Source organism: Indicator indicator, chromosome 17 (assembly GCF_027791375.1).
Source record: "Indicator indicator isolate 239-I01 chromosome 17, UM_Iind_1.1, whole genome shotgun sequence".
Taxonomy (NCBI): domain Eukaryota; kingdom Metazoa; phylum Chordata; class Aves; order Piciformes; family Indicatoridae; genus Indicator; species Indicator indicator.
Window position 1 is genome coordinate 14,734,938 of NC_072026.1, and position 143,435 is coordinate 14,878,372.

The 143,435-nt window shown below is 43.6% G+C and overlaps 2 protein-coding genes across 2 annotated transcripts; one reads left to right on the top strand and one right to left on the bottom strand.

Moving 5' to 3' along the window:
- Positions 1-6,940: 6,940 nt before the first annotated feature.
- Positions 6,941-20,982, bottom strand: UPRT (uracil phosphoribosyltransferase homolog). The gene is made up of 7 exons (XM_054388669.1): positions 20,690-20,982; positions 14,574-14,616; positions 12,175-12,244; positions 9,936-9,998; positions 9,030-9,191; positions 8,190-8,288; positions 6,941-7,340 (listed from the first exon to the last, which is right to left on the bottom strand). The coding sequence occupies exons 1-7, from the start codon at positions 20,980-20,982 to the stop codon at positions 7,234-7,236; spliced, it is 837 nt and encodes a 278-aa protein (XP_054244644.1). The 3' UTR covers positions 6,941-7,233.
- Positions 20,983-34,033: 13,051 nt separating this feature from the next.
- On the top strand, positions 34,034-80,424 carry ABCB7 (ATP binding cassette subfamily B member 7). The gene is made up of 16 exons (XM_054388463.1): positions 34,034-34,201; positions 43,253-43,330; positions 45,711-45,797; positions 52,242-52,361; positions 60,204-60,336; positions 60,772-61,040; positions 62,326-62,414; positions 62,497-62,584; positions 65,799-65,973; positions 67,366-67,523; positions 68,043-68,206; positions 68,367-68,496; positions 68,975-69,146; positions 71,397-71,500; positions 73,101-73,208; positions 78,409-80,424. Exons 1-16 carry the CDS (start codon positions 34,034-34,036, stop codon positions 78,625-78,627), a joined length of 2,262 nt encoding a protein of 753 aa, XP_054244438.1. The 3' UTR covers positions 78,628-80,424.
- Positions 80,425-143,435: the final 63,011 nt, after the last annotated feature.

Consider the following 143,435-nt stretch of genomic DNA (forward strand, 5'->3'; position numbering starts at 1 on the left):
ATAGAGTGATTGATCTGGCCAAGCTTCTTTGGCCTGCTCTGCTTATTTTATAAATAATATATATTTTGTATTTCAGATCTAAGTAAGACTATTGATGCATTTCCAAAGGCCTTTTCATTTTGCAAACATCAGGGACTCGAGTTCTTGAAATTCTTCCAAGCCATATTCTGGAGGATGGTATTTATTGTGGGACTGATTCTCCAATCTTCTCTGACAAGTGGCATTTGCTAACACCTTCAGAGTTCAGCCTTGAGTCAGTTCAACTCAATGAGAGACATACCCCCCAAAATCTGGCACTCACTTGATAGTTTGAGCTAAGTGTGTTGAAAGAAAAGGTGCTGAATGTGCAAATAGACATGTGCAGCTGTGTGTGACAACAAAATATTCATGTTGCCAGTATCAAGATACAAGAATATTGTGGTCATAGATTTTGTACAGTTTTTTTAGGAGGGTGTAAGTCTTTGAGTTTTAGTGCCCTTTAAGCCCAGCCCTACCTGCAAGCACATAAAATGCAAAGGGGAACTGCAGACAGTGCAATTTGCATTGATTCCTGGGGCTAAAGTATCACCTCACTCCTGTGTTTGATGGAAATCTGTGGTTATGGACCCACAAAGGAAGATTTGAAACACTGCAACTGGAAACATGCACTGAAAGTTTAGCTCCAGCAGCAGTGTTTGGAGTTTACACTCCACAATGGTGGTTTTAGTCTTGTGCTGCTGAAGAGGCAATGGATGTATTGAATTCTGACTTCTTCCTAATTGTACTGACTGGGGGTTTAAAGGGTTTCCAGCACTAAAAGGTGATCAGATTTTTGTTTAATTTTGCTCCATTTACAGCTAGAGGAGTGTTTCACTTGTTTTATTCTGTGCACTGGAAGTGAGAATCTGCTCTCAGGATGACACACACTTTTCTAGACTCGAGTCTTTTTTTACCTGCATGATCCAGACCTGGCAACTCCATTGTTCACATTTGAATTAGATGCATGCTGAAAGTATTCTGCATTTAAGATCACTTCTTACCATTTTCTATCCTGGTTTTGTGTTGATCAGCCTGTTTATGTTGACAGTGATACAGAAGCACTTGTGCATGTCCTGAGGAATACCTGGTAAGTATCTAAGGCCTTGCCTACCTACTAACCCCATTGTTTCCTGTTTGCTGTGTGGAAATGTCTTTGTGAGACTGCAGAGAGGCTTGTAGAGATTTTCTGTCCAGAAAAGTAGACTTTAACTACCCTGTGTAACCCTGTGGACAGGTGTTTTATACCTCAGTCTCTAGTTTGGCACAGAGCAGATACCAACTGCTACACAATGTCTTATGGCTGAGATTTAGCTGTTGGGAGTCAGGGTGGACTCTCCCAGGCTGAGTGCAGGTTAGTCTCTCTTCTCCTCTGAGCTGTACGGACTCTCTGAATTTCCTGCTTCTGCTACTTCAACCACAGCTCTGGGTGGTTCTGTCATCAAATGGCTGTTGAGTGCTGAAACTATTTCTTCTATGAACCTAAACCTGCATTTCTGATATAAAGCTCATGGTAGACCTCAAGTGGTGTTTGATGAAAAATAGTAGGAGAGTGAATCACCTCAGCTCCAGCAAAAACTGGTCTGGGAGGAGATAGTTCTCAAGAGGAAGATGGCAGCTAAACACAATAGGTAGTATATAGGAACTTGGCACCAACAGGGGTGCTCTTTGTGCCTTTTGAAACTCTCTTTGCTGAGGTCACAAACATCATTGCAGATGGCTACTAAGGAGAGTAGAGTTTTCAGGTAGTATTTTTTGCCTTCAAAAAGGCTGTTAACTAGAGATCTGGGCAGTCTAAAAGCAGTCATTTTGACTGTACTCCCTGCCACCTTTGGTTTTAATGTTGGACTGCTATTTGCTCTGTAAAGTGACTTTCTTTTCCCCCTTTGCATCTGAAATAGTTGTGCACAAAGAGTGTGATAAGAGCAGGATGCAGAAAGTCCTGTTGAATATGCACTGGAAAATAGAAATTGCTCCAGCTGTTCGTTGTCACTGCTGCAGGTAACAAAGATGATAGAGTATTCAGCAGTGTGGGTAGCTTTTTAAACACACAAATAGCTCTTTACTACATCTCCCAGGGGCTTTGTACCACATCATTACTGACTGCAGGGGCTGTACAGTCAAACCTCTTCTGATATACCTGCACCTCACCAGCCCTGCCTGTGCCCTCCATCCCAGCACTCTAGCCATGCCACTTGTTCTACCAAGTCTAACACCAATGATACTGTAGCTCTGGGAGCTGACCAGAGCTTCCAGTTCACCCTGCTTGTTTCCCATACTGCCTGCATTGGTGTACGACACTCCTGAGCAACCTGTGCATCCAGGAGCAGAATAAATATTCCCACTGGGATTTGCTGCCTCAGGACTCTTACTGTTAGTCTCTACCTAGCCAGATGCTGTGAAAAATTTTGCAAAAAAAAATCTGGTAAACTGCTGAGGCTCTCAGTTCTGATGCTGATTTGTGCGACTCTAGCGCTCATTAAGCTGTTGGTGGTGTGGAACCAGAAAGGCAACTGTTCCAACCCCATCCAAGGGGCTGTTTGCTGTGGCTTAACATTAAATCTGTGCTACAGAATAAAGCAGAAGTGGTTCTCAGCTCAGGGTCAGAAACAGCTTGTCCTCAGTGGATCCCATGTTGCCAGTAGAGCTTGAGGTGCAGAAGCACCTGTACTCAAGAGGACAATTGAATCTGGCACAGAAGGGAGAGTTCAGCCCCAGTAGAGCAAGTTCTTCTTTGCCTCTGGCCTGTTGATTGCTCCTATTTCAGCACTTTACAAATACTTCCTATGTCGTTCCTGCAGTGAGGACTTTCTCTGCTGTCAGCAGCTTTTCCAGGTGGGTGTTATTGTGTGAAAGCACCAAGGCTCTTGCTGGACTCTACTGTGAAACCTGCCACTGTCTCATCCCTGGACTCACAAATAATGAACCACAGATGGTCCCTCCTCACCTTGTACCCTGCTCTCCCATTGACATTCAGGTACACTACACTCCTTAACAAACAAATGAACAGAAGAAACATCATATTGATGTTTTGATGGATAGTGTTGCAGTAGTCCTCTCCTTGTCCAGGGAATTGTGACTTCTGTCACTGCAGGTCATGTACTGTCACTGACAAGGACCAGGGAGCTTCCTGACAGCACCAGAGCAATGAATGTTTCTTTCCTGGAATAAACCAGAGATCTGTACTAGCTGTAGGTTTTTCATTCTGGGTGCTGGTGTGGCTGAAAGCACAACTTAGTTATCGAACCTGATGCATAAAGTCTGCAATATAATACGAATGTAAAGTGTGGGGGGAGAAAAAAAAAACAACCAAACACCACATTTACCTTTTCTTCTTCAGTTAGACCTAATGAGTGATGTGCTAGGATGTGGTCAGGGACCAGCTACCTCCTGTGTAGGTAGTCATCGCTCCAGCAGAAGAGATTTCCTGTTTGCAGAACTGTGGCAAGCTGGCAGGATAAGGAGGTGCTCTGATCTCGGGTACTGAGCTTCAAGGGTCACATTTCCATTGCAGTGACTCCTTTGGTACATGTTTTTAAACTGATCCATAGTACTTGAAAATTACTTGGGTTTACTGGTGATTTTCCAAGTCTGTCAGCTCCTGTTCTGTTACAGAACACTTAGAAATAAAAACTCATTCTGAACCCCTCGCTACAGCTACTTCATGGCAGAGGGGCTTGTTTCCTGAGGAGTGGTCTGTCCAACAGCCTGGCAGCACCACCAGGGGTGGCACCACCACCTACTCCTCCTGCTTAATACTTCATGTCCTGTCCTGGCAGCTACCATTGGTATCGTACCCAGTTACACAGTTTTATTCCTGTCCTTTTCCTGTCCCCCTCTGAGAGTCTTCCCCCTTCCTCCTGAATATAGAGTTTAAATACCATCAGCTTCCAACTGCTGTGCTGGTTTTGTGGCTACTCTAAGGGTAAGTGGTTGTCATTTTAAGCAGTTGTGACATTTATTTTAGTGTTTGTCAGTTTGTCATTCTCATCATTCTGCCTCAGCTTGCTTTGCTCTGAGCAGTGGGGTCGACAACTTCCTGCACTGCTTTTCTCTTCCCTAAAATTCTTATTTCTTCCTTTTCTACCCTCAGCTGGGAATGTAAACCTTGTGAAATAAAATGTACGTTTACATTTCAGACATGAGCCTGGACGTTGGTTTATGCTGCTCAAAGCATGTATTTTTTGTGTGAGGTTTTAAGATTTACAGCAGCATTGGCAGAACTTCAGTGTGTGACAGTCACTGCTATTTAAAAAAAAAAAAGTAGAAGTTATGGTGAGGAGGAAGAAAAACCAAACCAAAACAAAAAAACCCAATAAAAAGGACAAAGATATAATCTTTGCTGCCACTTGAATTGTGCTCATAAAGAAATGACTGTTTGTATCAAGGGCTGGTACCAAACAGCTCACGTAATGTATTGTACCTGAAGGCATTCCTGCTCTTTCAGCACTTATTAGACTTGAATTTTTCTCCAGCTAAATCTTGGACTAAATCCCATGGGAAGCCTCTAAGCAAACAAAAAACCTGTCCTCTGAGGACAGTGTGTGCTGCACCTCTTCAGATCAGCACTGCCCTGAGTGACAGAAATGAAAATCCTGTGGATTCCTGACAGTGTTGTATTTTTTTTTTCCTGCCTTTTTCTGGAGTATCAAGGAGCCTCTAGGATGTGTAGGAGAGAGACAGTTCTCCTCTCTGGTCTAATGATGATGCCATGAATCAGCTGGGCTGGCATAGAGGTGGCCTGCCTTAAGGAGGAAGAGGTATGGCTTTTATGACAAAGCTGCATGAGGAGGCAGGTGGAGCCTGTTGTGCTGAATTACTTCCACATGTAGGCAATTCCTCTTTTGCAGAATCACATTAAGGTGTAGCTTCTGCTGTACTCACTGGTGGTCCAGGCAGGACCTACTCCAGAGTAATTCCAAACTGTGTTGTTGGAGCAGGGAGCTTCTAACAGCCTCCCTTCTGCTAGTAACACATAAAATAGAAAAGGTTGGTGTATCTTATGATTCTATCTGTCCAGCAGTCTTCCATCAGAATGTGACTCACTTATGTTTGTTGTGAGAATGGATCCCTCAGATAGCACTTGATAAACTCTCAGGATCAGCTAATGGCAGATTTATCTCTGTGTTAGAATACAGCAGCAGTTTTGGACTTTGCTTCCAAGTAAAGCACATGTGTTCCACTCACTGGTGGTGTGACCAGGCAGGAAGACCTGGGTGGAGCAGGACGCCAAATCAGGAGCTGTTTGGGATCTAACACACTACCTCCCCTCCACTGGCTGAAGGCTCTCTACACTCCAACCCACCCTAGCACCTTGTCCTAGCAGGGAGGACTGGTGTAGTGGGCTCTGTGCCAGCAACTGCAAGCCCACTGGAAACAGTAACAGAAATCCCATTGTACAGAGCTGCCAGGACTCAGCTGCTTAATGCATATTATGCATAACCAGTAGGGCTAACTGGTGTTTAGTTGGGTTCAGGAGTTTAATGCTGCTGCCAGCACTGAAGCTTTTGATAGCAAAGGTGTTTTTAGAAAAGCTTTTGGATACTTGTTTCTACTGTCCCACAAAGAGAATATTCTGACTTTATTCTGAATGCTTTGTGTACCTTTCAGTAGCGTTTTCCAAGTGTTTGTATGGTTTCTACAGCTCAAAATTCTGTACCTTCTGCTTTGTCATTTTCTATTATGGTTTGTACTTGGAAGCCTGTGTGGTTTATACTGTACTGCAGGCCAGGACTGCATTAAACCCATTTTTGGCTAATTTATTCCACTCGTGAATGGTTATTTCTCTGCCTTGGCCTATACTCAGGCTAAATGTTACCTCTCTGAAAGAGAGAAAAACACAACCTTAGTTGAAATTACTGTTTCAAGGTGGGAAGATTCTTTCTGTGCCCAAACCAGGAGTCACTAACAGAATCACAGGATGGTAGATTGGAAAGGACCTCTGGACACCCATCAAGTTCAACCCCCCCTGTCAAGGTAGGTTCAGCTAGAGGCCATACAGAAACGTGTCCAGGCAGGATGTGAATGTCTTCAGAGATGGGGACTCCACTGCCTCTCTGGGCAGCCTGTTCCAGTGCTCTGTCCCATTATAGAAGTTCCCACTCATGTTTACATGGAATTTCTTACGTTGAAGTCTGTACCCCTTCCCTTCCAAGGTGCTGCTTGGGGCAGTGGAGACCTCTATGACATACTTGACTTGTGACAACATTCTGTGATCCTGCACTTTTTTAGACTATGGATATATTCAAACAGTATTAATGGACACTTATCTTTCCATGTACATTTCCCCCAGTTATAGCAAGTTCCAGTCCTAGTGGAAGTGCTGGGTATGGAGTACTGGGGGCTAGGGCATGTAAAGCCAAAGGAAGTGCCTGGCTGCAGAGTGATGTTTAATGATAGCACTGAGGGTTCTGCACTGAGGGGTGCAAAGCCACAAGCTGCCACGTTAGGCTGTTAAAACTTTAAGCCCTGTTGCTCTGCAAACAGAGCTAGAAATCGAACTGAACTTTTTGCCACTGCTCTCCCTTCTTGAACAGGGTGAGAGAGCAAACCAATCATGGAAGTTTTAAGAGGCAGAATTTCAGTGCTATTCATGCATCATGTCCCCAGACAGCACTGCTCCCAGCCTCAGTCCCCACCCACTTTGCCAGGTACCACAATAACTTATTCTTTATTCAGTACCACTAAGCAAGACAGCTGTTGGACTGTTTGAAAATCATCTACCCAGAGCAAAATTCAGAGAGTTATATCCTTAATTCATGGCCACCATCCAAAGACTGAAAATTTAGCCAAAAATTCAGTGTGGCTGCTGAGAATCTCATCAAGCCCAAAGTGCAGCATTGGGAGTAGCTGTAGAGCTGACCTGGAGTGACATAAATGTTCCCCAAGAAATTAAGTACAAACCTCTGTGATTTAGTTGGTTTATTTTGCTCTTGCAAGCAGCCACAAGACAGGCTCTAGAAGAATAAATAAGTTAAAGCAGAGTGTAGCCATTTATACAACCCCAATGCTGAGATGCTCAACTTTGTACTGAGAGTGCATTGTCATGGACCTGAGTCAGTGTTCAGGCAGAGACTGACCATGACTGATCAAAGTCAAGTATTTCCCCCTTTGGCCAAACAGATTTTGAACTACGCCCTCAACCCACTCAACAGTAAGAAAAAGTAGGAAAAAAACTCTTGTAATAGGACAGAGTGACATCTGTTTGTGCTGAGTGTGTCAGTCTGTTCCAAAATACTTCTGTCCAAAGTGTGTTGGTGCAACAGGATGAACTTCTGTGGTTAAAATGGTGATATCTGGGAATTCCTGGATGATGGATTTGGCACCTTTTGAGAGAGGACAAAGGCAATGATTGCTACAGCAAAGCAGCTCTAGTTCAGCACCACATGTTACTTCACTGGCAGAGCTCTGTAGATAATGTCAGGCTCTGCTCTTCTATCTCCACTTCATGTTTCTGTCTTAGCTGTCCGTGAGGAGGAACTTCTGCATTTAAGAACTGACTTTGTAGGTTTACTTATTTGGGTTTTCCTTTCCTTTACCCTATGCGTATGCTCCTAATCTAATCACCAGCGTGGTTACAGACTGCCAGGAACAACCCTGCAGCTCAGCTAACTTTTGATAGTGATGTCTGCCATGGCCAGTTTCTAAAATGACACACAAGATCAATTTTCCTACCTACAGGAAGAGATGTTCCATTTTTGGATCCCTTTTACCATGTTAATATCTTTAGTGTGCAGAGAGGACGGTTCTGTAGCCTGTTTCTCTCACACTCCTTACAGAACGGGTCTTCCTTTGGTGGTGGATCAACCCAACACCTTGGTTGTGCTTCCAGAGTCCAGAACAACAAGACTGGTTTTGATTTGTGAGCCACAGGAGCAATTTCTGTACCTGGTAGCACTGCAAATTCCTGCTTTTAGGAATTCTTTAACATATGCAGTTCTGTGATTAGGTGTTTAACAGGCCACCTTCTCTCTGCTCCCACTCCATTGCCCACAGCAAATGTGTTGCTATTTGCTCTTCTACAATTTGGCCAGAAAACGAGAGGAAAAGGTCTCTCTCTCCTCCAGCTGTGTTTTTTTGCAGACAAACAGCTCTTGATGCTCTCCAAGTCATGTGACCAATGTCACTCTCCCCTCCAAACCACCTGTGACCAGTTCCTGTCCCCCACAACTCACCATGAGGCGTAGAGAACAGGCTTAGCAGGATGATGACGCTGGGTTGCACGCCGTGTTCCACAAGCACTTTGACAGCCTCGATGACAGTATTGCCAGTGCCTAAAAGGGGAAAAGTGGATTTTTTTTTCTTTTCCACGAGTTGAAGAACTTGTCCTAGGCCATCCCAAAATATCCATGTTAATGTGTGTGTCTGAGTGATGAAGCTGTCCTATTGGGAAACCATCACATCTGCCTGTATTAACTGGAGAAAACTGGTCTCCTGATAAGAGAACTTCATCTCTGATCTGAAACAGCCAACTCTGCCAGGTCTAAGAACTGAAGTTGGTGGATTTTATGAAAGCCTGAGGCAGGAAAGCTCATCTGAAATAGTAAAATGGCAACTAAGAGTTCCATGTGTAGAACCAGAATTGAATCCTAGACTGGAAAAGCTTCTTCATCCTGACAAACCCCTCACCACACTTAGCAGATAGTATCTTTGGTAGTATTAACTGTATTTAAATTAACTTAGTCCTAGGATTATAGCCTCGATCTAAAAATGTCTTTTAATAGCATGAGAAAAACATTGAGTCTTTTCTCATGGCAAAAATAAATTAAAAAAAAAGAAAAATCAAGTCTCAATTCTCGAACCTTTCTCACAGAGACAGCCCAGTGATTTGCCCTGCACTCCAACTGGTGCAGGCTGACTGTGTTCTGGCACAGCCTGACAAATGCCCTCCTGTGCCGCCTGAACCAAGCAAATAAACCTAATCAAAGCCCCTCAAATGGAGGGATTTCCCTTTACATTCAGCACACTTACTGCTCAGATGAGCCTCACTGTACATAATGATGAAAGACACTTACTTAGGATTGGGTACATGAGGAGAACTTTCCTCTTGTAAATGTCTGGTGGGAACTTGGCATAATAGACCTTCGCTCTCTGCGTCTCCTCGTCGCTCTGTATCAGGATCTTTCCAATGCGGATTGATCTGCAGCAGTCCCGTAATCCCTGCTCCATTGCCTCTCCTCAAGTGAGCAGCAAAAACCCAACAAGAGATGGTTACACCCTCAGGAATGGCACAGCTGCAAGATGCTACAATTAGACAGTCCTCACACTGTATTGGTGAGGAGTTGTAAAAAGGAGATTTTTTTTTTTCTCTAGATGTTACAATCAGTTGAAACTTTTCTTTTTTTTTCTCTATTCAAACAGCAAAACGAGTCTCCTTGGTGTTACTTAGGTCCTGGGCATGACTGTTCCCACGCACCAGTGCTGAGCTCTCAAAGGTGAGTGCTGGAAACATCAAAACAAATGTGTGGAGTGTGGAGACCATCTGAGCTCTGCCCAGAGCCACTACGGTGCAAAGCGTGGTGCAGGAAGCTGCAGAGCTGCTGATTTTCCATCACAAGTACAAAGGTTTCCACTGCTTTGGGAAAAGTAACAGTGACTCTGCCACTACTGATCATGGTTTATTGGGAGACCTGTCTCTGAGCAGAAGCAGCTGGCAGCAATACAAGGACAGGACAATTGGCTTTGGCCTCTCCCAGTGACCAGCTGTTTGAGAAGAGACCAGGTGAAAGCTGGGGCAGCTATTAGTCTCTTAAAAAGTTAATGAGATGCATTACTTGGCATTCTGTGACCAAGGACACCTAAGGAAAGTTTGGGTAACACTTGGCTCTGCAGAACCACTGTTGCACACTTTTGAGAGGAATTTGCTTACTGTTTTCCAAGGTGTTTAATTTGTGCTCACTCAACAAGCAGAAGCTGCCTACCACTTCTCATTATGCTGACTCCGCAGTTCCCCTTCTCAAATCTGACACCTTCGTATTTGTGTCCTGTGAGAGGAGAGAAACCACAGGTCAATGGCAGCAATTGCTCCCTTCTGCACCATCTTCATGCTCCTTTGGAGATGCTGTTTTAGGAGACCTTGGTGTGAATGGAACTGAGACTCCCCTTCATATAGGCAAGGGACAACAGGGAGCTCCACATCTCCCAACAGGCAGCATGAACTGATCTCACACCATATCCTGCAACCTCAAACAAGGAATGGGAACAAAGCCAGAACTGTAACACATAAAGAACTTGAGCTCTTATTGAAGCCGTGGCACAGAAGTGACCCTTTCCAAGTGTGTGTTCCATACCTCAGGTATTCTGTGATGATTTTAAATGGAGAACACAAAAGAAAGGTAAACCATGTCCCCTGCAGAGGCCGGTAAATGCAGTTTCACTGCTGCAGGTGCAGCGCTCAGAACTGAAATGTGATGCTGCAGACATTGTGTTCCTGATCACCGTGATCAGTGGTGTGTGTTTAAGAGATGCAATCTTGAGCACTGTGAGCTCAGGTCTCTTGTTAATTCAATTCAACGTTGAAGACAGCAGAGCAAGATTGTCCCAGTCCCAGTTCTTCAGCCCTAACCCCAGAAAACAGTAATGATCTTGCTCAGTAACACTGCTGGGAAGAACACATGGGGATGTTCCTTACGGATGCTGCACATTCCCTTCCCTGACTGACAGGAGACCAAAGACTTCCTTAGAAAAAAAGGGTGTTTCACTGAGGTCTTTTAGGGGTGTTCTGCTTCTGAGCCCTGAAGAGCAGAAATCACCTGTGCTTATGGCACCTCAGAACTGCTTGGAAGGAAAGAGCTCAGCACAGGTAAGCAGGAATTCAAGCAGAAGCACCTGAGTTCTCAAGGGACGCTTCCTGCTGGAGGAGCTCAGCTGAGGCCATTTTAGCTCCCTCACTGAATATAGGTGTTGGAAGGAAAGGGCAAACACCAAGTGCAGAGCTTGGGCAGTTTCAGTGAGACCTTAACGTGGCCAGGAGTAAGGGTAGGAAACAAAGTCTTTTCACCAAGGCGATGTGCTCAAGGTCTGAGACTGCCTACAGCTAGGGCAGTGGCCCAATGAAAAAGAACTGTAGAGCTTCCAATGGATATTTCTTGCAGAGGACCTGCCAGTGAAATTGTCTTTCAAAGAGTTAAGATGGTCATCAACCTATCTGTCACCAACTGACCTTGAACAGATGTAACACCAATGCTCAAGAAGTAAAGTAGCTGCTGTTTTACTTCAACAGGAGCAAAGCTAAGTGCCTGTGCCTCCTCAGTGCCTTCCCAAACTCAGTCCTGTTTCACAATTGAGTGTTTTCCATCCAGCTTTTCTCTAGCTAAAAGTAAAGACATGCAAATGATTTACTGTGAAGGGCAGAGGGTATGAATGTACAGGAGATACAGCAAAGGAGATGAAGCTCTCGGTGAGAACTCACCTGCTGCATGTCTTACAACTGAGTTGTGGGTCCACTGTGAGCACCTGAGTGGATCCCAAGAGGCTGATGATGCACTGAGCAACTCTGAGTAACGTGTGCAACCTCATGGATCGTTATAGTTAATAGGAGCAAGCTTGAAATGACTGCAATGGATTTCACCACAGCTACTTTTTATTTCTGGTTTATCACCACTCCCAGCTGGCCCCATTTGCAAAAAGAGATGGATTTAGGCTGGATGACAAAACTGCTTGTCCCAAGTGCTTCTTTATTAAGCATGTGAAACGTCACCAGTTGTAACTCCACACTGGAGTACATGCAAGTAAATGGATCTTGCACAAACACTGGTACAATTCTCACCATGGTTTTGCAGGACCAATTTAAAACTTTAGTTAAACAACCCCTGTATGACTGTGTTTTGCTCAACTGTGTTGTGCACCTTCTAGCTTTTTAAATACAGGAAGGGACTTTAACTCTGTGCTCCACCCTGAATGTTGAACTGTTTCAGCCTCAGACTCCCCAGGAAAGTGGTCATGGCACTGAGCCTGTCAGAGTTCAAGGACCATGTGGATGACACTCTTAGTCACAGGGCTCAGTTTTAGGTAGTCCTGAAAGGAGTTGGACTTGATCTTTACAGGTCCCTTCCACCTCAAGATACTCTATGATTATTGCAGCTGTTCTGTATTTTTTCATATTAGTTTTTAAACTTCCACTTCCAGTCCTACCTCAAGGAGAAGCAATTGCCCACATACCTGTTGGAGTGGTCACAGTACATTCTGTGTATGGCAGTTGATTCAGTCCCTCTTCAACCACCAGTCTGATCTGTGAACCAAAGATACCAGTCAGCCTGAAGGCATTTGTTATCTACGGACAGAAGACTCTATGGTCGCAGTTTTCACAAGTAGCAGGTGAACACCTAGCAACCTGAAGGATCTAAAAGGGTCTCTTTAATAGTAGTTAGGGACTCAATTCAGAGACCTTTTGGGGCTGATGCCCATGTTTTGTTTACAGATCAAATGAAAGCATTGCAAAACAAAATTAGGGGAAGGGTGGGGTTCATAGGCAATCACAAAAAACACCTATGGGAAACGAGTCCTTCTGAATGCCAGGCCCTCTTGAGCTTGACTCATTGCACGTCTGATGGCTCTAGGAAACCTATGAGGGAAGCCAGCTCTAATGACTTCGTCCTCTTCTTCCTCCTGCCTCTCTGCTAGTAGGATTCTGACTCAAGTCACTTTAATCCCAAGAAATCCTTGATTTAATTTTAGGTTTCTGGGATCTTTGTACACAGGTTTTGGGCTTTTTAAAGTTACTTCACCAGAAAAAGCCAGTCTATGAGTCAGATTTGGATGAAACACTTTTTTTTCATGCTGCTACCATGTTGACAGGGTTAGCATTGCCACATGTTATCTACCAAAAGTTTACAGTAATCCAGTGAAGGTCTAGAGTCAAATATTATCTCCTTGTTTTACTACACTTACCAATGTTTTCTACAGAGGCTGGGAAGGATTCTTCTGAAAACTTATCAGTGTTGATAAAACATTTACTTTTGCACTCTGATTTCTCCCTCCCCCGTGCTTAGGGATTATAAATTCCACCTCCTTTCTCCCTACCCCTAAGAACCAGCAGACCTGACCCTCTCAGAGAGGTGGGTGCCATTGCTTGGAAGTTAAACCAGGTAGCATTATGGCCCCATGGAAAGCAAGGAAGCTTTGGTCCCAAGGCAGAAGACCAGAAATTGAAACCATGAATTACAGTTGCCAAAAGAAAAAATAAAGTCTAATTTGAATTAGGGAAAAAGGGATGTTAAATTCTAGCAGGCCTGGTTAACTGTCAAGGCTTACATAGTTTCAGATTAAGCATTTAATGCTGATAGACAAAATTATGTTCAATTTAGTACAGTTCTGTGTTGAAGATCTACTCTAGGGCCTTTGCAGTAAGCAAAGGGAACTCCTGTTTGCTTCAAACCTTCATTAGTACAAGATCTGTTAGAACTGTTAGCAAACCCAACAGCTAATAGAGGTCCAAGGAGTACCAGCTAATCACCACATAAACATTTCAAGGGTATGAAAATGTTAGTAAAATCTGCCTTTTCTCAATTAAGCACATGAATGAAGTCACTTCGCTACACTCAAACCCTGCTGAAGAAATCAGGTTTGACCAGTTCCTCAGAGTGCATGAACAAAGAAATTTGGATATAGGCAAGGATAGAAAGTCAGTACTCTAATATATTTAGAGATGTAATCACTAAATAGGCATTTATTGGCTTGGGCCTTTAGTTCTTGGTGAATGAGAGTGCAAGAAACATCCTAAATAAGGGAAAAGCAGAGGGGGAAGTGAAAAGATAAAAGCCACTACAGTCACAATCCTAGGTCGGGTTCTATCTAAACCCTGAGCAAGCCTGGATCAGGCATGAATTAAGGTTGGGCTCATCACAGGAAACCCGCCTGCTGTAATTGAGTGGTCTCTGGACTCATCTTTGCTAGCGAGGGAAAGGAAGACTTTCCTTTTTATTGTTAATGGGTTGGCAAACAGCAAATCCCCTCATAAATACAAGGCAGTATATATGCAAGGGTGAGGGTTGTGGGTTTCTTTAAACATCTCATTTAAATGAGTTATATGCTGCATTTCCAACAGTCTTTGTTCTGACTTACTAAACAGTGTGAAACTTCAAATTGCTTTGTCCCTGCTATTAACTGCCATATGGCTACAACCAAATTCCCAGTGTGGATGCACCCAGAGCTACTAATCTAATATACCTCAAGTGCCAGGAGGCACTTCTGCACACAAGCGATTGTTAACATCTAGGCTGTAAGAAATTGAACAGCTCTGCTCACAGATCAAAAGTACTGTTTCAAAGTAAAACTGCATTATCTCTAGCCTCTGCACATCTGTTCCGAAACAGCATTCTCTTATTACTACTGCTCTCTGTCCTGAAGTAGTTGTGTTTGATAATAACATGGTTTCTGGAACCCTTCGAGATGAAAGCAGTCCATAACAGAGAACAGAAGTCTCTATACAGAAAGCTGCTGCCAAACAGCAATTCCCATTGTGTAGAAAATTGCTCTCACCCCATCATTGTTCTATCCTGAAAAACCCATTTTATGGAGAAGCTACAAAGTACAACACCAAGAAGAAATTCTTCACCTACCAGACGATCAGCAGAAAATACGAAGTCTCCTCTACTGGATTTCCTGAAAAAGGTAATAATTTGTATTTTATATTGGGGAATAATTTGAAGAATATTCTTTAAATGTAGTATTAATTCAAGGGCAATATATTGTGCAGGCAGTTCAGAGAAGAGTCTGATATTATATACCAAGCGTGCCCCACAGATTCTGCTTTGTGGGTTCCCTGCTTGGTGGTGAAGACTGACTGAGATGCAGTAAGCCAAGGCAGGGTTTTGCTCTTTCTACTGTATCAGCAGCAAAATTAAAATGAAGTACAAAAGCACTAGGATGATATTCTGTAGGTTCTCCCTTGTGCTGCCCTTCCTGCTCAGTTCCAAACACCTCCCAAGCTCAGATGTGCACCAAGCTGGTGCATGTGCTACAGCTCTAAGCTGGAGAGCTTTGCTCCACCTGCTCTAAAGTCAATCAGAAACCACAGAGGGATAATAATGCAGATCCCTACCCCTGAAACTGGGTTAACAGACCTGATAAGCAGGAGATACGTTGTATCTTATCAGGAATTCATTTATTGTGTGACTAGATTACTGAATTTGCATTTAATCAGCAAGATTCTGCACCATCTTGTTTACAAGAGTGAAAGTCAAGAGGTTTGCCTGATTATTTCTTGGGCAACTGGTAACTTGGCCACAACAAAAAAGGTGGTTTAAAAAAAAGCATCACCCTAATTGAATTTCTTCCCTCACACTAATAACACACTGTTAAAAATACTAGATTTATTTTCACTTCTTTCTGGTAATGACAAGATAGTCCTAACTTCCTGCTACTTTGACATCAACCAAAACCGCAATGATCAAAAAACTCTTGATCCTAAAACCCAACCCTAAGCCCCCTACAAGTACACAAATTGATTTTATTGAGATTTTTGAAGGGATTCACACTTCCACCTGTGGTATATATAAATGTTCCTTTAAAAGGAAGTAACAAAGTGTGTAGGTGGTGGATCTGGGCTCTTCCAGACAATGGCATTTCAGAAAATTCAGGTGACAAGACAAACCAAACAGTGACAAGACTGTGCTACATGTTTACAGTGAATATTTGTGCTATTAATACACATTACTTGGTATTAAATTAACTGCTCTGTCCTTGCAGACAGACAAGGATGTCTTAAGGCACAGTTCACTGAACACCCTCAGTTATGGCTGGTTTTTGAGGGGAGGAGGACAACAGAGAACAATGGTGCATAAAAATGAAAGACAAATCATAGTAATACTGAAAATGACAAACCTCTTGTACACCAGCAGCTGGAAAGCTGTGACCACATTTCAAGCCCCACATCATATGAGAATTGCTAGGGGCCAGAAAAGAAGGCTTAAATGAAAACACTGTAACCTTAAATAGCAGACTAGAAACTTTTTCAGCTTCTTAATCAAGTAACAAGACAACATGTAAATAAACAAGGCATTAAAACCTGACGTCGCACATCTGACAAGGTGAGTTGTGTTAAACACTATAAATTGTTTTCATTTTGTTTGTGAAGCTATGGGAGCATGGCTGATGTACAACCCAAGTCATGTGCATGTCTTAAATGGTGAGGAGGAGTGTTTTGTGGGAATGTCCCTGCTAACTGCAGGGTTTCTTCCTGCTTTAGCACTCAGCACTAGTCACAACCACTGACACAGGTTGTGACCACATGCTCTATGGGCCTTGGTCTGACAGGCTTTAGTAATTCCTGTTTCTCTAGTTACCTTACTGAAGAACTTCTTCAGAGACCCCCAGGTACTCTGGAGGCAAGATAGAACAAATGCTGCTTCCCCAAACAGAATCACAGAATGTCAGGGATTGCAAGGGACCTCTAAAAATCATCTAGTCCAACCCCCCTGCCCAAGCAGGATCACCTAGGGCAGGTCACACAGGAACACATCCAGGTGGGTCTTGAAAGTCTCCACAGGAGGAGACTCTACCACCTCTCTGAGTAGCCTGTTTCAGTGCTCCAGCACCCTCACAACAAGGATGTTTCGCCTCATGTTGAGGTGGAACTTCCTGTATTCCAGCTTATACCTGTTTACTGAATTGTTGGGGGTTTTTTTGTTTGTTTTTTTTTCCTACTGAATTGGCAGAGCTCTGCATTACGAATTGCTGCACTGCTCATTTCAGCTTCCAGATCCCTGGTTCTGATCTCTGCAGGCCAGAAATGACTCTGAGATCACAACCCCCTTAGAAAGAGGCTGTAAATGTTTGTTCCCAGACATTCAATACTTAAACGCATCAGTTCATATCCCATTAGAGGACTCAAACTTCATATCCAGCATACACTGCAAAAGGCATCTGCCCAACCATTAAGCATTCACTAGACGGAAAAGTGAACAAGCCTGAGGGAAAACAAGCAAACCCAGGCACTCTCCAGTTGGTCTATCCAGCTCCCTGATTCCAGCACACACCTAGTTCTCATTCAGTTTAGTGAAGCAAAAGAAAAACGTGGTCATTTTAGCCCATCAGATGGTCATCACTTCAGTATTCATCTGTCTCTGAGCCCACTGCAGCACATGGTGACCCGCCACATGAAGGTGAGTTTTTACTTTTCTAAACTGGACAGTTATTCCAATCAAAAGTCTGTGACTTCTTCCTCTGAATGCTCTCAGGAACCAGGGAAGAGTAGCTCACCACTATGGACTATAGTCCCAGAGTTCTTCTCCATCCGGCAAGACCTTCATGTAAGGATGCCTGACTCTAACTTGCATTGCACTGGAAGTATCTATCCCTTCCTTCACAGTAATATGTCCTAAACTGACTGGGTTTCCCCTACAAAAGTAGAGAAAAGAAGTTGCTCTCCTCTCAGCAGTTTGCCTTTTAACTTCTGCCCTTCACAGATGATTGCTGAACCTGAACATCCATCTTCTGCAACATTAAAGTAATCCAAATATCCTCGAGTTATGGCAGCTCTAGTGTTATCTGTTCTTTTTCAATCCCCAAAAAGAGATTAAGTGGTAGGCATCAAACTACCCTGTGCATGACACAGCTTCTCCCTCCTCCCAACCCGGTGTATGTGAGCATACCCCTATGTCTCTTTACGTTGGATTCTTTGCTCATCTCAGCTGCAGAGCTGCTAATTCACACATACATTAATTTTTCAAAGGAGCTTCCTTCAGCACTTGGTTTGAATGCTAGTGACCACTGAGTTGTCCTGAGGCAGATTACACCTGCCCAGGGAAAGGTTACTGCAAGAGTTTCTAACTAGTGCTTAAGAAATCCTCTCAGCCTTGCAGCTGAGCACATTTTTGCATCTTTCTGAGTGACAGGCACAAAAATTGGCCATTCTGAGGTCTCTTAGTTACTGAGACATCTCTTAGTTACTGAGACACAGCTGATTTTCTGGGACAGAACATAAAAATAATGCCTCTCTACTATCTTTACACACAAAGAGCCTACACTTGCTTTTCTGAGCTGTCCGGTTTTCCTCCTTGGCTGGAAAGGGAGCTTAGAAGCAAGAGTTACATCTCCACTGCCAGGGCAGCATCACACTCGGAACACAGCAGAGTTTGCTATCACTGCAGCTGTTATGAGCAATTCCTTATTTACAAGTCTTGTTCTGTACTTCCCCTTACCAAAGTCTTGTGCAATGAAGCTGATGTAACTCTTAAAAAAAAACCAAACCAAACGAAAAAAAAAACAAAAAAAATCAAACACCAAACAACCCAAAAACCAGTGAATGAGTTATCAGCTGCTGGTTTCTGGATAAGCTCATTACATCCAGAAACTTATTAAATGTATTTGCAGAAGTTCAAAACCTACTTAAAACTTAGCTGGGTACAGTAGCCACTCTCCTAGTGTTCACCTAGATATCAAAATCACAAGTTATTTTCTTTTCAGAACATCAAAACTATCACCAAGCCTAGTCTGAATTTCTTCTCTCTCTCTCTTAGCACACTCACAACTTCCCCTCCTGCTCTGCAAGAAAGCTGTTGGCCAGAGTTTCACTTGCAAAGATCCTCTGTGTGGTCTTGCCACAGATGCCCTCCTTACATGGAGGTTGCACTATCTCTGTGTGCTCCTGCCTGCAATGAAATTATGTTTTTCCACAGTGCTTTGAAAACTAAAAATGAAACCCTAGTTTAAGGTAACAAGGCTCATGTAAGCTAATAAAATTAATGTAGGTATTAGGAGATGACAATTAGTTTAGCATAAAAATATATTAGTGTTATTAGCTACAAAGCTAAGCACTCAAGAACCAGGAAATCCCAAAATGTAGAGTACACAGATGGAAAGATATGAAACAAAGGGAAGAACCATGTCTGTGCTGTGTGTTAGTTACTGCAGGTAACAGAAAAGGAAGAGGAAGAGGTTTTATTCAGCACCTGATTCTGCCTACTGATAAACTTGATTTTACACTGCTGTGTCTGCTGCGGGTTCTTGCAGTATGGAGGGGAAATTTTCCTTCAAATAAATGCCATTACTTAAGTTTGTCACATGTTGCACACTAAATTTAATACCTTATTGTATCACCTTCCAAGTGCTGAACAATCAAAGCTACAAACGTGATCAGTGGGAAGTGTGCTTTCAATATCTGAGATATTGCATAAGGTACAATAAACATTGGACCTTAAGTATCTCATGATGGTTGTTCAGTAGTGGGCACAAATTTGCACAGATTTTTGCACTTCAGCTTAGAACTTCTCAAACTTGAATAAGACCTTCATGTCTTGCAAAGCATGATGGCAGCAAGGACTCCTGGTGACACAAAGTGACAAAAATGGAAAATAATGCTTTCAAAAAAGGCCATTTCCTTTGCAGGTAATGTTCCCTAAGTAAGCAAACAGCTCTCTTCACGTTTGCCTCCCTTCTTCATACTGTCTCTCTCCCATCCTCCCAGCTCACCATGGTTTAGTCTCTACACTGTTCCAAACTTACCGTTCCAAAACTATTCTATCTAATTTGTTCCAGTCCCTGCTCCTCAAGCATCTGATTTCAGTTCACTTTCATTTCAGCTAGTATCACATTTCTCCCATCTTTTTCTTATTTCTAGAGATCTCAGACTACCCTTGTGATCTGTTTTATTCCAGCCATCTCTATATCAAAATCTTTCACACCCCCAACCAATACAAACTGCAAAGACTTGGCCCTTACACGTTCCTCAACATTGGAGACCAAATATTCAGCAAACTCCTGTGATTTCCCTGCCATTTATTCCCAAACTTAACACCTGTCCTTCACCAAACTTTAAATCCAGTCTGTGAGTTGTTTTAATCCACTTCCACAATAACACTACAGACTGGGTTGTTATTCCTCAGCAGCTCACTGAAGATGTGTGAGGAGAGAGAGGGCACTGGATAATGAACATATTGGTAAGACTCATAGTGCAGTGCACCCATCATTTAGTCATCGCTAAATACCAACCCCCACCTGGCTCCAACCTCTGGAGTTCAGGGAGTGGTAGAGAGCTAGAAAGTCTTCCCTCAGCCTCCTTTACTCCAGGCTGAACAACTTCGGTTCCCTCAGCTGCTCCTCACAAGACCAGCTCTCTCGAAGCCTCCTGATGTGCCAAGCATGCTCTGGCCCATCCACGGCGTGGAGGTACTGAAAAACCTCATACCAGGCAGCGCAAAAAAATGTCAGAGGTTTTAGAGGTCACTGAATTAATAATGTCTTTGTCACCGACAGCCCAGGCCGGAGATGGCTGTGGCAGCCCCCGGGCGCGCTGCCCGCCGCTGCGGCGAGGCGAGGCGGTGGTGAGGGACAGGCGGACCGGGCGCGACGGCGGCGCACACCTTCCTCAAGCTTCCAGCCCCACGTCACCAGCAATGGCTGCAACGGTGCGGAGGCGCTGGCCTTAAGCTCAGCACGGGAGCGCGCCCCGCCCGCCGCCCCCAGGTTCGGCCACCGGCCTTGGCGAAGCGTCACTATGCTGACGAGCAGCTGTGCCCGGAGCCCTCGGGCAGTGTCAGGAGGCTGCGCCATGCACAGAAGGCCGGCCGAGAGCAGGGTGGGTGGGCCGGCGGCTCCCTGAGGGAAGGGTGGGCCGCCGGGCGGCGATCCCCTCTTAACCGCCACCCCGCTCCGCCCCTGCTCCTCTTCCAGCCACGCTGCCCGGCGCGGCCTCCCCGTCCGCTGCCCGCCCCGCTGCCGCCCTGATGCCGCTCACTTGTCCCTGATGATCGTCTGGAGTTCTCGGAGCTGGTCGTTCATGGGCAAAAGCTTCAGCTGCGGCCCGATCGCCGGCGCGCTGTCCTCCCCGGCGGGATTCGGGGGGGCCACCGCCTCCGCCACGACCCCGTTGTTGCTACTGCTGCTGCTATCCGGGCTGGGGCAGCCACTGTCCTCACCGGGCTCCGCGAAACGGATCTGCCGGACGCCGCCGCCCGCTGTGGCTGTGGGCGGCTGTTCGTCCTGCGACCGCAGGCCGAGCCGCTGGTTCTGGCAGGGCATCGCCTCCATGCGCTGGGGCGAACCCCCGTGCGCCCACAGCTGCCGCCGCGAAGGAGAGGGCGGGAAAGCGCACGGGCCTGCCTTCACGCTATTGGCTGCTGGCGCCGTCACTCAAAGCGCGGCGGGAGCGCAGGCACGGGGGGCGGGGCGGAGAGGGCATTGTTGAGGGCGCCTCGCGACGCGGTGACGTTGGTGCTCCGGCGCTTTCTCGCGCTTCGCGCCTCTGCGGCCGCTAGCTACCTGCTTATGGAGGCACGAAGCTGAGCAAGGATGTTCAGGAACAGCACAACACCTCTCACAGTGACCGACCCGCGAGACCTAATCAGCTGTAGGCACAGATAGCTAACAGACGAGTTTTATTAACTCACACTGTTGAAAGAAATTTGTCACAAGGAAAAACATGCCCATTGCTCTGAACATTTAGTGTAGAAGTGGGTACACAGTGTAGAAAGATGAATAGGGGTGATGCCTAGGGAAATGGGTTAGCACTGCACTCGATAAAGTTAGATAATGATTGGACTCAATGCTCTTAAAGAACTTTCCCAACCAAAACAATTCTATGATTCTGTTCCAAGGGGAGGATCTCCTTGGAGGCAGCGAGAAATTACTGGATGCACCAGAAGGAAGAGAAGTTTTGGAAATGGAAATAGAATCATAGAACTGTTTTGGTTGGAAAAGACCTTTAAGGTCACTGACTCCAACCCTTAACCCAACACCACCATGGCCATCAAAGCATGTGCCAAAGTGCTTAAAAGATAGGTAATCTGAACTTTTTGCATACGACCTCTCAAAACACCATAAAATACGCTGCTGCTGGTGAAATAGCACTTTGGGACACGGTGGTCTTAGGTTGATATTGGGACTTGATTATCTTAGAGGTCTTTGAAATGAAAGAATTCTATGATAAATACTAAAATACTGTGGCAAACAAATATTTTATGAATTAGAGGGGTGCTTTTGAGTAACTGGAGTATGGACATCAAGAGCTGTGCAGGCACGAAACCAGGACTAGAGAGCAAGGTCACTGTACTGAACAATAGAACATTATATCCTAACATGGGGCCCGAAATTGTGCCAGGGGAGGTTTAGTTTGGATATTAGGAACAATTTCTTTGCTGAAAGGACGCTCGGGCATTGGAACAGGCTGCCCAGGGAGGTGGTGGAGTCACCATCCCTGGAGGTATTCAAAAAACATGTAGGTATGGCACTATGGGACACAGTTTAATGGCCATGGTGGTGTCAGGTCAGTGGTTGAACTTGATGATCTTGAAGGTCTTTTCCAGCTGAAACAATTCCATGATTCTGTGTTGTTCAGCTATGTCAGGGACGTCTCAGTATCCCCAACAGCAAAATGAACTTAAAAATTAAGACTTCCCTGACCTATGGAATGTTGACATCAAGACTAATTTGCTCATGGTCTCTCAACACTTTGAAAGCATCAGCTGGCTAATAAAGGCTATTGGAAGTGGGCACTTAGATATGTTTTTTTCCCTTTAAGAAAGGGTGTAGTACAGAAGCCCAGAAATTTGCAGTGTGGAGGTATTAAGCACCTCATAAAATCAAGGTATTTCAGAAGCAATAAACTGGAATTAATTTATTGTATTGATTTCAAATAGATGAATGGAAGGAAGATATAGTCAAAATGGAGAGAAACAATGACATTTGCAGCTGGATGCGAACTGTGAAATATAGGGCAAAATGAAAGAATGAGCTGAAAGAAGAGGGTTTATAAAAAGCTGTAAAAATTGGTTCAGGTTGTTCCCTTCAGTATGTTAATTCAGCATCAGTTTTTATCACAGAATCCTCAAACCAAGTGTCCTAGTTTGTATGGGATGGAAGCCTGGGCCAGCCATGGTCTGCAGGCCATCAGCACTTTTCAGTCATACAGGAGATTAAACTCGGAGGGGCAGAAGACAGGACAGCTGCCCCGAACTGGCTCTAATGACCATAAATGTCATGCTCACTATAAAGCTGGAAATTTGCTGAAGAGGGGGGCTTTACTTGTTCCTGTTCTTCCTTCTTTTCCTGTTTCTCCCCATTCCTGGAGAATCACTCATCGTCATGCTCCGAGGACTGCTTTCCTCTTTCTTATGGCTGCCACAGAGCCCCTGGGATGAGTATAACTTTGTACAATTTATACTGGCATTAGTATTAACATTTTTTTGCTGTTTCATTTAATCTGTTCTCATTTCAACCCATGGGTCTCCTCTCCTTTTACCAATCCCTCTTCTCAGCTGGGGAGAAGTAATCAGGTGATAGAGCAGCTGCTGTAGTTTAGCCCTGGATATGAGCTGAATGGAGTCACCAAAGCTGCTATTGTTCCTTATAAGCCCTTTTTTATCCTGAATGTGTTTGATTGTAACTGTGTTTAATCCTGATCAAGAACAAGCAGTAACCTGTCTGCTTAGTCAGGAGTTGGTAAGAAGCAGAACTGGCAACTTACATGCTTATATGAAATTAGCTTCATTGTGTAGAGTATGCAACCAAGGGGACAGAGCATTGCTAATTATTGTATTGCTAATTAGAATATTGCTAAAAGATTTGTGAATGCTTTCTGTTGAACTACCAGAAGAGCTACTAAGAAATCCCATTCATTGTGTAGATGGGAGATGGTTCTGACTCACTCCATCCAAGGAATAAAAGCATTTCTGAAGATATGGTTGAGGTATGCTAAACCCTTCAAGGGGAATGTTGAAATGGGTTATAAATCCAAAGTTACAAATCCCAGAGAATTCGTGGAAAAGGAAGGTCTGAGTACAAAGTTTGGGACAGCCTGGATGTCCTAACTCAGCATGCTATTTGATGAAAGCTACATCTCAGGCAAGAGTTCCATGTCTGGATCTCAGTCACAAAACTATGACACTATTTGTTAGCTCGATTGCTGGAGGAAGGGGGGGAGAGGGGAACCCCTCAGAGTTGACCTAAAGCATAGCTTCTACACATAAGGATGTCTTTAATAGAATGCTCCATGCTTACCTCTAAAGACAGTAATAGTGCTGTAAATGTATTGACTTTCACATCTAAGTTCTTCCTTCGTTTTTGCCTACTGTCTTGCATTAGGAATGGTTTAAAGGAATTTGGTAAATACTAAGACAATACCTTGCTGAGAGCACGATATGATGGTCCTCAAGACCATCTTATTATCTAACTTGCAGCACTTGGTGTGACTTCCAGTTTTTCCAGGCAGCTAAAAAACTTATGGGTATATCTCTACTAAGCTTAACAAACCAGTTTTCGAGCTGTTAATAGGTGTTGATGCAGAAGAGATGTCTCTCTGTGGTTAAATTAGGTGGAAACTCATTTGCATTCAGCATGGCAGTGGAGATGGTGCCTGCAGGCTGAGGGATCAGTCAGCTTACAACAATTGATGACTAGTGAAACAACAAAGGGTGTAACTATTTACAACTAAACTAGTTTGGTACTTGTATTTAAGGAGTGCTTGCACTAATGATGAGAAGACTTTGTCCACACTATGCACTTAGTCTTTCTGTACTGTACTAAGAAATGACTTATGGAGATGAGGGGCAATACTGAAGAAAACATTGGGAGCTTTTTTGTTGTTGCATTTGCCTGGAGCACAAATAGATTTGTCCTCCCTTCTTTTTTCAACTGTCCCTATCTCTGCGCTCTCTTGCTTCCCTTTAATATATTTTCTTCTCCTTGGGAAACTAGAAGTATTAACATTAAATACAAAGCAGACAGTTAAAGTTTGATGTTTATTACTGGCTATGCAGTGTCAGCTAATGACTGGTTTGAACTGCAGAAGTTTCAGTACTTGTTAAAAATAATAATTCAGAGCGCGTGACCCCACAGACTGTCACCTCTGTTAGTCCTGAGGCCAAGGGCTGAGCTACTTGTTCTGGCCAGGCATCATGCTGACCCTTATGAAGAGCATGACAACCAGAATGAAAAGGACAAGGACACAAAATTTGGAATGTCAATGATTTTCACCATGAGGAGAAAAACAATACAGAACAAATGATAAGAAAAAATATTTTCTGTCTTTTCTTTGTTCCTAGAGAGAAGAAAGAGATCCTCTAAAGCTCCTGTTAGTTCTCAAACTTGGATACTTACAGTTACAGCTAATTATAAAACGCAAGAAAAGACAAAGAAATGATTGGTTCATTTCCCCTCATGTAACTAAAGCAGAAATAATGGGGATTGCTACGAATTGTTTGTATGTAACAGAACCAGGACAGACAGAGCTCCCACCTGGACACAAGAAACATGCCTGATGCCCACAGGTACACAGACAGGCACAAGCTTTTATACGTATGCCTGACATTGTTAAAATTGGACTTCTACACTGAAAGGCTCTCATTTCCCTAACAAAGCTTTTGTCCTACAAGCTAACAAACAGAGCTCATTTGAAGTGACAAATTTCTGCAGCTTTGTGTCAAGACCTTAAGTCTTCCTCCCCTCATAAGCCAGCAGGAATGTATAGAAGAACACATGCACACTTACTTTCTTGTTCTCCTCTTGCAGCTGTTTTACTTAGAGCTCTGCTGTTTTACTTAGAGAAGCAAGACACAAGAGCCTTACCTAAAGTAGATCTGTTTCTACTGACGAGCCAGCAATGGTAGCCAAACAGGAACATCAGGCTTACAAAGAACATGACCGCCACAAAGAGAAGAAAAAGGACATGAAATTTGGAACGTCCGTTTGTCAGTTCACCCTGGAAAGAAAAGCAACAGAACAAGTGATAAATAAACACAGAGGAAAGAGATGCTCTGAAACTCCTATCTGGAGTTCTCAAACTTGAAGAGACAAGAAATGACCAGGTTCATTTCCCCTCCTGTACCCAAAGCAGAAATAATGGGGGTTTGCTACTAACTTGCTGTGTGCAACAGAGCCAGGACAGACACAGCTCCCGCTTGGGCACAAGAAACATACCTGATGCCCCCAGGTAAACAGGCAAGCATAAGCTCTTGAAGCCCTCTTTGTGTGAGTTTCCTGTCCATAGGGTAAAATTCTGTACCCCTTGCAGTACAAGATCTGCCAAGAAAACCTGGTCTCCAAAGCTATGGCAACTGAGTAAATGGGTAAACTGAGCTGAGATGGTTTGAACAGTTGAACAGCCAAGCAGGACCTTACAAACAGAAAAAACATGGACTTCCTTCTACAGTGGAAGAGTCAAGAGGCAGAGATCCTCCTAAGTGTGATCTGCAGAGAGGCTGTGAGGACCTCCAGGTGAAAACAATCATTTTTCAGCCTTTGCTCATCCCATATATGCAGCCAGGAAGCTCAGGTCTCTAGCCCAAAGGCCAGTCTCTTACTGGAGCTGTCAGCTGGCATTGCTTGCATCTGAACGAGAATCAATGGCTGAGTGAGAAGCAGACTTCATTCCAGTTGATTATAAACCACCCCCCCCAGACTCCCAGGATAGGAAACAGCAACCAGATTTCACAACGTACTGTCCGGTACTTAATGAAATACTTGAAGACTGTTGCAGCAATATACAAGCAATACAACAAAGAATAGGCTAAGAACAGCAGAAAGAATTTGTAGTTAGAAAATCCAATGCAGTTGTTCACCCTGGAGAACAAAAGTAAAGTTGAAGTCAGGAGATGCACTGCACACAGGTAACACAAAGAGCACCACAACTATATGGGGGTTTTCTGAAGCCTCTTGGATTTACAGCACAATTTTATCAATAAAGAGCTCCCCATAGTGGTCAAAACGAAACGCAGCTGAAGTCTCTGCTTTTCATTTGGCTTCCTGCTAAGTCAAAGGACAGTTGATCTTCTGGGAATCTCTTCTGAAGTTGGTACCACTGCTGAACATCACAGGGGCAGGCTCCCACTCCTCATGCCTGTCCCTTGTCTGCACAACCAGATCTGGGCTTTTTGAGTCACTTTATTCATCTGCAAATCTCAGGAGCCAGACTCAGCACTGCTTGGTTGCTTCTGTACAAAGCCAATAACCCCAAATTTGTTAGAATTCTCCATGCCCAGGACAGCCCTGAAAAGCAGCAAGGGAATGTAGAAACAGAGCAGGTTTTTGTCTCAAAGTCAGGTTGGCAAAACCCTCTGTACTTTGGGATTACCAGGGAGGTTCAGGTGGGGAAATGTTTGTGTGGCTTCTGATTCCTGCCATCTTCCTTTTTCTGAAAAAAGGAGGAGTTTAAGATATGTAATGGCAGCAAATGAAGTGTGAAGCTTAATTACTCCATGCAGCACTCTCCACAACCCCTCTCTGAGCATGCAGAGGTGACAGGCACCGCTTCAGAAACAACCTGCATGCAGATATAATTACATGACAGGGGTATGCAGATACTAGGCTGAGGAGAAATGCATTTAAATATCTTTTTTTCAGAAAGCTACAAATCCATCTATGGACAGTGATGATTCATTTTTAGCACACATCTGAAAAAGGACAAAAATGCAAAATTGAAGATCAGTAAATGGTTAACCAGTCAGTTGTCATTGGGTGCACCATTTCTAGCTACTTAAGGATGAAACACATATAGGTGTGGGACTGCAAACACTTCAGAGCCATGAACAACAGAAGTGGAACTGCTGATGCTGTCACACAGCTGGAAAGGAGACACTTGGGTACCTCTGTGTGTGAGAAGACATGGGAAGTACCCATGCTTTCACATAATGCAGTCATGACCATAATCACTTCTGATGCAGAAAGGCTCCCTCAACACTCTTGTCTTTTTGCATCCCCTTTTCAAGTCTGCTAAGATGTGCTGGAGAAGCAGTGCTGCTGTTTTGTCCATATCTTCTCTCTGCCCTGATGGATGGTGTTTCAGGAACACTCAGGAGAAACTAAAAGCTGCTGGTGACCTTCCTGCTCAAAACAAATTTCCAATGGGCCTTGCAGATCTATAGAAGGAAGGTAAGGTCAAGAGCATCTCAGATTAGTTTTCCAGGTTTCTCCATTCCTTGACAAGCTTCCTGCTCACCGTTCAACTGCTTCCACCCAAAGCCACCCAACTCTCCCTTGCAACCTCCTCATAAGGCTAAAAAGCCTTCTTATTCAGGACAGAAAGTCCACTAGGTCAGCAGCCTCTAAGGCTCCCATGGCCCAACACTTAAACCTTGCTGCTAACAGGCTCTGATTCCCTAAATTAGTTTGGCTCTATTTCTCCATTTCCCCCCACCTCTCTTCCAACATTTCAACTTGAATTTGTAAGTCTTTGCTTCAGTTGTGCATTTGTCTTACCGTGTTTCCATGGCCAAACACCTCATTATTGGGGGCTTCTGAACAGGATGAAAGAAAAGCTTACATCTGTGCCTTGGCCAAGAGGAACACTGCAGACAAAAGGCTCTATGTTCTCCCCTTCGCAGGGATAGCAACCCTGGCTACTTTAGGGCAGGCTACTGGAGTAGCAGGGGTAAAAAACAAGGGAAAAAAACAATAAACAAAAATCAAACAGCCACAACAAAACAGGCTCAGGAATGGTCTGGTATATTTGCAGTGAGCCAGAGCATGGGTTAGAACAAAATCTGGAGAATGCAAAAGGATCAGAATGTGCTGCAGTAGAAAGCTGGGATGAAGGACAGAGACAAAATACGCTCAGTGGCAGCTTCTGAGACTGTTCTATCAAATGAATGTCCATGAAAATGCTCACTTCCTTTGAACTTAAACATTTATTTTCTTGAAGAACCTGAAGCTTGGGAACTTTGAGTTAGCTGCAACTCACCCATATCAGCCAACAGAACCATTCTGTTTTAGCTCTTGCCTCTTTTAAGCCCCATCTAATTATGCAGCTTAACCACAGCAATAGCAGCAGTTTTGCTGAATATGCAACAGTCCCCTCACCATATTTGCATGTGGGGAGACAGAAGGAAAAGACCATTTTGTTTCCATTGCAAGGATTCTATAGGGTTTGACTGACATGGAAAGGACAGAGCCTGCTCCTGTCTATCCCCAGTCACACCTCTTGCTTGCATCTCTTGGATGTGCCTACATCAACTTGAACAGAAACCTGTAACAAATCTCAGAGTTTTCCCTCCCCATTGTTCCTCAGGACTGCAGTTCATTAACTACAAGAAATGCAGTTTCATTGCTGTGCATTAACCAACGACTTCCCTATTAGCACTGCTGTCTCCAATCAAAGAATCATTTATGGAAAACAAGGGCAGAGGGAACAACATGCTTTGGCAGCTTGGAGATGATACACCCAGAGCTTTTAGACCCTCTGTCTTATATTTTTATGTTAAAGTATCATGAGATATTACCATATTTTTCATTATTATTTGTGGCACTAAATACTGCAGCACTCAGTGCCAAATGGCTAATATTCAGAATAAAAATACTGCAAGGCCAATCTTAGAAGGGCTCAGTGGGAATCTAACAGTAGATACTCATCCTACTGATGATGTGTTCATAGAACAGGTAACGTGGTTGCCCTAATAAAATCTAGGATAAGCCTTGTGTAGAGGCAAGATGGACAAACCCATATTTTTTAATGAAGAAAATCAGTGTCGTTTTTGTAGCATATTCAAACATCTAAAAATACAGCTCATTTGTGGTTATGTGACTGTGAAATATAATTCACCCTGCATTTCAAATGGATGTGTAGCTGCTCTGTTCTTAAATGTGAGTTTGCATTTTTCTAGATGTAATTTCAAAAGTCTTCATCTCCAAATCAGTACTGTGCCTTTTGGCGTATATTCAGCTTGCCAAAACTAACTTTATATTTCTAAGTGAGGGATTCTATCCCCCTCCTTTTTTCATTTTTAATTTCTTTGCATTCATTTCTTCCCATTAATTTTCCCTCTTTCTTCACCTCCTTGTGTCCACACCCTTCCAATACCGTTGATTCGAAATCACAATGGGTTATTGTCACTTTTCTTCCTCCTCTAGCCTGACTCTTGAATTAATTTTGGTTTTCACAGCTCTGGGGGCACTTTCATCTTGTCTGACACCTGCCATAACTGGAATTGTTGGCGCTACCATACAAAATACAGATGTCAGTCTCCCCTTGGTGTACTGATTATCTGAAATTCAGTCCTGACTCCTTCCATTTTATGGGAATATTTAATAATTCTAAATCTTAGTTCTATAAATAGTCCTTATGAAATTGTACTCCAATTTTTCACAGCTGTAAGAAATAAGTACCTGTCACTGTAAGTGAATCATAGAATCATAGAATCAAGAAGGCTGGAAGAGACCTCAAAGATCATCGAGTCCAACCTGTCACCCTACACCTCATGACTATCTAAACCATGGCACCAAGTGCCACGTCCAATCCCCTCTTGAACACCTCCAGGGATGGTGACTCCACCACCTCCCTGGGCAGCCCATTCCAATGGCCAACCACTCTCTCTGTGAAGAACTTTCTCCTCACCTCCAGCCTAAACGTCCCCTGGCACAGCTTGAGACTGTGTCCTCTTGTTCCGGTGCTGGTTCAATACAATGTCAAAATCATATTAAACACCTTTAACAAAGTTCAATACAATGTCAAAATCATATTAAACACCTTTAACGAGAACTTAAAAACTTTAATAACCCCTAAATAAGATGTTATTTCACCTCCATGCACCAGGGCTTAGTTTTCTTCTGGTGAGCTGCTTCTGTAAACTTCTCTTGCTGACAACTCTGGAGCATGCAGTGATTTTTGTGGCTCTAAGGAGATCTTCCACTTCAACACTAAATCTGCAGAGAAACAGATGGTTTTTTTGTGGTGAGCTTTAAACATTACAGGTACACAAATCTCATCTGTTAGCTTTCTCTGTCTCTAGCAGCTGCTTTGTTCTCCTGGCCAGGTCACTCCATGGGGTGATCATGTTTCTGACCACTGCACCTATGTGGCCTCTCATCTATCTCTCTCTCTCAGGTTTGTGCTGTGCCTTGATAACCTGGTGTCATGCAAACAAACTGGAGAAAGAGAAGACCAGAAGACAGAACTAGTAGAGGGGGGAAATAAACCCAGCAGCACTGGAGAGTTACTGAAAAAGGAACAGCAGGTAAAGGTGAAACTTGCAGGGGAAATATAATATCATTAATATCAAATATATTAAGTACAATGTAAGCCTTAAAAGTGTAGAAAAGCCAAAATGATATGCATTAACATGAAAACTGAAAATTGTAAAGATTTTTTCTTTACTCAGTTCATAATGGGATACTAAAATTATTAATTATAATTTCCACCAAATACCACACAGCCATTTGATATTGTAAGTGTATACATCTATATATAATGCTAGATTTTCCTGCATCAGCCATTTTAATTCTAAATAAGGAGACACCAACTATTCTGTCACATTTCCATTACGACAATTATTTGCCAGGCATTTTTCTTCAGCTTTCCTGTATTTAATGTGATCCCATACCTTTCCAGCACTCCTTTCTGTCATCATTAATGATTTCTCACCCTTCTGAAATGTTTACAGCATGGAGTACAGTCCCCTTTTAGTTATCTGTAAACTAAGCTGTTCTCAGTTCCCACTTTTAAATCTCTTTTTCAGAATTAACCATCACCTCTCCACCAAGCTGCTGATGTGGTTTATCAGTGTTAAATGAAGGACAGAATGTCATTTTCAGTAGTCCATCAAAACACCAAACATTCAAGGAATATCCTTATTTCTTGAACAGTTGGGGCTTGCTTCAGATCTTTAGAACTCTATTAGACAAAAAAAAAATAGTGCTGGTCTGTACTGAAGAGAGTATGAACTGAATGATTGATCCAATGTGTATTTTCCATCTTCAGTTTTGGGGTTTTGTTGGAAATATGGCACAGTTTCTATCACTGATGCAGTGTGCAGGCATATGGAACCTGCTTTTGTCTCTACATTTAATGATGACAATGCTGTGATAATACAGTTGTCTCAGTATTGTGAGGTTAACAATCCACATTTGTCCAGTGATGTAATCTTCCTTAGAGGCAGGAGAGCTATGTCCAATACCACAATACCATAACTCAGGGTTCTTTTATCCACACAGAGGATATTCCATGTGGTGCACGTCCAAAGAACTTGATATGGTGGAAGAACTGGACACATACCATTTGGCTGAGAGCCTGTACTGCAGAAGATTGATCCAGGACACACTGTGTCTGCATACACACACTGTGTGGTCAAAGGTGATCTCAGCAATGTGTGTAGAGACATTGCAGAAACATTTTAAATAGCTTGAAAGATGCGACAGTGCTGGTCAGACAAAGAGTCACAATTACCCCATCTGAATGGTCCCGCTTCCAAGCTGAGAAGGACAAACTGAAGGAAGTGGCTGTATGGGAACTGCAAGCCTAGAATTCCTGTTTCTCTCTCTGAAGGATGCCACTGGGCGGCACTGTTCAGACCCAGCTCTGCCAGATGTAATTATGATAAAGAATTAAATTAGTGACAGAGAAATGTCGCCTCTCTCGTTTAAAGCAAATCCTGGTCAGAAGCAAAGTTGCCTATCAAAGCACAGGCTAGAGAAAGCCTGCCTCATTAAAAATTAGCTTTAAGCCAATTGTACTCTTCCCTTCTGTCTGTTTGTCTGTCTTTCTCTCTCACAAATGAGCTTACAACTCTCCCTCAAGGCAAAAGCATCAGTAGTCAAGCTCTGGTAGCTTTGAAGAAATCTTTACGTGATTAAAAATGCCACACAGAGTTACAGCTTCTTCATGGCTCTGCATGCCAATCAGATGGGAGTATATAGGCCATTGTAAACGCAATCTGTGGCAGATCTCCATCTTCTTAAATCGGTGTTTAATTAGGAACAGTACTATTGGGGGGTTATTCTGCTCTCACAGGAACTACAGCTGAGCTGTGAGCTGTTTTAGCCAGAGTTCTGCCAGGTAGCTCAGAGTTTAACCCTGGGAAAGGTGTGGAATGCAGAACTAGGTCTGTGCGGAAACGTGCCATGCCACGTGCTGTCTGGATTACACCTTCCCCTCAGGGCTCTGCAGGCCCAGGCCTGTCTGCACCCAAGCCCGGGAAACTGCTGGGCAGTAGCTCTGTGGGGTCCCTGAAATTTGCTGGGAGGGATGTGTGCCTACTCAGGCCCCTCTTCTGCTCTGACGATAACAGTGTCTGGCTGTGTGTGGAGAAAGTGTGCGAGCATTAACTGCTGGCTTGGAAGAAGGTCTCTGCTAAACAAGAAAGACTTTGTAAAGTACCACTGTATCAGCAGAGCTGCTGAGCAGTCCATGCAGTTGTGTGGCTTAGGCTTGAGGACCACCATCTTTCATAGAAACATAGAATAGTTTGGGTTGGAAGGAACCTTTAAAGGTCACCTAGTTCAGCCCCTCTGCAGTCAGCAGGGACATCTGCAGCTAGAGCAGGTTCCTCAGAGCCACAAAGAACCTGACCTGCGATGGTTCCAGGGAAGGGACATCTACCACATCTTGGGACAACTGGGACAGGGTCTCACCACCCTCAGTGCAAAACATTTCTTCCTTCTCTTTAGTCTAAATCTCCAACTTTTAGTTTAAACCCATCATCCCTTGTCCTGTCACAACATGTCCTGCTAAAAAGTCTGTCCCCAGCTTTCTGATCAGCCCCTTTAAGTCTTGAAAGGCCACAAGAAGGTCTCCCTGGAGCCTTCTCTTCTCCAGGCTGAACAACCCCAACTCTCTCAGCCTGGCCTCACAGCAGAGGGTTTCCAGCCCTCCCATCATTGCTGTGGCCTTCTCCAGCCCCACTCCCGACAGGTCCACATCTCTCCTCTCCTGAAGACTTCAGAGCTAGGCCCCGCACTGTAGGTGGTATCTCAGCAGAGGGGCAGAATCCCCTCCCTCGATCTGCTACCCACGCTGCTTTTGAACAGTTTTCTCACAGAGGATGTCTATACCTGTACGGTCACCACAGAACTCTTGAGGAGGCTCGGGACGGGTTTGGCCGCTCTCCACCTGGGCAGGGAAGCACTCGTCCCCTCAGAGCGCCATGGTAAGAATGAGGACAGCCTCGCTGCCGCCACCGGCCGGACCAAACGGCCCCGGCGGCAGGGCCAGGGCTCTGCGGAGCGGAAAGGGGCTCCCGGCGGGCCCGGGTTCCGAGCTGGCCGCTGCCATGGCGACGTGTCCCGCCTTCTCTTCAGGACGGCCGGGCGGGAGCAGCGTTCTGCTCCGCCCCGCGCGTCCGCCGCCCTCCCACAATCCTCTGCTCCGCGCCCTCCCGACATGGCGCTGCTGGGGGCTCCGCGGAGCCTGGCCGCGGCCGCGTCTCGCAAGCGACAGCTGCTCGCCCTCGCCTTATTGCGGCCTCCGGCGGCCGCCGCCGCCTGCGCCCACGGCTGGCTTGGGGGGAACTGGCGTCGGCGGGCACACAGGGCCCCGGGAAGCGGCCAGGTGCGCGGGGACGCAGGGGACGCAGGGGACTCAGGGTCCGGCCGAGGGCGGGCGGTGGAGGGCGCGGGGGGCGGGCGATGAAGCGCTGAGGAGGAGTTGAGCAGGGGTGGCAGGCCACATGGTATTGCCCCTCGAGTTCTTCGGGGACGGCCGGTTTCGTCCTTGTCCCGTGACATCAGTCGCTGCCAAACATCGGCCCGGTGTGTGGGGGGTCGGGAGACCGGTGCCGCCGCTTTGCTCCTGGAGGTCGGTCCAGGCAGTGAAGTCCCTGGCAGAGGGGCTGGGTGGGGCCGTGGCGTGGGGCCGTCTTTGGAGCGTGTGTGGAGAGCGGTTTGGCCGTGGCCGATAAAGTCTCTCGGGCAAGTTTGGGCCCGGACTACTTCAGGGTGATCTCTTCCGCTGTCGTGGTGATGTTTAGGTGACCGAGCTGTCTTTGCGCGTTCGAGTGTTTGATCGACCATGTGTGGACAAGCATTGAAGAAGCAATGCCTCTGAACGGATGCTGAACGCTTATACAGAGGAAGCTTATGCTGACAGCTAATTTTGACATTATGTAGGGAAAGGGGATTGGAATTGGAATTCTTTCTGTCAGCAGCAGACGGCTGTAACATGTTCTCATGAATGATTATTTGGTTACAAGTAAGGAATTGAGTACGTATCTCAAAACTGTGATCCATCTGAAATTCAGCCTTGAAAGGAGGATGTAGTGAGGTGGATGTTGGTCTCTTCTCCCAAGTAACAATTGATAGTCCAATAGGAAATGTCCTCAAGTTACACTAGGGGAGGTTTAGATTGGGTATTAGGGAAAATCTCTTTCCTGAAAGAGTGGTCAGGCATTGGAACAGGCTGCCTAGCGGGGTGGTGGAGTCACTGTCTCTGGAGGTGTTAAAAAAAATTGTGTGGACATGGCGCTTTGGGACATGGTTTAATGTCCATGGTGATGTTGGGTTGGTGGTTGGACTCAATCTTAGGGGTTTTTTTCCAACTTTAATGATGCTATGACCGGTATTTTGCAAAGCTTATGAAGGAATTGTGGGCCAAAGATTGAGGGAATTAACTTTCCATGAACTGTCAGATAGCTTTCATTTCTGTTGTACAGTAACCTTTTTTCCTGCTGGAGTACCACAGTTTTTGACTAGCTTTCATTGCCTCCTGGCTTGTTTAGTTTCCCCTGCCAGATAGAATTCTGTCACAGGCTGCAGTCAAGTTCATACTGTGTAGTACATGAGATGAACAGGACTGAAGTAGTGCATTTTTGACAGTTTTAGAAAAAAGGAAGCTCCTGTGTAATTGGATGCTTAAAAATATATCTGAGTGCTCAGTGCTGTCCATTGTACCTGAAAACTTACTTCAGATGTTAGTGAATAAACAGCACTATTGTGATGATGCAGTGAGGTGTTAATTATAATCCTGGTTTTGCTCTGAATCGTTTTATTTTTGTGTGAGGTGTATTAAGCCTTGCTGAGAAGTTTTAATTGCCACATGCTGCTAAATTGATTTGCGCTCGATTTTCTCAGCTAAAAAAGCTAATGCCATGTCTATAGTGTATATATGTACTCATCTCTCTGGTCTTTTAGTTTCTAGGCATTTCTGTGTTAGAAATGGTGCATTTATTTTTAATGGTCTGGTGATGAATTTTTACTTTCACTTCTGCATCAAGCTCTGTTGAATGAAAATTAGAATTCATTAAATACACAAGCAAGATCTTACATTTTGTTCAATAAAAACTTTGCTCCATTATGGCAAATAGGCACCAATTTTATCTAAAGGTGTTGTACAAATTTATTTATTGAGCAGGAGGCTCAAACTTAGTGTTCTGGAGTTTTTGGTTATAATAGCCTTCAACGTTCTGGGACTGGTTGATATGATTTATTTTTCTTAAAATGTTTAATGATATTTGCTGATAGAGGAAAATGCAGTCCTGTGATTTCAATTTCTTTTTTCTTCAGCTAGTTTAAGAAATGCTGTGCCTGCAGCAATAGAAGTGACTGTCAGAAGTTGGCTAAGCACTTCAGCAGGTTCTTTTTTAGAGTGATTAGCTGTTGATTTTTTAAAAATTAGGTAATTCAGCATTGAAAAAACCTTCTGGGAAGGAAATATGTGCAATCTATGTTTTTCAGTTATTTAATTATTTGGCTACATTTATATATTAATGAGGCTAAATATTTTTAATGGGCTTACTCTGAAAGCTTTTCTGTATGTTAAAACATTGAAGAAATGCTTGATTTTGAATTAAAAAAAAAAACGAACAACTTCCACATGTTTGTCAAGGTCCTAAGTTGCATGTTTATCAGTTATCTGGGAATAAGGTTTAATGAATGGTGTTGTTCTTAGGAAACTTCCAGGCTACTGTGTGCTGACACAGTATATATGTTTTAGTGTGTGGGAAAACTCTTATATTACCTTTATTGATATATTTTAGGTATCAGATATGGGTATATTTTGCACTAGTTTGAATATAACCAAGAGCAGTAAATATTTGAAATAAGGGCCCATGATCCCACCTCTTAATTGGGAGACTGTCAGGACCTAGCTTCTCGTGAAATCCAATAGTCGCCTTTAATGCTACATGTTCCCTAAAGTGTTCCTAAACAGCAAGAGCCTTCCTGGGAGGGTGCATGGGATGTGACATGGTTGTACCAGCAACACAGTGCTGCTGACTGCTGTGGTAAAATCATTGGTGTGAGTGAAACCAACTGTACAACCACAGCTGGGCTTTTATTGATAGAACTACACCTCTGCTACTCTACTGTGCATCCCTGGAGTACTTTATTTCCCCATCTTCATTGTTTCATGTTGGCTGTATGGGCTTTTTTAAGCTTACAATTAGTTGCAAGCTTAATTGTATTATAACACAATATATATTTTTTTCTGTGGTTCTTAGTACAATGACATTCAAATATAGCAGAGTTGTTTGAGTGCTATTGCATTACAGATCTACATCGTTCTTTCATCACACACATTTTTCAGTAGTTTTGATTAATCTTGCTTTTCTGACTAACAAGACGTGGAACATTTGTATCCTGGAGAGGAAAATAGTTAAATTTATGGAGGGGAAAAACAGATGTAATAAATATCACGGAACTGTAATCAGACTCCATTGCTTGATACTAAGATCAGCTTGTGTTTCCATCAGCGTAGCTCCATCAGTTCACCCTCTCGCAGTTGGAGCAGGCAGGGGCTCAGCGTGTCAGAACTTGGCTTTGAACACTTTCAGTGCTGGAGCTTCCACGACTTCTCTGGGCAACGTGTTCCAGTGCCTCAACACCCTCATGGCAAGAATTCCTTCCTAACGTCTTTTCTAGTGGCAGGTTGGATGGGGCCTACTTGGTAAACTTTAGAAAATAACTGATTTTTTTTTTTCTAGGAGGTTTGTAGTTTGTTTGGTTTTTTTTTTCCCTACATCCCAAATAAAAACAATGGCAAATTCTCTTAGATCTAAAACTTAAATTGAAGGAAAATGGCAATATTGACTGAAAAGGTCCAACAGCTTTATCTTTAGTTGAAGGATATTTATTTTACTAGGGATCTGTATAAGTTAAGAAATGCACTGAGGGGCTTATCTCAGAGAGAACTTTGGTAGTTGTAGAGACCAGGACTTTGTAAATTAAGTGTAACGGTAAAAAATAGAAGAGACTATTTCCCCCCCCCCCCCCCTTGCATTATCTTGCCCTTCCAGCTGCCACATGACATGATAAGGAGTGTGTTGTTCTGCATAATTTAATAATATCTCTTGCTCTGGAGGGTTGTAAGAGAAGTTTCAGGTTTTTCCTTTTTTTTTTTTTATTTATTTATTTTTTAACCTGAAGCCCAGTATGTTCTCTAAAATTACACTGATACTTACTGTCCAAACATCATTTCACATGTCCGTGTGCATTGCTAAAGTCTCTTCTCTAGACTTTGATGGTGTAGTTGAGCAGCTTGATGCATGGCAGCTATTAATCAACAGGCTCCGTTAGTCAACGGTCTTTACTGACAGATAAATGCTTTGTAAGGGAGAATTTGAAATTCCTTGAGTTTTCAAACTGCCTTTCTGGAGGATTATTTCTGCTGAGCAGGTCAGCAATCTCATCTGTCTGTCTAGAAAATGGACATATAACAATACTGAAAACTGTTGCAAGGAAGTGGAAGAAACAGAGATATGGAAAATTGATGTGAAAGTCATTTGGGGCACAGGGTAAGCAGTAGTGGGACCTGCTGGTTGAACACTGGTGTGCCTGCTGCGATGCTGTGTGGGTTTTTCATTCTGCCGTGGAGATGTGTTTTACCAAAACAAGCCAAATGTAAGATGTTACAGGGAAAACCCCTTAAGGGGTTTCATTTCTCTGGGTATGTATGCAGAACAATTGCATGTTGGCCATTGTTAAGCATACCTCCACTTAAACTTATATTGTTCATTTTGGTGACAGTTTAGTCTATATTTATACCAAAATATTTTTACCTTTTGTCTCATCTTCCTCTGCTCTTCTCTACTCATCTTTTATTTCCATGCCTTGCAAACTCAGCAAAATTAACAGTAGGACTCAAATACTGCACAGATACTTGAATACTACCTTCAGTTTTGTTTTCTGTACCTGTTAGTTTGAAAAACCGTCCCCGGTAGATTGGTGCAGGATGTCTGGAATACCACATAACTCCAGAGAGAAGCTTCTAACTGTGGATTTGACCTTGTGCAAATGTGTTTAATTCCCGTTGTTCGTTTGCACTTATAGTATTTAAACCACTACCAACAGTCATGACACTTTAGTAATATGACTTTTATGTGCAATCAGTATTAGACATCTGTTTCATCATTTAGAGTATGTAGAATCATATCCAAAAATACATTAAAAGAACATAATGGTGCAGAGCCAGGCATTTAAAAGTTGGGAAGTGCCAGAATTGAAGTTCCCTGCATAATTTCTTAAATTCAGAAATCAGCACAAATTGTTCTTCCTCCTTTAAAGCAATAACCTGCTGCTTTTCTTTGATGCAATAAAGTTTAAGTATGCCTTGCCTTTGTAGTCTTAAATTTATTGAGAAAGGGTTATAGTGAGGGAAAGTGGAGTCCAAAGTCTGTCCACAGGATATGACAGGGTAATCTTCAGTCCCACTGATTTGGTGAGGTTTGCTAATAATACTGTGATGGCTGGAGGATTTACCAGTGAAGTAAATTGTTCACCTTGTTTAATTGTTTCTTTTCTGACACTTGGTGTTTAGCAGGAGCTTGGGAGAGGATTGAAATCTTCCATCCCGTCTTTCAGGCTTAAGACTTAAAATAGGAACAAATTTTCCTGTGTACCATGTGCAAATCTTTTCATCTTTTTGCGGCATTCATCTCTTGACCCCATGACAGTTTAGAGCTTCAGTCAAGTGAGTAGGCTATCTGATGGAGTAATTGAGGTGAGATCTGCTGGTGTTTCAACAGAAGTTGTTTCTGTCACATTGTTTGTCTCATATGTCAGTCAGAAGAGAACTCTGTGAACTCTGGGGTCAAGGGATATGAACTATTATAGAATCATAGAATCGTTTTGGTTGGTAAAGACCTTAAAGATCATAGACTACAACCATTATGTAATTCTACTGAGGCTAGTGAAATACTTTTGTGATGTCCCATGAGTGCAGTGTAAAAGGACTGTAACTAACTGTTGAGGCATCAGTTGTGTACTCCATTGTACTAGGAATGTATAACAACAAAAAGATGCTTTCAGAGTTAAATATTTGAATTTCAGTTCTTACAGTACTCAAGAGTTGTGTTTTTTTTTTTTCTTGCAAAGCCAGGCAGGAGAGAATGGTGCTGCTCAGGAGAGGTTCAGCTGTGTTGTTATAAGAGAATCCAAAGCAGGGTTGTGAGCAGTGGTTCATCAGCCCCTAACCTTGCTGAGATGCATCCAACAGCAGCATGGGCAGCAGGTGGCGGGAGGGGATTCTCCCCCTCTGCTCTGCTGAGACCTGTAGTGCTGGGGCAGCAGCTCTGAAGTCCTCAGTATGGGAGAGACATGGACCTGTTGGAGTGGGGCCGGGGCAGGCTACAGCAATGATGGGAGGCCTGGAAGTTCTTTGCTGTGAGGCCAGATTGAGAGAGTTGGAGTTGTTCAGCCTGGAGAAGAGACTGCTCCAGGGAGACCTTCTTGTGGCCTTTCAGGACTTGAAGGTGGCTGATCAGAAAGCTGGGGACAGACTTTTTATCAGGGCCTGTTGTGACAGGACAAGGGGTGGTGGTTTAAACTAAAAGAGGGAGATTTAGACTAAAGAGAAGGAAGAAATATTTTACACTGGGGGCGGTGAGACCCTGTCCCAGTTGTCCCAAGATGTGGTAGATGCCCCTTCCCTGGAACCATTGCAGGTCAGGTTCTTTGTGGCTCTGAGGAACTTGCTCTAGCTGCAGATGTCCCTGCTGACTGCAGCAGGATTAGACTAGATCAACTTGAAGGGTCCTTTCCAACTGAAGACATTCTATGACTCTCTGAAACTTTTCTTTGGCATGGTGCCTTAACAGTCTTTTATCAGCATCATGTGTTTAGAGAGGTTTAAATGCTGGAGTAAAGATGCTGAGTGTTTCAATATACTGACTAGTTCTAGGCTGTAGGAGACAGGAACTCAGTCTCATGGGTGTGAATGTAGGACATGTCCTGGATTGTGTCTCCACTATAAATTCTAAACTGTCATGATTTAATCTATACTGCCTCTGGCTGGTGAAGCAGGTGGAGCTGTAGTGATGTACCCACCCTTGCTGAATCGGACAGCGCTGCTGCCTTTTGGATTAGTGGTGCAACTTAGTTGGGTATTGGTTTCTAGGTGACTTCCAAGATGCCACCGTAGTGATCACTGCTAGGGATACTTACTGCTCCTCTGGCACTTTGGTGGGAACTTTATCCAAAATAACCATGCCTTGGTAATGATAACAGTAATTTGCAGTAACTTGGGATCTACTGAGGCATCTTGATGTCCTCCTCTTTATCAAATGTTCACTGTTCATATGGAGAGTATATTAGATGGAATCCTCTGTGCTGAGTTGAAACAAGGAAGTTAGGAGTGTATCTAAAATGAAGTGCAGCTCCTTCTTTCAACCCAGACCTTGGAAGCATCAGGGCTGTTCATCTTGTCCAGTTAGATCCACTAAGTGCAATTGTGATGTTTATTCTTTGTCTGTATAATGTCATACAATGGAAATGTCTGAAATAAGTGGGTCCCATGTGGTGACTTGGGGGGAAATGATCCTAAATGTCTTTAAAATCACTGAGGAAATTATAACTTAGAGCATGTGTCTTACAGCAAAGGAATGTCTAAGGCAAGGTATAAAACCTGATGGTGCTGCTGTTTGTCAAGGTTAAAAATACTCTTTTTTTATGATCAAGTTTTTTTTTTCTCTTTCCTTTCCTTTTTTTTTTTTTTTTTACCCCTCTTTCTTCTGACATTTGTCCTTTGCCTCAAGCTGATCAGCAGCTCTCAGTGTTTTACTGTGTGGTAGTGACTTTTTTCTAGTGTGGTTAATATTGCAACAGGGCAGTAAAAGATTTAATATTGAATGTGTCGAAGATGATGTGACACCAACATTGCTGACCAAAGGAGAGGTCCCTGTTTTGCCACTCAGGAAACACTGCCAGCTAGGGAAAATAAATGATTCTTCGATGCCCTTCTGGAACATCAGTTGTTTCCAGTGTAACATATAAAGGATGCTACAATTGATGCCTAGCAGTGTTCATATTGGATATTAGGAAGAATTTCTCTCCTGAAAGAGTGGTCAGGCATTGGAAAGGGCTGCCCAGGGAGGTGGTGGAGTCACTCTTGATGGAGATGTTAAAAAAATGTGTACACATGGCACTTTGGGACATGGTTTAAGGTCCATGGTGGTGTTGAGTTGCAAGTTGGACTTGATGATCATAGAGGTCTTTTCCAATTGAAACAATTCTATGATTATTGTATGTACATAAATAAAATAGAATCACAGGATTATTTCAGTTGGAAAAGACCTTTCAGACCATTGAGTCCAACCATTATCTAACTGTACTAATTCTGGTGCTAAGCCATGTCCCTCAAGATCTCTGCGTCTTTTAAATGCCTCTAAGGATGAGGATTCAACTACCTCTCCAGGGAGCCTGTTCTTGTGTTTGAGAACCTTTCCAGGGAAGAAGTTTCTTCTAATGTCTAACCTAAACTTCCCCTGCTGCAACTTGAGGCCATTTCTTCTTGTCCCGTTGCTTGTTCCTTGGGAGGAGAGACCAACACTCATCTGGCTCTAACCTCCTTTCAGGTGGTTGTAGAGAACCAGAAGATCTTCCTCCTTTCTCCAGGTTGAACAACCTCAGTTCCCTCAGCTGCTCCTCAAAAGACTTGTGTTCTAGACCCTTCACCAGCTTTGTTGTCCTTCTCTGGACACACTCCAGCATCTCAATGCCTTTCTTGTAGAAAGGGCCCCAAAACTGAACACACTACTGAAAATGTGGCCTCACCAGTGCTGAGTAATAAATTTGTGGTATAACTGTGAAACATGCATTGATGAATATATGAATATTGGGTGTCTTGGTGTCCTGCCTACCTAAAACTCCTAGTCAGACATGCTCTAATTTCCAGTAGTCCCAGTGCTTCTCAGTCAGGAGCTGTAGCTTTGATTAGCCTTTTGGTCTGAGACAAGCATGGCATGAGCTGAGCTAGGAGAAATTGGAAATGGCAGAACCTATAAGCATAAGAATAACCTGTAATAATGAGAAACAGAACAAAAGGATATTTGAAAGAAGTCAGAAGACAACCTGGTAGAAAATGAAAAGGAAAGGAAAGGGAAAACTTTGGGCTTTCATGGTACAAAAGAAATGAAATCTGATGGGAGTGGGGATTCAGGGAAGGGAAAGGTTCATTGCCATTTAGCATATTTGATGGTTGAGTGTAATTTATTTTACAGCTGCTCCCCAACAGTTTTCTTTTTCTGTGGTCAGCTGTGAAAGAAAAAAGCCATCTGCCTTGTTTTCATGTTATGCTTGTTTACATAAACTAGACGAATATCCTCTGAATATGAAGTGCATGTTCTGCATGACTCCATTTCACTTTTTTTTCCCCTCCATTTTTATTCTGTAGATTGCACCAATCTGCAAGCAAAAATCATGGCATAGTCTGGGGGGAGACCATTCAAGGCCATTATTAGAGGCTTCAGAGGTAGGTATAAATTGTTTTTGTTTCTACTTGCAGGATAGATGAAACTCAAGCTCATGGAGCATCTTTTAGTTTAGTCTGCAAGGGGGGTTGAAATTTCACTGTTTACAGTTTTGGAGTGCAGCAAGCTATATTTCTGCCTCTAGAAAATGAGATACCTTTAATAAAAAGCTTTAGACTTGTACTCTCCTCAAGAATCTCTAGAAAGTAATGATAATATAGTAACTTATAAAGAAAGGTTCTTAAAAATGTAGAGTTTGTCTTGATACTTAGATTCCTGTTGTCAGGCATAGAAAATACCAATGCATGGAAAGCTGCAAGTTTTCTTTGAGCAGATGGGGCTCTATTACTTCAAAATTATGCTTAGGTTGTGGATATCAAGAAACCATGGAAATCTGTTCTCATTCTGAGGGCCAGGATGTCAGGCTCTTATTCCTGTGAGGTCTGCTTGCCTTAACTAAAGTAACTGTAAGGAAGATGCAATTTTTACTGTTTATGGTGTAATAGACACATTGTGGGAAATGCAGGAGAGTGAAAGGTAGAAACTTCCTAAATTATTGTATGCTGTTCTTAACAGCAATAGTAAATGCCAGGAGAGGTTTATATTGGACATTAGGAAAAATTTCTTTCCTGAAAGAGTTGTCAAGCCCTGGACCAGGCTGCCCAGGGCATTGGTGGAGTCTCTATCCCTGGAGGGATTTAAAAGCTGTGTAGATGTGGTGCTTAGGGGACATGGCTCAGTAGTGACCTGACAGTGCTGGGTTCTCTTCCAACCAAAACAATGCTATGATTTCTAGGAAATACACTTTTCTTGAAGGAAGCTATGAAATACATTTGTCTTGTTTTGTTTGTTGTTTGAATTGCTTTAATTTGAAGACATAACCTTTCATAGAACTGAGTTCAGCAGATAAAATCTTTTGAGAGTCATTGAGACTTCAAAGTATTAAATGCATGTAGATTGTTTTTATTTTTTTATTATTATTATAAATATGAAAAAAAGAATTTTTTTATTTGAGAAACCCCAAGGTCTGCTGTTAAACCTTCTATATAAAATGAGGTTCCTAAAGAGCTTATACTGAACTTGAGCCCAGAAATCGTCAACAGGTAACAAATCTTTCAAACAAAACTGAAACTGTTTTTGAAAAGATTTAACAGGTCCACTGTTTGTGGCAGGCACTTGGAATTTGAACTTGGAGAAATGCCTAGTGGCAGTGAAGTTTGGGGCTTTTTTAGTACATATATGTGCATTACAAAGCTTGTGACCAGAACGTTATAGTGAGGCCACATCTGGAGTGCTGGGTCCAGTTCTGGGCTCCCCAGCTCAAAAGGAACAGGTGACTACTGGAGAGAGTCCAGCAGAGGCTACGAAGATGCTGAGGGGCCTGGAGCATCTCTGAGATGAGGAAAGACTGCGAAACCTGGGGCTGTTTAGCCTGGAGAAGAGCAGACTGATAGGGGATCTCAATGCTGATCGATAGCAAAAGGGCATGGGACAGATATTGTCAGTGGAGTCCAGAGACAGGAAGAGGGGCAACAGGCATAAATTGGAACCCAGGAGGTTCCACCTGGATGTGAGGAGCAACTTCTTTGCTGGAGCAGGCTGCCTAGAGAGCTTGTGGAATGTCCTTCTCTGAAGAGATTCCAAACCCAGCTGGACATTGTGATCATGGGCAAGCTGCTGTGGATGCCCCTGATTCATCAGGGGAATTGGACTGGATGATGTCCAGAAGCCCCTTCCAACCCCCACCATGTTGGGATTCTGTGATGAAGAAATACAGAAAATTCCTCTGTGTTTCTTGAGCAGGGAATCTCAGCCACATTGTAAGAGAAGTGGACGTTTGTTTTCCAAAGGCAGGTTCTTTTCCTAACTTCCTGTGTAGATGGATTGCAGCAGGGGATCTGTTGTATGACCCTATTAAACAGTTCTCATACTGATAGGAAAGAGAGATGGAATATTTCCCCTCCAAGTAAAGTTGCTCTTTACATACATAGAATGAGTATCGTTGCTTAAGTGTGCTCTATTTTAAGTATTAATGTGCCTCAGTAACTTTTTCCTCCAAAACTTCTTTGCTGTGTTCTTTAGTCCACTTTTCAGCTTGTTAGGTGTCCTATTGACTGAAATGTTTAAGGCTCTGTTATCTTTCCCTCCTGGCTGCTTGGAATATTCTCTTGACTATCCTGCTAGACTTACAGTCCTTTTTTTACTAACGTTTCCTTAAGCAAAGCAAGGTTTCTAGAGAGAGTTAATACCTTTTATTAAAGCAAGCTGATACAGTTGGAGAAGGAGGGAGGAGGGAAAACAGACCAGTAGTTCTAATTTCTCTTGGCTTTTACATGCATGTTTCCTGAGGTTCTTGCAAACTAAATTCTCATTTTCACACAGATCCTCCCGACTTGGCGACTGATAGAAAAGAGAATGTGTTGGCATGGTCATGCAGGTGGAGGCCTTCACACGGATCCAAAGGAAGGGGTAAAAATGCTGCTTAATTACTATTGCTTTTTAAATAAAAAATGTGATCAGCTGGTTCTCCTTCCTCCCAAAAAAATGATGAAGACCCCAAGCAATAACTTGTGAGTAACTGTTCTGGTAGTTATGTGAATGCTGTGATGAAGTGGTTACTGTTTAATTGTGGATGTTGGCTTACTAGCCCTTAAATCACCAAAAGGTTGTAATAACTGCTGAAGTGCTTCAGATGGTTTATTGGAAAGCATGTATTACTGGCCTGCCTTATGCTAGATTTTTTTAATTATTTCTTTTCCGTGGTTGTGAAAGACCTTTAAGATCATTGAGTCCAACCATTAACCCAATACTACCAAGCCCATTGCTAAACCATGCCACTCAGCACCACATCTGCATGGCTTTTAAATACCTCCAAGGGTAATGATTCAGCCATCTCTCTGGGCAGCCCAGTCCAGACCCTGACAAATGTTTTGGTGAAGAGATTTTTCCAGCCTAACCCTCCAGCCTAAACCTCCTCTGCCATAAACTGAGGCTGTGTGCTCTTTTCTTATCACTTACACTTGGAGAAGAGACTGACACCCACCTGGCTTCAGCCTCCTTTCAGGGAGTTATAGAGAGCTAGTGTCTCTCTCCTCAGCTTCTTTTTCTTCAGGCTCAACAACTCCAGTTCCCTCAGCTGCTCCTCATAAGACTTGTGCTCTAGACCCTTTACCAGCTTCATTGCCGTTCCCTGGACCCATTCAAAAATTTCATTTTCAGTATTTTCTCTTGTCAGAAAGGAAATGGAGGATTCTGTTTACTGAAATACTAGTAATGTTAAGGAACAATGGATGCTCCCTGACATTGAAACTCACTAAGAGTATGTTAGCCAGAAATTTTGATGCCAGCTGGAATTTTTATTCTGCTAGGCAGTGTTAGGTATTCCAGTGGCATTCTCTGTTCACTCATTTCTTGAAGCTATTCCTGGGTGAGCCAATCCCCTGGCTTTTTGATTCCAAGAAATGGAGTAGTGTTGTTAATAGAGCATGTTGTCAGTTAAGGCTGTTGTCTAACTAAAATACCAGCTCTTAAGGGTGGTCCAGGAGAAAGCAGCAAGAACAAGCTATAGATGAGGTAACAAAAACCAAACCAAAACCAAAGAGTAAAATGTTGGGTGCAAAAGCTATAAAGTCCTCAGCAAAAATGAAGGGAAGGAAATCTGAAACACACACTCGTAGTCAATGTGTAAACATATTTACACTCAATTTACCCATAAGATTTTTTTCCCCTAGAATTATGCTTTTAGGAGCACTGCAGGTGGTGTATGTGTCAGCTGTATTACACCTTTCTTTTGTCCACAGTTTTTTTTTTTTTTTTTTATGAACCAGCCCATTTGTTCTGGAAACTGACTTTGGGGCTGATGTTTTAAATTGCCTCTTTTACAGCAGCTTCAGTGGTTACAGAAGTGAATGCTAAGTATAAACATGAGGAAGAAGGGTGCATTATCCTCATCTCACCAGTAACTTGGTGAGAAGCTTACACATCTGCTTTTTCACAAAATAATTTTTACTTGCAGCAGTGGCTGATACGCTGAACAGTGCAACTGAAAACAGTATTTTTCTTTGCCACCTTTGTGGAGGTGGGGTTTGTTTGGGGTTTTTTTGTGTGTGTGTTAGTCTTGTACACAGAATAGACAGGAATGAAAACTGTGATGCCTGACTCGTGGCTAAGCAGACAATTTGTTACCTTCCTATGACTGATAGTCATAATGGAGCCATAATAATTAACCATTTCACTCAGTGGCTGTTTAGTTTGCTATTCATTGCTTGCCTTTTGTAGTACAAAGACAGAAGGCTAACTACTTTTTCCCCCAAAGTTTGGAAGGAAAATTAAAGCCCTTGCTTGGCATTTATTTAAGCTAATAATTCAATTGAAAAAAAAAATCTTGCCTTCTTCCTCACCTTGGTGGTTTGATACACGAGTCCATCTATGGTCAGGTAATGTGCTACTGTGGAGTGATCTAGATGCAAATGAATGTGCCCAAAACGTGGGGACACCCCTTCACAAAGTGCTGCTGCTTTCACTTGTAGCAAGCTGCCTATCATGGGCTGAAATAATCCAAATGTCTCCTGCTATTAAAAAATAGTAAGTTCTGTTCCCAGCCATGCTTTTTCTCATGCTACTGAATTTGTATATTTATCTGAGACAAAACCCTGCAACAAACACTGAAGAGTTTTCTTCCCGTTTTATAAACTGACTCGATTCATCAAGGTGTTTCATGAGCTTCAGAGGTGGTATGAGAAATGGGCTGGGACTGTTGAGTAATTGAGTGCTGCAAAGAGAGGAAAATGCAGGGGAGGAAGCAAGCTGTCAGCGGATTGGAGAAAAACCTCGAGCAGATATAAGACAGCTTGTGCTAGCACAATACAGAGGATGCTACAGCTTTGTGAGTGAGGACACAGGGAGCCAGAACCAGGTCTTTTTTTCTTCATCAGCAATGACAGCTTAAATGGAAGTCAAACTATCATTTTCTTCCATCACGCTTCTGATAGCTCATCATCCTAGCATAAGCTTTATCCATAAAGTCACAGGGTCAGCCCTGTGAATGCTTTGCAATGCTCAATGTGAAGAGGAATGATGACTTTCTTTTTCCCCCTCTTTTAAAAGGTTCAGAACCTGGATGGGATGGGTGAAGTGGGGACAGGAAGATGGTCAGTGCTCACTCCTTTACAAATACTATTCAATATGTGGTAGTGTGTTTTAAGAACGTGCTGCATTCAAAAAGAAGAAAAGGCTTTTCCTCTTTGTTCCCTGCTATATTAGATTGATAATACTTTTCCCTCCATTCCTGTCATTCCTGTAGAAATAGGCCTTGGAAGAAAATATAAAACAGTGCTGCCACTTAAAACGAGGTAAAATAAATGCATCTCTTAACCTTTTTATATACCACAGAGAATCAAAAAGAGCCTGAGTCCATTAAACAGATTGTTCATTTTAATTCTTAATGTTGCCACTTGCATATTTAAACCATTTTCAACTCCTGTTTCTGTATAACAGTAACATTTATTTCATGGTAAACTTTGATGTAATATGTGTGTATTTTGCATCTCCTTTGATATTTCTTCTTTTCCTTTGCAAGGCCTTTGGCAAATGACTGGCTGCCTTCTGCCTTTTTTTTTTCTGAACACCTTTACTTCTGTCACTGTTCAGAGCCATGAACAAACAGAAATAGACTTCTTGTTTGCAGCCAGTGTATTTTGTTCTTTTTAACGGCTTTTTTTCTGTGCAAGGTCTGACTAGCCAATAGCAACCTGTAATTGGAATGCTCTGGTTGCACTGGTACCTTTTGCACTAAAGTGATACCTTTTCTTAGGTTTTTAACTCCCTTTTAACCTGTAAGTGGTGATCAAAGATACTTTCCAAATGTTTGAACTGCTTTTTATGCATATCCTTGGCTCAAATAGATGCATGTATATGGTGCAGCAGGTACCTCCATCTCCTGAATGGGTGGGACACAACACAAACAGTTTTGCATCCTCTTCACTTACAAATCTTCCATATATCAATTTTTAACAGTTGTTTGTAATGTGCTTACACTGTGTAATGTTCCACTACATTGGCAGTTGTTGACAAAATGCAGTATCTCTTACCCTTTGGTTTTCTTTGAAGCTATGACTAGAAACAGTTGAATTTTCTGGTGCTTTTAAGAGCTTAGATTTATAGGATTGGCTTCCCTGGTTGCCTCGGCAGTCTGACCTTAACAGGGAATTTCTATTTTAATTTGTTTTATCCTCAAAATCAAGGAGAGGGTATTTAAAGTGCACGATCTAGTGAGGAAAGCATTAAAATGTATTGTAAAACTCCTCATTTCTATTGACTTCTATAATGAAAAGTCATCTTTAAATTGTGTGGACTAACTTTTTTTTTGTCTCCCTCCCTCTTTTGACTACAAAACAGTGCCTGAAACTGAGAGATTAGCTGCTATTTGCTGCCTTCCCTTCAGCTTACTGTCTTTCAAGTTCAGCTCAGGGTAGCCAAGGCAGAAAAATGAGTTGTTGATACTTGTGCTGTTATCCTCCATTGGGTAGTGTAGTTTAGATTTCAGATAATATATTTAGGATTTTGGAATAGATATGAAGTGCTACAGTTGTCTATCCCCCTGTAAAATAACCTGTATTTCTGTGAAAAGTACAACCACCAAAAAACCCCACACCTCCTCCAAATAAAATATAAATTGAAATCTCCAGATGAACTCCCCCCCCCCAAAAATACCCAGAACCCCAAATCAATCCCCCTAATATTTCTCAAGAAGACTCATTCATTGAATTGTGGTCTTTAGAGTCAAATTTGAGGTTTGGAGAAGGAATTTGAAGAAATATTTGAGGGAGTCATTAGAGGTTGACATAATTAATGAAGATGATACGTAGTCATGTACATCTTCTGCCTTGTGAAGCCTGGTTACCCAAGTTCAGGGGCCATTCTGTTAATAAAGTGGTGATACTAATGGCCTTAACACAGCTTCCAGAAAGTTTTATTGCTGATAGTCATAATATCACTGAGCAGCCATTGAAAGACTCTGCTTTGGGGTCCTGAAAACACACCCTCAAAGACATGTGCAGAATGAGAGTATTTCTCACCTCTCTGCAAAGGTTATGACCAAACAGCTGTGACAGTGGTTGTTGGAAATGCTGGAAATACATATATGTGTTTTTTATATATATATATGTATGTATATATGTTATATATATCATAGATTCAGCCAGGTTGGAAGAGACCTCCAAGATCTTCCAGTCCAACCTATCACCCAACCCTAAGCAATCAACTAGACCATGGCACTAAGTGCCTCATCCAGTCTCCTCTTGAATGTCTCCAGTGATGGCGACTCCACCACCTCCCTGGGCAGCCCATTCCAATGGGCAATCACTCTCTCTGGGAAGAACTTCCTCCTAATATCCAGCCTATACCTCCCCTGGCACAACTTGAGACTGTGTCCCCTCATTCTGCTGCTGGTTGCCTGGGAGAAGAGACCGACCCCCACCTGGCTACAATCTCCCCTCAGGTAGCTGTAGACAGCAATGAGGTCTCCCCTGAGCCTTCTCTTCTCCAGGCTAAACAACCCCAGCTCCCTCAGCCTCTCCTCATAGGGTTTGTGTTCCAGGCCCCTCACCAGCTTCGTTGCCCTCTCTGGACACCTTCCAGTACCTCAACATCTCGTGAATTGAGGATCCCAGAACTGGACACAGTACTCAAGGTGTGGCCTGACCAGTGCTGAGTACAGGGGAAGAATGACCTCCCTTGTCCTGCTGGCCACACTATTCCTGATGCAGGCCAGGATGCCATTGGCTCTCCTGGCTGCCTGGGCACACTGCTGGCTCATGTTCAGCCTACTATCAACCAGCACCCCCAGGTCCCTTTCTGCCTGGCTGCTCTCCAGACACCCTGTCCTCACCCTACAGCGCTGCATGGGGTTGTTGTAGCCAAAGCATAGAACCCTGCACTTAGCCTTGTTAAATCTCATCCCATATATATATGGAAATGTCTACATTTTGCTATCTACAACTACCTGAGGGGAGATTGTAGCCAGGTGGGGGTCGGTCTCTTCTCCCAGGCAACCAGCAGCAGAACAAGGGGTCACAGTCTCAAGTTGTGCCAGGGGAGGTATAGGCTGGATATTAGGAGGAAGTTCTTCCAGAGAGGGTGATTGCCCATTGGAATGGGCTGCCCAGGGAGGTGGTGGAGTCACCATCACTGGAGATGTTCAAGAGGAGACTGGATGAGGCACTTAGTGCCATGGTCTAGTTGATTGCTTAGGCCTGGGTGATCGGTTGGACTGGATGATCTTGGAGGTCTCTTCCAACCTGGTTGGTTCTATGATTCTATGTTGGAAATATATATCAATATATGTATACATATATGCACACTGTATGTGTGTATATATATAGACTAAATTCTATTGTGACTCACTGAATGTTCTCCAAACTACTTACATGTATTGCAGACCTTTCAGACTTCCTTCTTGCCTCAGATTGTTACTTCATTAATTATTTTTTTTTTTTTACATTTTCCCTTTTTTTATTTCTATGTGGTGTTAAAACAGCTTCCAAAGAAGAAATCCTCAGCCCTTGAGAAGATAAAAAAGGAGGGTCAGTTTATTTGTTGTGTGAAGCATTTCAGCTCTGGTGAATTGTGGCAGTCTCTGTATTTCATTTATAGCTAGCTGTACTTGCACTCATGAGGCCATGTGAAAGAAGAACAATTCATCTGTTTCAACAGTGTGTCATGGGTATAAACTTCAAAACTTACCACTTGAAATTTTAACATGCAGCCCTAGTGTCAAACGTTGTCAGTGTCTGTTGCCTAGCTAATAAAATACAGAAGTGATCACAATGTATAAAATTCCTTCTGGTTTATACTATTATTTTACCCAATGGGGTCTCTTTATAATGTGATGTTTTCGTCTGCTCTTTCCAATAGCTGAAAGAGATAGATGCCAAAAAGATTATCAGAGCAATGTTGTCGTACGTGTGGCCCAAAGACAGACCAGACCTGCGAGCCAGAGTAGCCATATCTCTGGGGTTCTTAGCAAGTGCAAAGGTAAGAGCAGATGCTTCATTGTATGTGATAGTTACTATTCATCTGGAGTTCCTACAGGGAATAATTTTACTTTTTATTATTTAAGGGCTTTTGCAGTCTTAAGATGTCCATTTGCTGTATATGTAGGATTAGAAATAATAACTTGAGAATTTTACTGGTGTGTGTATGCATGTGATATGTGTGCGCCTGGTTCAGGAGGTGATGGTCATAGAGTTGTTTTGCTTGGAAAAGACCTTTAAGGTCATCAAACCATTATCTACCTGCCAAGTCTGGTGTGAAACCATGAACCACATCTCTGTGTCTTTTAAACACTTCCAGGGATGGGGCTCCCTTAGGAGCCTGATCCAGTGTTTGAGAACCCTTAGAGTGAAGAATTTTCTTCTAATATCCAACATAAACCTTCCCTTAGTGCAACTTGGAGCCATTTCCTCTTGTTCTGTCACTTATCACTTGGGAAAAGAGGCCAACCCCCACCTTGCTACAGCCTTCTTTCAGGGAGTTGTAGAGAATGAGAAGGTCTTCCCTCAGCCTCCTTTGCTCCAGGCTAAACAACCCCAGTTCCCTTAGCTGCTCCTCATAAGGCATGTTCTCCAGACCCATCATCATGACTACCATCACAATGACCAGAATCTTTATTTCACAGAATCATAGAATAGTAGGGGTTGGCGGGGGCCTGTGTGGCAATTTCTATTGCTCATGTCAGTTTAGTTCAGGATTTTCCTTTGCCAATTAATCATTTACATCCTGCATTGTGGGAAATGTGAGGGCTGCTTACAGATCTTCTCCTTGTGTGGTGCTGTATCTGTCAAAGAAGATTTCTTCAAAGGTCTGTGCCCATTCTCAACTCTGAGCTTGAGCAGTGTGATACCTACTCACAACTCTTGCTGTGCTATGGAAAAGGAGATTTGAGCTCCAGTCTTTCCTTGGTATTTCTCCATGAGATGACAGTGGAATTTCTGTTTTTTCAGGGACTCCTCTGGTGTCCTGATGTGAAAGAAGCTGTATAATTTTTTTTATATTCAACTGTGCTTTCATTCAAATGATTTTTCCTAGTGTCTTTTGATTATGAAATGGAGTGTTACTCTTACCTTTGCTTCATGGTGTGAAAGATTCACTTATACTCTTGCTTTCCACAGATTAATGGAGGCTATAATTCAAATTTTGTTCAAACCTTGTAGGAATAGTTCAGAAGAGCAAGTATTAACTTTGTGCAAAAAAAATCTTTTGCTTTTGAAAGAAAATAAATATTTGAATGGAAGACACTGAGAAGTAAATTTCGTTTAGACATAAGGCTCAACTGGATTGCTTCTAAGTATGGCAATTTTTACCCAACATAAAGCTAATGTTAGTATCGTGCTGGGATGAGCTAAAGCAGGTACCCACTTAGCAAGGAGTTTAGCACTTGAGTTGCTTGTACTATCAGCTTGTTAGCATTCAGCAGCATTGCCATGTTATGAAAAGGGAGAAGCAGCAAATTTCAGTTATGTAGGTGTTAAGTGTACTTGGAGAAGAAATGTTCTCATGTCTTGAAGCTGAAAGGGGAAGGCCAATCTTATGGTCTCCAGCTCTTTCTCATGAGCAGTCTATCAGGTGCTAGCTGGTGCTGCTGTTCAGGACGTTGTTGATAACACAGGTAATGATATGCAGAATACGACATGTCTCTACAAGTAAACTTTTTAGATGCCTGTGCAAAGTAGAGCAGTGCTTTCCATTAGACTTAACAACTACCTGGGAAACCATCTGCTCAAAATGCAGGTGCCAGGAGCATTTTTTGTCACATTTTGTCTTGCATACTCTGCAGTTGCTCTTGCCATAATCTTTAACTGATTGTCAGCTTGGCTTGTTGAGGTTTTCTGATGTATACTTAAGAGCACCTCACTTACCAGGTGAATATAAAAATTTGTCTAACTCACTTCTTTTTAAAGCCTGTTCTTAGTAATATTTTTAATATTCTGTAGGCAATTTTGAAGTAAGTTTGAAATGTTTGATTGGTTGTCTTTTTTTTTCTTTTTCTCTTCTGCGGTACTCTCACTTTGATGATTTGGAGGGTTGTATGAATAGGCTGGAGAGTGTGAATCCAGAATCTAATCCTACATATGGCAGCATTGTCCTTTGCTTTTAGGAAATCTGTTAATGTTTCAAGCAGCTTTCTAGGGTGTAATGTAAACACAGTTAATGGCCAGGGTGCTTGACTCTTGGAAGAAGCTCTGTGTTTGGTGTAATAGGAAGGACAGAGATGTTTCCCCCGATCAAAAATCAGACACTTAGTTGCTCTTTGGGGAAGTGACCAGATGTTTGAATCTCTTAAGTGTTCTCCTAAATTTCATACTTCAGATTCTGTACAAGGCAGCCTGGAAGCCCTGATGTCCAGAGGAGATTCCCATCAGCAGAGCAGAAAACCTGTTGAGCTTTGCCCAGGTTTTAGGATATGCCTATTAAGGCAGAAATGTTTTGTGAGTGTGTTTGTTTGGACAAACAAGGATTTCATTGGGAAAACACACAGCAAGCTCTCTACAGAATATATAACTGGCTGGGGTGAAAAAATCCATCCATATCTTCTAGCTATCCTTTGTTAATGTTCTTACTGTGCTGTGTCTGTTGTAACAAAGCTGCATTAGAAACTCATACCTTTGTAATAACTGCAGTTGAACAAGTTACCCCTCATCACCAGAGCTATGCCCTCTCTTCCTTTGTGGGGTAAATTTTCTTATTTTCCTCATGTTAAATATGCATGTAGTTATTGTGGCATGACTGACATGCAGTAGCTTCTTACAGAGCTATAGTACTTGTGTCATATCTTTGAGCCCTAAACATCTGTTTTTCTTCCAGAGCAAACAAAAGGTCACTTTGTCCTTGGGAAAATTAAATACAAATTAGTTTACCTGTAGCTTGCCTAGACCATGTATAATCCTGTTCAGTTTCCTCATTATCCCTTTTGGAACCCTTTTGTTCTGACTCCTTGTGAGGTTAATTACAATGTACTCTATAGACCACACAAGGAGTTTGTTAAGTTTCTCTGCTGTGTAGTTGTGTCAGCACAAGAAAATCAGTATGTCTTTTCTCCTCATTGCAGTCTTGGCCTCATTTCTTTGTGTGCTATGAACTTGTCTGCATCTGAAGGATTTAAATCCTCATTATGGATTTTGCTAAAGGCTGCTTGTTCGTAGGGGTTTCACATGAGGAACTGTATGTTCATGATGCCTGTTAGTAGTCACCTTCCCCTATAAGAAATGCTTTTGTAAGCCTTTTCATAGAACCATAGAATCATTTTGGCCAATTTCTTCTGAGTTTGTCAAAAGTGTTTGGTGAGGTTTTATACCTCCCTGTTTATTATAAAAAAAACAAATGGTGATTCTCTGAGACGGAGGCTGTATGATGGCTTCAGTTTTAGTCTAAGAAAACTCCAGAGGAATCATAGTGGAGAGGTAGGTTATGAAATCATCAGCCACAGGAAAAAAACCGAGGAGTTTATACCCACTTTGATTTTGGCTTACCAACACAAAAGCCCTGGAGAGCATAGCTCCTTGTCCTGCTGCTTGAGAAATAATTTGTCTCTTTAAATCTTGCGGTTCAGTAAAATTCAGATCCAAAACAAAAGCCAGCTTGTGTGTAGCTACTGAGGAGCCTGCAGTTACAATCTGTCTTGACTGCTTTTGTGGGGCCCAGTTGACTGTCATTGAACAAATTACTGTGATTTTTGGTTCCTTTTTGTCTACATATAACCACTGGTAGTATTGTTAGCCTTCAAAGTGAGCTGTTTGTCTGGCTTTTATGACTAGGAGCTGACAGGATGGAGTCTGTTCTCGGGCTAGTGAGGTGGTTTTTTTCCTTTGGAAGATTTGTTGTATTATGACAAGCTTTAAATTTTTACCTTAAATATTTATAGCTTACCTAGGTGTGTGTGATCTGAAAGACGCAACAGGAAGACAGGTGAGAGGAGTACAGAAAGCATTAACTCTGTTTTCAGACACATAGATTAGCCTACTCAGGTTCTATGTATCTGCTTTTTCCACATTCCCTCTCCCATTTTTTATGTTCTCTGCTGGGGTAGGTATAGGAAAACCTTCTTTTCTATTTCTTATCTTTTTTCTTCTGTGGCACAAGAAGAAAAAGTCCTTGGGCTTCTGAGGAGCTGGGTTAAACACATCAGTATGACAAAGATCACTTGTCACCTCTGTCAGCCTTTAATGGTTTCTGGCCTCTTGATCACAGACCAAGCACATGAGCCAGAGAAATCTTTCAGGCTGTGCATTTCTACTAACTGCTAAATCTCTCAAGTTTCAGGAGAAGAAATTATTTGGCTGAGGAGGCAAGAAACAAGTGCTGTATAGCAGATTTTGTCTGCATGCAAAGATAATGTTACCTGTGTGATCAGTTAAGTATCTACCCATGGGCTTGATGTTTGAGCCCTTTGTGGACTCATGTGGAGTTAAGTAATTACAATAAACCTTTAGAAATTGTTACCCTTTTGTGAAGTTTCAGGTGAAAAATATTTTCAATTTATTTGTTTTTTGTCGTACTGGGGAAAAGTACATTTCAGCTTCTCTTTAAATTCAAAAAAGGCATGGAGCCAGATGCTTCTTTCCTCTTTGGAACCACATTTTTATAGTTTCTTTAGCAGCCTTATCTCTGCAAGGGATGGAGTTTTCTGTTTCTGTTGCCACAGAGTTGTTGGATTTGTACATTTATTTTGGTTCAGATGTAAATTCAGTCCTCTTCATGTCAGTGTTTCTCCTTGAATTATTGACAGAAGAGTTTGCTGTAGACCAGTCTTATCTGGTCAGGGCTCATCCTGACAGTAATTCGTCGTCTTTATCAAACAAGAAATACTGGGAAGAGTGAAATGGAAGGTAAGCCTGTTTGCCTTAAGTGTAGTCCCAGAAGGGAACAGATGTGTTATCTTAAAACAGTGCAGTCATGTTTAAAAAAGAAAATTATTTAAGTGTGATGCATTTACAGTATAATGTGCTGTTAAATGTGGGCAGTTGAGTTGGGATGGCTTCGTGGGCTCTGTATTTGCTTGCCAATGAACTGGCCAAGGACAAGCTCTTAATTTAAAATTACAGATTGAAGATGTAGAAATTTATATTTAAAAGGGTGTTTTAATAATGGGACTTGTTAGCAAATTTTCAGAAAGAGGGAGAATACAGATATATTGTATAAGGCATGGAGGCTTGTCACAGCCTACCTAGGTGTGCTTAAAGCTTCTTGGTCTGTGCCAACAAATCAGGGCTGAAGGTAGCTGTGAGTTTCGGTACAAGGCTGAAATTTTGTTTCTATTGTTTCTGTGATCTCATTGCCTTAAATGGAGTAGGGAAAGGCCTGTTTCTAATAATGGCTTCTCATCTCTCTTGCTATAAACTTTGTCAGATTAACTTTCTCTTTGAAATGACTGGAAAGCAGACTGTCTTGATTGCTAATGAAATGCAATCCGTGCTGCCTTGTTCTTATTCAGGCTTTACCGTCCAGGAGTCAGAACAACTATAACCTGAGACAAGGCTTTAAATTTCATTTAAAACTCTATTGGGTAGAATGATATTGACCTAGAAGAAGAAATTTCTGCAAACTTCTAGGCTGTTACCAGTTAAGTTAATTGCAAGTGGGGAGCTGCAGTTTAAAGAATACATCCCTTTTCTTTAAGTGGACTTTAAAATATCTCTGTAGTTCTATTTCTAAACTACATGTGGTGTGGCAGAGTCTGCTGAAGAGCGAAATCCCTGCAGAGGGATTTGTGAGAATCTGCAGCGAATTGAGACGATCTGCATTACAATACTTTTTATTTTCCATTGATTAGCCTCTCCCAGGAAAACCTGCCCTTTGTCTTGTTGGTCATCACTGTAACTCAACCCCTCAGCGTGGTGAGGCTTGGAAGGGACCTCTGAGGGTCATCTAGTCCAACCCTCAAGCTATTGTTCTTCATTATAAAGAACAAAAATGCCACCCAAAACCCTGAGTTTCTCTAACATGGAAGGGAAAGTGGGAGTTCTTGATTATGCTGGGAAAGGGAGAAGGGGACCTTAGTTTTATCTTGTTAGCTTACAGTTTTTTCAATGGGCTTTCAGCTCTAACATCCCTAAGTACAACAGATCTAAGTGACTACACAAACCATTTGGTGCAGAGAGCTGAAATACCTTTGTCAATCTGTTTCAGTTTTTTGTTTCTTCACGTGTAACATAATTTGTCATCTACCCATGATTTTTTTTTATCTCCAGACACTGAAAAAAGAGAAAACCACAATGAAACAACAAACCAACTTTAAGCAAAGTCAGCTGACTAAAGTATCTTAACATCTGCTGTGATTATAAGATTGTAGATCTTATTTTCACATTTTCACAGAAGCAATTTGAATTCATGAATTCTATTAATTATGGGAAGTTCAACAGTAAATACTTACTGGTCTGAATGAGTGATGTTACAAATGAGCGTTAAAATGATTTAAGAATTTTGTGCTTTCTTTAAGATTTTTCAGTATTTTGTCATGCTAGAATTGTGCAAATTAAACATGCTAAAGTCGCTCCATTTACATCAACAGCTGTCTTTTTGCATGTAGAAGAGATTCATTTGGGTTTTGATGCTCTTACATAGACATCCAGTGATGTGTGATGCGTTAGGTTGTGGATATAACTTTAATACCTTGGTAGTGTCTTGTCGGCTGTACGGAAAGGCTCTTGTGCTGTGTAGACATTAAGTTGCTGTTTCTAGAGATGTTGCAAATGGAATGCATCATTTAAATATGAAAGTACAAACAGTCAGAGGAGACAAAAGATGGATTAACTTCTTTGGCTTCACTAGAGCTTTGATTTAATACATCCCAACTGAGTCAGTGTTACTGTTGTCAGAGACTCATAGAAAGCTTTAGGTTGGAAGGGACCTTTAAAGGTTGTCTAGTCTAACCCCTTGCAGTCAACAAGGACATCTGTAACTAGAGCAGGTAGCTCAGAGCTCCAAACAACCTGACCTGGAGTGGTTCCAGGGATGGAACATCTAGCACATCTCTGGGCAACCTGTTCCTGTTTCTTGCCTCTCTGAGTTAAAAAAAAAAATCTTCCTTCTCTCCAGTATGAATCTCCCTCTTTTAGGTTAAACCATTACCCCTTGTCCTGTCACATCAGGTCTTGCTCAAAAGGTCTGTCCCCTTCGTTCTTATCAGTTACCTTTAAGTCCTGAAATGCCACCAGAAGATCTCCCCAGAGCCTTTTCTTCTCCAGGCTGAACAACCCCAACTCTCTCAGCCTGGCCTCACAGCAAAGGGCTTCCAGCCCTCCCATCACTGCTGTGGCCTCCTCTGGCCCTGCTCCAACAGCTCTGTGTCTGTGCTGTGCTGAGGACTCCAGAGCTGGCCCCAGCAGTGCAGGTGGGGCATCAGCAGAGAGGAGCAGAGGGGCAGAAGCCCCTACCTTGACTTATGTAGGTGCCTTTTATTTCTTTTGTAGCAGTAGCTCTTCCTACTGAGTATTGCCAGTATCACCCAGAGCAAGCCACTGTAACATCATTTGGTATCATTGAGAGTGTGCATCGTGTGGTATCTGCTGCTTGATTCACTTCCTGGTCTTGAGTAGTGCTGCGTACTCAGCCTCTGTTTAAGTGCCTTTGCAGTATACAATTCGTTCAGGATAGAAACTGATATTTAAAAGGAGCCTGTGAGAGACAGAATCTAACCCAGCAATCCCAGGAGTAAAGACTTAATAGTATGGGGAATATTGTGCTGGAAATCAAAAGAGCCATCCCACCTGCACTGAGTGGTTCAGAACTAATGTAACAGGAGAGAATTTCAGAAAAAAGCAGGCATGATACTTAAATGTTTTAATGCATATGAACTAACTGGTGTGTTCCTGCTTTTAGGCCATGAATATATTGGTCCCCTTCATGTTTAAATATGCAGTAGACAACCTCAACCAAATATCTGGAAACATTCTGAATCTCGAGGCTGCACCAAATACAGTGGCAACAGTGGCAACTGCTGTTCTTGTTGGCTGTAAGTGGCACTCCCAAATCTGTTGGCAAGGGTTGATGTTCTGCTGTGAGGTTGTGGGATAACAGAGTTCTGACCCAAGCATCTAGGATGGTTATTTCATAGTCACGTCTGTGTTATGTCTGTCTCTAATGTTCTGTGACCTTGCTTGTGGTCTTCCAATTAAAGAATGAAATCATACTTACAGAAATGGTTCTTGATTATAATTTCCCCCCCCCTTTCTTAGAACCAGCTGCAAAAGAAACTGATTTACAATGTCTGCACAATGATTTAGAAATGAAAAATAGCAGAAAGGTTTGGACCAATTAAGTACAGATTACCTTTGAACTAAAAAGGTTGAAAATATATAAAGAATGAGTCTAGTGTAATTTCATGCATGAAGGGAAGTTGGAGATCTAATTATTTTCAGTTTGTAAACTTCTTCATCTTTTTTTTCAGATGGTATCTCAAGAGCTGGGGCAGCGTTATTTAATGAAGCTAGAAATGCAGTATTTGGGAAAGTAGCTCAAAATTCAATCAGAAGGATAGCAAAGAATGTTTTCCTGCACCTTCATAACCTGGATTTGGCCTTCCATCTAAGTAGGCAAACTGGAGCTCTGTCAAAAACCATTGACAGAGGAACGAGAGGCATCAGTTTTGTTCTTAGTGCTTTAGTATTTAATCTGGGGCCAACGATGTTTGAAGTGGCTCTAGTCAGTGGAATTCTGGTAAGTGTTGCTTGTTCGTGGGTTGGAATTTAGGAATAATACATTGATTTTTCTTTTACAAAGTCTACTGAGTGTTAATAACAATAATTGATTTTACAAGGTGGTTGTGAAAGCAGCTACTGTAAAGGAGAGCAGGCCATAATTTTCGTATATTAGTTACTTTAAATTGGCTCACTTGAAATTATTTTTACATTTAACTCCTGTCTTCAGACAGTGGTATTTATGTGAATAGTTTTCATTATTTTTCTTCAGATTTGTTATTAAAAAAAAAAAAAGCAAGCAGTGAAGTAAACTCTGCACACAAGTGTCAAATATATCTGGGTAAATACTTAGAAAGCAGAGAATAGATGCCCTGGAATGTCTTAGTGTGTTGAGGGTAGAGGAGGGAGTGATTATTTGCTCTCTTCTGAATACTGGTAGTCATTCCTTATCCAGAATTTAAAAGTGAAAATTATCTTTTGGAAAATGGCTTCTTCTTTTTTGTAGGTTTTAAGATCAGTAAGCTCAATTTTAAACTTTTGTTTATAATTTATAAATAATTTTTAAATTTTTTTTTGGTAAGGTGCAAAGCACATTTCACTGTTTTTGAAACCAGGATCTTTAGACCTTTATATTCTGAAATCTAAATGTTGAGTATGTGGCTTAATCTAAATTAGAAGCAAGACTCTTGTTCTTTTTTGTTTGGTTGGTTGGGTTTTTTTAGAAATAATTAATCAAGTTTGAATGTAACAAAACTAATTAAAACCCCTGTTGGGTTAAATTTTACAGCCTTTGGAAGCTGCAGATCAAGCTGGCTGTCAGCCAGTCTGCCTTGATGCTTTAATTCTTACGCCTTTTCTCTCCTGATGTACCCTGAAGTAGAGAAAATGCTTCATAAATTGTCTTGCAAGGCCACTTATTTCCTCTTCTGCAGTCCTGAGCTTTCTTTCCAAATCCACCAAAAATGCATGTAAACAAGTATTTGTTTGTGATGACAGCACAAACATCAGCAACATTAAGGTTTTATAATGGAAAAAATAATTTTGCAGTGTTAAGATACACACCTGTTCTTGGTTATCTCCTCTAGCCTTTTTATCTGTGCCCTTCTTCATGCTCCTTCATTTTTGAGTTTGTACCTGTATTTAGCCTTAATCTGTTCAGAGCAGTGAGTGTGTTGGGAGAAACCTTCAGAGTTCTAGGTTTAGGCTAAGTTGTTAGAATTCTGAGGCAAGTTTTGAAAATTACTGTGACTCTTTTTTTTTTTTTTTTTTTTTTTTTTTTTCCCCTCCTCTTTTCAATATTCCAGTATTACAAATGTGGTGCAGAGTTTGCTTTAGTAACTCTGGGAACTCTGGGAGCCTATGCAGCGTTCACAATAGGGGTCACACAGTGGAGGTAAGGATGCCCTCAGATTGTTCAGGGTGTGTAGTGTTGCCTCAGCCTGAACTCCTGACTGTGTGAAACTTTCATTTTACAGGACTAAGTTTCGGATAGAAATGAACAAAGCAGATAATGACGCGGGTAATGCTGCAATTGACTCCCTGCTGAATTACGAGACTGTGAAGGTAAGACCAATCTTTACTGCTAGGCTCTTTGTGTTACTTCTGTCAGCCTAAGGAAGGTGAGTCATAAGATTCATCTTTTAGAGGGCTATGTATGTGGAGTGATAGCATGTTTTTAAAACATTATTCATTTGATGAGTACTATGTAGCAGTGACAGGGTAGCAGGGAAGTTGTTAATGGGGCTTGTAAAAATCTACTTGCGAACAAAAAGTGAGAAGTCTTTTTCATGACTGAATTGGCCTGACCATCAGTTTGTGCAAGATGTAAACTTAGAGTCCTGAAAAAGCTTTTCTTCATTTGTTTGCTAAGTTGTTTTCTGAATGTCAGCCTACAACGTGGTGCCTTCTCAAATGGCCACATGCACTCTTTTCATTACTTAGTGTGGTTGTTGCAACCTGCTGTGAAAGAGCACAACTCTATTTGCTCTGCTTGATCTGCTGTTCTCAAATAGAGAAGGGCTGGTGGGAGATGTGATGGTTGGAGGCTGTCTAGGGTGCAGTGACCATGAGATAGTGGAGTTTTCAATATGCAGGGAGATAGGGAGGAGCAGTAACAGAACCCTCACTTTGGACTTTCGGAGGGCAAACTTCAGGTTGTTCAGGCAACTTATTGGGAAAGTTCCCTGGGTAACAGCCCTTAAGAAGAAAGGGGTCCAGGATGGTTGGACCTACTTCAAACAGGAGCTCCTAAAGGCACAGGAACTGGCAGTTCCCACATGCCGTAAGACGAGCCGGCGGGGAAGACGACAGGCCTGGATGAGCAAGGAGCTCCTGAAGGATTTAAGGGAAAAAAAGAGGATTTATTGCCTTTGGAAAGGGGGGCAGGCAACTAGTGATATGTTTAAGGATGTTGTTAGATCATGTAGGAGAAAAATTAGAGAGGCAAAAGCACAGTTAGAAATTAAACTGGCCGCTTCCGTGAAGGACAACAAAAAGCATTTTTATAAATATATTAATGCTAAAAAGAGGGGCAAGAGGAGCCTCCACTCTTTATTGGACGTGGAGGGTAACATTGTAACTAAGGATGAGGAGAAGGCTGAGATTCTAAATACCTTCTTTGCCTCCATTTTCAACAGTAAGGCAGGAGGACTTCAGGATAACTGGCCTCCTGAGCTGGTTGATGGGGTCAGGGAGCAGTGTTGTGCTCCTGAAATCCATGTGGAATTAGTTCGAGACTTGTTGAGTCACTTGGATATTCACAAGTCCATGGGACCTGATGGGATTCATCCTAGGGTGCTGAAAGAGCTGGCAGATGAGCTGGCCAAGCCTCTGTCCATCATTTTCCACCAGTCCTGGCTCACTGGAGAGGTCCCAGAAGACTGGAAACTGGCCAATGTGACACCCATCCACAAGAAGGGACGAACAGAAGAACCTGGGAACTACAGGCCTGTCAGCCTGACTTCAGTGCCAGGGAAAATCATGGAGCAGATTGTCTTGGGGGCAATCACTGCATACCTGAAGGATAGCCAAGGGATCAGGCCCAGCCAACATGGATTTAGGAAGGGCAGGTCCTGCCTCACCAACCTGATCTCCTTCTATGATCAGGTGACCCGCCTGGTGGACGTGGGAAAGGCTGTGGATGTAGTCTACCTGGACTTCAGCAAGGCCTTTGACACTGTCCCCCACAGCAAACTCTTGGCCAAACTGGCAGCTTGTGGCTTGGACAGCAGCACTCTGCGCTGGGTTAGGAACTGGCTGGAGGGCTGAGCCCAGAGAGTAGTGGTGAATGGTGCCACATCCAGCTGGCAGCCTGTCACTAGTGGTGCCCCCCAGGGATCAGTGCTGGGCCCCATCCTGTTCAATATCTTTATTGATGATCTGGATGAGCAGGTGTTGATCTGTTAGAGGGTAGAAGGGCTCTGCAGAGGGACCTTGACAGGCTGGACAGATGGGCAGAGTCCAACAGGATGGCATTCAACAAGTCCAAGTGCTGGGTGCTGCACTTTGGCCACACCAACCCCATGCAGAGCTACAGGCTGGAGTCAGAGTGGCTGGAGAGCAGCCAGGTGGAAAGGGACCTGGGGGTACTGGTTGACAGCCATCTGAACATGAGCCAGCAGTGTGCCCAGGTGGCCAAGAGAGCCAATGGCATCCTGGCCTGCATCAGGCATAGTGTGGCCAGCAGGAGCAGGGAGGTCATTGTACCCCTGTACACAGCACTGGTTAGGCCCCACCTTGAGTACTGTGTCCAGTTCTGGGCCCCTCAGTTTAGGAAAGATGTTGAATTGCTGGAGCATGTCCAGAGAAGGGCAACGAGGCTGGTGAGAGGCCTTGAGCACAAGCCCTATGAGGAGAGGCTGAGGGAGCTGGGACTGTTTAGCCTGGAGAAGAGAAGGCTCAGGGGTGACCTCATTGCTGTCTACAACTACCTGAAGGGAGGTTGTAGCCAGGTGGGGGTTGGTCTCTTCTCCCAGGCAACCAGCACCAGAACAAGAGGACACAGTCTCAAGCTGCACCAGGGGAGGTTTAGGCTGGAGGTGAGGAGAAAGTTCTTCACAGAGAGAGTGGTTGGCCATTGGAATGTGCTGCCCAGGGAGGTGGTGGAGTCACCATCCCTGGAGGTGTTCAAGAGGGGATTGGAAGTGGCACTTGGTGCCATGGTTTAGATAGGCATGAGGTGTAGGGTGACAGGTTGGACTCGATGATCCTTGAGGTCTCTTCCAACCTTCTTGATTCTTGATTCAAAAAAACTACTGTTGAAAAATCCTGTGGACAGCTTTCAGGTTTTCCAGGCTTACACTTATTTTGTGCTTCTTTTAATTGGGAGAGCTAGAAGTAATAAAACAAGCACTGGAGTTACCTGTGAAGAAGGACCCTGAAGTAGACATTGTGTGAGAACTCTGTTCTAGACAATTCGCATTCATCATAGCAGTGAGGACGTTCTCGTACATAGAGGACTGGAATTTTTTCTTCTTTTTAGTACCTAATGCCAGCTGGTGTTTGGTTTTGACATCAGTCAGGTAGAAGTTCTGCAAGACCAGATACCCAGTGTAGAGATCTCCACCGTGTCTCCTTTCCCAGTGGTGAGCCTGCTGGAGTTGGCTCATGTTTTTGGTTTCACACATTAACCTTTTCTCTTTAGCTGTTAGACATACAACCCCTCCTCACCACTTCTATCTGTGCATGGAGTATGTTTATAGTGAATTTTATAACTAGTTAAATACACTGTCCAGTATGTTTGGGAATGTGGCATTTACTATTTTTGTGTATATCTTAGTATTTCAACAATGAAAAATATGAAGCCCAGCGGTATGATGAATTCTTGAGGATATATGAAAATGCTTCCCTGAAGACTATCTCTACTTTAGCTCTCCTGAACTTTGGACAGAGCGCTATCTTTAGCGTTGGTTTAACAGCCATCATGGTGCTTGCCAGCCAGGGCATTGTCGCAGGTAACTCATTTGTCTATAAGCTAAAAATGACCCTCATTTACCTTAATTATAGATAATAGAAGTGTTAATTAACTTACTGTTCATGCGATAGTTCGTTTTGGGAGTTTGCATATTTCTATTTGTTGGAGTATTGTTAATTCTGTCACATGTATACAACAGTGTCTAGCATTATTTTATTAGAAACACCTTAAATGTTTAGCAGTTAGAAAAAGATCCTAAGAAAATGTAACTCTGGGAAATTTCCTTTGAAGGATTATCAAAGACACTTCTATAAATACAAATATTTCCATAGACCTTCTACAAAGACCCTTTCTTTTTACCCTTCTTCCTTCCCATCTTGGCAAGATGCAGAACTTTTCCCCAGCGTGTATATACTTCTATGCTTTATTTTAATACCAGTATTCCTCTCTTTCCTTGGATTAATAAGGGCATATTATTAAAATGAGGATTTAATCTCTATTTGTCTAGTTTACTCCATGAAGTGAAGTCTGATTGTTTCAGAAAACATAGTACAGGCTTCGAATCCAGAAGATAAGTATGGCATGGGGATGAGGCTTAGCTAAAGCAACGTGATTTTAGAGTAAAATAATGATGTTTTAGACATTGTTAGTATCAGATGAATTTAAAGTGTAGACCTTTATAAGTTGTCTTTGCAGCTGCTTTGGTCTTTTGTTATGAGAAGCCCTGACAGGGAAGAGTTAAACTGTGAGTGGATAAGCCAGGAGGTGCAGCTTATGGCTGTTCTTAGGAAAATTTAGGATAGCCTTTAAGCAGGATGATAGAAATATGGCTTTAAGTCATCTTTGTGGATCTGTTTCAGCTGAACTGACCTGGCACTTACCTTTAGCTAGTGTGTTATCCTGAGTGTTCCCTTGATCAGTCTATTTGATGTTAAGCTGCCCAGAGGTCCTCACTGTGTTTTAGTAGCTCTGCTGTACATGGCATGAGAGGCCTCTCTCTTATCATGACAAATTCCACCATTTGGATTTGTCTGTTACTGTATTTAAAATTCTTTCCTGATTCTTGCTTTCATGTGTTAGTTCTCCCCTTTCTAACTGATTTTGACCCCATCTATGTTTCTTTCTGTGGAACTGGCATCTTTACAACCTAATGTTTTCTGTGGCTTTCCTGATATGTTGCTTGTCTTATTTTCCAGGTGCTGTTACATCTTTTAAGAGTAACCCACACAAATACTGCCATTTATTTCAGGCACCTTCCTGTATAAAATCTGATCTTCTGGGAATGTGTTTTGTTTACTGTTTAAACAGCTGGGTTTAGAAATGGGATAAAAGCAACTAAATTTGATTGATTGTTATTTTTAAACCTTTTGGTCCTTCCTAAGAAGACAACCCTTCAAGTTTCCTTATTCTCTCACATCCCTTTTGTCTTAAGGCAGCCTTTCTGTTGGAGATCTAGTAATGGTGAATGGATTGTTGTTCCAGCTTTCTCTTCCCCTAAACTTCCTGGGAACAGTATACAGAGAGACAAGACAAGCACTTATAGATATGAATACCTTGTTCACACTTCTCAGTGTAGATACCAAAATTAAAGTAAGTAGTAGCTTATTTTCCTAAAGTATCTGGGTATTTCATAGGGCTGTTTCCTGGAAATGCCACCGTTTCATTCTGCTTTTAGTTTCTCTTCAAGAAAGAGATGTTGTGCAAGGATGCTGTTCTGCCTCCTCTTTAAGTGCAGCTTGTGCAGCTGCTTTTTTTCCTTGTAGAACCTTTTAGTGATGGCAGAAGTACCTTCATGGAAGATGTGTTTGTATTGAGATTGTTTAAGGATTCATGCCTTGTGCTGGAATTTTTATTAGTAATCAATGATGCAGAATTTATTACTGCAAAAGAAGTTATGAAGCAGTGTTTACAGGAGTAGTTTTTACCTTCTGTGAGGGAAAGGAAGGACAAACTTCTTCCACTTGTGTGGTGGGTTATAATTACTTTCAACATATCCAAGCTGCAGTGTCTGTTTGCCTTTTTTTAAGCTAGGAAATAGACTGTTCAGCTTGTTGAACTGCTTGAGTTACCTTCTGGGCAGTAGATAAAGTGGTACTCTTCTTTTAATAGGACAAAGAGCTGGCTCCACCCCTGCAGATCACACCACAGACTGCTTCCATCGCCTTTGATAATGTGCATTTTGAATACCTTGAGGGGCAGAAAGTCCTTGCTGGAGTGTCTTTTGAAGTCCCTGCAGGAAAAAAAGTGGCCATTGTCGGAGGTAGTGGGTCAGGGTGGGTAAATGGACTAAATACACCAATGCAGAATTCCATTTCTTAAATGCGTTTCTTCTCGTGTTTTGCCTGTTGTCATTTTTGTGACATCAGTTCTGTTTGGAGATTGTAAATGGGAAACCAGCAGTGTAACACAAGCTTCAATTCTTTTATATTTCAGGAAAAGCACAATTGTGAGATTGTTATTTCGTTTCTATGAACCTCAGAAAGGAAATATTTATGTTGCTGGACAGAACATACAAGATGTCAGTTTGGAAAGTCTGAGAAAGGCCATAGGAGTTGTACCTCAGGTAGACCATGTTTCTTTCTCCCCAAACAGCCCATCATAACAATGGTTTCCTGTATTTTGACTCTGTGCTTTGATGGAGGAGAGTCCTTTCAAGTGGTGTTGTCTCAGTCCTCTGGAAGTCGCCATGCTTCTTGCCCCCTCAGGAAATAAGACTTTTTTATGTGCATCATCATATAGATCTGATTTTTTTAAACATGTTTAAGGCTCTTCATGAGAAACTGCCTCCAGTTTTAGGTGATTTAGCTTTGTAGTTGATTACCACACATGATGATTTAGCAAAGTGGTTAAAGTAGCCATGACACCTGTGTTTAGGACACAAAATACATTAGTCCCAGTTTTGGGAAATTTCCCCAAATACTTTTACCTTCAGGCTTTATAGAAAAATGTGAACTATACTGTACTGATTTCTTTCATGAACTAGGGACAGTTTTTAAACTCTTGTTGATGGTCTCATCTAACCTAACCTCCCATACCTGCAGGATGCTGTTCTCTTCCACAATACTATCTATTACAACCTGCTCTATGGCAATATCGGTGCCACTCCGGAAGAGGTGCATGCGGTGGCGAAGCTGGCAGGAATCCACGAGGCTATTCTTCGAATGCCAAATGGTTACAACACTCAGGTTGGGGAACGAGGACTCAAGCTCTCAGGTAGGTTCTGAAGCAGACACAGATTGCTGGAGTGGGCCCAGAGAAGGGCAGCAAAGCTGGTAAAGGGTCTGGAGAACAGGTCTTGTGGGGAGCAGCTGAGGAAGCTGGGGTTGTTCAGCCTGGAGAAAAGGAGGCTGAGGGGAGACCTTCTGGCTCTCTGCAGCTTCCTGAAAGGAGGGTATAATTGGGTGGGTGTTGGTCTCTTCTCCCAAAAGGCAAGGATGAGAGGTAATGGCCTCAAGCTGTACCAGAGGAGGTTTAGATTAGACATTAGGAAAAAATTTCTGGTCTTGGTGATTTGATTATTAAGTAAATAATAAAAAAACAAGTTATTTTGACTTTTTCAAGTAGAATCCATTTCAGTGTTTCCTAATTGCTGCCCCAAACTCCTGATTTTGCAAATGAAACAATTAACGTGAATATGGATGGGGAAGAACATGAAGCAAGTCAGTATGTTACAAAAGTAAGGAGAGACCTTGGATTTTGTTACTGCAGTGTGTCTTTCAGATAGGGATACTGTCAAGCTGTGAGTTTTGAACATGCTTTAAAGGAGAGAGCGAGCGAAGGAAAGTGTATTAAAATAGACTGAGCAAATTGTACAGTTCTAATTGCCACTGAGTTCTGCCAAAGACAGTTGAAAATGTGAACTGCAGCATGATTATCAGCCTTTTAAATGGTTTATTAAAGCATGTTCTCTCCTGATAGGAATGGAACATTAACAAGGATATAGTGGTATTAAATGGAATGTTTTGAAGTCTTGAATAAAACAAAGGAGGACAAGTGCACAAACGTGAAGTGTTTGCGTTGCATACCAAATCTTTAGCAGATTTTAAGTTTCCAAATGCATCTGTTTTCCTGTCTGTGAAAGTTGTCCTCAGTTATTCTGGAATAAATGTTGGCTGTAAGAATTGTGAAGGAAGGGAACTAACCTGAAACTGGGTTACATCAGGAACCAATGGGCAGTAGATTGCATAATGAAGGTGGTTTTTAGTATGAGGGCAGTGGTGGAGTCGTCATCTCTGGAGATGTTTAAACTGCTTGTGGACCTGGTGCTTAGGGATATGGTTTAGTGGTGACCCTGCAGTGCTGGGTCAAAGGTTGGGCTGGATGATCTTAAAGGTCTCTTCTACCCAAAGATACTCTAATTCTTTAATTAAATCTGCTGATTAAAACTGTTGGGTGTTTTTCAGAAGAGGAGGCTGAGGGAAGGCCTCATCACTTTCTACAGCTACCTCAAAGGAGGTTGGAGTGAGGTGGGGGTGGTCTCTTTTCACGTGCAGCAATGGGCAGGACAAGAGGAAATGGTCTCAAGTTGAGCCAAGGGAGGTTCAGGTTGGACATTACGAAAAATTGCTTCCCCAGAGGGGTTCTCCGGCGCTGGAATAGGCTGTCAAGGGAGGTGATGGAGTCATTGTCTCTGGAGGTATTTAAAAGGTGTGTGGATGTGGTACTGAGGGATGTGTTTTAGTGGCAGTAGTTTAGCAATAGTGATGGAATTGAGTTCTAGGTGAGTGGCTGGGCCTGATGATCCCAAAGCTCTCTTCCAACCTCAACAGTTCTATGGTTCTATGATTCTATGACACTTTAAATCTGGGCCATTATGGAGTGGGAAGATTAATTTCAAGGAGAGACCTGAAAGAAAAAATGAGTGTGCAAGGTATGTGAAATCCAATACAGCAGCATGGGCAGAGTAGGGTTTATTTGTGAGAGAAACGAGGATGGATGTGTTTGGAGTTACTGCATGGGGTACAGCTTACACTGGGTGAATAAGCTTATAATCCCTGGTGTATAGAGTGAGCTATGTACTGCCCATCATCCTTAGCTACCTGTATGAGGCTCCTGCCTTGTAGCATCTACAGAATAATTCTTTGTCCTTTTCTAAAAGGATGATTAGTCTTGAATCAGGAGCAGAAAGTCATGGGATGCCTCATGTAACATGTGCAGACCTTTATCAGTAACAACTATGACGGATATTAAAAAGCAAAAAGAGCCAACCCCCAAAGCAATCAATCACAGAATGGTTTCGGTTGCAAGTGACCTTAAAAAGACCATCCAGTTCCAACCCCCATGCCAGGGACAGGTACTTCATCCACTAGACCAGGTTGCTCAAGGTCTGAACATGTCCAGGGAGGGGACATCCCCAGCTTTCCAGGGCAACCTGTTCCAGTGTCATGTCTGCTATTGGATTTTGAATAGCATGATTGTAACGTCATCTTTGCTATTTCCTTCCTTTCCTTCCCCCCTGTTCAGGAGGAGAAAAGCAAAGAGTTGCAATTGCCAGAGCAATGTTAAAGGAGCCACTTATTTTTCTCTACGATGAAGCCACATCATCTTTAGATTCAATTACGGAAGAGGTAATAAAAAAAATAATCTAAACCTTAAGTGGTGTAATGATGTCTGATTCTGATGCTTTTTCCTTCTTTTCCTCTTAGAACGGATTCTGTTCTTTTCGCCTAGTTGCTGTCATGGTTTCATGGTGTCATTGTTAAGAGATCCTGTGTCTAAGTCCCTGGTCCTAAAGGCCAGAACAGAGGTACTGAGGCTGTTCACTGTCAGACACAGTGAAGAAGACCAACTCTGTTCCTGGATGTATTTCCTCTTTTACAGTCTTGATGTTCTGTTCACCATTAAACCTTCTTCTCTTGAAGCTGTTTATGTACCTCATATGGCCATGAAGTGTGGACCTTTCCAACCACTTTAAAATGTTTTAGATGACCTCTAGCACTCATTTAGAATGTCTTATAAATAATGGTGACATAATGCAGAACAGAAAACCTCTTGATGATTGTGCAGTATCTTTTGGGGATGCAAATCGGGGAGGTGTAACCTGCAGTAATTTGTATTCCTTTCACAGGAAAGGCTGTGGAACATCAGAGTGTTGTGACATTGATGTCATAACTACCACAGTAACTGCATCAGGCTGCATAACCACATCATTGCTTAAATACTCAACTCTCAACAGCAGCAGTAATTTCACAAACTAATGTCATCAAAACCTAGAGCTTGAGCTATGTTTGTGTTCACTTAGGCAGATTATCGAGCAAATTTATTGACCTGTGGTCACTAAATTACTTTCATTTTGCAGACACAAAGAAATCCAAGTCCATACTGCACAGCTCTTCAGCAGCATTTAACTGTAGCCCAGCTTCTTTTTGGGCCACCCAGTTCTGCAGAACTCAACTTGGATTCTTTCTCTCTTTTGCTTTGCTGTATTTATTGCAAGAACCATAAGCAAAGCTGAAAGGTTTGGAGTAGAACTGCTCCTTAAAGGCAGTCAAATTAAAATGAGTCCTTTGCACAAAAGTATCTCTAGTAATTGAGATGCTTTCTGACAGAGGCTGCTCAGGAGGAGAAGGACAGTGCTGTGCTGTTCTTCTTGTAGCCAGGGCACAATGTCCCAGTTAGCACTGCTAGGATCTGAGTTTGCTTTGGGAAGGTGGAAGACAGCAGTGGAAAAGAAGAGAGTAAGAGAAGAAGGAAGGGGGGAAGGAAGAGAGGAAGACAATAAAGATAACTCCCATGATTGCTTTAACTCCATGTTCCACATTAGCATGCTATTGAGAGGGATTTTTTTTCTTTCGCTTCCAGTAATTGGGAAGTTTGAGGATGATTTGTAATTTTCATGGCTTTACTGCTATTTTAGCATGGTGATGTGGGGAAGTTTGGCGTGAAATCAAGTCACACTTCTCTCTCTGTGTTCCTTGAGCTGTCTGTTTTCCATGAATATGAGGTTGGTTGGTTTTTTGCAGTTTGAGGACCTCATCAGAGCCTGCTTTTGATTCTTCTGGGCTTTTCTTCCGTCCCTGCTTGTAGCTGTATCTCATTGTGAAGGTAGAGCAGTGCTGGAGATGCTTCTCAAAACTGATTTACAGTAATTTGCCTACTTCCCATCAGCGTTTTTTCTCTTCAGACCATCCGGGAGTGTCTAAGAGTTTGTCTCTCTTAATCCTGCAGAACATCCTCAGCGCCATGAGGGCCATGGTGAAGCACCAGACGTCAGTTTTCATTGCTCACAGGCTGTCCACAGTAGTTGATGCAGATGAAATCATCGTGCTAGATAAGGTGAGATCATCACCTGGTGATGTGTAATTTTCACATCATGTCAGTGTCTGGTTTAGACTCTGTGTGTCCATTTTCAAGTATTACACTCCTACCAAGCTCCTGAAAGGTCTTTCTTTGGAAATGAGCAACCTTAGAAAGTTCTAGGCCAAGCTTTGCTCTTTGTGTTGCTCTTTGCAGGTAACAGTTTGTCGGTTGCGAAACTTGGGATATGAGACTCTCTTGTGTGTTGTGCTTTTACTTCGCTTGCTTATTTCACCAAGGCTTTGGGCATTGTCTTCCACAACATCCTCCCAGGGAAGCTTAGAAAGCGTGGGTTGGGTGAGTGGACAGTGAGTTGAATTGAGAACTGGCTGAAGGACAGAGCTCAGAGGGTTGTGATCAGCATTCAGGGTCTAGTTGGAGTCCTGCATTTCACAGTGTTCCCCAGGGGTCAGTACTGGGTCCAGTCTAGTTCAACATATGGGCAAGTGCTAGTGGACATGTTCACCATGAGTCAGCAATGTGCCCTCGTGGACAAGAAGGCAAATGGTCTCTTGAGGTGCATTCCAAAGAGTGTGACCATCAGATTGAGGGAGGATTTCTTCTCCCTCTACTCTGCCCTGGGGAGGGCACATCTGGAATACTGGGTTCAGTTCTAGGCTCCCCAGTTTGAAAGAGACAGGGAACTACTGGAAAGAGTCCAGTGGACTCTCTGTGAGGAGGAAAGGCTGAGAGCCCTTGGGCTGTTGAGCCTGAAGAGCAGCCTGAGAGAGGATCTGATCAATGCTCAACAAGAGCTAAAGAGTAGGAGCAAAAGGATGGAGCCAGACTCTTCAGTGGAGTCCAGTGACAGAACAAGGGGCAGTTGGCACAAACTGGAACTCAGGAGCTTCCATCTGAACAGGAGGAGAAAATTCTTTGGTGTGAGGGTGCTGGAGCCCTAGAGGCAGGCTGCCCAGAGAGGTTGTGGAATCTCCTTCACTGGAGAGATTCCAAACCCACCTTGGCATTGTGGTCCTGGGCAAGGTGCTGTGGGTGCCCCTGCTTGAGGAAGGGGGTTGGACTACATGAGCTCCAGAGATCTTTTCCAAGCCCACCATGCTGGGGCTTGGGGATTCATTTACTTTTGTGTTCTTGATCTGGATTATGACAGATTTCAGTCACTACGCTGGCTTCATGTTGCATGTTTTTTATATCATCTGCTCCATGTCAGATCAGGTTTCCTCATGTGTTCCCCAATTTCTGTCTTACTTTCAGTGCTCAGTGAGTGTCTGTTTTTCACATACACCCATTGTTTATTTTTCTTTCAATGGAAAGAGAGGACAGTGTGTTCTGTTTCCATGCAGATAAAACTGTTGTAGGATTGTTCACTCTAATTATGTGTTAAATCTGACCACCATTCTGTATTGTACCTGGAGAAAAGTGTGATTATTCCCTTTCTGTGGGCTTCTAAGGAAAAAAAAAGAAGTTTCAACATTTGATTTACTAATATCACTATTCGGCTATTACCTTGTATTCAGTCTCTCCTAAGTCCATTTTCTTCTCTATTACCCCTATCTGGCTATAGATTTAAAATAAACATGTCCTTATTATACCTTCCTAGGTTTTTAACTGATAATGCTGAAAATCTAGTGCTCTAATCTGCTGATAATAGATGTTAAATTTATCTCTGCATTCATTTTTTGCAGCTGCTATTTATATGCTTGTGATCATAGGTGTATTTAGTGACTAAAATATGCATATCTAAAAGAAAATACATTATTCCTACAGTATGTTAAAGATTTCATGGGGAATCTTTACAAAATCTCCTGAAATGGTGACATTCAGAACTATTTTTGCTATATAAGTTTTAACTTCAGATGAAGGGTAACAAAGGTGGTGAAGGGTCTAGAGAACAGGTCTTATGAGGAACAGTGGAGGGAACTGGGGCTGTTTAGTCTGGAGAAGAGGAGGCTGAGGGGAGACTTCATTGTTCTCTGCAACTCTGAAAGGAGGTTGGCGTGAGGTGGGGGTTGATCTCTTCTCCCTAGCATCAGGTGATAGAATGAGACAAAATGGTCTGAAATTGTGCCAGGGGAGGTTTAAGATGGGTATTAGGAAAAATGTCTTGACTGGAAAAGTGGTCAGGCACTGGAACAGGCTGCCAAGGGAGGTGGTAGAGTCACCATCCCTGAAGGTATTCAAGAAACTTGTGGACATGGCACCTGGGGACATGGTTTAATGGCCATGAAGGTGTTGGGTTGAAGCTTGGACTTGATCTTGAAGGTCTCTTCCAACTCAGAAATGAAGCAGTGGAATAAACGACCCCTGCTGCTCTGTGGAGTTTTGATTTGCTTTAGATCAGCTTGGTTTTTTCAGTTTTGGCTACAGAGTCACTTCCTAAGGTGTATCCTTTCTGTAACTCCATGGTAAAACATCTTGCAAGTGTTTTGTGGGTTTTTTAACGTGTTACAAGACAATCTGCAACTTTTTGTTTTCAAGGCAAGATTTCACAGCTTGCTAAGAGCATGTTTTGTGTTAGGGTGTAACTGTTAAATTGCAAATAAAAGCACAACCTGAAGCTGTAAACCAGGCAGGGTGCTCGCTTCCCTGAGTGGTGGTGATGAAACAAAGACTGTGAATGAGCAACACAGGGTAGTGCAGCACTTGGGGTGCCTGACTGCTTCGTGAGACATCCTTTGCTCAGCAGAAAGCTGCCTCTTGTTGTCCCAGCTTGCTTGATCAGCACTGTCCTAGAACCAGATAAAGAGGGCTGAGGAGTGGAGATGAGGTGATTGTGACTGGTTTTGCTTAGCAGTGGACATGGGGCATCACAATTCCAGCATCTTTGCCTAGGCAAAATCAGAATAATCCCTGAGTGAGTAAACTAATGGTTAATTAATGATATTGATCTTCACGCTGTGAAGCTGAACAGAGCAGTTACATTTTGATGAGCTTCAAAGAATTACTAAAAAACCCAAACCGTACAAGCCATAATCCAAAAGCCTGGTGTCATGGGTTAAGGCTGGGCTGGTGACCAGATGAGTGTCAGAGGCTCCCCATGAACCCCTCTGGTTTCCAAAGGGAGGAGAAGGGGAAGAAGGGAGGGAGACTGATGGGCTGGGAAAGAAGCTAAACCAGCTGGGATGGAAAGAACAATCCCATGAAATAGAGAGAGAGGGACACAAACCAACATGGAACCCAACCCCTGATAGCAATGGCGTCACCATTGGCACCACTGATGCTGGGGCAAGTCCCAGATTGGAATCAGCAGCAGATGGGAACCAGATTCAGGAGCTGCATTCTGGAACTGGATTGAGGAACACAGGGATCAGAATGGAAGGCAGAAGGGACAGAGTCCTCCTTGGACACTGGTCAGTGAAGAGCAGGCTTGATCCTGGTGACACTTCAGCTTTCTCCTGAAGATGCTATCCATGGGATGGAATCCCTTGTTGGTCCCTTGGTTGAAGGGCACCTGCAAGTGCCACCTCTAATTTCCTGCACTCCAAGGTGGGGCACAAGATGTGGCAGTGCCCTTGGTGTGGCCAGGAGCAAAGCCAAGCCAGAGCCTTCCTGCAGCCCAGCCCTTGGCTGGAACTCTCACCATCAGCTTCTCACTGCTAGAAGCAGCCCTTGGCTGTACAAGCCTGCCCTGAACTTCAGGAAGTGCCTCACTGAGCAGAGCCTGAGCTGGGAAGTCCAAACACTGAACAGAATTAGTTCTGGTCTAGCTCAGACCAGGACACCTAGTCTCTGCTGCTCTGAAATCTAACCACTGAACAGTGTAAGTAAATTCTGCAGTGATGTTGGTCAAGTGTCTGTTTATTCAGATTCCACCAGCATGGCTGGTAATAGAAGTGACAAGACCCAATTTTTTTCCCAGCATGTTCATCAGCAGCTGTCACAAGGAGGTAGATTTAATTGTAGATCAGAATTTAGAGCTAATATAAAATCCATGTAGTTGTCCATCTAACACTGTCTTTTCCCAAAAGACAGAAGATCTGCAGGGTGAATATATTATGGTAATTTGGTGTCCATGAATGTAGAAGTGTGTCTCAGAGTGAAGGGATGAGTCTGGATCATACAGTCACAGAATGGCTTGGGTTGGGAGGGACCTTTAAGGCTCATCTAGGCCAATGCCCTGCCATCAGCAGGATATCTGCAACTAGAGCAGGTTGTTCAGAGTGACAAACAACCTGACCTGGAATGGTTCCAGGGATGGAGTGTTTACCACATCTCTGGGCAACCTGGGACAGGGTCTCACCACCCTCAGTATAAGAAAATTTCTTCTATCTCTCCAGTCTAAATCTCCCTCTTTCAGTTCAAACCATCACCCCTTGTCCTGTCTCAACAGGCCCTGCTCAAATGTCTGTCCTCAGCTTTCTGAGTGGTCCCTTTAAAGTCCTGGAAGGCCACCAGAAAGTCTCCCTGGAGGCTTCTCTTCTCCAGGCTGAACAACCCCAAGTCTCTCAGCCTGGCCTCCTCCATACCTGCTCAAACCAGGATATTAACCAATATCCTTCTTGTGATGAGAGCTGTAGCACAGATCTAGTACAAATCCCTTTGTGCTCTTTTCCTTTAGCTCCTTAGTGTCAGCGAGTGTGTTACCAAGCAAAGCCAAACACGTTTGGTCAGTATGCTGCTGTTACTTTTGCACTAGTTGTTTAACATCTTGCTCCTCAAAGAGATCTCTGTGTTTACATTTACTACTGAAACTGGAAGAGCTATTTAAACTTCCATGTTGATGGGCTTTAAATTTTGACCAGCTGGACAAAAGGCATTTTCATTCCCATTTATTTTCATTTGAGAGGAGCACAGCTTCTTGTGTTTTGTAGATTCACAGAATGGTTTGGGTCAGAAGGGACCTTAAAAAGATTATCTAGTTCCAACCCACTGCCATAGGCAAGGACACCTTCCACTATACCAGGTTGCTCAATGGCTCATCCAACCTGTCCTTGAACACCTTCAGGGAGGGGACATCAACTGTGTCCCTGGGTAAGCTGTTCCAGTGTCTCACCACCTTCACTGGAAAGAATTTTTTCCTAATCTCCACTTTGAATCTCTCCTTCCAGCTCACTATGTAACACACAGTTCAGTGCATCGTGTTCAGTCTCTCGCTGCTATCCCAACATCCTTCTCTGTGCTAATCCCTATTGCAAATCCATGTCCTGTGTGCTGGCAGCATTTACATTGCTGAACATCTGGTGATGTTGGTGACTGAATGACTTTCCTTCTCTTGCAGGGTAAAGTTGTGGAGCGTGGTAGACATTCAGATCTCCTTGCAAGTCCTAACAACCTCTATTATGAGATGTGGCACACGCAAAGCAGCAAAGTACTGAATAGTCACAAGAATCCCAGCTGGGAAGAGAGAAACACCCGGATGTCCAAAGAAGAGGAAAGGAAAAAACTAGAAGAAGAAATTAGCAACAGCGTAAAAGGCTGTGGAAACTGTTCCTGCTAAATATGGTCCTGCATCTGTCTTCTAGAACAGGTTACAAATGCACAAGATCACACTGGAGTGCAGCTCTTGTTTTTAAGTCAGCCCTTGAAAAACTTTTCCTGGGTTTTGCAGTTTTGGGGTTTTCCAGTTTCTCAGAGGGACATAATTTCAACCAAAGGAGTTCTATTTTTACATATTTAGAAATATCTAATATTCAGTGGTGTCTGCAAGAGCTGAGCTGTGTCAGAAACTTCAGACTTCTCCACTAAGAGTGTAATTTATGGCAATTTTTTAGGCATTGGCAAATTCTCCTGGTAGTCGCTTGAGGTGGATTATTAAATTGTAAACAGATTTGTCCTTGACTTACAGTATTTCTCATCATTAATGGGTGATAAAGATGTCATGTTTTAATTGTAATTGGGCTACTTTGAGCTCATTTGCTAGTGAGGAAGGTGCAATTTCATTTCTTCAGTGGTGTTCTGGTTTAAAATGTTCCTCCTTGTAAAGAATAAGAAAAGCCTTCAAGAAAAAATTAGAGTCTTCTGGTAGCAAATTAAATATTGGAGTTATCCATCTCACCCTTTCAAAACAGCTTTCACAGGGGGATATCAGGAACGTGTGGGTATTAGCCTACAAGCTAACATTATTTTTTAAGAGCTGGCAAAAATTTGTAGTTACCAAGTATTGTGTGACTTGACAGATAACAGAGAAAACGTGTGTAAATAGGAAGAATTGGAAGTTTCCCTTAAAAGAACCTGGATTCGTGGTTCTGTATCCTCAGCATCTGCTGCAGCAGTCAACGCAGAATGCAGTCACGATTTCTATTTCAGTCATGGTCTTAGGGAGCAATTAAGATTCAATAAAGCCTTCCATAAATTTCTATTATGTCATTAATGTATGAGAAAATGACCTGGATAATGTGGAAATCCTAGCAATAATCATCTCCTCATTTCAATAGCCAGAACTTCTTCAGTGTTGAAAAACCTCAGGCTCTCTGATTGGGTTTGTGTGGCAGGGGGACTACAGGGGTGGCTTCTGTGAGAAGCTACCAGAAGCTTCAGCTGCATCTGACAGAGCCATTGCTGGCCAGCTCCAAGATGAACCTGCCACTGGCCAAGGCTGAGCCCATCAGTGACAGGGGTGGCACCTCTGGGATTACTTACTTAAGAAGGGGGGGAAAAAAAGCAGAAGAGCAGAAGCAGTCAGAAGAGAGGAGTGAAGATGTGAGGAAAAACAACTCTACAGGCAGCAAGGTCAGAGAAGGAGGGGGAGGAGGTCCTCCAGACACCAGAGCAGAGATTCTCCTGTAGTCTGTGGTGAAACCCAGGGTGAGGCAGGCTGTTCACCTGCAGCCCATGGAGATCCATGGTGGAGCAGATACCCACCTGCAGTGCTTGGAGGACCTCATGCCTGAACAAGTGGATGTGCCCTAAAGGAGGCTGGGACCCTGTGGGTAGCTGACACTGAAGCAGTCTGTTACTGAAGGACTATGCTGCATGGAAGGGGCCCACACTGGCACAGTTCATGAAGAGCTCCAGCCTGTAGGAAGGACCCATGCTGGAGAAGTTCATGGAGGACTGTCTTCAGTGGGAGGGACCCCATGCTGGAGCAGGGGAAGAGCGTGAGGAGGAAGATGGAGCCCAGACAGCATGTGATGAACTGACCACAGTTCCCATTCCTCATCCCCTTGCACTACTGAGAGGGAGAGGCAGAGAATTTGGGAGTGAAGTTGAGCCTGGGAAGAAGGGTGGCATGGGGGGAAGGGGGGCTAAGATTTGGGTTTATTTGTCATTACCCTGCTCTGGCTTCTAATTGGCAATAAATTAATTTTCCCCCAAATCAAGTCTGTTTGGGTCATTGGTGAGTGATTTCTCCCTGTACTCATCTTGACCTAGGAGCCTTTCCCTGTATTTTAATCTCCCCTGTCCACAATCTTTTGGATTGTGAAAAATATTTCTTTTTCTTCTTCTTCTTTTCTGGGGAATTTTACCAGTATACCTACACTGTAATTATGATTGTAAATCAGATGCAAGATACCTCAGTGTGGGCACAAGCAAAGCACTGAATTCAGTGCTGCTGGAAATTTAGGTGCAAATAGTGTTTGGTTTTGTTTTTCTTTTTTTGTGTTATACTTTCCCCTGTGAATAAATGTAGAAACTAATACAAAGGGGCTGAAACCTTTGCTGTCTTTTCTGTTAGAAACTCCTTTTAGCTATAGTAAAATCATGGATTGAAAAAAAAAAAAGGAAAAAAAAAGGAAAAAAAAAACACCAAAAAACCCCAACGTGGTTGAAATAAAATAAAAGCAACCTGGCATCAATCTCCAGTTTAAAGTGTAGCAAAAGGAGAGACTTTTATTGTCATTCTTGGAGAGCAGAAGCCAAGCCTTGTTACTGTGGTGGCTGCTCAGAATTCTTCTAGCTTACCATCTTCCTTTTATTTTCGCTAATTGTCTCATTTTTAGTTTTTGACAGCAGTGAGGTTGGCTCTCAAGGTGCAGTTATCTCTGAACTGCCAGAAACAGTTAGCAAAGGTTTATTCAAAAGTCTTTTTCTCAGCCATCTCCCTTTCCTGTTTTGTGGATAATAAAAACCCAGCCCATGTGTTGTCCCTCCCCAGTCTCTCCCCACCCTGCAGGAGCTGGTGCTTGGAAGTAAATAATTTCTCTGCTGTTGCTTGCAGCAGATCGTGTGCAAAGGCTGAAAATGAGAATATTTCAGTCCTGAAAATTCTTTTTTCTTTTGGCGCAAGGGTTAGAAATGTCACTGGGCTGAAAGCTGGAGGAGAATATTTTTCTTTGGTGAACAGTATTCCATGTTGCAGGGCTTCAACGTACTGGTAATTGTCTGCAGGTGTGATCTTCACTGTCTGAAAGCAAAAGCCATTGTAATGCCAAATATGATTTTTGGGAAGGGAAGTTTGCAGATGAACAAGTGATTGTACAAAGCTGATGCATTTGTCACTGGGGATGGACCTTTGCAAGTCCTCTGGGTATGGCAGGTTTGGGATGAGGCTTGTTTTCTGTGGTAAATACCAGGAATAATTCCCATTTGTGGAACTCTGTGAAGGGTTTGCTACAGCTGCAATGGCATCAGCAACCTCTGCCATCAGTTTTGATGCCAGTCAATGTACTGCAGCTTTGTCCAGCTTTGAGCAAACTGAACGAGGGGAGGTAGCTCTTAACAAAGGCACTTACTGAAAGCAGAGGCCAGTTGTAGAGTAGAATTTTTGCTTTGAAGAGTTGCAGTGAGTTTCTGGAGATGACAGAAAACTTCCTGTGTGGTGGAGTTGCTGGATAAGCATTCCAGAGTTTGGGGCTTTGTTTGAAGGGATACTTTCTGCGCTTGCCTGTCTGCTTTTAAGGCACAGGTTATAGAAATAGACTTCACCAGATAGCAGCTACACACAAGAAATGGAGAACAGGATGGGGAGAAAAAAAGCATCTGTACTAATGAGAGCCAAAAGGGTTTGCTCCCCCCCGGTACTTTCCCAAGTTAAATGGGACAAAATTCCTCTAAAAGTAGAAAAGGTCCTGTTGTAGCTGATGAGTTGTGAGCAGGATCCTCTGCTGCCTCAGCTCTGTCAGAGATGCAAGAACAAAATACTGAGTTACATTTTGTGAGCAGAGCCAAACTGTGATCGTATCAGCTGCTAGAGAGTAAAACTTGTGCTCTCTTTTTGGTTTTATTGTCCCAAAAGATGGATGTAGTGAGGTGGAGGTTGGTCTCTTCTCCCTAGTATTAGGTGATAGAAGGAGAGGAAATGGCCTGAAATTGTGCCAGAGAAGGTTTAGTTTTGATATTAGGAAAAATGTCTTTACTGCAAGAGTGGTCAGGCATTGAAACAGGCTAGCCAGGGAGGTGGTGGAGTCATCATCCTTGGAAGTGTTCAAGAAACTTGTGGACATGGACATGGCACTTTGGGACATGGTTTAATGGCCATGATGCTATTAGGTTGGTGGTCGTCTTGATGATCTTAGAGATCTTTTCCAATCAAAACAGTTCTATGGTTCTATGATTTTATTGATATGTCTCCAAAGTGTCACCAATTAAGACAGACATTTAGAATGCTGAGTGGCAGAGTCCTGGCTGAGGAGGGACTCGGTGCAGTGCTGTCTGACCACAAACAGGTTGGTTTTGGAGCTCTTTGCCAGCCTCAGTGCATCTTGATAATTCTGCTCCTCTGCAGTCTGCAGCATCGCTTTTCTAAACGGCAGCTTTTCATATTCTGGACTTTTACCTGGTTGTTTTTCAAAATTCAAGCCATCCATCTACTTCCATGATAAAATCTGTCTGCAATTTTAGAGTGGAAAAAATATTTTTTTTTCTTTTCATTTTTTGTTCTTAAAGGAAATGTGTGAACAATGGGTGTTAAAAGGGGGCTGCTCCTTGCAGTGTTCATCTATTAATGAACTTACAGAATTTAATTGTAATTCCCATGTAAGGTTATTAGGCACAAGACATGAAGACACAACACACAAATTTTGGCTATTCATAGAATCGTAGAATGTTTTTTGGGTTGAAAGGAACTTGCTTGAACAGTTCCATGTTCTTCTTGTGTTGGGGGCTCCAGAGCTGGACACAAACACAACACTGCAAGTGGGGTCTCATGAGAATGGAGCAGAGATTGGGGATTCTCACCTCTAAGTAGAAATCTTAATTAATGGTTGGTTGGAGGTTGTTTTGTTTTCACAAATGGATGTTTATAACTTGCTGTTTGCAGCTGATCCCTCAGTTTACCCTCAGCACCTCTGTTACATGGATGAGTAATTACCTACACCTCTCTTAGCACTGAAATGATGTTCAGGTTCCTTTTCAGAATGAAAATGTATAAATTCCTGTTGTACAGGGAGATGGCAGGAGTTCAGGACCACAACAAATTGTGTAAATATCCTCCCCTGACTCCTGCTGTTCCTCAGTGTGGGGATAACGATTACAAAATAAAAGATGCATCTTTGTGAATAGAAATGGGTGTCCTGCCAAAATGGCTCTTCCAGCTTTGCAGCACACTGCAGGGGACATAGTCACTGGTATGGACACTGAGAGCAGTGGTCTTACTAACAGCTGTAGGAGCTCTGGGAAGCTTGCGATATGCCTTTTAAATGAAAACAGTGGATGAGGAGTTTGGTAATGACAGTGAAGCTGGTCACAAATGATGATGGGAATATGGGTTAGTGTAAGGAAAAGACATTCCAGTTGATGGATCAGAGAGGTAAGTCCAAAGAGTGCACCTGAATTCTGTACCCACTCGGCTTTCATTTAACTTTCAGCGTGTGGAGCTGCAAAAACATGAAGAGCACTCATGTTGGGTGTGTCATGCTGATGAGAGTGAAACATCAAAACACATCAAGAAAAACCTTGACTGGTTCTTACTTTAAACATCTGCATTTTATAAATGTAAACTCTCAACTTGTGAACAGCAGAAGTAGATCTGGTTTAAGAATTTGCTTGAGTCCTTCACATGACTGAAGAGAATTGGGGTTGTTCAGCCTGGAGAAGAGAAGGCTTCAGGGAGTCCTAATTGTGGCCTTTCTGAACTTTAAGTGGCTGATCAGAAAGCAGGGTCTGTTGTGACAGGACAAGGGGTGATAGTTTAAACTAAGAGGGAGATTTAGACTGGAGAGGAAGGAGAAATGTTTGACAGTGAGGGTGGTGAGACCCTGGCCCAAGATGCCCAGAGAGGTGGGAGATGCCGCATCCCTGGAACCATTGTAGGTCAGGTTGATTGTGGGTCTGAGCAACCTGCTCTAGTTGCAGATGTCCCTGTTGACTGTAGGGGAATTGGACTAGAAGAGGTAGATCTGGAGCCTTCTCCAGACTGGACAACCCCAGCTGTCTCAGCCAGTCATTAGAGCAGTTACAATGCTCTACAGGATATTGCTAGGTATACCAGCAGGCTGTGTGTTAGGCTAAAGGTATCTTCCTGAGTAGACTTTCAGGTATGTCCCATGAGAGTACATAATGATTAACTTTCTTTTGAGTTACTGGGCGCTTCTGAAAGCAGGGCTGGTGGGATAGGCTTTGTGTGCATAAATAAATCTCTGAATTCTCAGACCCGCTGTGCAAGTTTCCTGCACATGACCACAGTCACCTCAGTGTTTCAGCACAGGATCTCTCAGATGAGAAGTGCCAATTGTACTGAGCTGCACAGTGGATTTATTAATTTGAAAAGAAGAGGAAAAATGCATTTTTACTGGTGTCTTAGGGCAGAATTTAAAATAGCATCCCCAAAGTTGAAAGACTAATATGACTCCTCCACATTTCATTTCCAGTCCTCAATGCTTTGCAGCTCTTTATGAAATTGTCAAGTAAAGCATTTATGTCACACCAACTTACAATATGTCTTGTACAGCTACCAACCTTATCCTGGAGAGGGGGGGAAAGGAGAGAATATTCTTCCCTTCCATTATGGAGAGGAAGAAACAGTTTGAAATATAATATGCCAGCTGGTGGTGTGTCCTTTGAATACCTGGTAAAGTACTCTGCAAGTGTCTTCTGTCAATTTTCCTGGCCTTGTGCATGCACCAACAAATATTCATAGAAGTGGTGGCTGAAGAGATGAAAAGCTTCTATTTTACGCTAGTTAAAGTGGAATGTGAAGGTCAGTCTGCAACTTGGAGTGAACACTTCAACCACAGTTGATGCATGAATTATGAAATAGGCAAAAGATGGGGCTTAGTGACCACGAAAAGCAGGGAAAGTTCTGGGAAGAGCAGTGCAGAGCTTGTGAGAGAAGGTGAGTGATGTGGCTTGTGGCTACTGTTACTGTTCAAGTAACAGTAGTAATCTAACAGTAGTAGATTCAAGTAATCAGGTATTTTGCAGGACACCACAAGGGGGGACAGCACAAGGCAAAAAGTATTTTAGGCTGGAGTTGTTCCTTCTGCCTTGTGCAAACTTCCCATTGGTTTCTTTTGAAGCCTGTGTAAAGATTTGCTGGTAATGGTGTTTAGACCTGGGATAATAAGGCCTCACTGGGAAGGAAGCTCTGAGCAACAGCTTATTAAATGCTACCAAGTAAAGAAAACTAAAATGGAAGGTAATTCCATACTGCCACTGACCTGGGGAACCATTCATCACCTGGTGTGATGAATGTAGATGAATGTTGCTGTATTGGCCAGCTCTCCCCCGGGCTGTGTAGCAGCATCACGTATCCCTGGAGCATTAACAAGAAAAAGATATTTGACAATTTTAGTCTTTTTAAATCAGGGAATCCCAGCATGGTGAGCATTGGAAGGGACCTCTGGAGATCATCCAGTCCAAGCCCTTTGCTAAAGCAGGGGCACCCACAGCAGGTTGCCCAGGATCACAATGTCCAGCTGGGTTTGGAATCTCTCTAGAGGAGATTCCACAACATCTCTAGGCAGCCTGCTCCAGGGCTTCAGCACCCTCACAGCAAAGAATTTTTTCCTCCTGTTCATAAGGAAACTCCTGGTTTCCATTTTGTGCCTGTTGCCCCTTGTCCTGTCACTGGGCACCACTGGAAAGAGTCTGGCCTCATCTTCTTGCCCCATACCCTTTAGATCTTGCTGAGCATTGATCAGATCCCCTCTGGGGCTGCTCTTCTTCAGGCTCGATAGCCCCAGGGCTCTAAGCCTTTCCTTCTCACAGAGATGCTCCAGGCCTCTCAGCATCTCTGTAGCCTCCACTGGGCTCTATAGTAGTTCCCTGTCTTGAACTGGGGACTCCAGAACTGCACACAGTACTTCAGATGTGACCTCAGCAGAGTAGAGTGATTGAATCCAAACTTCTCTGCATGTATGAAGTAGGTGACATGGCTCAGAACTGTCTGAAGTGAAGACTGGGAGGAATCTAAGTTTTAGTAACCTGAAAAGTTGTATTGTGGAGCATCTGAAGTTTATCTTTGAGTGTGTGGAGGGAATTGATGAAAGTTTAGTGGTGTGTGATGTGACCATAGAGTGACTGTGCTGGATATCACTGAAAATGTCATTTGCCCAAGCAAATGGTTTCTGAAGTTTCTAGGGTAAAAGTAAATGAATGACCTTTAAGTTGTACAATGCAGCAACTTTTTTAAAACTAATATGTTACAGTATTTAAATATAAATATCAAAGGAAGAGGAATTCAGAGAGGTGAGTTTGGGTTAGTGGGGGAAGGAAGAATTTCTAAGTTCAATCCCCTAGCTGCAAACTTTGAATGCTCATCCCAGCCAGTGCTTGCAGGAGTTCTCTTTGCAGCTTTGCACACAGGCTGATCATTTCTTAAACATCACTTCACTTTGCTCTGTATCTGGGCTGCAATTCTCCTGTAATCCTACCTGAAATATTTTCTGTCTATGAACTCAAAGGAACATTGGCAGCTTCTGTCTTAGCTCTGGGCCCTTTCCCCTCATGCGTTGTGGGGAAGTGCTGTCTTTCAAAGGACATTACCAGGTGACCTCGGTGGGATGGGACACTGCACAATGAAGGCCCTTGTGCTGCCTGTGGACCTCTCATGTAGCAGCTCTCTTGTGGGGAGAGGCTTGCTCTATGAAACCTTTCTGCCACAGTGTCTGCGTATTCCAGTTGGGCAGGCAAGTAGCATGAAATATGAGGAAGCTGCTAACATCCTGCTCTGAGCTGGCTTTTGTCCACTGTGCCTTATATGTTACTGGAGTTGTGCAGGCATCTGATGTTCAGCAGTGTCTCTGTGTGATCATTTTACCTAGCAGAGCCTCCAAAATGGCATCTTAGAGAATGGTAGCTGCACACAGTTCTTGCAGTGTGGAAAGAATAATTTTGAATGTCATCTCCACCAAAAATTAGTGTTTACCAGAACCTTTCAACTCTGCTTAATGGTGCTGCAAAGAGCATCATATCTATCTGGTGAAGGATGTATTCAGGTGCTTAGCACTATAAGAGGTGGAGGCAATTGAGTCCAGCTCCCATCAGCTTTGTGCTTTCACAGAGTCACAGAATCAACAAGGTTGGAAAAGACGTCAAGGACTTATCAGTTCCCTGGGATTTCTGATGTTAGAAATCTCCATCTGACCACAGAAATTTTCCTCCACCACATGGAGAACCCCATGGCTAAAACCACTCAGGGTAGGCAGGATTCAGCCCTCCTAAAGGAGGGGGTTCCTGTGCTTGCTAGCAAGATGCAGAATGTGAGGATGGGCTTTTTACAAGCAGCTGCTGTTGCCTGAGCTGTGCTCCCAGCAGAACTGGTGGTTGGAATTTCCATCAGGTGTTAGATTCACAAAGTATTTTGTATGCAAAAGTGATGGCTTAAAGCTTTTTAAGACTTCCTTTGTGTCATAGGTTTGTGCACTAGTCACTGTAATTCTGTCAGACTTAGCTGGATACTTCCATGATGCAAGGGCTCTCAGCCACAGTCTGGAAGGTATTTATCCACACACCAGTGTTTAAAACACTTTATATCTTCTCGTAATTCCTGCAGATAAAGCCATCATGCCACACCATCAAGCCCTAAGCACTAAATAAAACCGCAGAGACCACAGTTAATAAAAGAAGGAACAGGAAACCGCTGAAGGTGGATGGCAATATTGAGAAGATAAACAGCACAGGAGTAATTGAGGGCAAGCCAAATGCAAATAGCACTTGTGCAAAGCAAAGGGAAATACAGGAAGCTGCTTTGCAATGTATGATCAGCTTCAGAAGCTGACAAAAATGTTTTCTGTAGATTATTTTGGGGGGGTTGTTTTAATTTAAGGCCCTAAACTTTCTAGCTGTTATTTAGTCTACTGGAAAGCAGTCAAGGTCTAGGAAGTGAAAGTCCAAATGATTTCTGATAGGTGTCTAGAAAAGCAAATCCTACGAATGGCTGGGTTTAGACTTGGATATTAAAGTCTCTGAGGAAGTTCATTCAGTGGGAACATAAGCTCATGTCTAATGGCAGTGCCTGATTTAGACCAAAGCTGCTTTCCTGACATCTGAGCTGTCCTGTGGAGCTCCTGTTCTAGCCAGAAAACTGTGCAGACTTTCACAGACCATAAATTCTATGGCATTACATCTCTTAAGGACTTTGCTCAAAGGAATGTTAAGCTCTTTTACTAAATCTGCAAATTTATAGCTATTTGACAACTTTGAGTTTACAGTCTGACAGCTCATGTCACCAGTCAGAACGTGAGGAGCAGAGTAAGAGGCTGCAGTGCTTGCTGGGGACTTGCAGGGATCTTGTAATAACAACCAACTAGGAAATGTTGGAAAGCTGTGACAGTCTGGGAACTGTTTGTGACATCTGTTAAACATGCTTGGGTTTGTTCCTATTGACTGCAGTGAGATGCTGGTGATATTTCATGGAAATGGAGCAGTTGTCTTCCGAAGTGGGAGCCAAAAGGCTTCCTCCAGGACTTTCCATGACGTCATTCAGGTGAACTTCTATAGAAATGACCATGACACAATTCTTAACACTTGATTAAAAAGAAGTTACTCAACAGATGATTTCTCTCTGACTGCAGGTAAAAATGAAGTGAAAATAGTTAGCCTATGAACTCTGCAGGGAACAGAAGAGGAGAGGACCCTCATGGAATCCTTGCTGTTGAATGTTTTCAGGTGACCAGTGCTGTCTGCATGGGAAGGGGACACAGACTAATGGCTTTATGGTTCAGAGCAAATGGCAACAATTTAAAAAGAAATGGGCAGTGTTAGAGGAGATGCAAACTCAGAGGTCATCTAATTGTAGAAGGCCTTGAATATACAAGATGTCTAAGTGTGGTCAGTCAAATAGAACAACTGTGTCTTTCTACAAGATTCCTTGCTAGATTAGTTTGTTGGGCCTTGTGATGGAAGTATGTGATTTTTAGTGGAACAAAGTTTCCTCTAAGGCATATTATGTAGGCAACTTGTTTTAATGCACACTTGTCCTTCAAGTCCTCAGTGCTGAACCTGCTTTAGGACCTGTTAGAATGGTGACACTGACACAGAAGAACTTGGTTTACCAGGTAGCTGCAATATAGCAAATTAAATTCAACCACTGCTGCTCTACCCAAGGACTAAGTTGTCCATAAACAGAGGTTATGAATTATTTAGAAGCCCAAACCTTCCTAGGTGATAAAAGTTAGCTTTCCTTGCTTTCCAAGAGCTCCTCCAGCAGCTTGTGGTTCTCTCCAAGGGCTCCAGACCTTCACACCAGCCTTGGGTCAGTTTGGGACAGAGCATTTCTGATCCTACTGATAAGTCATCTTGAAGCTGCTCCCCAGCAAGGATTACAAATGGATCATAGTAGGTCAGTCTGCAGCATACCATACTGGGTTCAGTTTTGGGCTCCTCACTACAAGAAGGACATTGAGGGGCTGGACCATGCCCAGAGAAGGGAAACAAAGCTGGTGAAGGGTCGGGACAGCAGCTCTGGTGAGGAGCACCTGAGGGATGTTCAGCCTGGAGAAAAGGAGGCTGAAGGGAGACCTCAGCTTCCTGAAAGAAGGTTGGAGACAGGTGGGGGTTAGTCTCTTCTCCTGTATAAGAAGTGACAGGACAAGAGGAAATGGTCTCAAGTTTTGTCAGGTAAGGTTTAGATTAGACATTAGGAACAATTTTTTCACTGAAAGAATAGTTAAGCCCTGGAACAGGCTTCCCAGGGCAGTGGTGGAGTCACCATTCCTGCAGGGGTTTAAAAGACATGTAAACATGGTGCTGAGGGACATGGTTTTGCAGTGGACTTGGTAGTGTTGGTTTAATGGTTGGACTTGATGATCTTGAAATTCTTTTCCAGTCTAAAGGATTTCACGACTCTGTGTTACACCATTTGATGTGGTGCTCTGTTTCTGGAAGCGTCAAAAATACTTGAAGTCTGTAAGGATTAGCAGAAACATCTTAGGATTGTTTGAGCGGAGCCCAACGTGCTGCCAAGGTACAAGAACAATATAATCTACAAACCAGATAGGACTAGTTAGGGAAAATTCGATGTGAGCAGTGTGTGGTTACCTAAACCCTGGTGTTTCCATCAGGTGAAAACTGAATGTTGTATGTGACCCTTTTCAGTGTGACTGAGCCTTTCTGTGAGAATTGTCTCAAGTGCAAAGACAACATCCACATCCAGGCTCTCTGTCATACACACCTTCTTGAAAAGAAGCAGGAACAACATCAGAAAATGATCACACAACTGAGAATATGTATTTGTCCTATAAGGAAGCTCTCTAAAACCTTCCAAAGGTCTAGGCTTCAGTCTAGATTAATGCATGTGGATCTCAAAATCTTGGGACTGTCATCACAAAAGACACTACAAAAAGGTTGGGAACTGAGACCTTGCTGTAGCTCCTACAGATAATTGCCTGACTCCCTGATGCCACATGAGGTAAGGTTACTTCTCACAGGCAGTGCAATTACCTGCTGTACAAATGGAAAATGAAATTGCGACTTTGTGTGCAATTGTCAAGAAGACACCCAAACTACAGGCTATCTAGCAGAACTGCTGCCCTCTTCTTCTTTGGGAGAAAAGCCTGCATTATTCTCTCTGGAAACAATAGATTTGAAGATGTTAATATTTTTTAAATGTGGCCTTTCAAGGTATCCTGTGAAAGATGATGATCTACCAAGTGTTTACACTGGTTTCTACAGCTTTCAATCTACCAGAGAGAAAGAAATCTCATCACCTGAGACCTCCTAGGGCTGTAGTGTGAGTTTAAAGAGATGAAGCTGGCAGCAGATACAGGGCTTAAATACAGGTTATGTGATTTGCTGGAGAATGGATTGAATGGCCTTGTGCTGTTTGGATGGACTAATAACTGAATAAGTGGTATTCCCCTTTTTTTTTTTTACTATTCTTATTCAAATTAGAGGCAAGACAGGGGAAAAAAACCCCAAGCATACCAGTGGTAGATTCCCTGGAGGAGGAATGTGTACATTATACTGGAGACAGAAGAGGAGGTTAGTCCTTTCCTGTTGCAGTCTGAAGCAGATTAACAGCAAATCTGTCAACATGTCTTCTGGAAGGGAAAAAAAAAATCACTGAGAGATTATGAATTACCAATTAAAACAAAAATGCCTTGGTTATAATAACTCACCATAAAAGAAATGTCCTTTAATTTTAACTATAGTCTTAGTTTTGGGGAAGATGATGAGGAATGTAGGAGGCACATTTAACCTGTACTTACTGTTGTGTTTCTCTGTGGTTTTGAAAGCAAACATTTTGCCTTGAGAAAGAAGCTAAATTGGTTTGCACAGGTGTAAATCTTTCCTTTTATTAATATTTAAATCACTAAACTGCAATTTAATATTTTTTTAATCAGTCTTTGTTGGGTTTAAGAGCATTTATTCTTCTAGGAGGCTCTAAAAACCAGATCTCTCCTTAAAATAAATTATTAAAAATCTCATGTGAAAATGCTGAAACTAAGTGGAATGTTTCCAGAAAAATCAGTCATTATTATGATATATTTTTTTAAGCATGTGTAAAATAATCCTGACTTCCAAAGAGATGCTTGAAGTTGTTTGGATAGAGTTGGCATCTGCCAGAGTAGAGTCACACATAAGATAACATGATTGACCATTTTTGGCATGGGATGGTCTAAATTGGCTCATCTGTTGGCTGTCAGTCTCTTCTGAATTAGATCCAACTCTTTGTAGGCACGTTTCCATCTGGTTAAGTTTAGGACTCAAGCTGTTTATATATTTTAAAAAGAAGAAGAAAAAGAAAGTATTTTGTACCAATAACAGTTTCTGGAAAAAGGGTTTTTTGCTTGCGTTCCTGATGCATTTTGAAACTAATTTGTTTTCTCTACTGGTCAAAATAACCTTCTAAAGAGAGACAGAAGAGGTACCCCTGTGTTATGTATTAAAACATGCAAATAAAATGGCAAGAAATTAAAATCTTTATCCAGCCATAGTTAAATATATGTCTATCTGCATGCTGATAATTCTATCATACGCTGTTCTTCTATATTGGAAAACCAGATTTTGAGTCTGCTAATATTTTAGCTGTGTGCATTAGGAAAGTAGGATGAATACATGCTGTTAGATTCTCATCAAGCCCTTCTAAGATTGGCCTTGCAGTATTTTTATTCTGAATATTAGCCATCTGGCACTGAGTGCTGCAGTATTTAGTGCCACAAATAATAATGAAAAATATGGTAATATCTCGTGATACTTTAACATAAAAATATAAGACAGAGGGTCTAAAAGCTCTGGGTGTATCATCTCCAAGCTGCCAAAGCATGTTGTTCCCTCTGCCCTTGTTTTCCATAAATGATTCTTTGATTGGAGACAGCAGTGCTAATAGGGAAGTCGTTGGTTAATGCACAGCAATGAAACTGCATTTCTTGTAGTTAATGAACTGCAGTCCTGAGGAACAATGGGGAGGGAAATCTCTGAGATTTGTTACAGGTTTCTGTTCAAGTTGATGTAGGCACATCCAAGAGATGCAAGCAAGAGGTGTGACTGGGGATAGACAGGAGCAGGCTCTGTCCTTTCCATGTCAGTAAAACCCTATAGAATCCTTGCAATGGAAACAAAATGGTCTTTTCCTTCTGTCTCCCCACATGCAAATATGGTGAGGGGACTGTTGCATATTCAGCAAAACTGCTGCTATTGCTGTGGTTAAGCTGCATAATTAGATGGGGCTTAAAAGAGACAAGAGCTAAAACAGAATGGTTCTGTTGGCTGATATGGGTGAGTTGCAGCTACCCACAGATGTTCCCAAGCTTCTCATGCTTCAGGAAAAATAGTTTAAGGATGTTTAGGTTCAAAGGAAGTGAGTATTTTCTTGGATGTTCGTTTGAGAGAATGCTTCTGATGCCAAGATGAATTTACCTTTCTGTATTTCTCTGAGGCTGGATTTACTTTTGAAGAGTGGCCAAGCAGCAATGGGGATGGCAAGACCTCTGTGGCCACGTTATGTTGCTGCCCTGTCTGCATGGCAAAAACCATCTTCATCAGCCCTGCTTGCTGTGAGCTCTGTTCACTGCTGGAGTGTCCTCTGTGTTAGAAGCAAGAGCATAAAGCAGAAGGTGCCTCCAGGCACAAGAAGCTTAATGTTTCCTAAAGAAATGAAATCATTTATTGGAACACAACAAGCAACAATTCCCTCAGCAACAAACAGGACTGAACTTTCTCCTGTTTTCATGCAGCTTGCCCCAAACAGAGAAAACAGAGTAACAGGAAAGGTTTCAATGCTCAGCAAACCTTGAGTTTCTACCTGCTAAGAGTCGTCACCAACTCTCGTGACTGTCATCTTTGTCCAAGAGTTTCAGATGCCAGCCACATTGGCCAAAGCAGTGACAAGGTTTGGTCTATGGGATATCCAGAAACATCTACTACACCTCTGCAGTTCCTTCATCTAGTGCACAGAGCAGAGGTGTCCAGCTTCACCTGGGTCATTAGATTTACTGTCCTGAGTAAATCAAATCTACAATGAGTGATTTTTTTCCAGGCCTGTGCTGGACCAAGGATCAAGGAACCGAACATTAAGTATGCCCAGTCTGTTTGGGCTCATGGCTCCCATGCCACAATTCTGTGCAGAAGTGCAGGAGCCTTAAACCAAGGGAATCAGCCCCATCTCTCTGTTCTATTTCATACTCATCTGTATGTGTCTCCTGCACTGAGCTGATGGATGTAGGATTCCAGTAGGGAACCTGGGCCCCGATGGTGATGTTGCATTGGGAGTTGCAGCTTGGGGGCTATCCAGAGGCAAACAGCTCTGCTGCTGCAGTTAGTTGTCCTGTTTCAGAAGCTGCCAGTGAGTGTATTTGCCCTCTGTCCTTCATCCCAGCTTTCTACTGTGACACATTCTGAGCTTTTTGCATTCTCCAGATTTTGTTCTAAACCATACTTCACCTCACTGAAAAAATACCAGACCATTCCTGAGCCTGTTTTGTTGTTGCTGGTTGTTTTTTTGTTTTGTCTTGTTTTCCTTTTTCCCCCCTCCCTGCTACTCCAGTAGCCCCCCCTAAAGTGGCCAGGCTTGTTAGCTCTGCCAAGGGAAGGAGAGAACATAGAGCCTTTTGTCTGCAGTGTTCCTCTTGGCCAAGGCACAGATGTAAGCTTTTCTTTCATCCTGTTCAGAAGCCCCCAATAATGAGGTGTTTGGCCATGGAAACACGGTAAGACAAATGCACAACTGAAGTAAAGACTTACAAGTTCAAGTTGAAATGGTGGGAGGGAGGTGGGGGGAAATGGAGAAATAGAGCCAAACTAATTTAGGGAATCAGAGCCTGTTAGCAGCAAGGTTTAAGTGTTGTATTGGCCATGGGAGCCTCAAAGGCTGCGGACCTACTGGACTTTCTGACCTTAATAAAAATTTTTAGCCCTGTGGGGAGGTTGCAAGGGAGAGTTGGGTGATTTTGGATGGAGGAGGTTGACAAGTGGAGCAAGGAACCTATCAAGGAATGGAGAAGCCTGAAAAACTAATCTGGAACCTTCCTCACCTTCCTTCCTTCTGTAGATCTGTCAGGCCTGTTGGAAATTTGTCCTGCCTAGGGCAGTCACCAGCAGCTTTGAGTTTCTTCTGAGTGTTCCTGAAACACCACCATCAGGACAGAGAGAAGATATGGACAAAGCAGCACTGGTTCCCCAATTTGTCTTACACATCAGACTGGCAAAAAGACAGAAGTCTTGAGGGAGTCTTTCCACAGCCTTTGAGGTTTATAATGACCAATTATTTTGGGGAGAGTTGTGATGGTTGTTTTACAAAACTCCAAGTCTTGCCGGATGTGGCAGACAGGGAAGGAGAATGTCTGTGTGTGGTAGTTTTTGATTCCAGCTTTTGTGTCTTCTTCAGGAATTTCTTCAACCTCAGTAAGATCAGTCACTGTTTGCAGGCTCAGCATTATTTCCTGTAGCATACAGTTAGTTCTGAATTGTATGTTAGGACCTAGGAAGACAGGAAGGAGGAGACAGTGTGAGTCTCTCACCCACCTGAAGCAAACACATCCCCAGCATGGAGCACTGTGGCAGGGTGGAGCAGGGTAGGAGGCTGATGTCTCCTGTTCTCCTGCTGCCTTTTGCTTTGGCTTTTTAAGGTTTGTAACATCTGGGCAGCTTTGTGCTTGAACCATGGTTTTCCAGGCTTACCCAAGAGGGTTAAAAATCACATTTGTCTCGTACTTGTGCCACAGGCAAAACAGACTCCTCCTGTGAACCTCTGCCTTTTTCTCTGGTAGTGTCTACACACATAGTGTGTATACACAGTGGGGCTGTGTATGGCAGATAAAGGATTTAACCCTTAACGAGCGTTCCTTGGTGAGGCTCCCGTGTGTGAGGAAAAACAGGCACCAGGAAAAGAAGGAATGATCAGAAAATAGGCACTTAGAGGACTGAAAACACCGTGTTATTGGCCTGTTGCCATAATCCAGGTTCTGCTATGTTAGGCTATGACTTCTGCTTCCTAGACAGACAGGCAAGCGTAGGCTCCAGCACATCTCTGTGTCTGGGCACACGGATTTGGTGTGAAGACAGCTGGGAGGAAGGGACAGATGTAAATGTCTGATCTGCTCCATCTTACAGGTTGTAGGGAATGGTTACGATGCATTTTGCAGCTGCACTATACTGGGGAGCTCAGGAGAGCAGTGAGAGTGTGTGGCAGGGCAGGGCAAGGTGCAGGCTGGCATCAGAATCGCTCCTCACTCAGGGTTTTACTGAGCCCTTCCTGCTCCAGGGAGCTTTCTTAGCACCTTGCTCTCACACCTGTGAGGCTCTTTCTGTGACAGTCAGGAAAATGAATACCCAGCCATGGTGGATGGCTGCACTTCCGTCATGTCAGCCCACTTTCTATATCTGTTTGTGGCAGTACATAAAAAGATCACAGTGCACAGACTGTTAATTTTCAAGCTTGCCCAAGAAGCTGCACGGAATTTTATGCTGCTGATCGATCAGCATTGTGGTAGCTCTGTAATTGCAGCACCTTCAATGAGTAGCATGTGAATATAAGCGAAACCAAAGGCATTATATTGTATCACAGCTACATGGATAATCTTTGAGCCTTTATGTTTGTGTTCTCTCTACAAGACAGCATTTAAATAAATACTTGGGTTGTCGTCTTCTAAACCAGATCCAGGTGCAGGGCTTGTTTAATTGAATGTATCTTTTCATCTCCTCGACGGCTCTCCCCATGCTTACGTCTAATCTTATCTAAGTGATTATAATCTGCTGATTGCTGTAGTTGCCAACCTCCCTGCACACAGCACTGCTGCTGTCTCCTTCTCAGAAATGTCAGAGGGAGTTGAGGAAGTCTGAGAAACACTGTGTTGGTGCCCTGGTGCTTCTAGTCACATCATCAGGGGTGCAAGGAGGTGCCTCAGGAGAGGAGCTGAATAGGTTGCCCAGGGAGGTGGTAGAGTCACCATCCCTGGAGGTGTTCAAAACCCATGTAGACATGGCACTCTGGGACCTGGTTTAATGGCTACATTTGTGTTAGGTCAATGGTTGGACATGATGATCTTAAAGGTCTTTTCCGAACAAAACAATTCTGTGATTTGCTGGGAGTAATTTGAAGGTAGCAGCCTGTTTGTGAGAATGCTGGGGACAGAGTGATTGAAGGCAAAACCTCCCCTAAGTTCATGAACTTTTGAAAGCAGTTCATGAACACCATCCAAATACGCATTTATTTTATTCAGCAGGTGCACTGTCACCATCTTACCTGACCCAGATGAATCACTCACCTATATTACTTTAATATTTCTGTGTGTGAAATAAAATGCAGCAGTGTAGTAAAGGTTACAAAGGTACATGGACTGACCTGTGTGATTTCCACAGCAGTATGGTGATGGTGGAGAGAAAAACCATCCTTCAGGATCAGACTGGGAGGTGGTGCTGCTGTGACAGTGACTCCTTCTGTGGACTCAGTCAAATCCCCTAACTGCTCACAGGTTTTCACAGCAGGGCACACCACCTGAAGCATGTGCTCTGCCATAGTGGGAACAAATCATCTATTCGGTGTATGGCATAGCCTGGGCACCACTGTTAATGAAGACCAAATGAGATTAGTTGCTTATTTTGCAGTGCTGGAAGCTGATGCATAAAGTGTTCTGAATTCAGAGCCTTATGTATGTTGCTATATGCTATTCCTGCTTTATGACTGCATATACACATGGGGCTCCCTGATGCCAGGAGGACAAGGACTAAAGTGCTCAATATATTCCATTTTAGTCACAGTATTACCCAACCACCTTTTTAGACTCTATGCATTGTGTTGTTGAAAAGGCAGCAGAATTTCCTGTACACTCAAGCGGTAACTTAAGAAATAGGAACCTCTCTCAAATATCACAGTGAAATTAATTGAACTTAAAGGCTAATAGTCCTCTTGCTTTTCCTCAGTTGTAGCTACCCTTCACTCAACAACTATGGGGATTCAGAAGACAGAACATCAAAACTTTCAGCCCATCCCCAGTGCAGTAACTGGACATGGTGCCTGTGTGACGCAAGCAGCACTGTGGATGTCATGGAGAAATAGGACTGCAATACTAAAGGCTATTGTGGGGATCCTGTGAGAACGGGTGTATTTTATAAATGCACAGGCTCTAGAAATGATCTATAGATGTAGGTTCCTGCCTTTCCTGTTTCTCTCACCTTCCTGTACTGCAAAGGACAGTGTCTGTGAATCCATGCCTTCCCCTGTGGGTGCTGGGCATCAGCAAGTCCTAAGCAAGCTGGAGATGAAGCAGCCTCTTGCTTTTAATGGAATCTGAACATCAAGCACAGTTATGCATTAATAATGTGATCATGGAAATAAACCCGAAGAGTTGCTGCAACCCCTGACCCCATTTCCCATCCTCTTCCCCTGCTCCCTTCTGGCATCTACTGCTCTTTGCAGAATTAGAAGAGGATTGATAGACTTCACCCAGGAGTCAGGAGTTTCACTTCTGTGCCCCGAATGAGCAACGCCTGGGAGGGGGAGTTAGCACCCCCCGGCACAGCCCGCCTTCATTGGGAACCACCTGCCGATGGGGCCTGGCCTGCCCTTCCCGGCGGCCGAAGCACCAACGAAGAACCGCTTGCTTTGCCTTCCTCCCGGCGCCTGTCTTCCCTTGCCGTGATAAGCGCACCGCCGGTTCCCCGTCCTCCCCATCCCCGGGAGATGCAGCCTTTCATCGCGGGGGTTGCCACCTCTCCTTTCGGTGAATGCTGTCCCCTCAGCCACTCTCGCCCACAGGGCGGGCTCGCAGCCCCAGCCGCCGCCCGCACCCCTCACCCAGAGGCCGCGCTCCCACCCTGGGACCGGGTCCCAGTCGTTCCGGTGGCGGCGGCACCTGTCGCCGAGCCCAGTGGCAGGTGAGGCCGCCCCGTCCCGCTGGCTCCCGTGTGTGTGTGTGCGCGATGTGTGGGTGCGCGGGGCCGCGGCCACGCGCCCTTTATGCCCGGTGGCGGCGCGACGCGCGCTCCCGCCGAGCGGCGGGAAGGGGGGTGTGAAGTGATATGGGGGGGGGGGGGGGGGGGACCACACACACACGGCCGCCGGTCCCGCGGCTTTGGGAACAATGGCAGCGGCGACCCTCCCCGGCACCTCCCGAGTGGGCACAAGGCGGTCAGGGTTGGGGCGGGGGGAGGAGGCGAGGAGGGAGCGGCCGCGGCGACAGAGGAGGTGGCGGCGGACGGGGTGAGGCGGGAGCCGCCCCCCATCTCTTCCTCCGCAGGGAACGCAGGGCCCGCTGCGTGCCGCTGTGGGGGCCCGGCCGTAGGGCGGCGGGACGCTGCGGGCTGTGAGCGCTGGCTCCGCTGAGGGCCCTGAGGCGGCGGCGGTGGCAGCGGCGGGGGAGGAGGAGGAGGAGGGGCGGGGGCCGGCGCGCGCGGGGGGGAGGGGCGGGGGCCGGCGCGCGCGGGGCGGGCGCGTCCACCTGCGCGCGCCGGGGCCCCGGGCGCATGGAGCAACGCTGAGTGAGTGAGGGAGGGAGGGAGTGAGCGCCGCAGCCGCCGCCGCCGACACCGCCTGGCGGGCGGGGGGACCCGCCGGCCCCGCGCGGCCGCCTCCCTCGCGGGCCCGGCGCTGAGGTGAGTCCCGGAGCCGCGCTTCTTCGTCCCTCTCCACCCACCTTCCTCCATCCTCATCCCCATCCTCTCAAACACAGCGCGGCGGAGGCGGCGTGAGGTTGGGAGGAGGAGGAGGCCGCCGGGGTGGCGTTTTGGGGGGTGGGATGCTGATGGCAACGTTGGCCTGCGCGGCGGTGCGGGGCGCGGAGGCCTGCGGGGAAGTTGCGCGGCGGAAGGAGCGGAGCGGTCGCTGTGTGTGAGGGGTGTGGGGCGAGGATGGGGCGGCTCGAGCCTGGCAAGTTGGCGCCGCGTCCTTAACCCCCCTGCATCCCATCCATGGGCAGGTGCCGCTCCGGGCGGGGGGCACCGCCCCGCAGGGCCCCGAGGGGGAACAGCCTCCCCCTCCCCCCAAAACCACCTCCTACCCCTGGCCGGCTCCGCAGCCGCCCCTCAGGGCTTCTCCCTCCTCCCCTCAGGCCCCGCGGGGTTTATTTACAGCGGCGAAGAGGCTGGAGAGGGGGGCTGCACTTACTTCAGCCTCGGCTAGAACAAAAAAAAAAAAAAAAAAAAAAAAAGGATGGGGGGGATGGGATTTTATTTTTGTTAAATAAAAATGCCCCGACCCTGGAAGTAACTGTCATTCCGAGTATTAAACTAGAAAACTGGCTAATCAAATAAAACTGGCTCATTGTCTGAAACTCTATCCCAGCGAAAAATGCGGCTGTGAATATAATTAACCATCTGTCTAGCGAGCGGCGGAGAATTGGGTTCGTGCGGTTTTCATGCCGGTCTCGGTAATTCCTGAGCCGCCCGTGCAGCGGTGGCAGCGGTAAATGTGTTTTGCTTACTAAGTGTAAGATGTGACCTGTGTGTGTGTGTGTGTCTGCGTGGATGATGCTGAAACGGGGAGGGGGTAGGGGGGGGGGATAATGCAAACCCTCCTCTCAGAAATGAGCCATGCTGCTTGCGAGCAGGAGGCTTTCTGTTCTGTCAACCCAAACAAGGTGTAAGGGGACCGGCGGAGCAAGCAGGGCTGATGCGTTTTCTCTCGGTGATACTCTCCGCTCGGAAGGAGCGCAGGATGGGTGCGTATTTGGGGAATTTGGTGGTTTGGGTGTTGTGGGTGGATGCGTGCGGCCAGAGGGGAGCGATGCGCCTGTGCAAGCCAGGGCCTCAATGAGCCTCTTGCGTGAAAACAAAACGGCTCCTCTGTGATTCTTCAACCTTCCCTGAGGTTTTCCCCTCCCTTCTTGTCGGTGGTTTGCTTGTGCCTTGTGCCCTGCACTGGGGGGCTTCACCTGAAACATGGGTGCAACCATCAACATCCTGGTATTCCACTGTGCCTTCTCGGTGCTGGAGGTACCTGCTGTTGTATCACTGGAGCAGCGTGGTAATGCGGTAACCACTGTTCCCACAGCAAAGAGTCTGCTGGAAAGTGGATCCTGTCTGTGTCTGCCTCTACACACGCTGGTGCATGTTGGTTTTGGTGGTTTTTCTTAGTTTAGATAAGGGAAGGATTCAGAAACTAGAAAAATAATGTCAGTGCTTAAGCAGGTAGGATGCAATTTAAAGTAATTTCAGCTAATACCCTGTGCAAGATTACATTTGTTAAGGTATGTGAACTGTGCATAACGCAGCAGCCTTCAGTGAATCACTTTTTAAAAACAAATACTTGACAAAAGCAGACCTGCTAAATGGGTAACGATTATGTAAGCCCATAGTAGATTTTGATATATGTCAATTCTGTTAAATAAATCAACCTGTTCAGTGAATAAATCTGCTATGCACTGATGCTTTATTATGATGATGTTTTTAAAGATAATAAACCTGGTTCTGTATTTAAGATGTTTTCTACTGAGCATGCTGAATCTTCTGGCCAAGCTCTGTGGCTGCCAGTGGCACAAGACAAATCCTTGGGAAGGGTGGGGTGCAGGAGGGAGGGGGCACACCGAGTAACATGATGGATATTAAAAACACACCAAGATGTGCATAAGGATTCCTTGTGATAAAATTCTCACTGATCCATGTCTTGATGGAGTATTTGCTTTGCAGTGGCAATGGCCCATACAAAGCTACATTGATTTAGCTTTCTCTGTTCCTGATGGCAGTTCTGGTGAATAATTATTTTCCCAAAAGCCCTAACTAAGAGAAGAAAGAGAGTCCCTGCTTGGCCTACACAGTGGTACAGTATCTTTGAAAGCGCATATCCGGCTGCAAATAAAGAGAGCCAGTTCAAGTGTTACTACACTGAGCAGAAATAAAAGGGAGGCAGAAAAGGGGAGCAACCGAGCAGCTTCCCTGTGTGCCTCGTCCCCCTTTCCCTCTCTGCACCTCAACCCTAGCTTTGCTTTGGTGGGCAGGGATGGGGGATTTTTGTGGGTTTATTTTTCCTGGGTTGTTGTTTTTGTTTTTTTGATTTTTTTTTTTTTTTTGGTGGCTGCTGTCACCTTTTGGAGGTGAGGCTCCTGCAGCCCACTTGGACGTGGAATTCTAAGTGATGAGGATTCTCTTTTGGATAAAAACCAGGAAAATATTGTGGCCAGTGGGTTTTAACTTCTGTAGTTGGTACAGGGACAGGGGGTAGGGCTGTATGGGGCAATGCTTTGATGGTGTCCTCTTTTTTTGAGGTGGCAATGCTCCATGGGTGGTTTTGGATCATGTGAGTGTCTTTTTCCCATCTGGAAAGAAAGCTGGGAAAAGACTTAATGTGTTTTCAGAACTAAGAGAAACACAGATGAGGCTTGTGGAGAAAGTGTTCCACTTAGGGTGGCGTCCAGGTGTGGGACACAGCCATCCATGCAAGGTGCAGCAGCAGCAGCATTTCTCACGTAGTAACGCTTTACCAGTGTAATAACAGCCCAGCTGTGCTGATTTCCCCATGCACAACAGAAAATCATCCCCTTAAAGTTTATGTCCAGTTGCAAGCAAAAAGTGACAGCAATATTAGGAAATAATCTTTTCCTTGGGCAGAATCCAGGAAGGAGAGCCATGGATGCTCCTTGCCCTGGTCCTCTCTGAGGGCTGTAGAGATGCTGTTGCAGTCAAGTTTGTGTTTGCCTCTCAGAGAGGTGGGGACTCTGAACCTTAAACACATCACAATAGCTATTGCCTCTCAGTTTTGTTCTGTGAGGGAATTTAAAATATTTTGAGAATTGGGGATGAAGTAAATTTTATATCACCTACCTGTTAATGTTCCAAGTCCTGTGTTTTCACCAGGGAGAGTACTGCTCTTTTTTATTTTGCTGCTAGGTCTTTGTGTACTTTCAGCCCTGCTTGAGCTGGCTTTATAATCATTACCTCTATATGCAATCCGGTGCTGATTTTGTGCAAGCTGCCAGCAGTAAGTAAATGAGCCATGTGGCATAAAACTGAGCCAACCATGTTTTGTTAGTACCTTGCTCTTCCTTCCAGTTGTTGGTGGTGTCACCTGTGCTGAGGTCTGGGCCATTGTAGCATAGGGTTCTACCTGATTTTTTACCTTAAAGTGGTGAAAGAAGCTTGGTAGGATCTTAGTTCTTTGATTTTAGGCTCCTGGGTGCTGTTACAATGAAATGTTAAATAGTGACTATGTGCTACTGTGTTGTGAAGTTACACTTCCTGAAGATGATGAACTGGGTTTAAGCACCCAGGTGCTGGGTGTGGGTTTTGCTTGAAGGATGCAGAAATTGAGGATCACCTGTCCTGTCACTACCAAAGTGTTGGTACCATCAGTTCCTGGGAAAAGGGGGAGCATTTGGTAAAGCTGATCTGGAGCAAAGTTCAAAAGAGGAGCTGTCTCTTCTGCACAAGGTTCTGCATGCTTAGGTTGAATCTGGCTGTATTCTTCATCCTTAGCAAAGTCATCTCATGAAGAGAAGAGAAGGTGGCTTTACTTCAGGAGTGCTTTGGACTGGATAGTGGTGCTGGGTAGACTTTGTTTGCAGTTCAGGGGAGTAGCATGTAATCTGTGTAATGCTGCTTTTGTGTGCCTCTCTTGCAAATTGTTGTCTGGGGAATGACATGTAGCAAAGGCTCTAGACCAGCAGGTCTCTGATATTTTTGTAGCAATGTCTTTTTATTCAAAGCAGGTGTCATGGAGATCTTTCATCCCAGGATTTCTTTCATCCCTGGCGTTTGTTAGCTTGTGTTAAAACTTTAAATCTCCAGAATTTCTTCTGTACTGAAGGTGTTCTTGTATTGCTTTTGCGTCGGCTGAGCTGGATGATGAGGCAGTCTCCAAACAGCGATAGGTGTGAGCTGTGTCTGTCTGCATTGCTGTGTCAACTCTGTGCATAACACAGGGATGGAACTCAGTGCCCTCTGCTCGCAGGAGAGCTCCATGCTGGCTGCATCAGAAACCTGGGAGCAGGTAGCAAGAGGGGAGTTGTCCCTGGGTGAAGTTTTTTTCTGACTGTGAAGTTTTGAGAAAGGTGATTTATGCCCAGCAATGTGAGCTCATACTTGAAGTCTTGTTTGATTTTAACAAAACTCTGCCAATGCTTTTTGCTGTAAGATGCCTGATTTGGTTAATTTATCCAAGCTCTTATCTTGATAGTCTCCCATGATAAAAAATTCTGCTGTCTTCTTGTTTCCTTTCAATGGTTCTGTGTTTCTTTTGTTTTGCTTGTGCTGTATCTTGAGAATATGGGTGGATGTGTCACTAGAAGTTGCTGATATAGATTGTCTGCCCCTTGGGATGGTAGGACCGTAGTGTGCTGGACCAAAAGGGCTGGCATTGCTTCTACTTGGACCCCAGTTGATTCATTAGCTAAATCAGTTTTAACACCTTTCTGAATTGTTGTTGTCATTACTGTGACCATTATCTTTGCAAATACCTGCTGTTATCCCTCGGCACGAGACCAGGAGTGTCTCTGGAGTTCAGGAGAACTTGAGCCTGGACTTCGGGATGTCACCTTACATGGCATTGCAAAGTCAGTCATCAGCATGTTGCCGAAACTGGCATGAACAACAGAGGCTGTTCCCTTGGCTTAGATGCTGGTCTAAGGTTTGTTGCCAGTTTATCAGCTTTCTCACCTTGCTTACATAGAGCCTCTGTTATGCAGAATAGCTCCTCATGCATGAGTTGCTGGTTCATGGTGTGAAGGTCATTCTTACTGCTTTGTGGTGTTCACTGCTGTTGTCTGAAGCTGTTACATGCTTGTCCACTTGGTCAGTTTGAGAGGGCAGTGTCAGCATCTTTAAAACAAAATAGCTGAGGCAATTTCTACCTCCCCTTTCCCCCAGGGAGAGGAGCTTCTTGTGTACTAAGTCCCAAGCATTGCCACTGTACTTTTCCTGGTGTGCCAAAACTGGTGAGAAGGATCTTGTCAATATCTAAAGGGTGTGGGGCAAGAGGATGGGGCCAGGATCTCTTTGGTGGTGTCCAGTGACAGGACAAAGGGCAATGGGCACAAAGTGAAACCCAGAAGGTTCTATCTGAACAGGAGGAAAAACTTTGCTGTGAGGGAGGCTGGAGCCCTGTAGTAGGCTGCCCAGAGAGGTTGTGGAGTCTCCTTCTCTGGAGAGATTCCAAAGCCACCTGGACATTGTGATCCTGGATGGTCTCCAGAGGTCCATTCCAACCCCTGTGATTCTGTGTGGCTGATACATGATACATGCAATTTTAATGGCATTTTCAGACTCCCAAATGGAGGTTATCAGAAAAACCAGTTCTTTTGAATCTTGCAGGATGTGACTTAGCCTTCAGAAGTGCCAGGATATGTCTTGTTGGATTGTAGGGTACTGTGCTATGTGGAGCACTACTGAGAGGCTGCCTGGTCATTTCATTGCCTGCTAGAGACCTTGGCTCTTTAGAGGGCTTGTGCATAAATTCCTAGCTCTTTCTGAGTTGTGTTCTAGGTAAGATCTCTGCCGTGCTGGGGAGCTGCCTTTGGAGCTGTACTTAGGAAAAATCGAATTCCTTTCCTTGCTCTTGGAAGGTTTTTGATGGTGAATTTTAGTGCAAAAGAACCAAATGTAGAAAAGATTTTGTTTCCTGTACCATGTCCCAATGAATGACTTGAGTCTTTGATGGAGAAGAGAAGCTGAAGCCTTATGAAGGGCCTGTTTATTGGCATTAATTATTTTTTATTAGTTACAGCATCTGTAGTCTGTTGGCAGTAGAAGAGCCCAAAGTAAGAATATTGAATCTTCAGAAGTTTTTCAAAGCTTGCATTTTTCATAAGAAGCTTGTGAAGCTTCAAATCTAAAGCTTCCAAAGCCTTTTCCCCCCCCAGTCTTCAGAAGCGGAACTGAAGCTCTTTTAATTTTTAGTATTTTAGCTGAAACTATAAGTTTTCTACATCAAAAAAAGTCATTCTTTCCCATTCTTTGAATTGCCCCCAGTTTTCAGGTCTCTTGCTGGGTCAGCGAGATCCTCTGGTCTCTGATCTAGAGTGACTCTACTCTAGACCAGTTGTGTACCCTTAGCTATCAGTTTACTCTCATATTTCTCCTCTGATGATTTTTTTTTTTTTTACTGTGGCTGGTAGCAGCCTGGAGCACATGCCCACATGAAGGTGTGTTTGTTCGCAGCTGGGCAGTTAGGACAATACTTGACCTTCACAGTTGTTGAATAACTTCAGGCAAATACTTAACTCCTTCACCAGAACAAGGGTTGTGGGTGGGAGTTTAACAAGGGAATGTGGTATCTGTTTGGGCTGCTAGCAGCACTTTTTCCCTGGAGCCTGCAAGGTTGTGTTTTGATGCTCTGAATATTAATTTAAGGTTTGTGCTGGTATTTTGGTGGTCATACAGATGGATACTGGGTCTTATTTAATTTTGCTTCGGGCTAAAAATGGAACTTGTTTTTTTTTTTATGGGATGGTCACTGTGTCAAGAAAACTGTTGGGGAGTGGGGTTATTTTAGCTGCAAGAAATTGTGATGTGGGGTTTTTGCTTATGTGTCGTGAGCAGATCTCCATCAACAGCTGTGCCTTTAACATGGAAGGATGGGTAGAGTTTGGGGGAAGATCAGAAAGCAAAGTGTGCTGCTGACCATAATTTTTCAGCTCATATTAAAGCCAACAAGCAAGTCCTATCTTCTTGACACCGCTGGCTCCGGAGGGAGCAGCACACGATAATTTCCCGTGGTTTGTTTGTGCCTATATCTAAGGAAATCCACTATATCAAAACCACTTTGTCCATGTCGTGGTCGTGTAAGGTTCTTTGTGTGTGCAATATATTAATTTTGAAATGCATCAAGCGGAGGTTGCTAACTTGTGCAGAAATACAGCAGATGATGACACAGGCAGCGTGGCTAGTGTGTAACACTGGTATTTAGGACCATTACTAGCCCAAGCTGATCTGAAGCAGAGGAGCCATGTGGTATTAACCCAGCCAGGCATGGCAAAAGTGGAGAAACCCATCAGCTGAAACCTCCCTCAGAAAAAATAATTTGTCCTAACCCAGTAACCTTCACTTCCTTAATTGCCTTATATATCTGGTTACTTTACCATTCGATAGAGAGGCTGTACTGCAGTAAACCCAGTTTTGTTTATTGTGCTTGTTTCTTCCTTTAATTTGTGCTAATTCCTTGCTTCCTTCTTTCTGGGGTTAAACTGAGCCTGTCCTCATCTCGGCTGATAAAAGATGAGGACAAGCTTATCTTTTAAAAGATTCCCAATCTTCCTGAATGGGAGGGCAATCCATGAGATTTCCAAGAAGTCTCTGATTTGCAAAGGTGAATTTTTTGGTTGGCATGGTTGTTCAGTGTCAGGATTTATTGCTCTATTAGGCAATGAAAAGTTACATTTTGGAGTTTACCTTCAGGTTATACTTTATGTGTGTATACAGTGTCAAGGTAAGAGCCATGTGTTTACTCACAGTTCCCTCTTGTAGAGGGTTTTTAGGATCTGGTGATTCACTGTCAACAAGGTATAGTGCTGATGATACCCTTCTGAAGCATTTCTGGAGGAAAGATGGCTATTGGTCATGATGCAGAGCTGAATGTCAAGTTAATTTGTGACTGATGCATTGACTGTTCTATAGTTACTGTTGTATGGAATCACTGTTTCTGATTCATGTGCTAAGCACCTGGTATCCCACTCCCTCTCTGTTTTTTCCTATTAACTACATCTTCCTTTCCTCCCTTTTTATGGTGTTTACCTCTGTATGCGCAATCTGACAGCATGTGCTGGATTCCCTCACTGCAAATACTAGGATGAGTTTAAGACCTCCTAAAGGCTACTTCAGGGTGAGTTCAGAAATGAATTAACTTTTCAGCTGTTGGGGTGAAATTTTGCAACATGAGTAGCTTGAGACTGTAAGTGCAGGCTTTGCCTTGGGGTGTTCAGCCTCAGCCTTCTTAATTCCAACAGAAGAGCCAGGAGCCGGAATGGAGGAAGATGGTCCCTAGGAAGGGATAGGTGGTAATGCTGGAGTAACATAATAAATGTGACATTTCATGGTGGGGAGAAGAAGAAATTGCTGTTTAAATTCTATTATATTCTACTATGATTAGGCCAAGGCATTTGCTGAAGGGATTGCATTAAATCACAGCTAAATTTGCAAGTGTCGGTAAGTGAAGAATCAAGGTGAAAGCTTGATGTATTTAGTCAGGATTTTTGTTGTTCTGTTAATACCTCCAGTACCTCCCCACCCTCCATCTGTGGGTAAAGCAGAACTCTGTGGTGGTAGCTCCCAAACTTGTCCTCTGTGGATGAATCGTTTCTTTTGGGGCAATAACCAGAAGTGAAATAAGAAGGTAGCAGAGCAGTTGTAATGAGCGTTTCCAGATGCGATGGTGATTGTGCGCAGTGTTGTTCACAGTCCTTTGCTATCAAATCTTTTCACACACTGCTCTGTCTCTTCTTGAGCAACTTCTGTGCATTGCATGATAATGGAAGTCAAAAGAATTTGTTTGATGTTATTTATTCAAATCTGGAAAGGATGGTTGTGCAAACACCAAAGGAAAATGGTTTTAGTCTGACAAATGCCAGGGTTTTTGTTTTACTTTTTTAAAGCCCAAACAAACCCTTTGGGATCCTTGGCTGGGTATGTAATAGCATGAAATACACCATTTCTTTCATTCTGCTCCCTAAAATTCTAATTCTTTATGCAATTATAGTGGGAGTTGAGGCAAAAAAGACTGTTTAGCTCCGTTGACCTATATTTATGAAAAGAGAAAGCTTGCTAGGTGTTGCAACAAAACACATAGTGCTGTTTGTATACTCTGAAATGTATCCACATCCTAAAAACGCTTTGGAAATTCTTCTTGTCTTCCTGCTGAATGTTTAGGCCCTTTCAGCCAGATTCAGTCTGTTTGTGCTGCTCACAGCATGGATATTCAAATAGACACAAAACATCCATGAAGAGAAGCAACAGAATAGGGAGTTTAGAGTGAGCAAGGCAGAGAGGTAGCACTGAAATCCTCCCTGATCTCAAGGTTTAAGGTGAACTTCTTTAGTTGCCTTTTTATATTTTATTTGATTTTAACTCAGCCCGCTCTTTATAAAGTGCAGTTTAATGGTTGTCATGCTGCTTCCTGCATAACTGTGGCACAGATGTTATTTTTTGTGATGTTGCCTGACATACTTAAATGGGAAAAGGAGGAAGGGAATTTATATTCTTTGGATATGAATATGTGGAGCCTGTTAGTCTTAAAAAAAAAAAAGTGTGATGAGTTTGTTAGAGGTGAAGCTGGTATGGCTCTGACAGGCTGATCTATAGAGTGGAGCTCTTCAGATAAAGGAGGAGCTTTGTATCTTCTGGACTTTGTTGTGTGTGTTACCAGGTGTCTGAAAATCAGAACTCATTGGAGTGCTTGCACACTTGATATTTAGGCACATGCTTAAATATTTGGTGGAATTGAGGCCAAATTTGCACGTATATTTAGTAAAATAAAGTGTTTTCCAATGTTAAGTTTCACAGAAGAGTCATCAATGGTGGTGTTAGGGGACAAGAGGATGCAAGTGCATGGCTCGGTATGGGTAATACTGAAGGTTTCAGTGTTTGATTACTGCTACTAAAAACAAACCCTTTAAAGTTGCTTTCTTACAAAGTTTTGAGTGAGGAAGCACACTTAGAAATACATTGGGCTTCAGTGGAAGTTAACAATGACGTGCAGGCCTACTGTAGCATGATAGAATGGTAGGGGTTGGAAGAAGTCTCTGGAGATCATTGAGTTCAACTGGCCTGCCAAAGCAGGATCAGCAAGAGCAGGTCACACAGGAACTCATCTGGATTGGTCTTGAAAGGCTTCAAAGAAGGAGACTCACAACCTCTCTGGGCAGCCTGTTCCAGGGCTCCAACACCCCCACAGCAAGGAAGTTTTTCCTCATGTTGACATGGAACTTCCTGTGTTCCTGTTTGTGTCCATTGCTTCTTGTGCTATCACAGGACATAATTTCTTGGTGGAAGAGGCATAAGAACCTTGAGCCTTGGCCTTTTGGCATTTCTAACATTAGAAGTTTGAAAATAGTAGAAATGCAGATAAGTAGAGATGGAAACGGTAAGTACTATATTTATATTTACTTGTATGTAATGCTTGGTGTTTCAGATCAGCACAGCATGCCTTGATTCACAAAGTGTTTGCTTTATAGGCATGGGAGAAAGCTGCACAACCCACCTATCCCTGCTGTATCCAGGGGCTAACCAGCTCATGGGGAAAATTAATGACCTGCTAGAAATGCAGTTATGAAATGAACCTGGGAATTCTGGCCCCCAGCCCTTCTCTGGGCATGTCTGCAGGGTAATGGGCAATAGTTTGTGAGAAACTGATAAGGGAGAATGAGGAGAGAAAAGGAGGGAATGACACTGTCATTAAGCACCTTTTTTGAACTCTTGCACTAATGATAATTCAAATGATTAATTCAAAAGAATTTGCAAAAACAACAGGAGAAATGTTATAAAAACAAACAGAAGGAAACCTTGAAGTGTTCTAGACTTGGTTTCACCTAGGGCAAAATATTTGGGTTTGATTTTTGTTTTGTTCTCCCCTTTGCCCTTCCCTGCTGCTGGATTACCTGCTACAGGAAATGAAGAATTAGGCAAAATGAATCCTGAATTATAGTTGTAGAGGGCAGGAGCTGCTGTGTGAGCGTAGGATTGTACACAGCCTCAGGTGCAGATTTTATGGCAGCTCTTGTGCCTGGCATTTTTTTCAGCACCAAGCAGGGGGACTGTGACTTTGTACCTCAGATTCTGCACCCAGGCCTTTTGTCCTTACAGCCATGTTGGTGCTGCGTGGGATGGGGGAGAGGTGGTGTCTTGCCTGCCTACCTCTTTCCATCTGAGGCAAAGTTGCCTTGGCTGGCAGGTGGACAAAGCTCCTCTTGGGTCTGGAATCACAGATTCACACAGTCAAGTGAAAAGACCACAGGCTGGAAAAGACCTTTAAGATCATTGAGTCCAACGGTGATCCAACTCTACCAAGCCTGGTGCTAAACCATGTCCCTGAGCACCACATCTACAGAGCTTTTAAATACCTCCAGGGATGATGATTCAACCACCTCCTTAGGCAGCCTTTTCCAGTGTTTGGGAACCCTTTCAGTGAAGAAGTTTCTTCCAATACCAACCAAAATCTCCCCTGGTGCAAGTCAAGGCTGTTTCCTCGCATCCTGTTGCTGGTTACTGTGAAAAGAGACCAACCCCAGTCTGGCTCTGACCACCTTTCAAGGAGTTGCAAAGAGCCAGAAGGTCTCCCCTTGGCCTCCTTTTCTCCAGGCTGAACAACCCCAGTTCCCTCAGCTGCTCCTCATCATAAGATCTTTTCCCCAGACCCTTCACCAGCTTCCTTGCTCTTCTCTGCAGCCACTCAAGCACATCAGTTCTGGACCCACTGCAGCACCCACAACTAGTATCTGGTGACACCACTACCATGCTTAGTGTGTGGCACTCTGAAAGCATCCTCTTCTGGCTAAAAAAGAAGCGGATGGAAAATCTGAGTCTGAAATAGAAGGTTTGTGCTGATGCAAGCTGTGTTTACCTTTGAAAATTCGGTTTATTAAACTCAAGGCTGCAGAACTCCAGGGATCAGTGATGCTGTCTGAGCAGCACCTTCTGTACTGCACAAGCAATTTTTCAAAATTACTTTTTTAATTAAAAGTTGTATCGGTTTAATGCGAGTTAAAGGAAAGTTCACAGGCTTAGTGTAGTCTGTAACATGCTGGAGATTTGGGAAAACCATTTTTTCTGCCTTTTTAGCCAAAATAGTGAATATGCAAAGGGAGGGGAATCTCCTTCTGGGCTTTATGTCTGAGGGATCGCAGGGTAAAGGTGTTTATTGATTATCAGTCGAGCTCTGCTGCCCTTACCGTCAGAAGGAGCTGCACAGAAGCTGAATCAGAATATGAACATATGGAAAACAAGGAGGACTTGAGGTACAGCAGAGGAAAGTCAATACAGAGCTTATTTAAATGTCACCTGCCTGGAAGAGCTCTGCTCAAAAGCTGTGAGGAGAGATTAGGTCTAAGACATAATGCATGAGTGTGTAAGGAAGGGAGGAAAGATTGCTGAGCAAGTCAGGTGCTGTGGGGAATGCGTGCAAAAGGAATATATTAAGGAGGAGGAAGGAAGAAGAAACTGCTGACTGAAAATTACATCTGACAATTAGTTTTTGAGAAACTAATTGGAGAAACACGTGGCTTTTGGACATGGGAAGGCTGTGATTGTAGTTGGTGGGCGATCTGATCCTTTTTAACAGTGTTACTCATCAGTGCAGTTGACAGGGATAAGCAGCACTCATTACAAATCTGTTTACTACATCTATAGATTGTGTTTATTTTCCAAATATACGTGCAGAGTACAGGGTCTGTGAGCTTAGGACTCCTGGAATTCAAGTCACAATGGGTAAATAAAGCCAACAGGCCAGGACTGTAATAGTGTGGCATTTGTCAGCAGAGGTGGATTTGTATTTGGGGAGAGCTTAAGTCAAAAATCACTGTTTTATGGATGACTAGCCTTATTCTGAGTTTTACAGCCATTTTTAGTGTGGAAGGTTAGCCACTAACGATGTGTTTTAATAAGAAGTAGTTGTATTATGGGTGTGCCTGCAATAAAACTAGATTGAGCATGCTTCTGCAAGAAACATTACGAGAGACAGCCTCAAATTTAAACCCAAACCAAGTTACATGTAGGTTTTGTTAGTGAGGTAAGGAGAGCACTAGAAGCATTGCAGTTGTGATGAAGTCTCTGGAGGAATATCTCTGCCCTTCTGTCCATTCGATCCATACATGAGGGGTGTTCCTAGCTCAGGTGGTGATGCAAAGCTGCAGTGTAGAAGAACATTTGAGTGATAATTTCTGCTATCACTAGGGGTTAGGAGTCATGATGGTGGATGATGACCTCATTTGAGTTTTTCAGTCCTCCTAGCAGTTGTTGTGCCAGGGGAGGTTTAGGATGGATATTAGGAAAAAATTCTTTTCTGCAAGAGTGATCAGGCATTGCAACAGGCTGCCAGGGAGGTGGTGGAGTCACCGTCTGTGGAGGCATTCAAGAAATATGTGAACATAGCACTCTGGGACATGATTTAATGGCCATGGTGGTGTTGGGTCAATGGTTGGACTCAATGATCTTGGAGGTCTTTTCCAACTTGAACAGTTCTATGATTCTACAAAGTCCTCAGCTTTTAGGCAAGACTGGGGTGAGAAAGATGTGGTGCATCTCACCGTGCTGTAGCCAACTGCAGTCTGCTCAGGTTTTTCTTCTTTTATCAGCCTCTTGCTTAATTTTGAACAGAGTTCAGTGTCTTTATCTTCAGAGAAGTAAGTGCCTTGTGCATATGATAGCTAAAAGATCTAGCAAGTCTTCAAGATCAAGACTGTAGCTGGCAGCATTGCTTCCTTGGCACAGAGAAACTTTCTAGTCTTAACCCACTCTGTTTAAAAAACTGTCTTGGAACAAGTGCTTGCTTGGGACAGCAGCACCATGAACATGGGAGCAAAGGACAGCTACAAAACATGTTGCTTTGGATGTGAAGGGTGTTTCTTTGCCATCTAGCATAAGCATGTAGTGACATGTGCATGGGTATTTGTGTTCTCCTCAGTCATGTATTACGGTCTTGTGCCACTCTGCTTGCAGACAATTTAGTTATTAAAAAACATCACCACCATTGCAAGTGCTTCTCTCCTGCACAGTGCACAAGAGGCAGCATATGATGAGCAGTACTTGTGCTGTTTGATGCTCTTCTGAGCAGAACTCACACACTCACTAGACTTACAGAAGTCTAGAAGGGGAGATGACCAAGCAGGCTGAGCTGGGCAGGCTGGTATTTCACAAGAAGGTGGGATCTGAATCTAGGCCCTCAGAAGTGGGCTTTCCATTTCCCTCTTTGGCATTAGCTTTTGTTTTCCAGAATGTGTTATGATAGAATAGTTGACAAAGGAAGTAGGTTTTGCATTTAAAATGCACAGGAGGTATTACTTGGTGCTCCGACCACATGAGCCAACCCAGCCCTAGCACCAGTGTTGTCTTCTCTCTTGGCCATAGGATAGTGCCATCATGTTTCTTTCCTGCTTGCCCCATTTACTTAGTAAGACTATTAATACTGGTTTGAGTTGAAAGTGACCTTAAAGCTCATCTAGTTCCAACCCCCTGCCCTGGGCAAGGACATCTTCCATTATACTAGGTTGCTCAAGGCCTTGTGCAGCTTGGCCTTGAATGCTTCTAGGGAGGGGGCATCTGCAGCTTCCCCGGGCAACCTGTTCCAGTGTCTCACCACTCTCATGTATCAATATGTTTGGTTTCCAGGACTGCTGTGAAAATTAGTGAAGGTTTGAAATGTGTGTTGAAGAAGACCCTCAGTGCTGCTGCTTTAAAAAACACTTTACTATTTCTTCTAGCAAAATTATTTTCTCTTGCTGAATTTTGCTTCTCGTGTCTTTCTGTTGCTCCTGTGTGGTATCCCCAGGCTCTTTTGGTGTACATACCTTTTGTAAAACATCATATTTTATCCTGTATTTGAGATTCAGATTTCCAGTATGTATGTTATTGCACAAAATGTGAATAGGAGGCAAAAAGCCTCATGCTGATGGAACTTCATGGTTGCTGCTTTCCAAACTCAGCAGTGTTTGTAGGTCGTGTATGCATTGACACGTATTTGCAAGGATACTCCATCGCAGCTATTTAAAGAAGGTGTTTGGTCTGGGAGGGATCTTGCAGCTCTTAACAATGTTAGCTGAGTCTTTAGAGAAAGCTGAGAGGCAGACAGGCTAACAAGAGTCCAAGGGGATGCACCTGGAGATGAGATGAGAGCTTGGGAGAGGAATACCTCCCATATCTCCAATACCCAGACAAGGAGGTGGCCACAGGTGTGTTCTTTAAGGACAAATAGCTCCATTGCAACTGCAGTCAAAGCCTTTTGAACCAGCCAACTGTTAGATTCTCTTGAATGAAACAGACTCTGCATGTTTCAAATTGGATGCTCTTAAATGCTGAAAAAAATCAGACCACCTTTCAGAGTTTGGCCTGTAAAACTTTCTTCCCTTTTACATGAGCTCTCATATTTAATTAAAGATGTTCATGATATTCTTTTGAAGATTTCTATTCCAGTAAAAGGTGGAGAGGTCTTTCTGCAGATTCTTGTTGGCCAGGACTGATTTCTTGTCAAAAGCTGACCTCTTTTAGCAGTTTCTTCAAAAAGCATCTGGGGAGCCAGTTGAACCTAAACCAAGAGGGGGCAGAGTTAAGAAGAACACTTTCTGTAGCGTTTGAACGAGACATTTCTTGGAGGGGATCCTTCCAAGTGTTGATCTAGATTGGCTGTAGGTGGTATTGAAATCTTTGAATGTGACTGAAAGTTGAAGATGAAAGGAGAGAACAAGGAGATAAATATTTGGAGGAGTGAAGAATATACTCTTGCAGGGCAAGCAGATGCATATGTTCTCTGCTGCAACACTCACCTAAAATGCCTGTGTTATTCCCTCTCCTGGACTTCCACTGCTCTCCTTTACCTGTCTTTCTCTTCAGTATCAAAAGCTGCATCCCCTGAAGGTTATCTTACTTCTGGTGTCTGAGTTCACACAGAGAATGAGATGAAACAAGGCAAGTTTGGTTCTAATAGCTGTCTTCTAATTCTGCTGCATAATGGAGATGAGCAGTACTTATGTAACAATATCCTGGGATGTTAATAGATTTAATAACCCTGAAAGGTGGGAAGAGATTCTGAATTACCTGTAAAATGGCGTCTAACTAATGAAGTTTATGGGAGGCTCATCTCTTTGAAGAAGCTTTAGATGGTAGGGGCAAGACTTCTGCATGTGTTCAGAAGAGAAAACAAAATCATAGAATCATTTAGATTGGAAAAGACCTTTAAGATCGTGGAGTCTAACCATTAACCCAGTGGTGAAACTGCCTGTCCTAATTGGAATAAATCTCCCATTAAAAATAAGCTCTAAGGTGCTGTTGAATTGTGCCAGTTTTACATGGTCTTCCAGTTAAAGTCTTTAAAAATGTCAACAACACAAGACTTCGTTAGACTTTGTTGGTTTTTTTTTTCCCTTCCAACTGTAGATATGTAGCAGGCTTGGGGATTATAACTCGGTATGTGCCCAATGAAAACAATCAGTTCATTAATGCTGTTTTGTTAGACCTTGCCCCCCTCTTGCCGTGGTGATAAGGGACCTTAATTAGATCCCAGAACAAATGCTGGAGAGCTTGACGAAAAAGAGAAACATGGGGAGGGGGTGGAGAAATACCAAGATGTTGTTAGGAGATATATGCAGAGAGCAGGATCCTGCAGAGGAGAGACTGTTTTATTGAAAACAGGGGGTTTCTATCCCAAGAACAGAGCCTGTGCTGGTAGCCTGTAAGCATGTGGTCAGTATTGGCAAGTTTATGGATGTCAGATCATGCTCCTGGGTGTAGCAAACCTGAGGAGAGCAAACCAGGAAAGCACTGCCAGCGGAGTGGCAGTCAGGAATTCAGTGTGTTCTGAAATCTATTCTGCATACTGGTGATATTCCCTGATGGGAAGTGGCCAAATTGTTGGGATGATTCATATCTTAAGGAAAAATATCTGTGTGGGGAGGGGTGGAAAGGGAGGAGAAGGACAGGAATTCAGAGGATTTCCGTTTCTCCTCCTGTACTTGGCACTGGTGAAGCCACACTTTGAATACTGGGTTCTGCTTCGGGTCCCTCGCTACTAGAAGGACATTGAGGGGCTGGAGTAGGTCCAGAGAAGGGCTGGTCTGGAGAACAGGTCTCATGAGGAGCAGCTGAGAGAACTGGGGTTGTTTAGTCTGGAGAAAAGGAGACTCAGGGGAGACCTTTTGGCTCTCTACAACCCCCCTGAAAGGAGGTTGGAGCTAGGTGGGAGTTGGTCTCTTCTCTACAGTAACAAGCGATAGAACAGGAGGAACGGCCTCAGGTTGCAAAAGGGTTGGTTTAAAGAAACTTCTTCACTGAAAGCATTCTCAAACACTGAAACAGGCTCCCCAGGGAGGTGGCTGAATCCTCATCCCTGGAGTTATTTAAAAGCTGTGTCGATGTAGTGCTGGGGGACATGGTTTGGCATCTGCCTTGCTAGACTTAAATAACGGTTGGATTTAAAGGTCTTTTCCAACTAAAATAATTCTATGAATACCATCAGCAGAGAGTGTGTAAAGGAAAAGGGGAAATTATGATGCTAAACAGTGAAAACGAAGGTTGGCAAATAGTGTTAGCTTGAAAAGGAGTTTTCTGTAAGGAGCCAATCTCCATGTAAATTCAGAAAAGCAAGCCTGCGGAAACACTGGTGTTACAACCTCTATTGCAGTTTTTAGTAAGCAAGGTTCTTCTGTTTGTTTTCTGACTGGTGGGTGCTCAGGTTACACCTTCAAAACTTCCTGTGCTGTCGTTTGAGGTAGAATATTAACTTCAGATTAGAATCCCAGTTTTTTATTATCTGCATTTCCAGTTTGGAAGCAGAGGGCTACAGCTGTGAGCTCTCACAGCTTTGTCTTTGGTCTTTAATCTACATGCTGCCTGCGTAGATGTACTTCATAATTATTCCTCACTTAAATTACCTTTCAATAAGCTAAAATAAGATTATCTCCTCGAGTCTGTCATAGGAAGTGTGTTTTCCAGGTCATAAACCAGTTGTTCTCAGAGCAACTAATTTGTTAAATTAACTTCTATATTAATTTATTTTTTTTTATTTTCATGTCAGATTTTCTCTATCCACATCTTTGTGCACAGATAAAGATGTTTCAAGCAAAATTTATTACACTACAAGATGACACCTAAAAGGCAACCCTGTTGTCAAGGACTATCCATCAGTTTAAAGTCAGGAATTAGGTATCTAGCCAAATATTTTAGAAACTTTCAAGGAAGAACAAGGTATCATTGCTGTATTTTGAAAAACATGCCTCTGGAAAACATGCATCCAGCCTACCAATATGCTGGTAAATACATCAAAAAGCAAATCCAGATGCCTGTGGACCTTTGTGTCACTTAAATGCATTATAGTAAGTATTAAAGTAATGGTGTGAGAGGCAACTGTAATCTGCAAGTGAATACAAAATTGCCCATCAGGCTTGATTACGTGAGAGTAGCCTTCCTGTAATCTTCAGATGCACTGAACTGGATGAATTTTGGTGAAGCAACCGGAGCAAGACTTTGTCTTATTCATGGTCCAAAGAAAGCATTTGAGTGGTTTGGGTAATGCTGCATTGCAAGCAGTCTTGAATTTAGACTCATTTGGAAGAAAACATTCTTATATTTTTATATTGGTAAATATATTTTATATAAATTTGTATTTGCTGAGCCCGGGATAAGTTGTGTTCAACAAAAAAGATTTTGGTTTTGGTAGTTTGTGCAGATTCCTTCTGAGCTGGTTGGTTTTGGACAGTGTTTTGGTTGTGAAGACTGAAAAAACTGCAGGTATCCGATGTTTGTGTGCTCTGCCCTGGCCGGGTGTGACATGCTATGAGATGCAGTGGGCTCATTTTAACAAAGGCAGCTTTATTTTTTTTCCCTGAAATGAATGAAAGAAAGGGAAACCATTTGAAGTTCAGGTGCACAGTTTCTTATTCTTTTCACTATTTCTAAGTTTCCAATACCCCTATTCAGAATTTCCAGGTTAACAAAATCTCACTGTCCTTTCAAAACCCTTGGATTTAATTATTTCTTCATTTACCTAGAGAACATGGTGGAGTATCCAGACCTATCCAATATGAGTCTGTTTTGCAAGAACAGAAAACAGGCTTCTTACTGGAATTGACTGGAAACTGAGGTTGTTCAGTGTAAGTTTTCCAGTTTTCCTTCTCAGGCAGAGAGTAGCTGGTATAGCAGGTCCAGAGAAGGGCAACAAAGCTGGTGGAAGGTCTGGAGAACAAGTGCTGTGAAGAGCAGCTGAGGGAACTGGGGTTGTTCATCCTGGAGGAAAGGAAGCTGAGGGGAGACCTTCTCACTCTACCACTTCCTGAAAGCAGGTTGGAGTGAGATAGGGATTGGGCTCTTCTTTCAAGTTGCAAGTGACAGGATGAGAGGAAATGGCCTCAAGTTGTGCCTGGGAGGTTTAGATTGGACATGGGGAACAATTTCTTCCTAAAAGGGTTGTCAAACCCTGAACCAGGATGCACAGTGCAGTGATGGAGTCCCTGTCCCTGGAGGGGTTTCAAAGCCATGTAGATGTGTTGCTGAGGGACATGGTAGTGTTGCGTTAATGGTTGGATTTAATGACCGCAAAGGTCTTTTCCAGCCTAAACAATTTTATGATTCTATGACCACTCTTACTTCACAAAATCCATGGTTCAGCTCCTCTGAAGCCATCTTGCTCCCTCAATGGGGCAGTCAGTGGCAAGGCACTCCATGGACATGCTCTCTTTTTGTGCTGGTGGCTGAATGCATGGGAAAAGGTCAGGAATTCACTGACCAGCTTTGGTGGAGGCTGCTTCTGGACTCTTTGGCAGGCTGCCCTCCCAGCAGAGGGTGCACCTGCAAGGTATGAAATAGAGTAATGAGATGATCTGGAGGATTTAGTCCGAAATAATGATTTTCTAAAAAAAAAATTGTTTAATCTGTTGTTCGTACTGGTTATACATGTTTCTTATCTAAGAAGTTTTACATTTAGTTTTGACTAAGTCAGAATGTTGCAAGAGATTTCTAAAAATTGCTATTTAAAGCTCAGTTTTTGATTTAAATCTCAAGCCCTTACTAATTCCCAACAGTGTCTGTTTAGTGTGTGTGCAGACAAATAGAGAACAAACTGGACAAGCCAAAATGTAAAGTGCTGTCTCTTCCCCATGGCAGCAGCTTTGCAGCCAAGGACAGCAGCATCACATGGAAGGTTCAGTGGTTTCCTGAAGCCACCTTTGGATAAAATCACAGAATCACAGTATGGTACGATTTGGAAGGGACCTCTGGAAATTGAGTCCAATCCCCCTGCCAAGACAGGTTCACCTAGAGAAGGTAACTTGGGAATATGTTCAGGTGAGTCTTGAACATTTCCTGAGATGGAGACTCCACCACCTCTGGGCAGCCTGTTCCAGTGCTCTGTCATCCTTAAATTAAAGAACTTCCTACTCATGTTTAGATGGAACTTCTTAAGTTCACTTTTGTGCCCATTACGCCTTGTCCTGTCACTGGGCACCACTGCAAAAATCTTGGTCCTGTCCTCCTGACACCCATCCTTTAAGTACTGATCAGCATTGATGAGTTTCTCTCTCAGTCTTTTCTTTTCCAGACTAAAAACCCCCAATTCTCAGTCTTTTCTCATAAGAGAAGTGTTCTAGTTGCCTCAGCATCTTTGGAGCCCTTTTCTGTACTGTCTCCAGCAAGTTCCTGTCCTTCTTGACCTGGGGAGTCCAGAATTGGACACAATACTCCAGATGTGGCCTCACCAGGGCTGAGTAGAGGGGGAGGAGAACCTTCCTTGACCTGCTTCTCACACTCTTGATGCATCCACATCAGTTAAGCTGATGAAACCTCTTTAATCCTTACTCTGGTTTCCACCTACTTCAATTAATTATGGCGATGAGCTGTTACCAATGAGTTTAATGAAACTGTGTAAACAGTATCATGTGAACAATAAAGGCCTGGTTTGTAGATGTGAAAAGCTGGAAGAGCCTCTCTTGAGCCAGTTGCCTTCCTCCTACAACAGTGCTCTGAGACGTTGATTGTTCTTTGGTCTCTTCTGCATAAACCCACTGGATTTACAGGGTAACAGGGCAAGATGTGAAGGAGATATAATTATTTTCCTACCTCAAAGCAAGTCTCAGTTATCTTTTGTGTAGATAGTTGGTTTTGTGTACAATTTTGCTGGTAGGTTAAGTATTTTGGTGAAGGGTGGCTCCTCCGCTACCTCCTGGTTGCAGTGAATAGTGCAGTTCTGTTTCAGGGGTGCACACTGTTATCTGTCTGTATTTGTGTAGCTGCTGAGTGGCTGGTAGGATGATGTGACTGCAAAAGCTCAGTATCATAGAATCACAGAGTGGTTTGGATTGGAAGGGACCTTAAAGATCATCTAGTTCCAACCTTCCTGACTTAGACAGGGACACCTTCCCCTAGACCAGGTAGTAGTGGTGTAGCCACACTAGTAAAGATGCATGTTATGAAAGTCCTTGGTAGCTTGGCATCTGCTTTTACACTTTCTCCTGAGCAGATTATTGAAGCCTTACATTAAAAAGTGAAACCCTAATTAAGGATTAAGTGGGTTGAACAGTGTATTTGCTGTGAGTCTACTCAAGGTCTTGGTTCAACAACTCAGGTGCATTCTCTTGAGAGAGTCTCAAAACGTATCTGAAGTAGGTCCAGGAACACAGTTGGTAAGAGAAGGAATCAAGGGCATATGGAAATGATACACAGCTTGGTTAATACAAGGTCAGCAATTCTAATCAAGAGTTAGAAGTCTCTTTCCAGATGTCTGCATTTGACCCAATCACCCAGGGTTTGGGAGCGCTTGCTGGGTTTGTGGTGAGAGTGCAGGCTGGGATGTGAAGGCTGCTGTGAGGTTGCAGCTAACGCTTGTTTCAGGGCAGGAGTGACAGCTCATCTTCTGCAGTGTTCTGCTGCTCCTTTCCTCTGGGCAGAAAGGTAGCACAGCAAAAACCAATTAGGATGATAGGTTGTGCCTGAAAGGAGATCTGGAGATGCAGGGGACATCTGACAGCAGCCTTGTGGAGACAAACTTGGTAGTGGTGGTGGGCAAAAAAAATGGATGTGAGCCTGCATTGTGCACTGCCAGCCCAGAGCCAGCCATGTCCTGGGCTGATCTGCAGCAGTGTGGGCAGCAGGTGGAGGGAGGGGATCCTGCCCCTCTGCTCTGCTGAGACCCCACCTGCAGTGCTGGGGCCAGCTCTGGAGTCCTCAGCACAGCACAGACATGGAGCTGTTGGAGCAGGGCCAGAGGAGGCCAGAGCAACGATGAGAGGGCTGGAAGCCCTCTGGTGTGAGGCCAGGCTGAGAGAGTTGGGGTTGTTCAACCTGAGGAAGAGAAGGCTCCTGGGAGGCCTTATAGTAGCCTTAAAAGAGGCCTACAGGCACAATAAAGAGGACTCTTTAGCAGACAGTGTAGGGATAGGACAAGGGGTAACAGTTTGAAACCGAAAGAGAAGAGATTTAGATCAGCTGTTAGGAAGAAATTCTTCACTGTGAAAGTGATGAGACTCTGTCCCACGTTGCTCAGAGAGGTTGTGGATGCCCCCTCCCTGGAACTGTTCAAGGCCAGGTTGGTGGGGCATTGCGCAATCTGCTTTAGTTAAAGATGTCCCTGCCCATGACAGGGGTGTTGGAACTAGATGATCTTTGAAGTCCCTTCTGACCTGAAGCACTCTGATTCTATGATCACACTGCCATCTCCAAGAAATACAGCTCTGGTCTGGGATGCTCTCTAGTGATGGTGCCTCTTGAGTATCATGGTATAGGTTTAAGCATCTGACAAGTTGGGTGCTGTGCAGGCAGCAGTGCTGCTTTCAAGGAGAAGCAAAGCTAGCAGTTGTGATCATCAAAGTCTCATTGCACAGCTTGGTAAACACAGGTCCAGCTCAAACATTTGTCCCATTACTGAAAGAGTGTGGATATCTGTTCAGAATTGGATGATCACACTGGCCTGTAATGGTCCTGGCAGGAAATCTTGGGCACTGCCTGTCTGTTTGATTTGTCTCCCTGGCTTCCCCTACCTTGGATCCCTTGCATTCCTGGCACAGACTCTGTGTTTCAAGCTGCAGATGGTAATAGGGAGCAGGGATGCACAAGCTGGCGAGGTGCTGGAAGTGACCACAGCGCTGGCAGCCACTGGTTCTGATGAGCTGAGCAAAGTTGTTCACGTGGAGCTCTTGCGGGACTGTTCTGCTGCTTGTGGTGCCCTTGTATGCAGTAGGGTAGCCTGTAATGTTGGTGTACCACAAAATTCCTGATGGTCTGGCTCTGTCATTCTTCAGCTACCCAGAGCTTGTCCTTGGTTTAAGCAAATAACACAGTCAAACCAGGAAGTGCACACAAACGTTCATGATACTAAACTAGCAAGTAAGGAATGATGGTGTGGAAGGGGAGAGGAGGGAATATAAAGATAAGGCTTTGTAAAAAGCATGATTGTAAGCAATATCTGAGCAGATGTTTGGAGCATGATTTTTTTGTGTTCTCTGGGATGTTTCTAGTTTACTCTTGTTTTTCAGTTAATGGCAAAAATAACCACACAGCTTCCAGGTCTGTTGTTAACAAACTCCTGTGCACTTTGCTTTGTAACAATTCCTTTTGCAGTATGTGGAAATTTAAGATAGAAACATCACACATCTGTGTAATTGTGGACAAGTGCTAAAGGCTCTTGATAGCTGTAATTTTTAGCTGGTTTCTCTGCAAAAGCAGTGGCTGTGGCCCTGTTACATACCAGTGATGTTCTCTAATAAATCTTTTAATCTTGTTTTCACAGAAGGTAAAGCTGAGAGAAGGAAGTTAATGGCTCAGTTGTGTGAAGGTGCTGTAGGTGCTCAGCTCCCAATGATGTCAGTGAGGGTGATGAGAATCAGGCTGCAGAGGTTAGCTCATCTAACAAAGAAAACTCATCTTGTATTGAGTCATATTGTTCCACCAGGCTTCCTATACAGCTGCTCAGAGGTCAGCCTGTTCCTTAGAATAGCACCTGGTGGATGTTCATCCATGAATTACTGTTGTACTTTCCATGATCTGGGAAAACCTGAAACTACAAAGAGCCACTGCAAACTGTTTTGCTGGTTGGTTTAAAATTGTGAGTGCACTTGCAACTCCCCGATGTTCTGCAGTTACACGCCAACTTTTGAGCTCTGCTACAGCCGCACACCAACTTCTGAGCTCCACTGCTCAATGCAACTAATGTTTGTAGCTCTCTGGTCTGTGATGGTGCTCAGTGGGATTAGATGACATGGACACCGATGTGTCCATGGAAAGCACCGAGGAAATTTGGCTGGTGCTGGAGGTGAGGGTTCCAGGAGTGTTGCAGAATAAACAAGGTGGTGGTTAATCAAAGTTGGGGTTTTCTCTACTTGATAAAAGCTAATTAGGACTTGCCAAAACCAAACAAAAAACCCAACACATTTTAAGTGACCTAGTTAAACTGTACCACAGTTTAATTTAGCTGTGACTGTGGCCTGACATTTTACTTAGTCATGTTCAAGAGGGAGAAGACGTTTCTGGTGTGTAGTGGTCAGTGGTATTTTTTAGGAAATGAGTAGCTACATTGCAGCTCAACCCTTGAGCCAGTGGGATGAAGAAGAATGAGAATCCCATTTTTACTGGCATGGATGGAACAGAGATTGACTTAAACTCACTGCCTGAATTTGACTCAAGCCTTTCCCTTCGTCCTAAACTCCCCATTATTGTTGTAAGTACATATATTCAGTATTTTTGATGTCTGTCCTAAAGCAGCACAGCATTGCTGTAAAATACAAAATACCTTCTGACACTTGCCATTTCTTTCTCCGTGTACAACCTCTGGAATAACTCCAAAGCTCTGGAAAAAGAATGAGATTTTCAGTAATGGCTACAGGCATGAAGGGCACAAATTCCATTGAGTATCAGTGGGATTTATGCTACAGAGTTCCTGTAAGTGCTTTTGAAAGTCACATCCAAAATGTATCATTAAGAAAATATGCTGCTAATGTGTTGTGTTTTTTAAAAAAGCAGATGTGTGGTATAAATGAAAAATAAAATGTAAGGTGCTTTGCAATGTTATTCTTGTGGAAAAATTGTTAAATACATAGTTATTGCAAACACCTGAATTTTGGAGAGCTTTCTTACCAGGATAGAAGTTTGATGTGCTGATATTCATCCAACTTTGAAGAGAAACCAAGGGACTGAGATTTCAGGGCAAAACTCCTTTACTCTCTTGTTAATCAACAAGAAATTTCTATATGTTCCTACTGAGACAAGAAAATATCCCCAGCTTCCGAGAAGTGTTCTAGTACACTGACTGTTAAATGTAAATGAGACCCTGTCATTAAAATCCATAGATTCTCAGTGCTAAATGACAAATTGCAGTTACCATATAGCTTAATGCACCATTCTTTTCTTTTAACATCTTGAAGGTTTGTTACTGCTTAGCAGTGTCTGTGAAGTTTTCTGGGGGTTTGGGCTTTCTCATGTCTCCAGTGGAAGTTGGTTTTCTACTGATCCTTGAACCTCCTGAAGGCAGGAGTCAGGCCGTTACCGTGTGAGCAGATTCCTCCTGCTTTTCTTGTCACAATACCCAAACTATCTTTTTTTTTAATATTCTCAAAATGCACCATTTTGCCCTCCTTCCTTATTGTTGCATGACTGCTTTTCAGCGTTGTACACCTATTAATGAGATTTTAATCTCTGAGTTCTCTTTCTGAAAAGTTGGTTATTCCTTTGAGAATCATCTCCGGTATCTTCCCTATGCCCAAGATGCTAACCCATCCAATGGCTGTGTACTTATGGGCCTGGGCACTCCTATTAGCAATTGTAGTTACATATGTAAACATACTTCACATAAGTAATTATGGTTTATGGCTCACAGCCAAATTGACTAATTCTGCTTCCTTGAAGCTCCAGAAAAATATACATATTTAGATCATGGCTAAAACTTCCCTTTAGCTACTCAATGACATTTCCCTAAGGTCAGGTTCTTCCGAGTGGGCAAATAAAGGAGTTTCAGCATAAGAAAATTTCAAACCAAATTATCTCTTTTGTCTCTCTCCTCCTTGTGTTGTTTTGTTTGGTTTTTCATTTGAGCCTGTCATTGGTGGCAGCTGCGCCCTGTTCCAGCTTGGGGGACATGTTGTTTTGTGTGGACATGGTGATTGAGTTCCTTTGTATCCTGGAGTTCAGAAGATCCATCATAAATAAACTGCTTAGATCTTTGCTTTTTAAAACATCATGAGACAGAGCAAAGGAGTGACACTGCAGAGAGGACACTGGGCTGGAATGGGTGAAACAAATGAAGCTTGTTTTAGGTTAGAGATTAGAAAGAAATTCTTCTCTGTGAGGATGGTGAGGCACTGGAACAGGTTGTACAGAGAAGCTGTGGAGGCTCCAACCCTGAACTTGTTGACAGCCTGGCTGGATGGGGTCTTGAGCAACCTGGTCTAGTAGGAAGCGTCCCTGCTTATGACAGGGCGCTGGAATTCGATGATCTTTAAGGTCCCTTCCAACCCAAACCATTGTATGAAGTGGCTGGATTTACAATGGACTTCATTTAGACTTGTTGGGGTTTTTTTGTAGTAGAGCCAATTACAGGCAGGCAATTGTCAAACATAAGGAAGCACTAAGAAGAAATATTTCCTTGTGTTGAGCTTTGCGTGACGTTGTTGTTCTGCTTTGGGAGTCCTGTGTCCCCTTCAGGACATTCCTTACTGACTGCTACCGGGTGAGTAAGGCAAAAAGCCCTCTCCTGCTTTATCCAGCGTGGATCAGTGGGCAGCTGGACTGGCCATGGCCTGGTATTTCAGCCCTAGTGTGTGTGCAAGTGTAAATTCCATTTCTGAGCCCCAGCATCTCACCTGACAGCTCACACATCCTCCTGCCATCCTGCTAATTGCTTGGCATTCTCTGGTCCCTCAGTGCATGGTGTTCACGTGCCCTCCCTTTTCACAGGTGGGTTTAACACACGTGCCAGGTTGGAGGTTTTTTTCTTTTTCTTTGTTGTTGTTGTTGTTGTTGTTGTTTTTCTTTTTTCCCTAGCCTAAGTTAGGTTTAAAATGTGAAGCCATTAAATGCTAAAAGCAATGCACATGCCTGTAGAGGTCGATTTAGCTGGTACAGCAGCACAAAAATACACAAAGGACCTATGTAACAAAACCTAATCGGCTTTAGCTTGAGGGTTACCAGAACCCACATCCTTCAGACTACTGCTGTTACCTTCCCTCGCTTCAGCACTATTTATTTGTTGCGATTGAAGAACAGTATTGGTGCCTATTAGCCTTCGAGTTTCCTTTTGAGCTCCCTCCCTGTACAGCAAGATACAGCATTATTATTAAACTGTTCTCAGGGCTAAACACTGTGAATGTCATTCATATCTGTGTTTATTAATAAAGAAGGAAGAGGAGAAGGTTTAGCTTGTCTGGTTTGCTTGACTTGCATCAAGGATAACTTTGTAAGAGAGAGAGCGAGCTTTCAATAAGTGTCTGAAATTGCATAATGAAAAGGTTCTGGAAATAATTATAAAAAATCAGACTGAAATCACTTAGAGAATTGTTGAGGGTTGTTGTGTGTGGGGTTTTTTTCTTTTTTTTTTTTTTTTTTGTGCATTTAAATTGGCAATGAAGTGTAATGAAGACAGTCAGAAATAACCCCTGACGCCCACATAGGGTATATATAGAGATTGTATTTACTCTGCTGTGCAAGCATCCACTGCAAGATGGCACATTAAAATGTGAACAAAACAGCACATCCACGCTCCTGGATGCCGCAGTGCTGTTACAATCTGATAAACAGTTCGAGTGTGGAGTGCATGCTGTGTGCATGCATTATCTCTGCCTTACGTTCTGCGGGCTGGCATTGCACGGCCACCAGCTTTGTCTCCATGAAGGGCTGCAGGTCGGTGCAGGGAGGAATAGGCTTAGCTTCTCCTCCTCCCTCTCTGCCTCCCTCTCTTTCTCCCTGCCTCCCTCTCTCTCTCCCTCTTTCTCACTGCCTCCCTCTCTTTCCTTTTCTCTCCCTCCCTTTCTGCCTGCCTCCTTCCCTCCCTTTCTGCCTGCCTCCTTCCCTCCCTTTCTGCCTGCCTCCCTTCCTCCCTCCCTCTCCCTCTCTTTCTGCCTGCCTACCTCCTTCCCTCTCTCTCCCTCTTTCTGTCTCCCCCTTCCTCCTTCCCTCTCCTCAGGTGATTTTTCCAACAATTAACCCAAAGCAACTGGTTTGCTCAGGACCCAACTTTCAGACTTCTCATGTTTTGCACTCTATGCCACCATATGTGAGCACATGTGACTGGTTCACAAGTAACAGTTCAAAGGAACCCTTCTGTCACTTTTTATGAAGGCTTGTAGTGATTGAATGAGGGGGAGCAGATTGAAGCTTGAGGAGGGGAGATGTATACTGGATATTAGGAAGAAATTCATTACAGTGAGGGTGATGAGACACTGGAACAGGTTGCCAGGGCAGGTTGTGGATGCCCCCTCCCTGGAGATGTTCAAGGCCAGACTGGATGGGACCTTGAGCAACCTGGTCTAGTGCAAGGTGGTCTTGCCCAGGGCAGTGGGTTTGGAGCTAGATGATCTTTAAAGTCGATTCCAGCTCAAACCATTCTATGAATCTATGTTCAGGCTGTGATGAGCATCTGGCAGGACACAGCATTTCAAATTAATGTAGCTCTTGTAGGCCATTGGTTCACCCTTCAGCAGCAATATTCCAGCGACACATTTTATTTTCTTTTAGGTTTAAGGTTTTTCTTTCCTGCTACAAAAATGTTTCCAGTCCCTGTAGATGTTTGTTTGACCTTCAGTGTGTAATCTCTTAATTCATTTTGTACTGAATATGCAGCATATCGAGACACAAGCTTTAGAGACTCATCTCAGAGGATACGTTAACTCTCAAAATCAGAAGCATTAAATAAGGGAAGAAAAAGCCCAGTTGTAAGTAACCTACCTCTTCCAACCCCCTCCAGCTCTTTCACCCCAGAAGATGTCATATTGCCTATATTTGTACACGATAATTCAGCATGAAAAGCATTCTGAGCACCCTGGAATGAGCGTTTTGACATTCAAGTGGATGTTTGCTTTCACATTTTCCATACTGCTATATATCTCTGCAAGAAATGCACTACACAATTTGTATGTCTGAAGTTAACAACAATTGTTTTAAAAGCTGATGATTAATTCTCAGCTGATGATTTCAGCATGAGTTACCCAGTCGGAGAAGCAGAGGTAGAGGTTCAGTTTGGAGTTAGGGTTTATGGTGTTCCTGCCCTCCTTTCCATTTCCCCTTTTCCCCATACTTCCTGAATGTTGTGGGAGAGCTGGTAGAAGGATGCCCCCTCCCTGGAAGTGTTCAAGGCCAGGTTGGATAGGCTCTTGAGGAACCTGGTCTAGTGAAAAGTGCCCTTGCCCATGGTGGGGAGGTTGGAAAGAGATGAACTTTTAAGGTCCCTTCCAACCCCAACCCTTCTATAAATCTTTGGTTTTTGAGGATTGTGTTTGTTGGTTGGTTTTGGTTTGGTTTTGGTTGCCATAATGGGGTTGGATTTGGGTTTTTTAGTTTGGTTTTGATAATGAAAGAATCACCTTTCTGGTCAGCAAAAAGGCATCATTTATGTGCTGTGCATGTGTTTTTTAGGATGCAATCCTGTGGCCTCCCATTTCATGTGTTCTCAAATTAAAAGGAGGGTTCCTTAAAACTGTAGGTATGGTAAAAAGGAAGAAAAAAATGTGTGGCTAGTTGTTGGCAGCAGCTACTGTTTGCAAAGGGATGTCATCACCTTCAGAATTTGTTGTTTGTAAGAACGCTTTTTTACCTCCCAGTGTGGCGAGTAGCATTTAAAATAAGCAATACTGAGAAAAGATCATCAGAGTTCTTGTATTTTTCCAGGCTATTTTTGTGAAGATACCAGTACAAGAACATTCTAAGACTTTTCCCCTGTTTTGTATAGATTTGGATTTATTTATTTATTTATTTATAATGTAGCTGCAGGAGAGAACAAAGGCTTCATATTGGGGAAAAGTATTATTTGTAAATTCTTCGGGGGGAAACTGGGCCAGACATGGTATGTAAATTAACTCCTAAACCCTGTGAATTGAGCGGATACTGGCCTGCAAACACTAAAATTAAATGATTATATTCTCATTGTTAGGGCAGTGAAGCTGGTGGTGAGGAGTTTAGAGAACAAGTCTTATGAGCAGAGGCTGAAGGAGCTGGGGTTGTTTAGCCTGAAGAAGAGGAGGCTGAGAGGAGACCTTGTCGCTCTCTACGGCTCCCTGAAAGGAGGTTGGTGTTGGCCTCTTCTCCCAAGTAACTAATGACAGGACAAGAGGTAATGGTCTCATGCTGCTTCAGGGGAGGTTTAGATTAGATATCAGGAGCAGTTTCTTTCCTGAAAGAGTGGTCAGGTATGGGAACAGGCTGCCCAGGGAGGTGGTAGAGTCACCATCCCTGGAGGTCTTAAAAAAAAAAACCAACAAGAAGCAGATGTGGCACTTTGGTCTAGTGGTCATGGAGGTGCTGGCTGGACTTGATGATCTTAGAGGTCTTTTTCAACCTTTATGATTCTACATTCTTTTCATTGAAAATGAATTCTTGGTGTGGAAGCTTTTGAAGAGGTAAATTCACAATAGCGATGCCACGAGGTGTTGTTTACTCATTCTGGTTTATGTTTTGTTCTCTTTTTGTAGTGTGTTTTTCTCTCCGGGATATCTGTCTGCATTTATTAGTGCAGCAGTGAAATTAGTGCAATAGTGTGTTTTCCCTTGCAGAAAAATTCAGTGGACAAGAGGCAATAGAAAGCCTACGGTGTATCTAGAAACTGACTTTGCAGCTGTAAAGTAAGCAACTTTATGGTAACAATCATGTTCTGCAGCATGGTGTGGGAACTCTGGAGAAGAGAAGGCTCTGGGGAGACCTTAGAGCAACCTTCCAGTACCTGAAGGGGCCTACAAGGAAGCTGAGGAGGGACCTTTTAGAAGACTTTGTAGTGATAGGACAATGGGCAATGACTTTGAGCTGGAAGAGCTCAAGAGATTTAGACTAGATACTAGGGAAAAAAATCTTTACAGTGAAGGTGGGGAGATACTGGAACAGGTTGCCTGGGGAGGTTATGGATGCTCCCTCCCTGGAGGTGTTTAACGCCAGGTTGGATGAGGCTTTGAGAAACCTGGTCAAGTGGAAGGTGTCCTTGCCCATGGCGAGGAAGTTGGAATTAGAGGATCTTTAAGGTTCCTTCCAACCCAAATCATTCTATGATTCTGCATGCCCACCATAGTTAGTTAAGGTAAAGAAATCCAATGGATTTGCCAGGCATTGTGTCTGTGGCAAGTGAAGGTTTGTAGCTAGTAGAAGTTTGCAGCAAGAGAGATGTCTGGATTTACCTTGATTTATGAATGTAGTAAACATTCATCTGCCTTGTCTTTGTTGGCATCTTATCTAGGGTTGGTTACAACATACTAGCTACCACTTGTGGAGGGAGGGACAAACCAGAAGAAAAAGGGGAGATTTAGACTAAGGAAGAAATTTTTTACGCTGAGGGTTGTGAGACCCTGGCCCAGGCTGGCCAAAGAGGTGGTAGATGCCCCATCCCTGAAACTATTCTAGGTCAGGTGGTTTGGGGCTCTGAGGAACATAATCTAGTTGAAGATGACCCTGCTGGCTGCACAGGGTTGCATTAGATGAGCACTAAAGGCCCCTCCCAACCCAACCCATTCTTTGTTTCTATGAAACCATCTCCAACGTTATCTTTAGATCCAGTCTTGCATCCTCTGAGAGTGCTGCAATCTTTTCTTCAGACTGAAATGTTGTGACTGCCCATTTCCATACATTCCTCTGAGATTTTCCAGCTCTATTGCCCTACCTCATTGTAAGATGGAGAAACCAAGGCCAGGGAGGTGACACTGAGGTCAATGCAGTTCTGATAGCAGGGTGTTGGGATGGGTGGCAAAGTCTGGGGAGAGCCTTGACTCCTCTCAGCTCTATTCTCCACCTCTGCCTTCACTCCTGATGGCTAAATCTGGGGCTGGTGCCCTGGGACTGGTGTCATGGAGTGAAATTTGCTGTATTTCCGCCAGTTTTGTCCATTGAACTCCATCACTTCAGAGAAAGCAGGGAAACTCAGCAGTCAAGGTGGATTTCCATCCCCAGCTCCCCTCTGTGTTGTTGCAAGCTTTTGCAGAACATATGGTATGTAAGAATCACCCATTTCTCAGTGAGATCCCAGCAAATTCTCAGCATATCAGGGTGAGATACTTTTAGAGCGTCTCTTAACTCTTTAATCACTGAATTTCCATCCTGGAGCATTGCAGGAAAACATATGGTTCACCCCCCAACACCCGGTGTTGTGGTTGTTTTTTTTTATGGTGCAGCTTTTTCTTCTGTTGTTTTGTGTGTGTGGTTGGGGTTTTTTGTTTGGATTTTTTTTTGTTGTTGTTGTGGTGGGGATTTTTTTGTTGTGCTTCTTTTTTGCTTGTTTGTTTGGCTTTTCTGTTCTTTTTTTCCCAGAGCAAGACAAAGGGAAAATAGTTGACACTACCTCCAATTATTGGCTGGGTAGCCTTTTGGGAATGGACCTTTGAAATTGTTTCATCTTTGATAAGCTTTTGCTCACATTTTTGGGGCTGTTCAGCCTGGAGAAGAGAAAATTCCAGGGAGACCTTATAGCAGCCTTCCAATACCTGAAGGGGGCCTGCAAGAAGCTGGGGAGAGACTTTTTACAAGGGCTTTTAGTGACAGGATGGTGAGCAATGGCTTTAAGATGGGAGAGGGGAGATTTAGACTGGAGATTAGGAAGAAATTCTTTACAGTGAAGGTGGTGAAACACTGGAACAGGTTTCTTAGGGAGGTTGTGGATGCCCACTCCCTGGAGGTGTTCAAGGCCAGACTGGACAAGTCCTTGAGCAGTCTAGTCAAGTGGAAGGTGTCCGTGCCCGTGGTAGGGGAGTTGGAACTAGATGATCTTTACAGTCTTTTTCAATCATTCTGTGATTCTATGATTTTGAATCAAGACAAGCCTCTCAAATGATAAATTGAATGCAGGCCACACTCTGACCTTTCTGCATCATTGGAGGTTTCTTTTTCACCCCATTACTGATGGTACCTGCAGGATTTTAGTGACTCACCTCTGTCTTCCTTGTACCTCTCAAAAGAAAGTTTCATTTCTGCTTTGTTTCTTTTATTTGTGGAGATGTTTCACTGAGCGTAAATGTTTCATGTTATATTTGCATGTCTTCCTTACCACTGGGCTGCTCTACTTAATAAATGAAAGGAAAAATAGCTGCTACAGTTGCTTCTTACACAGGGACTCAATTTTTAATGTCTAATGTAAACACAGGTCTTTTCAAGTTTGAATCTGTTAAAAAAATCACCAAGACAGTGTTGATTACATGAAAATGGTGAAATTAAAGCCTGTTCTTAAGATCATAAAATAGCATATAATCTACACAATAAACAGGAGGTTTTCTTGCAATATTCCTGTACCTTGAAAATAACAGTAGAGATGTTTATGGACACTTGGGGTTGTTTTTCTTTGAAGTTGGTTCTTGAAATGTCTCCCACCCTACCAACACATAGAATCATAAAGGTTGAAGAAGACCTCTAACATCAAGTCCAACTCTTGCAAAGCCCACTTGCTAAGCTATGCCCCTCAACACCAGTTCTGCACATTTTTTGAACATTACAGAGATGGTGATTCCACCACATATCCTGGGCAGCCTGTTCCAGGGCTTGACCACTCTTTCAGTGAAGAAGTTTTTCCCCAGTATCCAAGCTAAACCTCCCCAGGCACAACTTGAGGCTGTCTCATTCTGCCACTTGTTGCCTGGGAGAAGAGACTGACACCTGCATTGCTACAACCTCTGTCATGGGAGGGCCAGATCTGTAATCATCAAGTGCAGTGCAGGACATAGTTAAGAGGGGATCTTCTCAATGCTCAGCAAAAGCCAAAGGGTGTGACAGGGCAAGAGGATGGGGCCACTCTTTTCAGCAGTGCCCAGTGACAGGACAAGGGGCAGTGGGCACAAACTGGAACCCAGGAGTTTCCATTTGAAACGGAGGAGAAACTTCTTTGTTGTGAGGGTGCTGGAGCCCTGTAGCAGGCTGCCCAGAGAGGTTGTGGAATCTCCTTCTCTGGAGAGATTCCAAACCCACCTGGACATTGTGAGCCTGTGCAAGCTGCTGTGGGTGACCCTGCTTTTAGCAGAGTGCTTGGGCTTAATGATCTCCAGATGTCCCTTCCAACTCCTACCAGTCTGTGATTCTGTGATAATCTCATTTTGTTTTCACATAAGCATTCTAACCTGTGTATTATTAATGCTTTTTTGTTTGGTTGGTTGGTTTGATTTGTTTTGTTTTGGAAAGGAATGTCAAGTAGATCCCAAAGTAAGGTCCAGTGTTTGGGGTTTAGATACGATGTTTCAGGTTAGAACAAACCTCCAACACAAGGAAAACCGAATTTGTAGTCATATGGAAACAGAGCAAAGAGTGTCACTGAGTGACTTGATGGCACATCCATTACAGCAATTAAATATTATAATTTAATTTTATTTTTTTGACCAAACTTTTTGGTCTAGTTTTCAGATATTCAGGAACTTTGTGTTACCTTGTCTTAGTTTTGTTTATTTCTGAAAATGTTTTTTACTGTTTGTTACTCCATGATAGTATTTTCACATTCCAGAGCTATTGGAACCTGTGGGATTTTTCACATCTAAACCTGTGACAGGTGCATCAAGCTGCTGGTACATACAGGTCCTGTCCACTGGAAATGGGATGATGTTGGCCTTTGCCAGTGATGATTTTTGCACTTTTTCTGGTGGTTACAGAACAGACAGGAGTGCAGCAGGGAGCTCTATTTTTCCAGATTGCTGGTTTGACAGGGCTTTTTGAGCAAGGCTGTGGCGTTTATGTTAATGCAACATATATAAAAATATTACTTCTTGCATCCCATTAGTGGTGGTTTGGTGGTGTTTGTTTTTTTTTTTTTAACTGCTGAAGATGATAATGCTGCCAACTGCCGTGGAGACAAACTAGGTAGATAGTATATTTGTAATGTTCTTTTCTCTCCCCCGCCCTTCCTTTCAAAAGAGCCTTAGCATCGCTGGAGTCTGCAGCTCGTTCTTAGTGATAAATTTACCTGACCCTGAAATGTGGCTCCCTCTGAGGTGAACAAGAGCAGTTGTCCCAGCTCAGTCCTGCACTGAAGCTGTGGAGCATCACCTCAGCTGAAATCGCAGGAAGTGCTGCAGATGTGGATAGGATGCTGCTTGTGCATCTGCTCCACCATCCTTCTGTAACCCTGTTTCCAAAACCCTCTTCTTGGCAGACCCAGCTCTGCCAGGTTTGTGGCCCTTGGCACAGCATGGCCAATAGGGTAAAAAGCAGGACACAAGCCAGCACTATGCACTCCCAGCCCAGAGCCAGCTGTGTCTGGGCTGATCCTTAGTGTGGGCAGCATGTGGAGGGAGGTGATTCTGATCCTCTCTGCTGAGATCCCATCTGCAGTGCTGGGGCCAGCTCTGGCATCCTCAGCACAGGAGAGACATGGAGCTGTTGGAGCAAGGCCAGAGGAGGCCACAGCAATGATGGGAGGGCTGGAAGCCTCTGGTGTGAGGCCAGGCTGAGAGAGTTGGAGACAGACTTTTGATCAGGGTCTGTTGTGACAGGACAAGGAGTGATGGTTTAAACTAAAAGAGGGAGATTCAGACTGAAGAGAAGGAAGAAATTTTTGATGCTGAAGGTGGTGAGACCCTGTCCCAGGTTTCCTAGATTGGTGGTACATGCCCCATCCCTGGAGCCTTTCCAGGTCAGGTTGTTTGTGTCTCTGAGCAACCTGCTCTAGTTGCAGATGTCCCTGCTGACTGCAGGCGTGTTGGACTAGAGCTTTAAACGTTCCTTCACACCTAAAGCATTCCCATGACTCTATGAAGCAAATTTTGTCAGGTGTGTGAAACTAAAGCTGCTTCAATAACTAAAAATTGCTGTAACAACCACAGGTGACACCTTACTAATACTTCTGGCACTATGTGAAGTTGTACTTTTTTAAAAGCTTGCTTGGAGGTTTTGATGTAATCTCATTTGGTGGAGGCACTTCACATTTGGTAACTTTGCTGTGCTGCTGACAGTGGCCAGAGGCCCTGCGGTTCTGTCAGGTCAAATGCCAGTGGTGCCCAAGCCTTCCTCCTGTGCACTGCTCCCAATGTCAGCGTCAGCATTCAAGTGATAATCTTCAGTCATTTCCCAGACTAATAACGGTGATTAACCTTTTCAGGTTGGGACATTACAGACAATAAATCAAGCCTATTCGTAGCTTAGCTGCAACTGTGAAAGTTTTTCAAAGGGTGACAAAACAGGTGCTAAAAATATTGCCTGGGCTGTATCTGCTGCCCATCCTGTAAACCAGTGCTAATTACTCTGCAGTTGGGACAATTTTAGAACCTGCTCTTCCTCACAGTGTGTGCGAGCCCAGAGTCCATATGCAGCTCTACGAAGTGATTTTGGTGATCTGTTTATAGTGTTGGACCTCTTGCTATTTCCAGATCTCCCCCCCCCACACTTGCAGTTTGTCGAAGGAACAAATCCTGCCAGGATGAGAGCTCCTATGGGGTAAGGCAGCGAGGGTGGTAGTGGAGATGAAGAGAAATCCAGTCTTGTCTCCTCTCCTCTTCTCCATTGCTGTGCCAGATGGGGCTTACAGACCGGCACATGGTGTCTTTCTATTCCTGGCGCTGGTTGGGGATGACGGTGCATTGCCTCTCCCTTGGGACACACGAGTCTCCCTTTACACCATTGTCCCTCTATATCCCAGAGCAAAGAGCTGATGTCTGCAGATCCCTCAGGCCCAGAGATGTCAATCTGTGAAGATCATCAGCTGCAGTTGTGGGGTTTTTAAGCATTTTGCTTTCTGGCGTCACCACCAGATCATGAACAGAAATGCGTAGCCATCAAAGTGGCAGCTAGAAAAACAAGTTGTCACTGCCAGGCTGGATGAAGGCATCAGGCTGCCCAGAGGGGTGGTGGAGTCTCCATCTTTGGAGTCATTCCAAACCCACCTGGATGCCTTCCTGGGCAACCTGCTCTAGATGAACCTGGTCTGGTAGAGGGAATTGGTCTAGATGATCTCCAGAGGGCCCTTCAAACCGCTATGATTCTGTGATCATGCAGTCTCTTTGTGTGCTCTCCTGCTTCCCATCACATCCCTGCTTCTCCTTGAGAACCTGCCCAGACAGCAGCGTGCCGGCTGCTCGACATGCGACAGGTATCGTTTGCTTAGGTTTAATTTGCCGTGGTGCATCGGAGCGCTGGCAGTCACATGATAGCTGGAGACCTAACCGTGGGTTCCTTCTTGGAGATATTGTTAATTAAATTTTTTATGAAGGAGCTGAGGCACACCAGCAGTGATCTCCTTTCAAGCAGAAATGTATCAGGCAGTTCCCAAAGAGACCTCATCTGCTCTCTTCTCTATGAAAATCAATTAGTGTTATGAATGTGTGATAGCTTCTTAAAAAAATCTGTCATGATGGAGAAGTCTTTACACCTTTGAGTAGTAAAGGGAAAGATGTCTCTTGCTACTCCTCCCTCCCCTGCTCTGGCTGCTGAGCATGGCTGCAGGCAACCACTTGATAAGAACAAGTTGCAAATAAAAAAATCTATACTTTGAAACTGTTACTTCATCAGCATCCTTCATCATTCCAGGCCAGAAGTCAGCCATCTCCTGGGCTTATCCTTGGTGGGCAGCATGTGGAGGGAGGTGATTCTGATCCTCTCTGCTGAGACCCCATTTGCAGTGCTGGGGCCAGCTCTGGCATCCTCAGCACAGGAAAGACATGGAGCTGTTGGAGCAGGGCCAGAGGAGGCCACAGCAATGATGGGAGGGCTGGAAGCCCTCTGGTGTGAGGCCAGGCTGAGAGAGCTGGGGTTGTTCAACCTGAGGAAGAGAAGGCTCCAGGGACACCTTCTGGTGGCCTTTCAGGACTTCAAGGGGCTTATCAGAAATCTGGGGACAGACTTCTGAGCAGAGCTTGTTGTGACAGTACAAGGGCTGGTGGGTTTGAACTAAAAGAGGGAGACTCGGACTGGAGAGAAGAAAGTGATTAGGCTGAAGGTGGTGAGACCCTGTCCCAGGTTGCCCCGAGAGGGTGGTACATGCCCCATCCCTGGAACCGTTTCAGGTCAGGTTGTTTGTGGCTCTGAGCAACCTGTTCTAGTTGCAGATGTCCCTGCTGACTGCAGGCATGTTGGACTAGATGAATTTTAAAGGTCCCTTCCCACCCAAACCATTTTGTCATCCCCAGCTATGGGTTTGCTGGGGCAAATTCTTGTTCGGTATTTACCAATTAGCACTTTGAATTCAGTGAGTGACCCAAGGTGCAGCCATAGGTGTGGCGTTGTCATTGATTTTGTAATGGGGCAGCCATTTGTGATGCTGCTTAAACGCTTGTTTAATCCTCTGTCTCTCTCTGCAGTGTAAGCACAATCTCCTTGTTGACTGTGTTTGGTTTTTAAGTTCCTATCCAAACTGAAATGCTGATTTTATTTTTTTTTCTCTCCACACCTTATTTCTGCCTAAGCAGAGCTACATGCAGGAGAAGAAAAATATCATATTTCTATGCTAAAATGCTTAATAGCTATGTAGCACTTATAGACAAAAGATCATTTTCTCAGCATGACAGTGTGACTGGAGTAAATGACTTCCACCACTTGCAAAAGGTGACGTTTTCAGTATGTACTTTTGCCTAAGCCTTTTTCTCTCCACTGTTGACATCAGGAATACACTTTCAGGAGATTTTTCTGAACAAAATGTGTTAACAAAGAAAATTAGGTATTGATCTGTGAAAATTGAAAAGTTGCTTTTGAAAACCACCTTCCCCCCCCAAAACATGCAAATGGGAGAGTAGCAATTTTCCTTTTTCCCTGGGATTCTCTAATGTTACCACCGCTGTTTTCCCTTCTCGTCACTCTTTTGTTCACTCTGTCACAGAAGTGACTTTCACCCATGCAAAATGTATGATTGCACAGGCTTTGACCTTTACAAAATGCACTCTTGTTTCTTTCCAATCACTCCGTACAAAATTAGCACAGATACTGGCTCTGCTAGCTCAGGTCTCAAAACTAAGGCTGGTATCACTGAGGCAGGAGCATAAACCCACCTTCCCCCACCTCCAAAATGAGATGCCCCAAATAACCGCCCCCCACCCCGCAACATCCTTAGCCCTGCGGTTACCTTGCTGAGACCTGGTGTAGAAGAGGAAATTAGTTTTGAATTCACAGTTAATCTGTGAGAAGCAGCCAGCCCATGGATCCATGAAAGACTTCTTTGGAAGTGGACAGCTTCCCAAACAGAAGACTGCAAGCCACAGATGTATAGGTCCTGGCAGTGTCCTCACCTTAACCATTAGTGGAGTACTGAGGGCACTCTAGGTGCTTTGGGAATTCACAGGCCACATGGATTTAGGAGGAAAAAAGGTAGTGTTCCAGGATGGAGGCAAAAAGTGGGTGTTGCTTTGTTCTGGGACAGATGGCAGCAGTGGTGGGGAGGAGGAAACTGGAATCACAATCTCTTGCTCTTTTCATCTTCAGATCTTTTCTTCTTTTCTCTACCTTGTTCCTCTTTTTCTTCATTTTAATCTCCTAATTCTTTACCTTAGTAGCTAAGCCCATCAGTAAAGTCATATGAATGGATAGTAATTTCTGGCCAGCTCACTGGAGGTGCTGTTTTTGTTTGCTAAACACCTTTTTCTCTCCCAATGTCTGTTTAGACTGCAGGCTGTTTCATCACAGACTGCAAACTACTTTTTCCATGTAACTGTGCACTGTGGGATTCTGCCGCTGTTTGGTCTTTAAGCACTCCCATATATCTATGTATAGAAATTCCTGAAATTTAACCCATTTCAGATTCTTTCTTTTGGGTTTGTTTGTTTGGATTTTATTGTGTTGTTGCTTGGTTTTTTTTCTCCTCTTCAGAGTTTTGGAAGTGCTTGAACAGCTGCAACACCTTGCTGCAGGTGACTGGGTTCCCAGAAAAGTATTACTTATCCTTTCCATGTAGCTTCTCATCTCCACAGAGGTCGATTATTCAGGCATATGTTAAATAAGTATCATGAGGAGAAACTGTTATTTGAAAAAAATGTTTTTGGAAGTGCTTTAGCTGCCTAGGATCTTCCTGTTCCCAGAACTCTGGAGTCAGAAAATCATTCTGGATGTATTTGATGATTTCTTTAGCAAGCATTTCTAAGTGTGTGCTTAAAGCTGCTGTGAGCCAGGGTCTGAGGAGAGAATCTTGAGATGACTCCTGTTTTACCTCCAGATGATGGACAAGATCTCTGCTTCCGTTGTGTGTCCTGTGGTTGATAATACATCAGCCCTTAGTGTGAGAGGTGCTGTCAGTGCTGCAGCAAGCAGAAAAAAGCAGATGAGTTTAAAGGGTAGAAGCTAGTTTCTAAAGGAAGCTTCTGTGGGAAGTAATAATTTTCTGTTCTTTTAAAAATCCTTCCTCTCTGAATTTTGGAGCCCAACCTAGGCCTGGCACTCTTCTGGGTCCAGCAATGATTTTCTGCTGTTTAATTACTGGTACATCAACCCAATGCCATTAGCAAGGTGGCACTGCACCACACACTGCGCAGCTGCTGGTGGCAGCTTGAAGCATTTAAGCTTAGGGCTACTAAAATGCTGAGGGGCCTGGAACATCTCTATGAGGAGGAAAGGCTGAGAGACCTGGGGCTGTTGAGCCTGGAGAAGAGCAGCCTGAGAGGGGATCTGATCAATGCTCAGCAAGAGCTAAAGGGTGGGGGCAAGAGGATAGGGCCAAACTCTTTTTCAGTGGTGCCCAGTGACAGAACAAGGGATAACAGGCACAAACTGGAACCCAGAAGGTTCCACCTGAATGTGAGGAGAAACTTCTTTGTTGTGAGGGTGCTGGAGCCCTGTAGCAGGCTGCCCAGAGAAGTTGTGGAATCCAGCCACCTGGACATTGTAATCCTATGCACCCTGCTGTGGGTTGGTCTAGTCAATCTCCAGAGGTTCCTTCCAACTTCCAGCTTGCTGGGATTCTGTGAAGATGCAACTTTGTACAGTGTACAAACCAAACTGGCAGAGACAGAACTAATTTCCAATTCTTGCATAGCTTTAAACATTTACATTGAAGTCGAGGAGTAATGAGCCAGTGGCTGTTCCACACCAGGTTATAAAGCATTTCAAAGTCCTACAGGCTACTGAATTTTGTATGTAGGCAGGTCGAGCAGATCTTTAATTGAGCTCACAGGAGAAAAACAGAGAGGGCTTTCAGAGGGGAACTTCGTTCTGAGCTTTGTGTCTGTGGAAAATAGAAACACCGTTAGCACCCTCATCTTTCTGGTGGTGTAGTAATGACAGGATATGACTTATACCAAGCAGTAGGCAAAGAAAGGTGTTTGCAAAACCTGGTGTGTGATACTTAGTTATACCTCTTCCCGAGGGTTATCTATAACTGTATTTATTTTTGCGTGGAGGAAATAGTCAAGTCAAAATATGCAAGAAGTAGTTGTGCTCTGCAGGCTCCTCTGCACCAGGAGTGTGTGTATGGAGACGCTACTAAGTTCCTGTGGTTAGCTGCTTGGATGATGATAAAATATCTCCTTTCCCTTATGCACAGATGCATCATTTGAGATTGCCGGAGTTACTACTTGCCTGCAGGCTTTGAAATGATCTTAGGAAGCAGGAGGCAAAGGGGTCTTTCAATGTGCTGTCAGCAGCCATTGCTCTGGAATTCATGTTTCACTAGCTTGGACCTGATTCATTTACCTTGTTCAGGAGATGTTGACATGAGACCTCTCTTCAGTCTGTTATGCATCCTACTGCTGCCAGACACATTTCAGTCATTTTGTAATACAGTGCTATCAGGGCTTCTGTATCCTTAAAGAACAAACAAAAGCCTTCTTGCTTTAAAAGCCCTTCAACACCTACATTACAAGAATGTTTTACAAAGAGGATCTCAGAAATCCATTGGTTGTACAGTTTCCATTGTGATGGCTTAAACAACCCAGCATTTTGTTGATTGTGTGTGTCCCAGTTTGGGCAACATTCACAAAATGGTTAGCTAGCCACTGAGCTCATCATGAATAATCCAGCCCATCATCTGAAGGATCTGGAGAGAGGTGATTCTGCCACTCTGCTCTGGTGAGACCTCACCTCGAGTAGTGTGTCCAGCTTTGGGGCCCCCAACACAAGAGACACATGGACCTGCTGGAGAGGGCCACAAAGGTGATCAGAGGGCTGGAGCACCTCTCCTTCAAAGACAGGTTGAAAGAACTGGGGCTGTTCAGCCCAGAGAAGAGAAGGCTCTGGGAAGACCTTATAGCTGCATTTCAGCATCTGAATGGAACCTCCAGAAAGACTGGAGACTGAATATTTAGAAGGACTTCTTGTGATAGGACAAAGGGCAATGGTCTTAAACTAGAGCAGGGAAGATTTAGGTGGGACGTAAGGAGGAAGTTCTTCACAGTGAAAGTGGTAAAATACTGGAACAGGTTGCCCAGGGATGTGGTGGAGGCCCTGTCTTTGGAGACATTCAAGATCAGACTCAATGTGGCCCTGGGCAGACTGATCTATTTGGAGGGGTCCCTGCTCGCTGCAGGGGGTTCGACAAGATGACCTTTGAGTGTCCCTTCCAGCCCAACGCAGTCTGTGAATCCGTATTGCTGTCTCCTCACCGCAGGCCAGCCATCTTGTGTACAGCACTCAGGTATTTCAGTAGCAGGAGTGTAAACCCAAATCGGCTGTGCCGCTGCCGGCAGAGCTTGCTGCCGAGTCAGGCAGAGATTGACAAGACTTTCCCCTGTTTGTTTTGCATCACTTGGTGCTTCCCATCAAACCAGCCAGCTGAAGGAGGCAGGGGTCCTGCAGGAAAAGAAGTATGTGATCTCCTAAAGACTGAGCAGCAGCGAGTGTACACAGGGGACAGCACTGCATTGCACAAGTGGTCTCTGCTTAGATGCTGTCAGATGTGGAGTCTTTAAACTTGCACCTTTTTTTTTTTTTCATGGAATTCTTCAGGGTTTTAGAAAAGGGAGGAAAAAAGTCAACCGACTATCTTGTGGAGCTCTGCTAGACAGCAGAGAAGATGCTGTGTGTCAATAAGAAGCTGCTCCCTTTTTTCTTTGCCTCGTAGACTGTGCTCATCTCACATTGATAGAGCTGTACTCTCTTGGGCACCTTTGCAAATACAAGCTTGTTTCATGAGAATTATTCTGTGCTGCTTCTCCTCCCCATCTGCTCACTACCTTTTACATGATGTAGGCATAGGAAATGGTGCCTACCCCAGGGGCCAACTCGCTTGGGCCACAGACTGTCTTGTGGGTACAAGGCATGATGTATCTTCAGAGATATAATCCATATCTCTGAGTGAGATAGTCCTGTTCTGGTATTTTCCAAAATCTCAAAGGCAGGATGTGCTGTTTCATGTTTTGGAACCCTAGACTTGCCAGTGTGGAGGTGTTTTACTGTGACAGGGGCAGTGGATACAAACTGGAACCCAGGAGGTTCTGTCTGAACATGAGGAGAAACTTCTTTGGTGTGAGGGTGCTGGAGCAGGCTGCCCAGAGAGGTTGTGGAGTCTCCTTCTCTGGAGAGATTCCAAATCTACCTGGCCAATGTGGTCCTGTGCAGGCTGCTGTGGGTGCGTTTGCTTTAGCAGGAGGGTTGGACTAGATGATCTCCAGAGGTCCCTTCCAACCCCTGTGATCCTGTGATTTCATGAGCTGGCTGGCTTTCAAAATGATCCTGGATCAAACTTTCTGGTTAATGAAACCTCTCTATCCACCTCCCCACCCCTAGAGACCTGGCTCCTTCCTGCTTTCAGAGTTTAGCAGCTGTGATTGGTGCCCATCATGGTTTCAGGGCAGCTTAGGTGACAGGAGGAGTGGTTTGGTGAACACTGACACTTGTAAATCCCATCACTAGTCCCTCGCTGAGGTTTGTAGATGCATAGGAGAAGGGATTAGGAAATAAAAGAGTGCTAGTGAAAGTAGCTGTGGTGTGATGGAGGCTGTT

Excerpts from the sequence above, each read along its gene's own strand:
- ABCB7 (XM_054388463.1), top strand. The coding sequence starts at position 34,034 with ATGGCGCTGCTGGGGGCTCCGCGGAGCCTGGCCGCGGCCGCGTCTCGC. Across the intron at positions 62,585-65,798 it reads TGAATTACGAGACTGTGAAG|TATTTCAACAATGAAAAATA; the intron begins GTAAGACCAATC and ends TGTATATCTTAG. Across the intron at positions 73,209-78,408 it reads AAATCATCGTGCTAGATAAG|GGTAAAGTTGTGGAGCGTGG; the intron begins GTGAGATCATCA and ends CTTCTCTTGCAG.
- UPRT (XM_054388669.1), bottom strand. The coding sequence starts at position 20,982 with ATGGAGGCGATGCCCTGCCAGAACCAGCGGCTCGGCCTGCGGTCGCAG. Across the intron at positions 14,617-20,689 it reads CAGACGATCATCAGGGACAA|GAAATCCAGTAGAGGAGACT; the intron begins GTGAGCGGCATC and ends TACCTTTTTCAG. Across the intron at positions 9,192-9,935 it reads AGTCAGCATAATGAGAAGTG|GAGAGGCAATGGAGCAGGGA; the intron begins GTAGGCAGCTTC and ends TGCTCACTTGAG.